At 45.4% G+C, this 144,179-nt stretch overlaps 1 protein-coding gene across 5 annotated transcripts; it reads left to right on the top strand.

The window, feature by feature from the left end:
• Window positions 1-29,659: 29,659 nt before the first annotated feature.
• Wipf1 (WAS/WASL interacting protein family member 1) lies at window positions 29,660-139,703 on the top strand. Of its 5 annotated transcripts, none has more exons than XM_036185084.1 (8): window positions 29,660-29,824; window positions 116,250-116,338; window positions 119,664-119,793; window positions 126,460-126,630; window positions 129,401-130,138; window positions 132,044-132,256; window positions 133,147-133,260; window positions 136,781-139,703. In XM_036185084.1, exons 2-8 carry the CDS (start codon window positions 116,288-116,290, stop codon window positions 136,834-136,836), a joined length of 1,473 nt encoding a protein of 490 aa, XP_036040977.1. In that variant the 5' UTR covers window positions 29,660-29,824; window positions 116,250-116,287; the 3' UTR covers window positions 136,837-139,703. The 5 variants fall into 5 exon arrangements, with proteins under 5 accessions (XP_036040977.1, XP_036040979.1, XP_036040980.1 ...); XM_036185086.1 differs by lacking the exon at window positions 29,660-29,824 and adding an exon at window positions 31,095-31,162; XM_036185087.1 differs by lacking the exon at window positions 29,660-29,824 and adding an exon at window positions 70,017-70,052.
• Window positions 139,704-144,179: the final 4,476 nt, after the last annotated feature.

Below are 144,179 nucleotides of genomic sequence, written 5' to 3'. Positions count from 1 at the left end.
TGTAATCATTTTTAGGGGGGAGAGGGATGAGACAGAGTTTCTTTGTGTAGCTTTGGAGCCTGTCCTGGAACTTGCTCTGTAGACCAGGCTGGCCTTGAACTCACAGAGATCCACCTGCTTCTGTCTCCCGAGTGCTGCGGTTAAAGGTGTTCACCCCCACCACCTGGCACAAAGCTATAATCTTAAATTATATATTCTTCTATGCCCCTGACCCAGAACAATGCCTGTGTATGTGTCATCAGCTGAAAACAGCAAATACAAAGGTTGAAAACAGTCTTCTAAAATGAATATCCACCATAAATGTTAAACACAACATGTGGATATTGGTTGATAAACAATGATGTTCATAGTATTATTTTTTGTCTGGGTCAGTTGGACCCAGTGACTTCATCTCATGTAAAACTATCCCTTTCCCATGTGATACTTTCTGGGCTGTCCAATAAATACAGATGGAGAGGTCCTCTGCAAGGAGGCTGGAAGACACAGGGAACAAGAAGTAGTTTACTCAAATCCAGACTCTCTCTTAGTTAAATGTTTCCAAGGAGAAGAGCCTTTATTTCCTTCCTTAATGTGACATTGATGCACTACTGATAACTTGGGGTTAATCACTAAAGTTTCAGTACACACAATTTACCATAGTCAGAAGAACGAAACAGCCCAGACTCCACCAGCATGAGGGCAGGTAAAGGAAATGCATGCCAACGTGGATGGACCTCAAAAATATCATACTGAGTGGAAACGCAAGATAAGAAGTATAAAAATTGTTGGGCTGGAGAGATGGGCTGAGTGGTCAAGAGCATTGCCAGCTCTTCAAGAGGACATGAATTCGATTCCCAGCATGCACATGGTGGCTCACAACCATCTATAATGGGATGGGGTCCCTCTTCTGTCCTGCAGGCATACATGCAGACAGAGTGCTCATTTACATAAATAAATGTTGTTGTTTTTTTTTCAAATGTGTGATGAGAGACCTTAAATAAAGTCAGGTTCTTGGAAACAGAAGGGACCTGAGGTCACCTAGATAGACACATGAGTCACCATGGTGGTGACTGGTGGTCATCCAACACAATGAGTGTGCCTAACTCCACTCCACACTAAGATGCAGTAAAGACGTTAAAATGTACTTTATTTTGCAACACAAAGAGATTTCTTCTCTTTTTAAATTACAAACTGTACTTTTTTCTTCTCCAAAAGGGTTCTTATATGTGGAATGGGCCAAAATGGGTACCAATAGGGAGCGCTGGATGAGATGAATCCTTCCGTTCCATCAGCCCTTTCCTCAAGGAACGAAGCTGAGCCAGGTGGTGATGGTGCACGCCTTTAATCCCCGCACTCGGGAGGCAGAAGCAGGCGGATCTCTGTGAGTTCGAGGCCAGCCTGGTCTACAGAGTGAGTTGTAGGACAGCCCGGGCTACACAGAGAACTGTGTCTTGAAAACAAACAAACAAACAAATAAATAAATGATCCTGAAAGGATGTAGCAGAGTTATTGTCCAGAGTAAATTTTAAACCCACTTTTAACCACTTGGGTTCCTACCTTAGTCCCACTTGTCTCTTCCCTAAATCTTGCTCCTCTCCATCAGCCAGTGGAGGCTCAGCTAAGGAAGTCTACAGAGTCTTCTAAAAGAGTATTTTTGTTTAGCCAGAAAAAAACCAAACTCTTGAAAAAAAAAATCAACTCTGATGCATCACAGTGGTTTTCATTTTGTTTGTTTGAGGGAGGGAGGGAGGGAGGGAGGGAGGGAGGGAGGGAGGAGGGAGGGAGAGAGGGAGAGGTCTCATTTATAGTCTAGTGCCCTGGAACTCCCTATAGAGCCTGTGCTGGCCTCAAATTCATAGAAATCCTCCTGCCTCAGCCTCCCAAGTGCTGTTATGGTGGGAGCCTTCATGCCTGCTAACATCGTGTTCTCAGGTCCTTGTTTCTGTTCTTTTTACAAAATCCTTTCCTAGAATAGTGCTTAGCACTTTATTTTACTTTCTCGTGTATCTGATCACAGCTCCTGGCTTGGAATCTTCTCAAAGGAAGATCTTTATTTCTAGTCTCAGGTAATAGTCAGTTAGGCACTAAAAATAACTTATCAAATAAAATGAGGTGGGTAAGTGAATAGTCAGCCAAACTGCCCAATTTGTTTGTACTCCTCTCCCCTTCCTTGGTAGAAACTTGACCTTCAATGACTTGGTCAAAACAAACACCAGTGACTTCAGCTGTGTTCGTGTGCATTCTGGTGTGAATACAAAATCCACACACATCGCAGTTTGGTAAAGAGAACTTGAGTGTGTCCGTCCTTCTGTTCTGTGAGCCCTCTTCCCCATCTTCGAACATACGGGCTCACTGCAGTGGGAAAACCTCACCTACCTACAACCTTTTTCTCAAAGCCTTTGCCCAGAAAACCTCCCCAGCTACTGGCCACTCACAGCTATCTTTTTTTTTTTTTTTTTTAATCTTTCCTTACCACACACCTGCTCCCAGTAACATCCTGCAATGTCTGTTTGGCTGATTACTTTATGACCGGAAAGCCTTTGTCCTCCACGTGATCCGAGGTGGTTGTTGGAACTAGCCAGCTGGCTCCTGTTATCTCTTCTTCAACACTTCCTATGGGACCGTGGGCAAGTCACCTGCTAAAGGTTCTGAGTCCGGAAGTCACAGATGTAGATAGCAACACCTTCCTCAGCAACTGGAGGGGAAAGGGCTGACACTCTACTCTGAAGTGCCTCCTAAACTAGACCCGCCAGTGCCAGGACCTTCTTATACTCACTCCAAAGTCAGGATAGGGTTAAGTGCCTATTATGTCCCCACACATTTATATGGAATTGAATTTCCTCCATTACATTTTTTATTGAGATATAATTCACATACCATAAAATTCACCTTTTAGAAGTCCACAATTCAGTGGGTTTTATATATTAACAATCTGCACAACCATCACCACTCTATGATTTCAGAATATTTTCATCACCCTGCTACCCTACCTTCATCTACACTTTTTCTCTCCTCTTGGATACAGCCTTCTTTAGGGAGTCCTGGTTGACCTGGAACTTCATGTCTGGATCAGACTGGCTCGAAACTCACAATTCTCCTGCCCCTGCCTCCTACATGCTGAGTGAGATTGCAGGCATTGGCCACCATGTCAGGCTTAAAGCTTTGTTTGGCTTCTAAAGTATTTTTAGCTACTTTATTAAATGCAATTACTTTCTTTCATAGACAGCAACACTCTCAACTATGTATCAGACATGTTCTGAGCACTCTCCACACTACAAATCCTCTGTGTTGAATCTTGTTACCACCATCATCTCCAGTTATAATAAAGAAGCTGATGGGGTCTAGACACATGGCTCAGTGGTTAAGAGCACTGGCTGCTCTTGCAGATGTGACCTGGGTTGATTCCCAGCACCCACACAGGGGCTCACAGCCATCTTCAAGTCCGGTTCCAGGGGATTTGATGTCAAACAAAGTACAACTTTAGTCACAGAAAGTTCCATTTGCTTCCTCCTTAATTTTATCAGTCACCATGGGCTGTTTACCACTCTAGTAGGTGGTGGCACCTGGGAGAATGGAGCTGATAAATGAGGCAGACTGAAATCTCCTGAACAGCGGACTTTATTCAGCACATCAGACAATTTGAGGAGTCACTTGAGTCAAGTGTGCCATCATAAGGGCAAGTCACAAGTGGCAGGCAAGCTGCACAGGGTGGACAAGCTGCACAAGGCTAAAATATGTTATTCCACACAGGCATATAAACAAATAACAATGACTACCTGTAATGAATAATCTGAAGTAAACTCACTCCTATTCGCTATACATGTGAGGATCACAAACACACATTCCAAGAACAACTCCATGTTTTGAGGAAACTGAGGTCACAAGACTCTTGTCTTATGTTCTTGGCATTTTCTCAGAGTACTCGGTAATCTCAAAGGGCACCATTCTTGGACTGTGTCTGGCAATGGGCTAGGACCTTTTTAAAATGATTACCAGGGTGATGCTTCTCACTAACACATCAATCAGGTAAGCATGGCCCTGCCCTCGAGGACTGAACTGTAGGGGACAATACTGGGTGGGAGGTGATATTGAACATCAGCATTCAGACCCCGGAGAGGCTGGCCACAGGGAACATAGCTCAAATCTGTTCACAGAAGAATCATGAATAATGATTATAGGAAGCCCCCAAAACTGTCTTCTCCTCCTCCTCCTCCTCCTCCTCCTCCTCCTCCTCCTCCTCCTCTTCCTCCTTCTTCTTCTCCTCCTCCTCCTCCTTCACAGAGCACATTTGTTTGCAAAGGTTGAATTCAGCCAGAAACGAGGAAAATCTTCTTTCATGCTACATGGATTTCATTTTCAGGTGTGTGAGATTACACAGCTCTCTGCCCACCCTAGCGATGCTTCCTCCCACTTTAAATGAACTGTAGCCCGCCACTTCTTTATACGAGACCATGTAAGACAGCAGTAGATTTCAGTTGCTGAAAGTGGTACCTATGTGCCGGCCAGCAGTGGTGCACGCCTTTAATCCCAGCACTCAGGAGGCAGAGCCAGGTGGATCTCCGTGAGTTTGAAGCCAGCCTGGTCTACAGAGCGAGATCCAGGACAGGCATCAAAACTACACAGAGAAACCTTGTCTTGAAAAATAAAACAAAACAAACAAACAAACAAAGTGGTACCTATGAAAATAATGTATTGATTCCATTTCAGTAATTCAGACAGTTGACATTTATTTATTCATCTATCTATCTATCTATCTATCTATCTATCTATCTATTTATTTATTGTTTTTTTGAGACAGAGTTTCTCTGTGTAGCTTTGTGCCTTTCCTGGATCTCGCTCTCTAGACCAGGCTGGCCTCGAACTCACAAAGATCCGCCTGCCTCTGCCTCCTGAGTGCCGGGATTAAAGGTGTGCACCACCACTGCCCAGCCCCACTTTTTTATTTTTATGATGTTAGATTTCATACTCCTGTGCAGGCTGTTAGCACAATCCTCTACCACTGAGCTACATCCCTAGCCCTGGGGTTTGCCTTGTTTGTATGTACAGTACTAAGAGTTGGCTATGGGAAAAAATTCTGTAGCATATCCTTTAAATAAAGCAGGAAACCTTTAAAATCATGTCACTACTTGTAACCCTCACAGTCTATTCAGATGAGCTTGAGTCAAGGCTCACTTGAATTGGGTTACTTCATATTTAGTCTTTGTACGTCATTCTACATTTGAGGCCTAGACCCCACAACATCTCAGCATGACTTTGACCCTCATGAGAGGTCCAACCGAGAGGCTCTTATCCCAGCCCTGCTGCGCTCACATGACACCCCGAGGTGTCTGAATAACATAGCTTTCTTTATTGTGAAATTAAGACTGAAAAAAAGTCTCTGTAGTCTAGCCTAGTAGTATCTGCTTATAAAAATAAATAAAATTATGTCTTCTAACCATGTAACTTTAGAGAAATTTACTTTAGAAAACAATAAGCCATGGGGTGGTGGTGGCACATGCTTTTAATGCCAGCACTCAGGAGAAAGAGGCAGGCTGATCTCTGTGAGCTCGAGGCTAGCCTGGTCTGTAGATTGAGTCCCAGTACAGCTAAGGCTACACAGAGAAACCACGTCTCAAAAAAAAAAAAAGAAAGAAAAGAAAAGAAAAGAAAACAACAAAAATCCCAAACAACAACAAAAAAGAAGGAGAAGAAAAGGTAGAAAGAAAGAAAAGAAAACAATACACCATGCACAAAAATATCATTGGCTTTGGTAGGATAGTTGGGGCTAGGTTTTGGGAAGGTGGCCAAACCGCACACAGTCCACTACACAGCAGTGTTTTAAATGGTGCAGAGCCATGAGGAAGAATGCAGTTATATTAATTGCAGGAAAATGGATACAACTGGAGATAACCATGTTAAATGAATTAAATTTGTCTCAGAAAGGCAAATATCATGTTTTCTCTCACTTCGGGGGTCCTAGATTTTATATAAATATGTGAGGTCATAAGTGTCCAGAGGACTTGAAAGTGGAAGTGATACTGTATGGGGAACAGGAGAAAGGGAGGGTAGAGCCGAGGGGAGGGAGGGTGCCTGGGTGTGGAAGAATATGCCTGAATCCTCCCTAGGCTAATTCCCTGGGAGATTCCACCCTCCTGAATGCATAAGGGAAGCTCCTTGTCTGTGTATCCAGCATATTGGGCGTTAACAGCTTAGATGCAAGATTGTAAAACATCAGAAGTGGGGTTGGGGATTTAGCTCAGTGGTAGATCACTTGCCTAGCAAGCACTAGGCCCGGGGTTCCAGCCTCAGCTTAAAAAAAAAAGGAAAAGAAAAACATCAGAGGCAAACTTCTTCCATCCAGGTTCTCCCATTGTGCTGTAAGCCTGTATCTAAGACCTCCTCCCTCCTTCAATAAACAGCATTCAAAAAGAATAAGAAAAAGAAAAAGAAGAAGAAGAAGAAGAAGAAGAAGAAGAAGAAGAAGAAGAAGAAGAAGAAGGGGATCAAGATCATGATGGGGAAACCCACAGAGACAGCTGACCGGTGCTAGTTGGAGCTCACTGACTCTGGACTGACAGCTCGGGAACCTGCATGGGACTGAACTTGGTCCACTGAATGTGGGTGACGGTTGTGTGGCTTGATCTGTTTGTGGGGTCCCTGGCAGTAGGAGCAGGACTTATCCCAGGTCATGAACTGGTTTTTTGGAGCCCATTCCCTGTGGTAGGATACCTTGCTCAGCCTTCAACTTGGTACGCCAGACTTTGTTGACTACCATGGGAGGCCTTACCCACTCTGAGGAGTGGATGGGGGCAGAGTGGGAGGGAGGTGAGGAGGAGGGAGAAGGGGAGGGAGGGGGAACTGGGGTTGGTATGTAACATGGAAAAAATTTCAATAAATAAATATATTTAAAATAAAAAAATAATATGCCTGAAGTGCATTATATACCTCCATGAAACAGTTTTATGTAGTCCACTACAATACAAATTTTAAGGATTAAAAATAAATGGGGCACTCCCAGAAAAAATACTACTTAAATAAACTAGGCAGCAGTGCCCTCTTGTGCTAAGACATCAGTACTACATCCAGTGAGTTAACAGGAATGCAACCAGTAAAATCGCATTAAACTTGCTTGAAGTTCTCTCTCTCCAAACAGCTTAAAGTCGGGGTGTACCTCTTGACACTGACACACGGACGTTGTCATTTTACAAACGTGTTAAGCCACATTCATTGCTGTCCCAGGACACACGTGGCCGGTAGGGCCTCAGGTTAGATACCTTGCTTGAAACTCTGTGTGTGTGTGTGTGTGTGTGTGTGTGTGTGTGTGTGTGTGTGTGTGTCACAGTGTAACCCTTCACTGATTAGCGCATCCACACCATTAATCTTTGTTAATTAACTTTTGAAAATTTACTGGGCAGGAATCCAGTATATTAGGGTGATTTCATAGTTGCTGTCCCCCATTGCTCCTGATTCCTGTTTATCTAACGGCTTTTCCCACTATGTTGGTGGCCATGGGAGGGAAGATTTACTTCATCCTAAACTCATGGTACCGAAGAAATCCTGCCTGCCATGGACCCCTGGTCAGGCCCTTGAGCGTGGCTGTTCACTGCGGCTCAGCAGTGTGCTTTGCCATTCTATTCTTGGGTGGCCAAGATTCCAGTCAGCGAATCCTAGATTTCATCATTTCATGTAGAATATCAGAAATAATTTTTCCAGAGGACAGCATAATATTGTCAGTAACAAGTGGGAACAGTTTTTAAACTAACCATTTTATTATAACCACTATTTTATGGGAAAAAAAGAGAAATTTTAACAATGAAAGGTAAGCTAGTTAAGGAAGAAGAATAAAAACTCAGAATAAGATTTTTTTTCTAGAAACATGAAGCTCTTCATGCATATATTAGGTCTTCGGGGATTTCGTATCTGTTTTGATCATACTTACCCTCCCCCCACTCCTCCCAGACCTGTCCCCCTTCCCCATTCACTCAACTTTGTATCTTCCTCCTCCTCTCCTTCTTGGCCATCTAGTCCGATGTGTGCTGACCCCATTTTCTTGGATGTATGGCCTCCTACCGGAACGTGGTTGACGTACCAGAGGCTACCCTCCCAGGGAAAACTCCCCCTCCTCTTTCAGCAGCTGACAGTTGACCACAGATCATCAGCTGGGGTGGGACTTCGTGCCCGACTGCCTTCTCTGTGCTGGGGTTTGGTCTGGCTTGGGCTTGCACAGGCCTGTGGGTACTGTCATAAGCACTGGGACTGTGGGGACTGTGCAGATGCTCTCCTGTGTCCAGACGACACCTCCTTGTAGTCATAAACCATCTCTGGTTCTTACACTCTCTCCCCGACCCCCACTCAACTACAATCCCTGATCCTTGGGAGGAGAGGGTACATCACATAGATCCCATTTAGGGCTGTATCTCTAGTTCTTTACCATCCAACCAGGAGCCCACTGGCTGGCCCACAGCACTCAGAATTCACTTTTTCTACTTCAGAACTGTCATTTTACAGATGAGAGATGGTTGAGGAATATTTGTTTACGCTGTGTGAAGATGTGTCATTGTGACTGGTTTAATAAAGAGCTGGATGGCCAATAGCTAGGCAATAGAAAGTAGTTGAGATTTCCAGGGAGAGAAAAGGTAAGAGATACCAGCAAGACACTAAAGAAGTTGGACCTACAGTACAGAGGAGAGGAAATTGAGCCACACGGCAGAACAAAGATTAATAAAAACAGGTTAATTCAAGTTGTAAGAACTAGTTGGGAAGAAGCCTAAGCTAAGGCCAAGCTTTCATAATTATTAAGTCTCCGTGTTGTTATTTGTGAGCTGGCGGTCCCAACGAGAAAAATCAAACAAAGAGAGATAGAGGCTAAAATGTATGAATCAGGGCAGCTACTATCTCTGTAGGGAAGTGTCTGGGCCAGGATCACCCTAACAGCTGTACAGTAGAGCTGACACAGAACCACACAGGTACATGGTGTTCCCTGCCTTTCCTCTGCCCTCAGCCCTGGTCAGATTTGATGTGTGCCAGATCTCCCTGTAGGTCTGGCTAGAAGAACAGACTTCTGCCTCAGGAATGAAGAGTATCTGGCCTTTCCTGCTCTCTGCTTTCTATAAAGTCTGTTCCAGGAGAATTCAGCGTAGGTCCTGCCTCTGCGAAGCTGACAGAGATTGGCCTTGATCCGAAGAATCAGTAAAACACCAGGACCCAGAGTGGTTTACATATGAAAGGCTGGAATGGAGGCATCATTGCTGAACTCTTTGGAATCTTTTATGAGCTGGATCAGAGAATGACGTAGAGTCTTAGTTTGGTACATGTGTGGGTCCAGCTAACACCTACAGGACCAGGGCTGGGGATGCCACAGAACCTCTTCAACACCCAGGACAGACCAACAACAAAGAATGGTCCTGCCCTAAACATTGAGAATGTTGTTGAACAAGTCATCTCTCTGTTGCCTGGGGTGTGTGTGTGTGTGTGTGTGTGTGTGTGTGTGTGTAAAAGCCATCAAGAAATTAGACCCCTTGACACAGCAGAAACCAGAAGTGCCCCAGCATGCATAAGGGAAGGGTCAGGCCAAAGAAAAAATACTCCTGCCCAGTGATGGGGAAGTAGGCTGGAGCCAGAGTAAGGGCTGTGCTCTCTAGCCCACCTCTCACTTTCCTTCTCCATTTTCTGGATGCAGCTGTGTGGTTTGGCTGGGTGGCAATGGGGAAGTGTAGATGTAATTCTGAACAGTCTTATTAAATAAGAAACACAGAGCCAAATGCAGAGCTAAAAGCCCAGAGATCAGAGCAGTAGCTAAGAGCTGAGACCACCTTATTACCACCCGCTGCTGCTGTCCTTCCCCTGAGAAAGAGACCTACTTCCTGTGTGTCTGTCTTTTTATTGACTTTCTGTTCTGCCTTCTCATTGGTTGTAAACCCAACCACATGACCTCCTCATCACTTCCTGTCTATACAGACCTCCAGGTCTTCTATGGTTGGTATTGAGATTAAAGGCATGTGTCTCCATGCTGGTGGTGTCCTTGAACACACAGACTCTGCCTGTCATGTGATTGGGATTAAGGGCGTGTGCTACAACTGCCAGATTTCTGCTATGGCTTGTTATTATCTCTGACCCCCAGGCACTTTTATTTATTAACATACAAATAAAATCACATTTCAGCACAAATAAAATATCACCATATTCCCCCTTCTATTCTAATTTAAAAAAAGGAAAAAAGTTATAACTAATATAAGAAAAACTATATACCATAAGTACAATAACTATATACAATATATACAAGCAATAAATACCTAAACAATGTCTAGTCCATTTGCATTTGACAAAATCAGAGAAAAAATTCCATTATCTATCCTATTTTGGTAAGTCCAAAATGTACCTGATTCACTTTCTATCCTAACTTATATTACTAACAGAACTATTTTATAATGTCTTTCAAATTTATACACTTACACCTCTTTAGTGAGTTTCTTTTCTAAATATCTTAATAAGAAAAACTATAACCATCTAATCTTTAACTAACTATAACTAATGGGAAGTGTATGACAGTAGCTTTGCAATTACAGGGGGAAGGAGAAAGGACCCCAGAGACTCATCTGTCCATGTCTATCTCCTAAAAGCCCCCACCCTCTCCTGCTTCCCCTTTTCAAAGGCTTCCAAACTAGCTCTTGTACGTGTCCATGTGATTTTTGGAATATGCTGAGATTTGAGTCCCTTCCTCTCACTCCAGGACTCCTTGAGAGAGAACAAGAGGGCTGTTGTTTACAGGAGTTTAAGGACCCTAGAATCTCTGCAGGCAATAATGGGGAATAGGCCTAGTGAGAAGAGCCAAAGGACTTTAAAATGTCGCTCTGCAGACCAGGTTGGCCTCAAACTCAGAGATCCACCTGCTTCTGCCTCCCCAGTGCTGGGATTAAAGGCATGTGTCCACCCCACCCGACCATTTTCCCACTTTGTAAATTGCCTTATGTGAAGGTGCCTTCGTGAGGCCTAATGCCCCATGGAGACCCAAGGCTTGCCTGAGAAGCCAGTGCTCCTACAGCCAAGACAGCCTCAGTATTCACCTGGTCTGAAAAGGCCTAATTTAACATTAGTGCAGCCGTGACAGGCTGTAGACTAATAATACTAGAACTAGACCTCAGCCTTACAATAACCAGGAAAAGCCACAAACTGTACCCTGTGGGGAACCAGTCAGAATTGAGACAAACAAGTACTCGATGCTCTAGAACATAAAGCTATCCTTAATATAGGTTGCCAATTTCCTTGCAGCAATGCCAGTACCAATACCTGTTTGACAAGACTTCTGTGCCCCACTCCTGCCCAGTCAGGAGTTCAACCCCCATCCAGAAAGTCCCCTTCACCCCATCCTTTACTCCTTAAAAACCCTGCCATAACTGAGCTCAGGGCTCTCTGATCCAACCACTGAGTTGGAGTGGACAGAGAGCCCAAGCTTGAGCTTGCAATAAAGGCTCTTTGCTTTTGCATCCAAACTCGGACTCCTGGTGGTCTCCAGGGGACTCATAACAGGGGCATAAGAATTGAGGTGCTACAGGATCCTCACCCCTTCCCCAGTAACCACCCTGTCCCTCTGACCCAGACATGAGGTGGTATATGAGCCTTGCAGCATCAGGCCCTCTCAGGAACTCTCAGGGGTGGGAGTGGAGAGGGGAGTCTGCACTTGCCCCTCCTTCTTGTGGGACACAGACCTAGTCTTTTCCTCTGGCACAAGTGTGCCTGTGTGTCAGGGCTGGTCATGTGAGGTCACCTGTGGCCCTTGAGAAGTTTCCCAGTACCCCAGGAGTTCTCAAGTATCTCACCTGAATACTCCAAGGCATGTTCTGTTTTCTTTCCCACAACAATCTCCCATGAGGAAGTTTCTATTATCCACATTTTGTAAAAAAGGAAGTCAGTTTTCATGAGAAAGAAACAATTAACCTAATGCCACACAGGAAGCAAGAAAGGTCGACGCCAAAATTGAGGAACATGGCTACCCAACCCCAAAGTCATTCTCCTCGAAGACACTGCAAAGAGGGCAGTGGTGGAATGGATAGCCCACCTGCAGTGGTTTACCCCCAGTGACCAGAAATCATCTCTTCCAGATTTGGAGTTGAAGGTGAGCTCACAGTGTCCCCCACCTTTAGCTGAGGCAGAGGAGATTCTTCCTGAGGCTAACAGACAGAGCCCAGCTGGGTTGGTGGGGAGACTCCTGTGATCCGAGGCTCACCAGAAGGCACTGTGTGGATAGGGAGTGAGTGGCAACAATGATAAACATGTTCCCTTCAGTCCTAACAATGCAGTTTGCAGGCAGAAAACCCATTGAAGGCTATAGCCCCATGGGAGAGCACTTGCCTAGCACATCTCGGGCTAAGTTTGATCCCCATAATCACCAAAACAGTCAAAACACAGCCGGGAAAGGCAGAGGTTGGGGAAGGGTCTTCCACTTGGGAGTCATGTCTATGACCACATTATTCGATTCTGTATTTGTCCACACAGTACACCTAGAGTATGTACCTATTGTCGGCCAAACAAAAGTCTAGACTCACACAAACCTCATGGTGAGAAGGAAGACCCGTCCTTAAGCAGCTTAGGGTCTAGTGGGGAATCCATGTAAACCAACAGGATAGATATCTGACCTCTCAGACCTGGACCCTTTCCCTTTCTCCTTCACCTGTAAAGGTTCGGATCTTCTTTCCTCTGGTACCCACGTCCCAGCATCTGCAAGCAACATACTTGCTGGGTAAGCAGTAAGAAGCATATACATGAGCTCACACCATGGTCTCAGGTCAATAAACTGACAAGGCTAAAATGAACGTTCAGCACCAGGCTTGGCTGGGCCTTGGTGCATACATCTCCCTCTATACTTCAGCATCCCTGTGGGCTGGGATATCCCTGCTCTGATCTTAACGTGAGGAAAACTGATAACTCAGAGCAACGCGGAAACTATCCAGATTGCAGGTGCGCCTTAGGGCAGAGTCAGGGTCCTGGGGCGTCCTGGGGCGTCCTGCTTTATCATCATTTAACTGCTGCCACCTGTGGCCCTTGGAGGGCAGGGTTTCGAGATGACGTCACAAACACAGGGTATAAGAAACGTGTCCAAAGTGACACAATCAGTTACTGGTGAATGCCTTGGAGCTTCTTTATCATCATGTTTTTTTCCATTTTTTTTTTTTTATGTGTCTGAATGTTTTGTCTGCATGTATGTCTGTGTACTGAATGGAGATCCCCTGGGACTGGAGTTACAGAGCTGCCATGAAGGTTCTAGGAACTGAACCCAGGTCCCCTGCAAGAGCAACCAGAGCTTTTAACTGCTGAATCCAACATTTCTTTTTTTTTTAAGTTTATTTTTAATTGACAAGTAAAAGTTCTATATATTTCTGATGTACTATATATATATGTATATATTCATTATGAATTGCCAACTAATTTAACACATGCATTACCTCATATACTTATTGGTGTGTGTGTGTGTGTGTGTGTGTGTGTGTGTGTGTGTGTGTGTGCCTGCATGTTTGCTGAGAACCCCTAATCCCTATTATCACTGTTTTCCAACACAATATGTTGTCACTGGTGTGTTACGGTGTCCACAATGCCCTGTTTTAAGGCTCAGGCTCAGATCCAGTGAGTGTTGGGGAGGGCCCATAACCCTGCAGTCTTAACAAGCTCCCCATGCGGTGCCCATGTGGCTAGTTTGTGGCGGAGGCAGTGGGGCAGACCATGAGGCTGACTGCTGCAGGACTGACTGCCCACCAAGAAGCAGACAGCAGCAGGAGATGGGGAGCCCCCCACCCCACACCCCCACACACCCACACTGAGTCACTTCCAACAGTCAAGCCCCACTTCTTCAAGGATCCACAGCCCCCTGAACAGTGTCACTGGTTGGGAAACAACCACCCAGAACAGAATCCTGTGGGGGACGGTTTACATTCAAGCCATAGCACAAGGCTTGGATCTGTCTCTCCTCAGACAAAGCCGGTTTCATCTCTTCCCCAAATGAATCCCGTAAGAAACGGCTTCCCAAGCTGGCAGTGCCAGCCAGAACTGAAGGAGTTTTAGGCCAATCCGCCTTCACTCTAGAGGCTGACTGGCCTGGCGCAGCCCTCTCCCTCCTCAGAGTCTGTTCCACTGTGGCAAGCAGGAGGCAGTATGGCTTCTGGAAGGCCTGAAGCTACTGCACCCGGAGGGCGTCTCCCAGTCTCAGAGCATGCCGGGGGCAAGTCCACAACCTGACTTGAACCCTCAGTGCCTTTGACCTCTAGTCAAAACCCGCGGTTCCCAGGCTCCTATTTCTGGGCTCCTTTCTTCTGATATCATCACCCCTGCCTCCTCCTCTTTCTCTGAAACTGGCTCAGGCTGGTCTCAAAGCCCTGACTGTGGGACAGGAACCACCTTAGTGTGCACTATGATAGGCCCTCCCTTCCTCTCCATTTCTCAAACTTGCTCTCTAGGAAGGGCTCCTTGTACAATGAACAGGCCTGGAGTAGTGTCAGGTGTGTGAACGGAGGACTCAGAAATTAAAAAACAACCTTAGTGAGGACACCCACCCATTCTAAAGCTTTGCTGGCCTTCCACTTTGGTTTGCTATCCCACACCTCATTTACTAATTCTTGTTACTGTTTCCTTCCTCCTCCTTTAACCCCCCCCCTTCATACTGCCCCCCCCATCTCCTGATCCCTCTCACTCCCTTCTCTTTTCTTGGACAACCCCAGGCTAACCCATTTCTCAGACTGTCCCCCAGACTGTCCTTAGACTGGCAGCTCTCCTCCTGCCTCTGCCTCCCCCTGCCCCCCCTCACCCCCCACCCCATACCCCCCCACCCTCTACCCCCGTGCTGGCCAGTGTGACAGGCCACCCCTGGCTTGATGACAGCTGTGAGTCAGTCTCCCTCTCCTGTGTTGGGGCTCGCATTGCTTCCCGGGCCCACCTGCACTCGATCAGCTCCTCCACTGAACACCAGTTCCTCAGTCCTTGCGTGATTGCTGTTCTGCTGGACTCCTTTTCTAGAAGTTCCCCAAGCACCCACAAGCCTTGGGAAGTTATATTTTCAGTTCCCTCCACAGGGATCCATAGGGGATTTTTTGAAATTTGGTAGGTACATTTCTCTCTTCAGTGAAATCCACCATGTGTTCTTATAAGCTTACTAGAATCTAATGATACACACACACACACACACACACACACACACACACACACACACACACACATATATATATATATATGAGGGGTTATGCTGGGGTCACATCCAGGCTTCACATATACTAGATAATAAGTATTTTGAATCCCCAGTAGTGGGTTTCTCCACTGACACAATAAGCCAAATTGAGCTGAATTAAAAGTAAGGGACCAGGTTTAATCTGAGCAGTGCATTCCTGGGTGATCTCAGGGGTGGGGTGGGGGAGGAAGAGAAGGAGGAGAAATCATGGGGCAGGTCTATGGGCTGGATCGTAAGTACCCTGGTAGGCATGGTCTTGAGCAGCTCTGGGGAGGGGCCACTGCTTGGAGGGCTTTCTGAGGGTCAGGATTTGGAGAGGGGTGGGGCTGAGGTGGAGCTCCCAGTGGAACACTAGGGAAGAACTACCTATACCCACACTGCATTTTGTTTCTTTAAAAAGAGTTCAGACAGGGGCTGGTGAGGTGGCTCAGAGGTTAAGAGCAGTGGCTGCTCTTCCAGAGGTCCTGAGTTCAATTCCCAGCAACCACATGGTGGCTCACAGCCATCTGTAATGAGATCTGGCGCCCTCTTCTGGCCTGCAGGCATCATTCAGGAAGAATATTGTATATATAATAAACAAATAAATCTTAAAAAAAAAAAGAGCTCAGACAGTTCTCTCTTCTAATGTACTTTAGAAGACAATTAAACAGATCTGTCCTCCTGAGTTTTTTAAAAAACATTCATTCATTTTTTTATTTTATGTGTATGAGTTTTTGCCAGTGTATATATAAGTGTGCCATGTGTGTTCAGTGCCTATGGAGGTCAGAGAAGGTATTAGATCCCCTGAACTGGAGTTTCAGATGGTTCCAAACCACCACATGGGTGCTAGGAACTATACCAGGATTCTCCGTGTTGGGGGATATTTGATTACACTGTGAACCCCGAGTTTGCATTTATATTAATTAAATAAAAGTAACTTCGGGTCAGAGGCTGAGTTAGCAACTAGTTGACAGAAAGTAATCATAGAGCATCCAAGGGGATCTGTAAGAGTTAGAGAGACGCACAGGAAGTAGCCAGGAGGGATTTGGAGTGGTGGGGATTTTTTTGGTTTGGTCAAGTGGAAGGACACTCACTTGAGGAGACACCAGCAAGGAGAGAGGATTAGCTAGTTACTAATCAGCCTCTCTGAGCCAGCAGGTCTTCACCCCAGCCTTTGAATCTCCAGTCTTATTCATAAATAGAACAATAGAGATTTAGTTAAAGCTACTTTTAGCAGCAGCAACAGGGCCTGTGCCTGAGAGTACAGAATTTTCACCAGGTTGCAGCCTGAGTGGCCGGGCCACTTCTTCCAGAGAAGCAGGCCGTAACTGTGGAGTTGCAATTGCTGGCTGAAATAGCAGTAGATTAAGGCGCAGTCACTGTGTGGGAGATAAAACAACACCTCTGGAAGAGAAGCGAATGCTCTTAACCATTGGGCCACCTCTCCAGGCCCTCCTCTGAGTCTTTAAAGTGTACAGACATGAGGATTTTTATAGACAGTAAACCTAACAGGACCACAGACTAAAAAATGGAGGCATTTTTAGGCTCCTGATAAAAAAATATTCCTTCTATATTTCCGATTTATTTTCAAAGGCCAGTTTTCTTTCGTTGTTAAAATGGCACTTTACATTAGAGGGGCAGATGAAGGAAACTTTTCCTTTTCCAAACTCTTGAATGTTTTAGGTAGTACCAGGTGACTCTCTAGTGACCTACTATTTATCATCTTAGGAGCAGGGTCAGCACCAGTGAGATCGCTCAACCAATAAAAGCACCCGTCACCAAACCTGAAGACCCAAGTTTGATCCCCAGGACCCATAAAGTGAAGGAGAGAACTGCCTCAAGATGTCCTCTGACATACACATGCACACACCCCACACATACACACATGCCACGGCATTCAGGCTGTGGCACGCACACATGTGCACACAGCACAAAATAAATAAATACAATATCATAAAAGATGAGCCAGGTGGTGGCTTTAATCCCAGCACTCGGGAGGCAGAGATAGGCAGAACTCTGAGTTCCAGATCAGCCTGATTTACAGAGAGAGTTCCAGGACAGCCAGGGCTACACAGAGAAACCCTGTCTCAAAAAACCAAAAAGAAGAAGAAAAATACGAGAACATCTTTCATCTTGAAAAAGAAACATAGTGTGTTTCCCAAATGGTAGCAGTGATGGGCATGGATACTCTCGGCGGCACCAACAGCAGGGTGGGTAAAACCTGCTTTGAAGTGGAAGGGCAGAATGTAGTAACTCCATGGGCCTGGAATATTGTTTGTGGCAGACGACATCGGTGGTATCTGCAGGAACCACATTATGGGTCTTTACATAGAACACCAGGCCACTTCCAAAGGGTGGACTGTTGTGTGTAACCATGCTTTTCCATTTCCACTGCGTCTCTAGCAGGCTTGAAACATGGCTGGTGTGTCCATTGCACAACAGAGTGAGAATTCCAAAATTACGGACGCTAGGAAAGGGCCTTCCCATGAAGCATATCTGTTTATCACGTAGTGGCTTGCCCTCCTGTTAATCCTGAATTAGATAAAAAACCATGTTTATTTATTTATTTTTCTCCTCTGCCTTTGCAGTTCACTGTTCCTGTAGCCGTGTTGTATTTTGTGTCAAATAAAGTCCAACTGAATTTTAAGAAAAAGAAAAAAATTAAATAAAATAACATCACATTTTCAGGTCGTAAAAATTTTATGTTTAGTATTTAAACAGACAACAAAAATATTTGTGAAATCTATATTTTCATAACCAATATCACTTCATAGACTCTGTTTTTATTAACTTGTTATTCATATTTGGATATTCTAATATTTAAATTGTGTGAATTTTTGTGCATGTGTCTGTGTGTGCGTGCTTGTGTGGGGGCCAGGGGACACATCTCAGGTGCTGTTTGTTCCTCGTGAGCTGTCTACCCTGGGTTTTGAGAAAGGGTCTCTTGATGGTCAGGAGGTTGCTAAGTAGACAAGGCTGGCCAGCCAGTGAACCCCAGGAATCTGTCTGTCCACCTCTATCTAGTGCTGTGGCTACGCCCCACAAGCAGCATTTTATGTGGGTTTCTCCTCCTCTTCTCCCTCCCCTCCCACTGGCCCTCCCCTGTCCATCTCCTTCTCTTCTTTCTTTTTTTTTTTCAGGTAGGTTTTCACCGTGTTGTGTGGGCTGCCCTCACATTCCTAGGTTCTAGAAATTCCCCTGTCTCGGCCTCCCAAGTATCCAGGACAGCAGGCACACACTGTCACATTCACGGGCCTCGGTTTCTTCATTTGGACCGTGAGAGGAATACATCAGATGGTACTCAAATATTTCTCTACCCCTCAGTCTGACTCCAGAGTACTTGAGGCCCAAGCCATGCCCTCCTCCCTCTCAGCTACTCTGAGGACAGCTCCTGCTTACACCTGGCTCTGATTGGTTGTATACCTAATTGTTGATTACACAATTATTTGGCATGTTGTGGCTTGGGAAAGGCTGCCTTGTTGGGGAATTGCTCTGATTCCTAGAGCTACTATCAAGGGCAAGCTCCCGACAGGAGCAAGATTGTGAAATGCAAACTGACCAGCCCAGAGCCAGATTTCCTCTATCTGCCATGCACTCCAGAGGCAAAATTCCTTCACCTTTACCACCCCAGGGCCAGATTCCCGGCAACCCGAGAGCACGCCTATGGCTTGAAGTCATCCAAAATAATTTAGACTAGCAACTTCGAAACTGCCCAGCTTCCCTTTCCCATAGACGCCCCAATAGAAGCCCTGAGCAAGGTCCCCTGTCACTCCTGCCCGCTCTGCCCGACCATGCCACGCCTTGCCATGTACCCCTGCATGGCAGGTGTTTCCCCTCATCTCCGGGAACTGTGAGTGTGAAACTGTTCCCCTGAGCTTCTCCTGTTTCTCCACAGGCTACACATGACTGATCGTATCATAAAAGAATGCAGAACAATCTTCTAGACCCTTCCCTGAACTGTCGGGGCTGCTAACAACACACCCTGAAAGGGAGAAAAGAAGATGAACGTCAGGAGGAAGAAGAATGAGGGGCATTCCATCTGTGGGCTGTAAACAGTGGACACAAAGCAGAGAAATGTGTTTGTCTTCGGTGTGTGCTGGGCACCTGCACGTTCTCACATCGGAATCCGCATTTGTTTTTGAGACAGGGTTTCCTTGTGTAGCCCTGGCTGTCCTGGATCTCACTCTGTAGCCCAGGCTGGCCTCGGACTCACAGAGATCCATTTGCCTCTGCCTCCTGAGTGCTGGGATTAAAGGCTTGTGCCACTGCTGCCCAGCAGAATCTGCTAATTTTAAATAGCATTTTTTGATGTTTCTTCACTTGTGGGTTAAAATTTTGTTACCCTTTACACGTCCCTAGCGAGAGACCTGTTAAGATTTCTGTTATAGGCCTTCTTGGGAATGAGTTCATTTAAGTAAGCATTAATTGGTAGCCTTCCTTTGATATCTCTTTTATCTTTATGTTCCCCAGATTTCCTATCATCCCCAATTCTTCAAAGTGCTTTGGGATACTTTAACACATGTCCTCATCTCTTCTTTTAAATATTTATCTTAAAAATAGAAACATTTTTCTATTATTTTTATGCATATGTCTGTTTACCACATACATGCAGAGGCCAAAGGGACACTGGATCCCCTGGGACAGGAGTTACAGATGGTTGTGAGTGGTTATGTGGGTGCTGGGAATCAAATCCAGGTCCTCTGGAAGAGCAGCCAGTGCTCTTATCTACTGAGCCATCTCTCCAGCCCTCATCATCCAGAATACTCTTATCTTAATAGCATCCTCACATTTAAAAAATGTAAATGTAGGGCTAGAGAGATGGCTCAGTGGTTAAGAGCACTGGCTGCTCCTGCAGAGGGCCCGGGTTCAATTCCCGGCACCCACATGGTGGCTCACAGCCATCTGTAGCTCTAGTTCCAGGGAATCTGAAATCTTCCGACCTCTGCAAGCACCAGGCATGCATGCGATACACATACATCCATGCAGGCAAAATACTCATAAACACAAAATAAAAATAAGTAAATTATTAAAAATAAAAGTAAATGTCAGTTGCCATAACAAATAATTTAAATAAATGCAACCCTCTTTGGCCTTTGCAGTGTTCTGTGCCTCTACAGTCTTAAAGCATGGAAAACACTATTCAAAAGCCCTGAGATGAGTCATTTTCTCAGTGGTACAGCCACTGGTTAGCTGCCCATATGCCAGTAAATAACCCCTCCCCCAAGAGTATGCAAGCAATCATAATTAAATTCAGCAGGGCACAAGAAAAAAAGAAAGAAAGAAAGACATTAGGAAGGTCACCTGTGTGGAGGAAAGGTTTCTTCATGAGTGGGAGGAGAGAAAAGATCCTGATGGGGATGAATGTGATCATAAGATGTTATGTACATGTACGAAATGGGAAATGGATTTTAAAAATTGAGATTTCCATAGGAGCTCCCCATGGATGCAGACACCGGGAATAATACACCCGTTTGCTCAGTCTATTGTGAGCCCCCTTTTTCTCTGTCATTATATTAAGTTTTTACTTCTCTCTGAACCTCCAGTTGGTGCTGGCTTTTTTACCATCTCTCAGACAGCTGCTGCGTCTGGAGAAAGATGTCTGGAAAGCTTTGTGCCTTTGCGTGTCTGCCCAGTCTGTCCCGCCTTCAGCAGTATGCACGGGTTCCTCACTAATGAGCCTCGGTGTCATGTCACATCCATCAGCCATCAGTTGTGCAATCAGAAAGTGTGAGCAAAACAAATGCCTTTCACATCGTTCCATCACTTCCCTAGTAAAGTCCACATGAGATTCCGGGGGTACCTCCTCTGGACCAGTCTGCCATCTGTGAGTTTGTGTTGTGTTTTGTTTGGTTGATGTGTTTTACAGTGCTGGGATCGTGTGTGCTAGGCAGGTGCTGTACCACTGAGCTACACCCTCAGGTCAGTTTAAATCCTCATTGACTCAAAGGTAAGGTCGTGTGTGTGTGTGTGTGTGTGTGTGTGTGTGTGTGTGTGTGTGTGTGTGTAGCAGTTAGCTAAGCCAATGATGACATCAAATGCCTTGTATTATTTGATGCCTTGCATCTCCTGATACCATTCCTTCACGACCCCTGCCCTGGAAACTCAGAAGCTTCAGCTTCTCTTTTATATGAAGGCACCATGTCTCAAATCCCCAGGAAATGTCCTGTTAGTGAATTGGTATACTGTCCAGTTGGACATTTTCCACTCACCCGTGTAGACCACGGTCACCATTCTCTACCTTGCTCTAATCAAGAAAACCCGAGCCACATGGACAGTATCATGGTTTCCTTGTTCTCTGGCTCCCAATCAAGTCCAGCAGATAAGGTATCTGTTCCTTTAGCCTCCACCTTGCTGGTCCATCATGGCCAGGCACCACACTATAGCTGAATGTCCCATGCTGGAAGTCTCTCCTTTTGGACTCCCCTCCCCCAATTCTGACTAGTTGTTTCCCTTTCAGGCTAGGAACAGCAGTGAGTCCTACAGTTCTCACTGGAGCATGGAGCAGCCTAGCTCTTTCCCGAAGCATCTCGGTCATCAATTCCTTTTTAATGCCTTCCTATGGTATCTTATCTAGGCAGATTTCTGTTGCTTGCTAGAAACTACCTGCTACATACACAATCCAAACAATAGCTTTATTTTAAATGCCATTCTTTTGTTCTTAATTATGATACTAAGTCAGGCATGAAAATGGGCACAGTCACTATATAATGATGCAGAGCAACAACAATAACTAATAATAAACTTTCTCGAGTGCTTACTAGAAAAAGTCACCACGTGTGTTATTTTCAAGCTTTAACTCAAACATCTTTACAAGGAACCGGTGGGAAGCTTCCGAGATGATGCTCCGTGCCTGCATCCCTGTGATCTACCCGTACCTTAAGGCTGATCTGAACTTAGTGACCTCTTCTTTCTAATTTTGAAACAGAAGTTCTTACTCTGTTGCCCAGACTGCTATTAAACTCATGATCCTCCTGCCTCAGGTTCACAAGAATCTGGGATGTAAGCATGTGCCATCATGCCTAGCTTAGGGATATCTAAGAAGTAGAACATGGCACAGTGATGGGAAGCCAACAGTCAGGTTAAAAGAAGACTGCAGCCCCATCTTTGGGTGTCTACTCTTGCTCTCCTTCAGGGAAAGAGTCTCTATGATTCATGCTAGACCTGGGAGACGCACACAGCCAGTGTGTTAATGGGACTTCGCACTGCCATGACATAGTACCCCCACAAACAACTTAGAGGAGGGAAGTTTCAGGCCCACGGCTTCAGGGCTTCCCCTCTGTATTGTTTGGCTCCATGTACTGGGATAGAACACCATGGTGTTGGGAGATTGTGGAGAAGGAGGTTCTTTGCCTCATGGTGGACAGAGAAAGGGAACACAGTGCTGTGGAATAATGCTTTTGTACACTGGTTTAATAAAATGCTGATTGGCCAGTAGCCAGACAGGAAGTATAGATGGGATAAACAGACAAGGAGAATTCTGGGAGAGGAAGGAAGAGTGAGGAGACACCAGTCTGCCATCCGAGCGGCTGTGGGTGAGATTTGTCCTGACAGCGGACCTTGAAGGACACAGAAAAACTCCAACTCCAACACAGGAAGGGGATAGGGCGAGAGATAACTATCAGTACATACACCAGTGACCTGTCTCCTCCATGTAGGCCCTGACTCCCACCTTCTAATGATCTGCTAATAATGTCATTATATCATGAGTCTATCAAGGGAGTAATCCACTGATTAGCTCATAATCCTCCAGATGCAGACACTTCCCTAAAAGCCAGGCAGCTGGTAAGCAATCAGCCAGCCCCTGAGCTTGCAGTGGGCATTGCACATTCAAGCCACAGCACTCTGTCTTTGGCTCCCAAAGGTTCATGTTCAGATTATGATGCAAATGCATTTAGTCCATCTCCAAGGGTCCCCAAAGTCTTAACAGTTCCAAGACTTTTCAAAGTTCAGCTTCAAAGGCTCCTGAGAGCCAAAGGTGTGAGAAAAACAAACAAAAAACAACACAACAAGTGGTATACCCCTGACACAGGCACAGACAAAACATCCCATTACAAAAGGGAGGACGCATTGGATCAACCCACGGTCAAAACCCAGAAGTTCCAACATTAGATCCCAGTTCCAGCACCACAGGGGGTGGGATGTGAGCTCCCCCGCAGGCTTGGATAGCTCCACCCTTTGTCTTTGTCAGTTGCATCTCACGTGGCCTGTCTGAAGCTGGTTCTGCTCTGGGCTAGCAGCAGTTCTCCAGATGCTCCATGGTCCTAGAGTCTCCACTGCATCTTCAGCTTTATGCATTACCTTCTTTTCTTTTTTTCAAGACAGGGTTTCTCTGTGTAGGTTTTGGTGCCTGTCCTGGATCTCCCTCTGTAGACCAGGTTGGTCTCGAACTCACGGAGATCCACCTGGCTCTGCCTTCCAAGTGCTGGAATTAAAGGTGTGCACCACCACCGCCTGGCTTATGCATTACCTTTTGAGGGGCTGCCTGCACGCTTCCTGAGCCTGCTACACACTGTCTGGCTGCTCACTCCTTCCTCTGAAATCTGAGTGGAAGTCTCCTTGATCCCATTACTCTTGCCTTCTGTATACCCACAAACCCAGTATCATGTGGACAATGCCAAGGCCTCCTGCCTGCTAGCAATGGAGCTGAGCTCCCTTGGACCACACAGAAGCCTCTGAGTACCCGGGTGGCTGAGCAAACTATTCCTAGGATAACAATTGCCAAGGCAGCTCTAGGCAAGTGGAACAATTCAGAAGCTCTCTTCTCAAAGGCAAGTCTTCCAAATGAGTTGACAGCTTTAGTCCTTGACCCTATAATGAATGGGTCTGGCCAATTTCTGAGATGCCCACAAAGAGTCTTTCTTTCCTGTGGGAAACTGAGGAAGCCTTGAGTGAATGTGTAAGGAGTTATGAGTGAACGTGTACGTCTGACTTGGGCACAACCATGCCAGGGGCTCCAACGCCTCAGATCCACGGGCATGCCAAAGCTTTCTGCAGGTGAGGCTCAGAGGGATGGCAAAGAGAACCCTGGCAGTTTGCATACACCAGTGTGTGGTGATATTTTATTTGTGCTCTAATAAATAAAGTTTGCCTGGGGACCAGAGGAAAAAGCCAGCCACTATATTTAACTCAGAGGTCAGGTAGTGGTAGTACACACCTTTAATCTTAGTATTTGGGAGGCAGAGATTCATCCAGATCTCTGTGAGTTCAAGGCCACACTGGGAACAGAGCCAATCATGGTGGCACACGCCTTAAATCCCAACACTAGTTAACCATAGAGGTCTGTAGGTCTGTACAGACAAACAGGAAGTGATAGAACTGGGTGGAGAAAGGAAGTTAGATGGCAGGGCACAGAAAGGTATACAGGAGTGAGAATATAAGAAGTAGCTCTCTCTGGAGGCTGAGGAGTTGGTAAGATGAGGTTGGCTGTGGCTTGTTCTATTCCTCTGATCTCTCAGCTTTCACCCCAATATCTAGCTCTGGGTTTTTCATTAATAAGACCATTTAGTAATTTGTATTACATCAGTGTGTGCAAAAACTAACAATTGTGGCTTCTTCCTCCTAATGACTGAACCCGGAGACTCCTCCTCTGCAGAGACTCCGAGACTAGCTAACTCCTCCTTTGTGTCTCAAATCATACACTTGCTGAGGCTCCAAGTAGTCATTGTGTGGTTGGTGTGGGTCCATCAGAGTATGCACCACCCACCCAATCCCAGCTTTTGTGTATGTGTGTCTGTATGTCTGTACGTGTGTCTGTATGTCTGTTCTTTCTTCAGTCTCCTGCTGCCCCAGTCAGGTTTCCAGGCCCAACCTGTGCAGGACGCAGCACCTTTTATACTGGTTCAAGGTCCATGGCTTCCCTTTCGTTGTTCTAATCTCTTTGACAACCATGCCCCATCTACCCACAACTTAAAATGTGCCCTTTTTTTCTGAACAAACTATAAGCTTTTCAGTCTTACTTCTAAAGATTTATTTATTTTATTTTATGGGTATGGTATTTTGTATGCATGCATGCAGTGTACCAGGAGGCCAGAACAGGGCACTGGATCCCCTGAGACTGGAGTTACAGATAGTTGTGAGCCACCGTGTTGGTGCTGAGTTTTAGCAGTGGGTCCTCTGGGAGCATAGTAAATGCTTTTTCCTCCAGCCCTTCAGTCTTACTTCTTCATTTCTGTTCTAATTTCACCTCTGCTCTGTGATGGAACAGTCTTTGAAAATGTCCTCACCGACACACCCAATAGTGTGCTCTACTAGTCACTTACACGCCTCTCGATTTGAACAAGCTGACTAACAAGGCTAGCATCAGAATCTATCAAAAGGTGCAAGTCTTTACCAGCAAGATGGCTTGGCAGGTGAAGATGCTTGCCACCAAGGCTGACAAGCTGAGTTCAATCCCCAGGACCCACATCACAGAAGGAAAGAACCAACTCCTACAGACTGTCTTCTGACCTCCACATGCGGATCATGGCACGTGCAAGCCTCCTTTCACATGAACAAATAAGTAAATAAAATGTGCTAAAAACACTTGAAAAAAGAAGGTACAGAACTTATCCAATTTGCATCCTACTTGTCTGGTGAAGCTGTTTCTATGTTATGGTATTAATTTCTATACATTAGTTACTAGTTAGAGAACTTCACAGGTACATGAGCACTTAAGATTATGAGTGGTTGTTGTGTATGAAACAGGAAAGCAATATAAATGTCCACTTCTAGGGCACTTGGCTGGATTGTGGTATATAATACAGTGAAAAACATGTAGCTTTAATAAAAATAATGAAGCAGATTTGTTGAGACTTAGAGGAATGGAAAGGTAAACATTCATACCTGTGAGATTTCCATCCATTTGCACTAGCTGCTCAAAGCAGCCCTAATCTGGATGCTACTGTGAAGGGATTTCATATATGTAGTTAACATGGAGTTTAAGACAGGGGATCGCCTTCATGAGCTTAAGCGGGTAGTCTTCTCCTGGCAAACATGCTGGAAAGGTAGTTTGCCCAAGAAGGGTCTCTGTTCCTGGCTGTGAAGACGAAGATCAGTCACGTGGCAAGGACTGTGCTGGCTTCTGAGTGTACACAGCAATAAGCTGAAAGCTAGGGAGGAGACGGGTGCCTCAGCCGGACCTCAGCAGGGAACTTAACTCTGCCAGTGACCTGAATGGACCTGGAGGTAGATCTCCTCTCCAGCACTTCTAGTCAAGAACTCAGCCTTTGAACAGAGATCTCAGTCACACCACGTTCAGACTTACTGAAAGCCCTGAATGATAAATGGATGTGGCTTTAAGCTGAAAATTTATGATTTCACATAGAAGCAGAAAACCAATACAATAGATTATTCACCAGGAAACATACAGCATGATCCCATTCACCTGGCTGTCAATAAATATTTATTGAGTGAGTGCATGTTTGTGTATATGCTTGCACGCACGTGGCGTGTGTGTGTGTGTGTGTGTGTGTGTGTGTGTGTGTGTGTTTAGGTGGGGAATCAAGCTCAGGATCTTATGTATCCTTGACAAGCACTTTACCACTGAGTTACACCTTCATGCCTATTTGCTGATTTCAAAAGTAGTAAAAGTTCACAAGAAAAACATGGAAAATCACAAATAGTGACTTTCACTTTCTGTGTTTTATGTTTATCAACTGTCTAAATTGTTTAAAATAAGCACATAGTTTTAGGAAAGAAAGAAAAAGATAGAGTGAAAATATTTGCTGATTTGCTTTCCTAGAGATTTAAATATTTAAATATTATCACATCCAACTCTGTTTTTTTGTGGGGTTTTTTTTTGTTTGTTTGTTTGTTTTGGTTTGGTTTGGTTTTGGTTTTTCGAGACAAGGTTTCTCTGTGTAGCTTTGTGCCTTTTCTGGAACTCACTTGGTAGCCCAGGCTAGCCTCAAACTCACAGAGATCTGCCTGGCTCTGCCTCCCGAGTGCTGGGATTAAAGGCATGCGCCACCACCGCCTGGCCCCAACTCTGTTTTAGGGTCTTTTTTTTTTTTTTTTTTTTAAATAAGGTGTAGTGTCGGTAAGTAAAATAATCAGCTCTCAGGAGCATAGTCCTGAGTTTTGGATATATCTATCAAATATGCTGAGCACTCACGTGGTGCCAAGAAGCCTGCAGACACTGTCCTCCCCACCACATTCCCTAGCATGGTGCTCTTTTTACCTAGTGTTCCACATCCTTCCTGAATCACCCAGAAGACAGAACCAGAGTGCAGTGGGATGTCTTCCTGCACACTGTGAATATGTGTTGCTCTGATTGGTTGATAAATAAAGCTGCATTGGCCTATGGCAGGGCAGGATAACGTTAGGCGGTACATTCAAACTAAAGACAAGATGAAGAAGGGTAGAGTGGAGGGAGACTCGCCAGCCCACCGCCCAAGGAGCAACAAAATGTTAGCAGACCAATAACGCCACAGCCATGTGGCAACATAGAGATTAATAGAAATGGGTTGAGTGAAGTTATAAGAGCTAGCTAGCAAGAAGCCTGATCCCAAGGCCATTCAGTTTGTAAATACTATAAGCCTCTGTGTATTTGCTTAGGACCAAGCTGCGGAGTTGGGTGGGAGAGATTCTTTCTGATCGATTGTGGGGCCTGGCAGGACAGGAGAAACTTCCAGCTGAACCTGAGCTTGCACACAGCCTTTAATCAGATCTGCTTGGACACCAACAGTTGTTTACTAATGCATGTAATAATACGTTTGTATTTTGTCGCTTGGCATTAAGGAATCTTAATCAGGTCATTTGTGCTAATAGCAGCTCAGAGGTAGAACAGAGGAAACAAGAGACTCATGGCATGGTGGTCGAAGCAAAGGAATTGGTGTCATAATAACCTGGATTTAGAAGTTCACACGCTGAGAGATCTTGGGCAGGTTATCCAAGTTTCCTGAGATACTATTCTTGTGTGTAAAATAGAGGCAGATGCCTACTTCACAGGGTTCCTGTGAGAATTCAGTGAGGCAGGTAAGCTCCCTTTTCTGGCATGTGAGACTACCATCGACTTACTATATTAAGTACCACGTACTTAATAAGCCTACCTAGTCACTACCATTGCTTAGCGACAGCACATGGCAGAATATTGTTTACCCTCCTTAGGGATTCCCTGTGTGGTTGGCAACAAGAGAGAAAATTCACCACACACTGCTAACACAGGAAAAGATCCAAACTCAACGTCAAGAATGGTGTCCAGAGCTAAAGAAATAGTTTAGCGGTTAACAGCACTTGCTGCTCTTACAGGGGACTCTAGTTGGATTCTACTCGGAGGCTCCCAACAACTCCATTCTCAGGGGATCCCACACCTTCTTATGGCCTCCGTGGCACCAGGCCTGCACATGATGCACAGACATATTTGTAGGCAAAACACTTATACACACCAAATAAATACATAAATAAAAGGTGGGGTGGCTTGGGAGGGAGGGCTGGGAGATGGGAGGAGGGAGGAGAAGGGATCTGTGGGTGGTATGTAGAGTGAGTGGAAAATTTCTTAATATAGAAAAATGGGAAAAAAAAAAAAGGCAAATGTAGAATGAACCTTAGATGAATACAGATAACTGCGGCAAGTTTGTACCCAGCCTGGAATTCATGGTGAGACCTCAAAACAACAAAACAAGGTGAGTGCATTTAGGGACCCCTACCAAACAAGCCAGTAGGAGATTAGGAGAGTTGGCCCATGTCACTGTCTTTCCGGGATTATCGCATCTGCCAGAAGCATGTCAAGATTGAATGCACACATGGGAATAGTGCAGCCCAGAAACCCTGAAGCCAAGGGCTCCGCATCCTAGATGCCGAATTCTGAAGTGCGCCTTCCCAAAGCTTTGCTGCCTTTCCTCAGAGAGCTACATAGTCTTGGCGTTTTTACAATATGGTCTTTTCAAATGTCCATCTTCTAATGTGTCATCCCCCTGTTAACTTTGAGGCCTGATGGTGGTGGTGGATTTGCCAACTGGCGAGAGTCATGTGGAAGGGCTTCGGTTTCCTCTTTACACTCGCCTTTAAGCCTTTCCATGTTTTCAGATGTAGGTGGGAAAAAAAACAAACCAACAACAGACAAAAAGATGACTCCAAGGATCCCATCCGATTGGCATCTTACCATGGGAAGAGCAATGCGCTCCCAGTCGGTGGGGACCGGGATGCTCGTGGCCCTTGGGCCTTCGTGGGCTCCACTCCATTTTAAAATCCAACTTTTAAGTGAATTGGAACTTTTAAGTTTCTCAAGGCGGGGCCCTCTGGTTTGGGAGCTGAGAGGAGATGATGGGGAAAGGCTTTCCCTGTGGTGGGAGGAGAGGACCCGACTCGGAGGCCGGGAGGTCTTGGGGCACAGCGCCCTCGGTTGGATCCCCCTTCCAAGTCGGGCTGCTGGACGCACGGCGGTCCGGGTCCCTCGGCCACCGCCCCGGGGCGAGCCCAGCCCGGGCTGCGGTGTGGCCGGGCACGGCGGGCAGGACGCGGCGAAGGCGAAGGGCCAGCGGCGGCCTGGGCGTCCGCGTGTGGCGGGGGCCGTAGGGGGAGGACACGGGCCGAGGGGGGAGGGCTCACATCTCGGCGAAGTTCCCGGATGGTCGCAGCCTCCCGGCGCGGAGCGCTTTTCCTGCCCGCCCCGGCTCAGCCCTGCCGACCCAGAGAGAAGTTTTCCAGAAAAAAATGCCCGGCGCGCCGCGGGGCCGAGGAGCCGCCCGGAGCCGCCGCGCGGTAAGGGATCCGCGCCCTGCCCAGGGGTCCACGGAGCTGGGGACGGGGAAGGATGGGTGGGATGTAGCGGCCGCGTCCCCGGCGCGGAGGGGCGCGATCCCCGCTGGGGCCCGCGGGACCGCCGGCGCGGGAGGAAGGGGCGGTGGCCGCCCCGGGGCTCTGGAAGCCGCGCTCCCCGCTGAGCGCTGCAGGGCTGCACAGAGCCGGGGTACGCCCGCGATCCGGACCGGATCTCCCCGCGATGCCCCCGCGCCGCAACTGCAGCCCCAAGCTCCGCCGAGGGCGGGTGACTTTGGAGCGGGTGGATCCCAGAACTTGGCTTCCCCTTCCGAGCTCCCAGGCAGCAGGATTCCCGAGTCTGTGCGTGCTTTAGGTGCCTGGGTCTGATCCTGGAAGCCCGGCCAGCTCGGGTCAGGGCTTTGCGCCCGGGGCCTCTCCCCAGATCTCCGGCAGCTTCCCTTCAGTCTCGCACCCCCTACTTTGGCATGCTTTCCTTTTAAAAGAAAGAACTGTTAAACTTGCTCATGTAAGGGAAACCCAATAGGGATGACCCAGATCCACAGTTTGTGGCTAGACTTTGAACCCAGATTAACAAAAGGTGTGTCTGTGTGGAACCTGGTTTGGCTAGGTCCTGCTTAATCTCCAAGGAATATGCACCTCTGGGCTCTGGGCTCCTAGCCCCTCGGGTTCCCTGGATTGAACAGGTTTGGTCTTTCTTTGAAAACTGCTAGTCTGTCTTGGAAATTCCTTGCCCTTCACTTCTCTCTCCAATTCCTGGGCTGGGCTGCAGGTAGCCTCGGAAACCCACAGGGACCGTGGACACGTGTGCAGCCGGAGTAGGTTTTCTTTTAACACTTTCCGTACGGTTTGAATACTGCAATTTCATTTGGAGTCATTGATAGAGTTCTGCCTCCTCAAAAATGCTTATTTCGATAATGGTTAAATAACTTAAAGACATTTTCTGTTTCAGTTTGTAGATCACCTTTTGACTTCTTAAAGAGAACATTTGCATAAACTCTCAGCACTCTGCATCTTACAGCGCTCAGGACACTGCCCGCTAGCCCAGTTACCTGCCATTGTCATTCACAAGGTTGAGTCTCTCACAGACAGGGGTGTTTGTTGCATTGTGTAGCCTTACAGTCATCTGTGAGCGACCATTGTGGGCTGAAGTGGCGGTGGTGGACAAGGCTTGGCAAATGTTCTTGCAACAGCTCAGCCACACCAGTGTCTTCCCTGGTACTGACCCAAACCCTGCCCTAGCGGCATCGCGGGGAGACCTCAGTTAGAGCGGGACCTCTTTTAGGTTATGTGATGGAGAGCAAAGAGATTTGCAGCAAGGTAAGGTCAAATTCTGGGACATTTAGGGAGGAGATTGAAGTGATTTCCAGCTGAAAGGATTGGCATCTTCTCTCATTTCTTCATTTCATACGTTTTCTGTCTTTAGCTACTTCCTAATGCCCTTAGATTTACCATGTGACTCGAGCCTCATTAAAAAATGAATGGGTTGATAATCCTGACAGTTGTTCGGTTTCAGGGTATGCGGATATAGTAGGATAGTGGGGTACGAGACAGCAAGAAGCAGTTTGACACAAGGCTACCTCAGTCGCTGTGCATGACGTCACACCGAGACACAGCAAAACTGAACTGCAGGAGGGTTGGTGGTGAAGAGAAGGAGATGTCCCTGTGTCTTTTGAATTGACTTTGTCAAGGTGCTCTGGCCAGCCGTGAGCCAGCTTTCATGAATGGTTGTGTTAATTACTATGTTTTTGTCACTATCTTGGATATCTGAGGGTGCTCCTAACTACAGTTGTGATTTTAAAGATGTGCACTACATGAGAACATTTTCATCTGTTGCTGTAACCCCTTCATTTCTAAGAACCTGGCAATCTATCTCCCAGAGCTGTGGCCCTTCAGGGGCCTGTCCTCCAATGGAGTCTACTAGATCTCGAATGATTTCCATACAGAGGGCCCTCTGCAGCCCGTTTCCAGCAACCCACGTAGTTAGACCGCAGGCCCCACAGATGCCAATTAGGTCACAGTTGGAATCAAGCTGGCTGCTCTCTGGGCACTGAGAGTCTCTGCTGGAAGATTTACTCAGGCTGTGTTGGTGGAGGGGAACTTAGCATGGAGGGGCTTGCACCCGGATGCTTTCCATCAGTATAGTCAAGCTTGTTTTGAAACAGCTTGACTGAAAGGCAAATGTGGTCAGGTGGGAAAGGGTACAGAAGAAATACTAAAGGATTTCAAGGATTGGGAATTACTTCCAGCTGGTGAGACTCAGTCCATCATTGGTTTGTCCCCTTAGCAATTATTTATCATTTTCTATGTGCTTGCCATGGAAAGATTAATAGGCATCTTCCCATTCTGTCCCACTGCCCCTGCTTCCGTTGAGAAACACTCCTGGTTTCACTTCCCTGGGACAAAGGACTTCCTCATGGAGCCTCGTAGTACTGCCCAGCCCTAACAAATGTAGTCTCTCTTCACCCCGTGGGAATTAGAGTCAGGTTGAGATCACTAACTCTGACTCATGTATACTTTTGAATAATAAAAACGCTGAGAATCCCTTCAGTTAGTTAAGTAGTAGTATTATCTGCTAACATGTTAATGTGGTGTAGCCTAGTCCTGAGCTGTGTGTGGCTAGAAGCTTACAAAGGCCTAATTCTGTGAGTGTGGAGTGAAGGGTGTTTGTTTTATTTGTTTGTGACAGGATCTTGATAGGTAACCGTGGCTGGCCTGGAACCTGCAATATAGACCATATGGCCTTGAATTTGGTCCAGTCTTCCTCCTCCTGCCTCTTTGGTACTGGGATTACATGCATGAACCTCTAGCCTTAGAGGTTTCATTTTTTGAGAGCCCCCGGGTGATGCTGTGTTTGCTGAGTGCTGTTCCCATGGTTACTGTGTGGACCATGAAGTCTACTGGATTTTGCATCTGCCACAAGTACTCTGTCTGACAAGGTCTTTTTCTCTTTACCCCTAAGTGAGAGCGACAGTCTCTACCCAGGGGATTGCTATGAGGCTCGTCCTGTGGTCATGTGCATGGTATACTTAGCAGGTTGTATACAATGAACAGTGTTGTTGGTGTTTGTGGGCTGTTATCATTAACGTTATTATGATCAGTATTAGTGTGTATACAACAAAATAGCCTGCATATAGGAGCTGCTTTTTGTATACATTAACATAGAAACAAACTCTTGGCTGTCCACGGTCTACCACATGTTTCGTATCTCCTGTGCAGCCCTAAGGAGGAGAATAATCTTGGTGTCCAGGTGCTGTAGTCTTCTCCGCTGAGGTTTTGAGGACAGGTTAAGGACAGAGAATGCAAAGATGGCTTGCATCACTTTTTAACCCTTTTGGCACCAGGAAATAGTGGCTATCCTGTTGGGGTAGTTACATGGTGGCCTCCATCCATGGAGGTGGAGAATAACCAATGTACTAGACTGCCTGCCTCAGGCCAAGCAGCTTTGATCTCAGGTATGGAAGTCAAGCCTAGTGGTTAGAATGCCGTTGCTTCTTGTAGACCAGGAAACAGTTGGCATTTCAGAGTCTGCCCGTTGGTCACAAATGCTTACTGAGATGTCAAAAGCAGTAAGCTTGGCTACTCAATGGAAGAATACAGGTGAGATGAAGAGGAGATGTAGTTATCTACAGTTTTTGTATTGTAGCTTTGATTGCTATGATTCACATAAGAATGTTTATGTTTTAACGTTGTTTACTATAAATGTATTTTTCCTCTTTAAGCCTTTTTTTGTTAGTATAACTCATTTCTTCCTTTGAGTTCCCTTTATCTTTCAGTTATATTAGTTTAAACTTTGCCTTCATTTTTGCGGTGCTGAGATTTGAACGCAGGGCTTTGGGCATGCTAGGCAAGGCTATCACTGAGCTGCTGTTAAGTCCAACGATATTAATTTAAGTGAGTGAAATTCTTCAAATCTTCCAATGATTTGGCCCAGCTTAAAAATCAAACAATCCAGGGGCTGGAGAAATGTATGCCTGTATACCACACAAATGCAGGTAGTGTCCTTGGAGGCCCAAGGAGCATGCTGGAGCCCATGGAACTGGAGTCGCAGATGGAGCCACCATGTGGGTGGATGCTGAGCCAGCTCTTCAGCCCTCCAGCCCCTAGTTTTCCCTGTTTTCTTCCCTAGTCTCTTCTTCCTCCCTTCCTTTAACATTACCACTCATGTATCCATTTCATATTCATCAACCCTGTGAGGTGTCTGTTCTGTGGCGCCCGAGGCAGAGCTACAGGGCTGGTGACAAGGTTAGGACTCAGACCTGGGCAGCCTTCTTCTCCACTACTCTCTTCTTCTGGGCTTCCGCTAAACTGGGCCGTCCACTCCCACCTGAATGCCTTCCCGTCGCCTTCCCCTGCCTTCTCTTCATTTTCACGGTGAATTCTACAGACTTTTCAGATAGGTCACAAATCCGTATGAAGACAGAGATAATAGACTTTGCGACTATTCGGGAAAGGCCAAGCTAAGTAAGTGGGAGGCATCATTCCGCACACATTTCTGTAGAAACTGTGGGAAGCGTGGCTCTCAGGGCCAGAACTCACTCCTGCACGCTAAGATGCTCCCTGCTCTCTTGGCTTGTTCCTCCCAGTCAGCTTCTGTGGCTGGTAGCTTGGGCCTCCCTGTACCTGATTTCTGCTCTGTCTTTTTCCCCACTAGACTGCAGGCTCTTCAAAGCAACCTCCTTTTAAAAACATCCATTTTTATATTTACTCCCCGCAAATGGTAGTTCATTTCTTAATGGCCTTTAATTAAGTGGTGGTAGATTTCTCTCTCGCCCTGTCAGTCAGAGCTGAGGCGAATGAGTTCCATGTGAAGTCAAAACAGATCCTTGTTTTGCAGAAAACTCTGATTTTTAAGATGCTGGGAAATGCATGTCAACCTAAAACTGGACTTTTACCATGCATGATCTGTATAAAGTGACATTCTTATTCATCACCATGGATGACCTTGACTGTAGAGTGTCTTTACATAGTCCAAAGTAGGCAATAGTTCTGATAATGCATAGGATTTGTGCTCTTGTAGGAAAGGGGATGATCATTATTGGAGAACTTAAGAGATCCTCTGCTCTAATACTACAAGAGACAGCAGGTGGGTAGACCCCAAAATGAGGTAAATAGGGACAAAGAGCGCTGACTAATTATGGGAGTATGCTCTTGAGATGACACAGGACAGTGTCCAGGAGCATCCTGTGGGATGCTCCAGGCCTGGGGACCCCACTACAAGCCTAGGCTACGGAATACAAGTTATTTTTGGAAACAAGGCCAGCCTACTTCCTCCCATTCTTAGTGATTCCTGAAAAGGGGAAAGGTGGCGGACAGACCCCAGACCCATTCGAGAGCTCTGTCCAGCCTAGTGGGCTCGCCTTTAGATTAGTCAAAGCTACAGGCCTCATTCTTGTGCCTGTGAGGCAAGGACTGAGCCCAGGACCCCTGCAGTGATGCCCTGTCTATTTCTCTTCACGTGAGTCTGAAGGCTCAGCCTGCGGCTGAGAAGAGATGCAAGCCCAAGAGAGAAGTTGAAGGACACCAGCCTCCCCTGCCACTGACTCCTTGAACTTGGGCCACGGCCAGTTCTGTCAGGGAAATGGTTCCTAGAGCAGGAAGGAAGTGGAGCATGAAATGGGAAGTTGAGATCCAGTTTTCTGGGCTAGTGCAGTCAACTCTAACTTTAAGTCAAAGTTTTACATATTTTTAATTTTTTCACACAGACAACAATGCTCCTTTAGATATGTCTATATGTGTTAAAAGGTTGATAGTTTCTAGTAAGCAAAGCTTGTCACTTTCAGTGTGTACAGTCAATCTCTCCAAGTTCATGTCCATCATTCCTCTTCTTATACTCTCATTGTCCTCACCGTGTGTAGATGTATCCTGCTTGTTAAATAAGAAACACAGAGCCAGTTGCAGAGTTAAAAACCACGAGGTCAGAGCCAAAGCGGAAAACCTTACCCTTCACTGCTTCTGCGGTTCCTCCTCTCCGCAAGAGACCTACTTCTGTGCGTCCTGTCTATTTAAAGACTTTCTGTTCTCCTCCCTCATTGGTTGTAACCCAGCCACATGACCTCCTCATCACTGCCTGTTTGTACAGACCTCCAGGTCTTCTATGGTTGGTATTGAAATTAAAGGCGTGTGTCTGCCATGCTTGCTGTGTCCTTGAACACACAGAGATCCGCCTAGCTCTGCCTCCCAAGTGCTGGGATTAAGGGCTTGCCCCACTACTGCTCGGCTTCTGCTCTGGCTTGCTCTGACCTCAAGGCAACTTTATTGACATACAAATAAAATCACATTTCAATACAAATAAAATATCACTATAACCGTGTAGCATTCTCAAGTTGGGATGTGTTTAATTAGTCCCCTGCTGGTTGCTCACAATCACTCTTTCGTGCCCACTGCTAGTCAGTGACTATCTGCTCACCTGTTAGCTTTTGCTGATGATGCCGACACAACCGGCCATTTACTCCGTGGCAGCACATATGTCATCATTTACTATTGACCCCACATAGGCCAACGGGAAGCTAGTTGAATTTCTTGTTTTTCAGCCACTTGTATTTCCAATGACCTCAGCCCTTTTTCTGAAACATCCCAAACATTTTCTTGTTGATATGTGCAAAAGATATGTTGAATAAGGAAGTTAGACCTGCAAGGGTCAAAGAAAGCCGGACTGCCTCGGAGTGATATAATGTTGAAGTGTTGCAATAGCCATCAAATAACTCAGGCAACCTTGGGTATCCCCTCCCCCAGCCGAATAGATTTGCATTGCAGAGAACCTTGCTGGTCTTGAGAAAACATGTACCCTAGCTATTTACTCTCTGAGGATGTAAACAGTGAGAGCAGTATCTTGACCACAATAGTCATGTGTTGTGGAGATGGGTTGCTACATAATGGAGGCAGTCAGCTCAGCCCTGGAGAGAGGAGAAAGAAAGCAGTCCGCTCTTAAACAGGCCCCAGCCCATCAACGGCCCCAGTCTGTGTATGCCATTGGGCAGACCGGGGCGTGACTTCCAGGAAGAACTACAGTAAGCTTAGAGTGGTGGCATGAAGGACAGGATAAATCAGTTCTTGTCCCTGGCCCTCACCGCAAGCTAAGGAGCCTTGAGACAAGCTTTCAGATGTGCCAACATCCCTGATTACATTTTTGAGAACCTAGAAAAAGGCAAAATAATTGAAGGCCTTTTAGAGACTTTAAAAAGCAGGAAGGTGGTTTCCTTTAGATAGGGCCTGTGTGTGTGTCCTTTACAGCTTGGAATCCGATTACCAGGCATACACTGCCAAAGAGAAGACCCAGAATGGCAGTTTTATATAATGATGGGTTTTTATAATAAAATTTCACACTGTCCTTTTCCCTAGTGTTAGCATTGCTTATTTTCAAAATTCACATTTTGTCTGAGACAATCAGAAAATTAGGTCGAGGGCATATGGGGCTTCTGTTAACGTAGAAGGCTTGAGAGCTAGAAGGTCGTTTTTTAGACAATATAATCCGCTTTTCCCTCAATCTGTTTTGAAGAGGAACTAGAATCAGAAGAAAGCACTCTCTCATTGATTAAAGAGCTGTGTGTAGTTATAATAGTCTTATTTTAACCATAAAATCCCTGTCTGTGCAGAAATCGTTAATCGGTCACCTCCATTTGCTACGATAAACAAGGCAGCTTTCCCCCCTGGAGCTTGGGAGAAGTTTTATTCACCAACAGGCCAGGTGTTCAGCACTTGTGCTGTAGTCTTAGCTGGACCTCTGGCTCTGTCACGTTTTGAAAATAATAGTTTTAATTTGCTCAGGTCACAAACTTACTATGTACCTGCTGGCTGAATAGAGGGCTCCGTGGAGCTTGAGGACCTGACTTTGGAAGCTCCAGTACCCATGTGAAAGCCATAGCCTTGCGTGCCTGTAACCCCAGTGTTGCTTGATGAAGACAGCAGGTTCCAGAAGCTCACTGGCCAACAAGCCTAGTCAACAGCCAGCTTCAGGTTCAGTGAGAAATCTGTCCCAAAAATGAGACGGAGAATTAGATGTTTCCTTCTGGCCTCCCCATGTCCAAACACCTGTGCCTGCATGCATGCACGCATGTACGTGCGCGCAAACACACACACACACACACACACACACACACACACACACACACACACACCTATAGATCCCCCCCACACATAACTTTTAAAAAGACAAAAAGAAATATGCATTAAAAAGTTGATTTTCTCCTCTCTCATTCAAATTCTCATTCCTAAAGATCATCAATATGAGTAGCGCTGGCTGATGCTTTTTTCTTGCTTACATTACTGTTGTGAAGCACGTTTTCATAAATAGCTTCTAGTACTAAAAGCAGAATTCTAAATATTTGTCTATGATTTTTTTCTCTTTCTTTAATGGCACTAGGGATTAAACCCAGGACCTCAAACGTGGCCAGGCAAGTGGTCCACAATGAGCTACTCCCTTGGCTCCAGGCTCCAGTTTTTTTTGTTTTTAATATAATAAAGTATCCTCTCCAGATAAAAACTCAATTACAAAATGAGCAGTTGATATTCTGTGACTTATTTCCCTGTTCATATTGTTTGAAGGTTTCTTCTGCAACAGTAGTTCTCCTGAGAATATGCCCTGCATGTGTGTGTTTGAACATGCTACCACACAGAAGCTTTTGTTTCTGGGTGCTGGTCCCTGAAGTGGTATACTTTCCCAAAGCTGTAGTCATTCACAGTCTCAATAGCAAACACTATTTGAGAGTGTGTTCCCCCACATCCTTGCCACACAATTCATTTTGGAAACCCAAACCTTCTAACCTCCTTTTCCTGATTTGTTTTAAGTGACTCCTCTGAAGAACCCTTGTCAGTATCTCTGCCTCTAAAAAGAAAAGAAAAGAAAAGAAAAAACACTCGTTTGAATTATTCACGCCCCATCTTTTTCTTAATTTCTTAAATGTGTATGTGTTTGTCTTTTAGAACCAGAAAAGAAGAACTTGTGCCCAAGCTCACAGAGCTTACTTGTTCTGGTGCTAAACTAAACAAAACACTCAATTTCTATTGATAATAAAGTACGTAAAGACCTTTCAACCCCGATTTTTCTCTTTCTAAACATATATTATTTAAGACACTGTCTCAGGACATATAAACGTTTTAATGGGAAAACCAGAAACTGACCAAATACAAAGTTGGGAATACTTAAGGAGCTTAAAGCCTACAGAGCTAATCGGGTCTCCCTCTTGAATCCAAAACTCTGAGGACAAAGGTTCCTTGAGAACATTCGTTGTAAGCTCCGCAGAAGTCGCATAGGGGGGAAAAGTGAATCGTGGCAGATAGGGATTGAAACCCGGATTGCTACTGAAAGACCCCCACCCCACCCCCACCCCTGCTTATTTTCTTGGGAAGTGAGACTTGATTCCGCTCCCCCTGTCCTTGTGCTTGCTGAGTTCATTATAAAATTATTTGTGTAGAACTCCAGCAGTACACTGGCTAATCAGAAACAGCTGTCCAACTGCAGTCGTTTGTGCGAACAGAATAACTGAATCATCGGTAATATTTCTTGTATTTGAATAGGTCAGGCCAACATTGTGTAGCCCAGAATAACAGCATTTTGTAACTAACCTGACACAGATGGGGGAAAATATCATCGGGGCAGCAGAAGTTGGAGTTGAAAATTGGGAAATTCTGTGTGGGTCCTTGATAGACACCATTGTAAAGTGGTACTGTATCTTTAATGTTAATTACCGCTTAAAAGGCTAGGAAGATTCATAAAGGACATCTTGTTTAAGATACAGACTCTTCTCTAAGGGCTGAGTCCCTACTGTAGCAGGAATCTTAAAAGATTCTTATTAATAAAATCAAACCAGGTATTGGGATGAATGCTGGAAGATCAGAGAAGCAGAACAAGTCACAGCTACCTCACCTGGCCAACTCCTCAGCTGATCCTGTTTCCTCAGACTGGAAGCTTCTGTGTCCTTATCCGAATGGGTCTCACCTGAACTGCTGCTCCAAAGCCCAAAAGCTTAACCAGCTAAATGCTTCTAGTTTCTGGTCCTCGTGCCTTATATACCTTTCTTCTTTCTGCCATCACTTCCTAGGATTAAAGGCTCTTGTCACCATGCCTGGCTGTTTCCAGGGTGGCCTTGAACTCACAGAGATACAGACGGATTTCTGCCTCTGGAATGCTAGGATTAAAGGCATGAGTGCCACCATTTTCCAGCCTCTGTATCTAGTGGCTGTCCTGTTCTATGACCCCAGATAAGTTTATTAGGGTACACAATATTTTGGGGAACACAATACCACCACACCCCACAGTAAGGATGAATTGTCCTTGTCAGTGTCCCCAAAGAGAAGTCTGTCCACTCTGCCAAACTGCCAGGATGAAGTAAGTCCAGGGTCTCATGCTAGGACAACACTGTAGACCAGGTAGACTGACATGTCTGCCTACAGAGGTCTGGACCACGTCAGGCACACAACATCTGTTTCCTAGGAACACCGAGGCCAAAGTCCTAGTGTGGTGAAGAAAACGCAAGGTTTTGCACATTTCAGTGTTTGAACTGTGTTCGATAGCAAGGGAATGTGAGTAGAAAGGTCTCTTCCTATACAGCACACTGGCTAAAATCCAATGTAGCTACTCCCAAGGTTAGTTAATACCTCAGAGCCAACCAGGAGCTCGTTCTCCAATCCAAGCTTAGAGCTCTGATTAGTGGGGGCAGATAGGTATGTGGCCCTGCAGGGGCAGGATCCTTCATAACTACTGGAGAGGTGGAGATGCCAGGTGCAGAGATTCTCATCAAGCCTCCTGTCTTCCCGTGCTGGAGTCTCCATTAACCCTGACTACTTGGAGGGATAGGAATAGAGCCGAATTCTGTGCACTCACCCAGCGGTCAGGGGTCTTTTGGGCTGAAACCTACTGGCAGATAGATGTTCTCTTTTCCCACCATCCCTCTGCTTCTGGTCCTTCACTCCCACCAATCCTCAGAGATAGTTCAGACTCTAGAAAGTGTGCTGTTCTCAGATAAAGACCGGGTTATCAGCTGGCTCATTGACTCAGTTCCTTTTATACCTTTGTTGAAGGTGGTGATGAGGCCCACAGGGCAGCAGAGGAGGAACACAAACTCCCCCAACTTTGTGTGTAAGAATCCTATGAACTCGACAGTGGTACCTCACTATGCAGAAGGAGAGGTTAAGAATCTGTGGGAAGATAAAGTTCAGGTCTCTCTGGTGGGACAGACCACTCAGGAACAGTTCTGAATGAGGACCTTCTTAACTGTCAGCCAGAGATCTGATGAGCATGGAGTTTTTGCTGTGCCTTGTTGTTGTTGTTGTTGTTGTTAAATAAATAAGTGAAAGAAGCAATGCTACCATATTTCTCACCGAGCTAGGGTAGCATATGTGTAACATGTAGACATCAAGTTAGATTTTAGCCAGCTTCTAGAAATATCCACTTATACTCAGCGTGTACTTGCTGAAGAAAAGACATTAGCTAAAACAGTGATCTTCCTATGACAAGGAGGCTTTACATCATATTACTTTTCTACTATTTAGTAATTGTATTATATTGTTACATGCTATATGCTATAATATTGCTTACATTTGAGACAGGGTCTCAATAGGTAACTCTGGCTAGCCTGGAACTTCCTATGTAGACTAGGCTTGAACTCGCAGAGATTCTCCTGCCTCTGCCTTTCAAATTAAAGGTGTGCACCACTATGCCTGACCCATAATATTACTTTTTAATAATATTACTAGTGGAGATGAGACTTGACCTAGATGTGTGGCAGATTTTGTGTTATATACAGCAGAAATCAAAATCATACTCACCAGGCATACACACATCCTTTATTACCTATCTTTGTTTTGCACACAAACATACAACCTGAAACCACCTTCTACACCGTGTGTGTGTGTGTGTGTGTGTGTGTGTGTGTGTGTGTGTGTGTGTATACCCTCACACACAGATGTATCACTGTAAGGAACACTTCACTCTAACTAGGAAATACTCGTTCCAGACTTCCCTGGACAAGTCCATGTATTGCTGCATCTGTGTGTGTGTGTGTGTGTGTGTGTACTTCAGAGGCACTTTAAAAGTCATTGCTTCCCGGTGAGTGCTCTGTATGGCCCCAAACCAAACCCCACATGCAGCTGACTGTGTTTGATGTGGGTGATGTTTGCTGTGATAGTGGGGATTCCTGAGAGTGGATAAGAACACCCACATGGGGCAGTGCCATGAGAGTTCTGACCTGCTGTTGGTTGGTGGCTGTGACCATTGCTGGTTGAGCCTCTTGCTTGCAATTTTTACTTATTGTTTGAGGGACATCACATTGCTGTCCTCACATTGGCCAAGCTCAGAGACCATCCTGGGTGTCTGACTAACTGACTATATCCTGGATCTCAGACTATCCCAGCCAGTAAGAACTGAGCACTGCTCTTGACATCTCAAGATTGGTACTGACCCACCAGGGCTTCCAGTTGTGCATGGAAAGGTTCCAGCTCTGTGCACTGATCTATGCATTCCCTATAAACACAGATGCCCAAGACAGTGGAGTAGAGTCCTAATAGCTTTCTCTCCTTGTCATCCCTGGTCCTCATAACACAGAGGTGCAGAGGAAAACCCAGGAGGCTCCTGGTGATGGGGAAGGTGCAGAGTTAGCAATGAAAGGATAGAAGTCAGGCACTTCTGAGCTTCAAGATGAGTCTCAGCAGGAGGGCAGGGAGAGAAGAGCAGCAACCTGATCTTCCTCAGGAGGGATGGGAAGTCCCTTGTAACAGGTTGCCGTTGGGGCAGTGCTTAGAACTGGTGACCTGACTAAGCTGTGACTTCAAAGGAGGCTCATATAGGATACCCACCTCATGGTTACCCAGCCCCATTTTCTGTGTAGAGGACTTCTTCCTCCTTCTTGTCTTGCCAGCTCCCCGCCATCCTTCTGTTTTAGCTTACATGTCCTCCATCCAAACATTCCCATTGCCTTTCATCATAGCATATACCTAGTTTCGTCCATAGTCTGTTGAGTACCTGTCTCTCTTTTGGATGATGAAATGCTTGATAGTACAGAATCACAACTTCTCATCCGCCCCACCACTCCCCGCAACCAGTGCCAAAGTGCTTAGCACACGGGAAATGTTCAAAGCTACCAGCTGGATGAAATGGTGTGTTCTAGAGCAGTCATTTTGGCTTGACCTGCTTTTAATGGCTTATTAACATTGAAATCTTAGCAACTGTTGATGCCAACTATATAGATCAAGGAATCGAGCACCTCTCAGTTATACTGGGTATCAGTGCAATTCTAAACTTAATATACCAAAGTTTTACTTATGTCATCAATAACGAAGAGTTAGGCATCTCCTAATTTCTTCTTGGTCTGAGTACTTCTTGCTTGTACTTTGGCAAGGTCTTAGAAACTGGACTGAATTATTCCTATTTAGATTTCCAATAACCATTGGAGAAATAATGATAATACAGTAACCAGTAACAATTTTTTGTTGTTGTTGTTGTTTTTTTTTTTTTTTTTTTTTACAGTTTAAAATTTTTATTTTGCATGTATGTGTGGGAGTTTGTTAGAGTCTGCAGAACACCTCAAAAGACAAAGACCACCACTCACATATGCAATCAGCAAGAGTGTTGTTTATTCCAGCATGCTGAGGTCTGCCAGCCAGCCAACAAAATGGCTGCCACTGAACAGAATTAGCAGGCTCCTTTTATGGGCAACCAGGAGGGGCGGGGATGAGTTCATCCTGACCCTGATTGGCCGGGGCTCCTCTTCTGCTGTAACCAGGTACAGAAACCGAAACCAAAACCAAAACCAAAACCAAAACCTATCAGGGTACAGAAACTGAAACTAAAAGTAAAGCTCAGGCCTAGTGGAGGCCAGGGCAGGAGAAGCCCAGCCATGGTGCCGCTGTGGCCTCTCAAGCTCATGCAGAGCATGGTATGCAGTTGGGGGTCAAAGGACAGCTTTTGGGAATCTCTCCCCTTCCACCATGAGTCCTGGGGATTGAACTCAGGTTGTGAATACCTTTCCTCAATAGCCATCATACCAGTCCAACGGCAGTGTTCTAAGTCCTCTGAATAAACTTGCTGGAGCCACCCACAAGGCGGCCGCTCCGCCACTTAATGAGGCAGCCACTGGTAGAGTCTCCATTTCTGGGTGAGGAATTTGAGGTTAATCAATTTGCCCAGTGTCCTTCAACAAACTTGGCAGGAGTGAGATTTAGTCTAGGCTATGAAGCTCTCCTTCCTTTCTCTTCAGGAAACTGATCTTCTGGGTGGAAGGCCTAGGTGACCTGTGTTTCTTCAGGCAGCCAGCTGAACACCGGCATGGTGTCCTGAGGCTGTGACCTGGGCTTTCCGTCCTTCCGTTTTCCTGTAGACTTCTGGCTCAGGGCCACCAACACACTGTGCAAAGAATACCAGGCGATTTGAAGACCAGCTACGGATCTTTCAGCTCCTTGTTGGTGGTTCGGATCCAGCATTAACTGTGCTCTGATGTGTTAACATCTGCCACCCGTCACAGACAAACATCCTGAACACCCCTAAGGCTGTGGCAGTCCCAGATGGGAAGCAAGTCTTCTTTAGGGTATCAGAAGATCTAAGACTGCTCATACCGTATTCAAATGAAAACTGCAGAGCTTTTTAAAAATTTTTTTTACCAAAATCTGTAATATTCTAGGGTGTTAGTGATGGGATTCCATGCAAAGATCATATTGCCATCTGGCAGGTGAAGAAAACTCAGGCGAAGTCAGGTGTCCCAGGCTAGGCCAGGGGCCTGTTGGTTACACTGTTGAGACAAGAACACTGGCCTGCTAAATTCTAGTTCAGTTTCTGCCCACTGCCTGAATTTGTTTAGTATATCACAAATGAATTTCTTATTAAATTGCAGGAGAATCATAGTCTGATTTCTACTGGGCAGGATCACGGTTATCATGTTCTTAAAGATGGGTGTTGGAAACCCATCACATCCAGGGTCAATAGCAAGAGATGGGGAGCCCAGTGGCGTCAAGTAGCAGCTGAACCCTGAGTCTACACGACACAGTTTTCTTCTGGATGGACCTAGTAGGAGAGTGCAGACCGGTCCCCTATCACCGTGCGGGTCAATTAGTTGTTCAGGAGGTGATGGTGTTAAGTTGGCTCGATTCATAGCAGCGTTCAGTGATGGGGCAGGGACAAGAGGGAAATGGCCTCTTCCTTCCTGTAAAGAGAACTGTATCTCAAACCCAGCTGCTAAGGCTTGGACTCGGAGCTGTGACCCTACAGGCCTGGGGGCTGGAGAGAGGCCAGTAAATGGTGGATTCTTGCCAGGCTCCAGGATGGAGCTTGAAGCCTTTCCTAGAGGAAGTTCAGGCAGTGTACGGAGGTCTCCCACCAGGTGTTATACCCACCCAGGGCCAGTCAAGGCCAAGATGGCCCCTATTGACCCAGACCAACAAGATGGCTATAAAACACCTTTGCACCTGTAGAACAATGGCTTGGGGATCCTCAGAGCATGGAGGGAAGTTCAGTGCTCTATCAGATAAGTTAGGGTGTACCTCTAAACTGGAGGCCCTCAACCCAGTCCCAGGCAGTAGGGTGGGGTTGAGGGAGCTGTGAAGTATCATTGGCCTGGGGCCCATTTCAGTCCTGATTCTGCACAGTTCTCTCCACAGGAAGAGCATTTGGGGGAACTGAAAGGGCAAGGCCAGAGAGGAGATGTGAAAGAAATTCTCCATAGCAACTGTAGAATGCCGTGCTTTGTGGACTGGATGAGAAGTGGTCCATTCCTAACCCCTTCCTCCTATTAGGCCTGTGGCATTGTCAGCACCCACAGTGATTCCCCTGCTGGAAGACTTCCTGGTCATCCTTCCGGTCCCAGAAAAAGACAAAAAATGTTCCCAAGAGCAGGTCAAATGGACTCGTGCCCACTCTTCACCCTATCTGATGTGGGATCCAGCTTCAAAACTGTGGGTCATTCATTGTTCTAGATCAGAGGGCAATAGAGTTGAGTGGTCTGCCTGTCTTCCTCCCTCCCTCTCTCCCTCCCTTCATATGTGTGTGGAGTGTTGCACATATATGTATGTTTGCAGAGGGCAAAGATCATCTTTGGCAGCTGTTCCTCGGGACAGTTATCTGTCCACCTTGCTCTTTGAGACAGAGACCTTGGCCTTGCCAAGTAGGCTAGGCTGGCCAGCCTGGGAGCCTCAGTGTGCCCCTGTCTCTCCCTCCTTCTCCAGCACTGGATTACAAGCCCTGCTTCATGCCTGACTTTGTACGTGGGTTCTGGGGTCCTCACGCTTGTGTATCAAGCACTGTAGACTGAGCTGCCCACCCCCCCCCACCCCACCCCCTGTCTCTTTATTTTTCTGGTATGACTCAGACCATTCTAAAATTAAGGAATTGGAGGTGGAGCTAGGCTTCTGATTTAGAAGTTTCTGATGTCCAGTGATTTGTACCTGCCTTGTGACACTTTGGGCCCTGCTGTTGAGTGTGCTGTGTGTCACACCAGCTAGCCTCCTGTGAAGTTAGGCCTCTGGGCATGTGCAAGCTACTGTCTCAGAACTGGATGTGACAGAGAGTGGGTTCAGCCAGGAAGCAGCCTGCAGGGGCCTTGTGACTAAGTGACCTCCATCTTCTCCTGCCCTAGTCACAGCATAAATCAATAGACTCCCTCCAAACCAGTAATGGCTTGCTTAGGGAACTAGAGAGCAGGAGTATACCATAGCTGACCTTATTGTGTAAGATGGCTCAGGAACTTCCTCCCCCCACCCCCCATGAGGTAAATCAGAAGGGCCCACAGCAGAACAACTTTAGGAATAAACTCGGTCCTAATTTGAGCACTGTGGGCAAGGGAGTTTGCACTGTGTAGATTCCAGGGGGTGAAGAAACAGATGTGGGGATTAGATTACTTCAATCCTTCCTAGAGTCAACATATTTTTTTAGAGTTATTGCTAATGTAAGAATCTGTAAGTGGAACCAGGAGTTGTGGCCCATGTCTTTTATCCCAGCACTCTGGAGGCAGAGGTTGGCTGTTCCCTGTGAGTTCCAGGACAGCCAGGGCTACATAGTAAGACCCTGTCTCAAAAAACAAAACAAAACCACCCAAAACCAACCAAACCAAAAAGTTATCTGTAAGTTTAAATGAGTAAAAGGAGCGTATAGAGCATGCTCTGAGTAGGGACCCTTGCCTACACTAAAAAAATTATAGACATGAAGGGACCGTGGGGCAGCATCTGAAAAAAAGGTCCCCTGTAAGCAGTTAGCATGTAAAGAAACAGTATCTGAACCAGTGCTTTGAAATCTGTTTTGGCTGTGGTCTAGAGTAAAAGATACATTTTCTATTGAAGCTGGGTAGATGATGGATGGATGGATAGGTGGATGGGTGGGTGGTGGGTGGGTGGATGGATGGATAGATGGATGAGTAGGTGGATGGATGGATGGATGAGTGGGTGGGTGGATGGATGGATGGATGGATGGATGAATAGAAACAAAAAAAAAAACCCAAAATTTTTATGAAACAATTCCCATGTTTACCAAATATAATACATTTTCTATTCTGGCCTGTTTTTATTTCTTTATTATTTTACTGACTTGACTGAGGTCATCAGGCTTGGAAGCCAGTAGGTGCCTTTAACTTCTAGCCTGTTTTTAAAAAATGAGAAAAGCTGGGGCCAGCAAGATGGCTTTTGGGTAAAGGTGCTTGGCACTTAAGCCTGGTGACCTGAGTGCCCTTGGAACATGTCAAGGTGGAAGGAGAGAACTAACTCTACAGAGTTGACCTCTGACCCAATAATAGAAAAGACAAGAAAAAGCTGATTGGAACCTACCAGGGAATGGGCAGCAGCTTGCTGTATGAAAAATGCCGATTTGAACAAGCGTTTGTCAGGCAGGTATAAACCAGTGTCCCAGAGGTTTCTGCAGATTTCTGCAGGATCCAGTGACATAGGCTGTGGAAACAGATGAGGTTTGCCTCTTTCTTGCAGTCTTCAGGGCTGGTGAGGAGGCGGTGATGGGAATGATGGCTGATGGAGTGAGTTACGTGCTGAACTTCCATTCTCTTTGGACGGGAAACATTTGCTTGTTTGAGCTTTGTTTTTCTGATGCAAAAAAAGATGTGGAAACTGTTCATAGTTCACGGTTGCCTATAGTCTAATGGGTGTGTGATGACTGCCATAGTACTGCATCTGAAAATAGTATACATTTATAGTGAAATAGAAACATACGATGCCTTATTCAGCTTCCCCTAGAAAGAACCTTGTTATAGGATGCAGGCTGAATCGCATCTCTAACCCCGTGTTTCTCATATAGGTATGAAGTGTTAAAGAGCTCTGTTGTGCTGGGGATGTGTCGCAGTGATAAAGTGCCTGCCCCGCACGTGTGAGGCTCTGGGTTCGACCCCCAGCGCCACACACATTCCGCACACAGAAAAGAAAAAAAAGCATGTTATTTAATCCCTTCAAATAAGGTAGCAATAATTTTAATTAGAGATAGCACTGTCGCTAATGAAGTGTTATCGCTAATGAAGTTCGACACATTTGTAACAGAGTGGGACAGAAAAGTTCCAGTTATATAACAGAACTGCCCAGACTCCTCTGGGCTTCAGGTCCTCTGCATAGCAAGCCTGAAAGACCCTGAGGGTTGTCTGGAGTGAATTGTAGCTGGACTTGGGGCAGCGTGCTCTGACTCTTAGTTTGGTGATGAGAACTGGGTGGGCCAGGTCCAGTTGTGATGTGCTAGCCATTGGGAAATTAGTATGAATTAGGTAACATGTTCTTTCTTTTTCATCGTGTGTGTGTGTGTGTGTGTGTGTGTGTGTGTGTGTGTGTGTGTGTGTGCATGTATGTATGCATGCATGTGTGTTTATGCCTGTGGGTAGGGTGGGAGTTGGTCATCACATCCTGACTGTCCAGAGCAGCTCTTTTGAGCCTGGGCTGAGCTTCCCCTCCGAGGTCAGCATTCTGGATGATCTGACTCTCAGGCTTCAGTCAACCTGGCTTGTATATGGTAGGTGCCTGTGGAAAAGAGGGTGCTGATCCTCCTGGGGTCTTTGTTCCTGGTGTAGGACCACCCTAGCATTAATGGGGCATCGAGGCTGAGGAGGGCACCCTGGTAGAGCCCCACGCATATTGGAGTGCCGTCCTTGGCACCCTCTCTTCCCCTCACAGCACCCCTCCATAAACGAGTTCCGCTCGGCTGACGGCACTCAAGTGCTGTCTCTAGCCTGAGGCCCGGTACTTCAGACCCAGCCAGCACTGTTGCAACACTGCATTAGCTACATCTGAGGGGGCCGGAGGAGGGGGGATCGCAGGAAGGAGACATTTTTAGGTTCTTCCTCCAGCTCTTCCTCCATCTGTATGGCCTTGCCTCGGTTCCCTCATCCATAAACTGGGGAGGCTGGAGATGTGTGTGATCTCAGCTCAAATGCCTGTGGCTCTCTCTGGCCCGAGAAGCGTTTTCTGGCAGGAAGGAGCGGCTGCCCAGAGTTTCCTTTCCAGGCAGCCAGCGAGGACATTCTTTCCTGTGCCTGCATATGGAAGCAATTTCTAGATTAGCCCAGGCACTAGTGCTGCTGAGCTCACCCGAAACAAGGAGCTTGGTAGTGGTGAGTGGAAAAAAAAAGAGAAAAACCCGGTATGAATTTTCCTGTGTTTTCTACCAGGGCGGCTTTGCTATGTGGAATCACTCTGAAGTTCTGCTTTTCCGTGCTCGGGCAGGGTAGGGCTTGGCATACCTCACAGTAAAACCTTAATAAACAAAATGAATATGTGGCTTACAGCTAGTCCCTAGAGACTGAGATGGGGGTGGGGGGGGTGGGCTAAGGGGGTCACGAATTCCTGAGTTTTGTTCCCACCATTTATTATAATCTTTCTCTCTGATCTATTAAAAATGAGGGCTGTTGAGGGACATCTGCACTGTTCTCTGTGAGGTGAAGTTGGAAACATCAGCGCAAGTTTGGGAGGAGGAATTGTTTTCCTATTTTATTTTCCTCTGTCAAGCAAACCCTTTACTAAAATGTCCTTCTGAACTCCTGGGGCGGTCCGGGATGGTCCCACCAATCTGTACACTTGGCTCCTAAACACAGGCCAGGAGAGGGACTTTCTCGAGAGCTCTGCTCTCCTCACCAAGCCTTATCTGCTGCCCTGCTCCCCATAAACAGTCCTGCAGACTTGGCTCACCTCTGTGCTTTGACCCTAATTCCAGAGATTACTGAAGAAGACGTGCTTACCCAGACGCCTCTACTGCCAGCCCCCACTGATGGGAAGGTTAAGATTAATTTTGTTAAGCAGAGAATTTTTTCCTAGAGATGAAATCTGAGCAGTTTAGGATATATACACATTCACACTCATTAAAGGTATTGAATTAATGTTCTCATAAAAACAAGTATTTCTTCCAAATTCTTTCTGGAAAAAATCTCACAAAATCAAGACAGTAGGCTGGTGGATGCCAAAAGCTTAGCAAGGAACACACATATTTGTGCAGAACCTTCTGGCCCAAGCGCCCTTCTATTCCCTTCAGAGGGAGCATGTTTACAGTGAGCTTGCTGAGTCTGGGTTGCTACCCTGGAGGGCTGGAAATCATACAGGGCATCAGAACCTTGTATGTCTAATCCTTACGTCAAGACACTCAGAACTGGCCAAAGTTCAATATGCATGGATTTCCTTGCTCCATAGAACGGAGATGAGAAGAACATGAGAGAGGCCCACGTCTGTAGAGCTGATAGCTTCTTTGCAGTGCTGAGCAGAGAGAGCCAAGTTCTGGCTTCCTGTCTTTCTGAGGCCTCCCAGCTGAAATACCATCGAGGAGACTGAGCTGAAGGTAGCCCCCCCACCCTGCACTGATGTGGAAGGTTACCTGGGGTAAGAAGGTCATTCGATGCCTTTCCCCTAGTGTCTCACCTCATTTGCCCTTTCTCTCCAGTGCCTGAGACAGCCACGTCCACCCAGACAGCCACGGCCACCCACTAGCCCATAGAGTTGAGCCCAGCATTCCAGCCACCTTGCACCACCTCCTTACCTGTCTCCAGCCTCCATTTGTCTGTATTTGTTCACTCACCATGGAAGCTTGCTTAAGGCAAGGTCACTGTCTCCTTAGAGTTTACTGCCTACAAGGGAGAAAGAAGAGCAAGTCAGAGAGCATATAAGTTAGATAAATTAAGATAGTGATGGCCTGGCAGTGGTGGCACACGCCTTTAATCCCAGCACTCGGGAGGCAGAACCAGGCGGATCTCTGTGAGTTCAACGACACCCTGGGCTACAGAGTGAGTTCCAGGACAGGCGCAAAGCTACACAGAGAAACCCTGACTCAAAAAAAAAAAAAAAAAAGATAGTGATAAGCTGACCAGATGACTTGTTAGGAAATGATGGAGACACTGTTTGGGATCCAGGAAAGTCCATCTAAAGATGTAACTGAAGACTTGAGATAGGAGTGACGGGGGACCAGACACATGACATCTGGGGAAACTCCGTGTCAGGCAGAGGGGATGCCAAAAGCAAAGGTCCTGAGGTGAGAATAAGCAGGACACATCCCCAGAAAGGAAAGGAGTGTGCACTTGTGGGAGAGGGATGCAGGGCCAAGTCAGAGATGTGGGCATGGGCAGATCTGAGGCTCGAATTCTAAGTGGAACAGTCAGTGGGTGACAGAGTCTGGCTTAGGCTTTAGTAAGTCACTCGGGCTTCAGGCCCATGACTGCCTGGTTCTGATGACAGCCCCACCCTCTGCTACTGAAGCTGCTATGTCAGGTTGCCCTCCATCTACCTGCCAGCCCTCGTCATTCACCCACCTGCCCAGGAAACACTTGTTAAATGCCTACTAAATAAAACCCACATGAGAAGGCACAGCCTAGGGGTCATCGGGTAAGGACACAAGTGTCCATTCCTGCTGCACACCCAGCCCATTGCCCTTCCCTGCCCTTAACACAATCCCCAGCGTTCCTTCTATTACAACCCCCCACTTCTCCTACGCCAGGCTTTTCTCTTTCCTACGAGGTGAAAACAGTGCCCAGTTTCTTCTCTCTGCCCCGTGCCCTGCCCTCTACCTGGAGGAAGGGACGTGTGTGTGCCAGGTGCTAGGCAACTCTTCCTCTGTCACTCTCCATTGTATTTTTTGAGCTAGTGTGTCTGATCTGGAGCTCACTGATTCTGTGAGGCTAGCTCTAGGTACCTGCCCATCTTACCACCCCAGCTGCCCAGTGTTTGCACGGATGCTAGAGCTCTGAACTCAGGTTCTCATGCCTGCACGGCAAGCCATCACCACAGCCCATGTACTTCCATTTTTTAATTTTTGTTTTTCCAGACAGAGTTTCTCTGTGTAGCTCTGGCTGTCCTGGAGCTCACTTTGTAGACCAGGCTGGCCTCGAACTCACAGAGATCCACCTGCCTCTGCCTCCCTGGTGGTACTTTCCGTTTTTAACACTAGTGTTTGCTCCTGGCCATGTGTGGTAGGCGTGCATGCCCAGTCTCCGCAGTGGACAGATGCTTGAGGCCATATTCCTCTCACTCATGATCTGGAGCTTTGCAAACCCCAGGAATGGATCTTTCTCTTTCTCTATATGCAGGATTCACGCTGCCAGATCCTTCCTAAATCCACTTCCTCTCTCAAAGTCTCCAACATGTAAAATATGTTAATTCAAAGGAAACATACTAAATTCTAAGAAAAAAAAAATTACAGGATAATTTTACCTACAAAAGTTTATTTATAAAAATAACGCATGCCTTTACTCCATTATAAAGTATTAAAATAGCTATTGGCACTTTGGGTTTTGATTGTTTTTAAAGACAAAAGACAGCTCCTTTGCTCAGGCCAGGTTCTTACACAACAGTCCTTCCTCTTTCTGAAGGGCCACCAGTGAGGAGGAGGAGGAGGAATCCAGAGTTCCACCAAGTCAGGGTAATTGTCACCTTCTTTCTCCTCAGAGCAGACAGCCAAGCTAATGGAAGTGCCTACTGTTGGGGGTTTTGAAAGGAACTGGATACCCTATGTTGTGTCATGGTGTGCATTCACTGTCTCTGGAGCATCAGTGTATGTTTGTTTGCATGTCTGCATTAAAGCACCGGGTAACTGCTGGCACAAGAACACATCACGAGGCTGCGTGTGTAAGAGCTGGCCAGTGTCTTCACTGGGGGATGGTAGATTTCTCACACAGAACTGAACATTTAGTTCAGGCCAGCTAAACCCAGAGTCCTCATAGTGTCTTTGTTCCTCCAGAGTACTGCAGCAAGGATGGCTCAGCCCTGGGAGTTTCAGCGGCTTCCGGTTTTTTTGTTTTTGTTTTTTTTTTTTTTTTGTGGTGTTCTCTTACATTCTTGGTTGGACTTCTTCATGTTAATGTCAGGCCTGGAATCTCTTTTAAAAAGGGGGGAGAGGGAGGGAAATCTTTTCATTGGAAAATGTCTTAAAACCAAAGAGAACAGCAGAAGGAAAATGTTGTAGAAGCTGGTGGGACCAGTTCCTCTGTGTTCTTTCAATTCTATTGCCGTTTTCTTTATTAAAAATACATCAGTTCAGATGGGGGGAAGGGAGGGAGGGCAAGGGAGAGAGGGGGACATGCCATAGTGTGTGTGGAGGAGAGAGAACAACTAATGGGGGTCAGTGAGCAGATTCTTCCCTTTTACCACTCACTAGTCGGGTTCCAGGGATGGACTCAGGTTGTCAGGCTGGGCGACAAGATGTTCCCCCAGTGAGCCATCTTGCCAGCTTGCTGTTTTCTTTTGAATCTGCTATTTCATTTAAAAGTTACTTTAAAACCTTGGCTTGACATATCAATTCATCCTGTGCGATAATTTCTTATTCCCTTTTATGTACGGAGTTAATGTTATGTATATTTGTATAATCTAGGTGTGTATTAGTTTTCTTTTCTGTTGTGGTGTTTAATATCATGGCCAGAGCTTACCTGGCTTACAGTTCCAGGGGGACGGTCTGTAATGATGGGGAAGGCATGGTATGGCAGCAGGCAGGCGTGGCAGCAGGAAGCTGTGAGATCACATCTTTGCCGAACACAGGAAGCACAGAGAGAGGTAGGAAGCAGGGTGAGGCTATAAACCCTCAGGTCCTGCCCCCAGTGACATACTTCCTCCAGCAAGGCTTCACCATCTAAAGGCTCTAACACTGGCTCCAAGGGCACCATCACTGGGGATCGTGTATTCAAATGCATGAGCTCCTGGGGGACATTTTTTCACTCAAATTGCCACAAATTGTTTGTATATTGCTATGTAACAAAGCCCCCCGAGAGCTTAGTGTTTAAAGCCTTAGTCATTTTACTTGCTCACATCTACAGTCTGGGATGATTTCACAGCTGCGCAGCCCTCCTGCTGCTCTTGTCTGGGGTTCATCTGATTTCCTAGCTGGACAGGCGTGTACGCAGGGAAGCAGAGATTAGGTGCGCTCTTTTTCACTGTAGATTCAGGATCACCAAAGCACAAGTGGCAGGTTCTCGTTTCTGTAGCCTCTTAAGGGTTAAAGAAATCACAGCTGAAGTGCAAGTTCAGGAGAAGGCTATGAACAGTGTGAATGTCAGCAGGTGTGGTTCATTGGAAGCCACCAAAGGACTCAGTCATCACACAACCATTTGTCAATACGTGGGTACTGTTGAGTACATGTGATGCCAGGCACTGGGCTCTGATGGTGAACAAGTGAAGCATAGTTGTGCCTTCATGAGCTTATGGTCCATGGTGAGCACAACTCGGTCATCGTGAGGTCGACACGCAGTGTGGAGAAGGCTGGAATAGGAAGCGAGAGGATTAGGAGTTCGGATGAGGCTTGGCTACATAGTTAGACCCTGTATCCAAAAAACCGAAATCATCAACATGACATAGCTGCGTCGACCATGAACTCACAGCAGCTGTGGTTGCTGAAGCCAGGCCTACACAAATCTGGCTAGCCCAAAGTCAGCTATGGCTCAGGGGAGGAGTAGAGCCCTACTACTTACTACGGACTGTTGACAACCAACAGAGTCTGGGAGAGAGGAGGGCACAGCACCCAGCTGCAAACCTATTTGCATACCCACTAGACCCCAGTGAAGTGTTTTCAAACCCATAGTCATACAAATAGTTTGTGTCAGACTTAGTGGGACACAAAGAAAATCATGAATATGGGAAGAAGAGGAAAGGGCAGGGGTGAGAGAGAGTGATCGGAATGTGTATACACACGTATAAAATGGTGAAAGAACACATGTTATTAAGAACCAAACCAGAACCAAACCCAAACAACAACCAAACCAAACCATTGGAGTTGATCTCAGTCACAAAGGGAAAAGGCAGATCCTTTTGGAGAGGTCACATTGACAGTGTCAGACTGAGGATGGGGGCCTGTGGGCCTGGAGACACCCAGAAACTGTTGCAGAAGGCCTGGAAAAGAGGGGTGTTGCCATGGCATGAAGGGCAGGGATATGTTCCAAAGATAAGAGGAGATGAGCCAACTCATTTGGTTATGACTGGTTGTGGAGGTGAGAGTGAAGAGGCAAGGCTGACCTTGAGGCTTTTGGCTTGAATAGTCAGTGACGGTCTCTCCACCGCAAATAGGAAACACTGGGGGAGACAGACTGGACATGGCAAAGTTGTACTAAAGGAACCACAGGGAGCCATCTTGAAATTGGGTGCCGTGAAGACCTTTGCCAGACGCTACCATGAGCGTCTTTGATGCTCCCTGACCTTGGGTCAGCTCTCAGACCTCTCACATCGCTGTCCTTTCTGCTTCTCCCCTGCCCTCCCTCAGAGACACCTGGAATGGTCAGATCTGAGCTACAGTGTCCAGGGTGGTGGGTTGAGGCACTGGGGAGAAAGTCACAGGACTTGGGTTGGTGGGTAGCAGAGACATGCTCAGGTCATTGGGTTAGAAATTCAAAGATGAGATGATTTAGAGAGAAGTTGAAAACAGAGAAAAAGAAGAAAAAAAGTCCAAAGTTAACCCATGACTAAAGATGTCATAAAGAAAAACGAGTCATTGGAGAGAGGGAGGGAGGGAGGGAGAGAGACTGGAAAAGGCAAAGAGAAAGAAGTGGTTCCAGAAGCTATGGCTTCGCCATGGAAGACTCTAGAATCTTGTTCTCTCATGCCCCCTTTTTATGTCAGGTTCTAAACATTAGCAAAGTAAAATAGGCCTTTTATTTTTCCTGAAGCCCTCCGTGGGTGCTGAAGCTTCAGTGGGTAGGGAATGGGCCTTTAGCTAAGGTTATTGCTATATCAAAAGAGAATATGATCCTAAGATGACCTTGACCCTTTGTGACCAAAGAGGATCTCTAGAAGAAAGGATGTGCAAACAGTTAACATGAATTAAGAAGAAATTGAGTGGAATGCTTTGTTGTCTGTTCCTGAGTGGTCTGATAGAGAAATATCAGGGGCCTCAGAGAATGGAGAGGGAGCATTTCCCCATGATCAATTTTTAATAAACATAAATGGCATAATAAATTATGCATGGAGGAATGGTATAAAGCATAAAACAATGGAGAATAAATTATTTAAACAATTAAAAATTGTCTGTCATACATGTAATGTATGAGAACTCTGAGTTTTCTCTTCAAGGAAACAGAGCAAGGTTTTATTAAAGGGAGCTTTTTCAAAGAAGATTCATTAACGAGGGAATCACGTGGGGTCTGCCAGGAGAGGCAGTCCAGCATGGGGCCCAGTGTCCTTGTGCTTTCTCTGTGAGTGTGTGAGAAGCACCTTGCTGGTGAATGGTCCCTCCATTATATGATGAGTGGCATAAGCACTGCCCATCCCTCAGAAGGCTCAAGATCTCTTTCCAGGTAGCCAGGGACGGTGTCAGGGGTCAGCAGAACAGTTTCTGTACAGCCTTAACCTTAGGTGATTCCCCATAAGAGGCCGTCCCCTTCGAAGCCCTGTTCCTCAGGTACACGACCATTTATGTCCCATAGAAGTCCCAGCAGGGCAGGCCCCCTTCCAGCCAGCTGCCTGGGAGGAGTCACATTGGTCAGAAGCATCGTGTGACACCACATGTGTCATTGAGGTCGAACGTATCTACATGTGAACTCCACTCTTTGGTGTATTGATTTTGGCACCTTTCCTGGTTAATTTGAACTGCCGTAAGCTCAGTTCCCTTGTTTGTAGAAGAGGTCTAGAAATACCCTCCCCAAAAGACTACTGAGCACGGCCTCAGGTGCAACTAACTGCCACCTCCAGGGCCTGGAAAGGAGGGGATTCTCAGTGAGTGTTTCCTGTTAGCTACAGAATTAGACGACGATGGAGTCTCAGAGAGGGATGAGAAGTAGGGCTGGGGGTGCACTTCATGTGGAGCACTTGTCTAGCACCCAGAAAGCTCTGAGTTCGACCCCCAGAGTCAGGAAGGGAAGCAGCAGCTAGGGAGGAGTTGCATCTATAGCCCAGAACATCTAGGGCAAAACCTCACGAAGCTAGGAGAGTGCCATCACCCAATCCAAATGGAGGATCACAAGCTGTGGGCCAGGGGCTGACTTTAGACATACGGCTTTAAAAAATGGAATCTAAATGCCAGGCAGAGGCACGTGGTGCGCATTGTTTCCATTCTCTTGCCCCAGCCTGCCTGTGCTCCTCTGCCTGCTTAGCTCGGGAAGGAGCCTGAGTCAGAGTCATTAGTGTACAAGCTAAGTAACTTTCCGTTTCCTAGATTCTGAAGTGTTTTCATGTCAATTCTGAGCACCTGATAGATGCAAACATACTCTTAACAGGGAAAAGGGAAATGATGAGCCAGGTGGTGGGGGCACACGCCTGTAATCCCAGCACTCGGGAGGCAGAGGCAGTCGGATCTCTGTGAGTTTGAGGCCTGCCTGGGCTACAGAATGAGTTCCAGGATGGCTGGGGCTGTTACACAGAGAAGCCCTGTCTCAGAAAGAGAAAAGAAAAGAAATACAGTTTGCCCAACTGATACATTTTAGTAAAATTTTCTCTCTGTCTTTTCTTTTCTTTTCTTTTCTTTTTCTTTTTCTTTTTTCTTTCTTTCTTTTTTTTTTTTTTTTTTTTTTGGTTTTTCGAGACAGGGTTTCTCTGTGTAGCTTTGCGCCTTCCCTGGATCTCGCTTGGTAGACCAGGCTGGCCTCAAACTCACAAAGATCCACCTGGCTCTGCCTCCCGAGTGCTGGGATTAAAGGCGTGCACCACCACCGACCGGCCTAGATGACAACATTTTATGAGCTGTTTCCTTTGCTGTTGTTCCAAATGAATATTTGCCCAACACCAATGTAGACCTTCCATTGATTTGGGACTGTGACCTTGTGCAATGCAGAAACTGGTTAATTAGAAATGTAATTATAGATAGTCATGGCTGACTTTCCATAAATAGTCATGTTTATCAACAAAAGTCCAACTTCAAAGTGTTGTAAAATGTGCCATTAAATATATCCCTCTTCCCTGTGAGAGTCCATTGTGTCCCTTCTGCTTGAACCTGGTGATGGAGACATATGTGACTTCTTTACTGGCTGTGTATGGCAGAAGTAACCCCATGTGGCATCTAGGGCTGTGTCATAACAGGGCTGCACTTTGGCCTTGTTCCTCAGAGACTTCCTTGAACAACCATGTAAGAAGACCACCTGGGCATGGTGGTGTACACCCCTAATTCTAGCATGAGGGAAGCTGAGACAGGAGGATTGCCACAAATTCTAGGCCAGCCTGGGCTACAAAGTCAGATTTTTGACCCTATCAAAAAAGGAAGGAAGGAAGGAAGGAAGGAAGGAAGGAAGGAAGGAAGGAAGGAAGGAAGGAAGGAAGGGAGAAATCCAGCTAAGGACCAAGGATGATGCATGGTATAGCTCGGTATAGAATATTTTCTTAGTATGTGTAAGACCCTGGGTTTGATCCAAGCATCAAAAACTAACAAACAAAAAACGACAGAAATAGATAAAAGAAGTATAGGTGAAACCCAAGAGGCCCCATGTATGTACTCTGTTTGACAATCTCGGGAACGCCCATCCCGGCCTCCTAGGCTTATGCCAGACACGTGTGTGTAAACGAAGAGGCTGTCTTGAAAATGGGCTCTCCAGCCCCAGTGTTCTGGCCTGCAGTGAGCTAGTGAACCTGGAGGAGACCACAGAGGTTATGAAACAGTCAGTATAGCTGCCTCTACTGTACTGTTTCTGAATTCCTGATGATGTGTGTGATCCATGGGGACCGGGAAATGGTGGTGGTTTTATACAGCTAGTTTTAGGGTCATTTATTACACAGTGATAGATACCTTGCCTGACTTTATATATAGCTTGGTAGTTACCACATAACACATTGTATTTGTAAGGTCATGACCAAAATTCTCTGGTCCTACAACCGTGCTGTATAACTGCTAGTTGCTTTTTTCCCCCCATGAAAGATAAGCAGGAGACAATAATTTCATTCATTCATGTGCTTTGGTTCTTAAATGTCCCCAAAGGTCCATGCCTTAAAGGCTTGGTCCTCAAAGTGTGCCACTGAGAAAAGGTGAAACCTTTGAGATGTGGAGCCTGGCCGGAGGCACTTAGGCTGTTGGGAACTGTTGCATCCAGTCTTCCTCACTCTCTCTGGCTTCCTGGCCTCAGGGTGAGCACTGTAGACCCGCTGCACCCTCCTACACTGATGTGACATCACATCAAAGCAATGGGGCTGTGAACCGAAACCTCCAAAACTGTGGGCCAAAATCAACCCTGAAAGATGTCTGTCGTCTTCGTGACTGTTCTAACAACACAAAGCTAACTGACATCTAACTAGTGAGTTAACAGATCGTTTGGGGCTGGGACTTACATGAAAAGTGACAAATCCAAGTTCTCCTGAAATTTTGTGGCTTGCTTGGAAGGATGTGCCACCGATACTTTTCATTTATCGGCAACTCGGTAAAACCATCACTTCTAAAGTAGAAACGGTTTCCTTAGTAATGATAAAGTGTCCAAATGCACAAAAAGGCACTTTTGGTTTTTAAGAATGATAGTACTATTGAGATCTGTAAACATTTAATGTAATAATTATTTGGGGTTAATGGGTAAGGCTGATAGTTGGTGCTACTAAGAGCATTGTCAACTAATCTGACCCCACAGGGCAGACCAGGTTCTTGGGGCCTGAGGTAGCTGGTGCTTGAGACCCACCTAGCTGAATGACAGTCCTTCCTTCTGGAACTACATGAGTGGTATTGTTTGGAACGGGTAATCGAGCCAGATGTGCGGGGGGGGGGGGGGGGGGGGATTTGTGGCCAATCACAGGGTACGTGATTGCATCCCACAGTTCCCAATGACCTAAAATCTTTTTATTGCTTCTGTTCACTGTCATTTTAGCCTGGCAAGCAGTTGCGAGCCTGTGTCTGGCATAGCACATAACAATGCCAGTCAGCGGGGTGGTCTCTGTAGACTTCAGGTGGTCTCGTCCAGGCTGTGTGGCAATCACCCAAGTTCTCCCAGTGTGACCATCTCCCCTTTCCTCACTGCCTGTCCCTCCAAGAGCCCACAGGTACTCAAAGCACAGTTCTGAGTGAGAATAGGTGCAGTGCTTTCTTTTAGAATACCCCTCCTTGTATTAAAAATACTGCCAGGAAATTTACTGCTTAATAGCAAAGAGAAAAGTGAACCGGCTAACGAGACTGGGTCATTCTTGAAAAGAGCAGTCGTGGCGGCCGTGAAAAAGCAGGTCTAGGCAGGGCTTTCACATACTGAGACAGTGGGAAGATGAGGGTGTTATACATGACTAGGAGGTTGCCCTAGACTCTGAATCGCAATTCTATTTTGAATTGTGTTATGTGTACATAAAGTAGACAACATTGACAGACTGATGAGGTAGATGTGTGGATCTTGAGAATGCGGGGTGTCTCTGTTCTCCATTGCAGGAAGGGAACTAACTGAAGGGAACTGAATTGGGAGGGGCTCCAGAGGAAGGATGCTTATCACTGAGCTGGGACAGGAAGAGCCATGTGGATAGAGGCTTCTGGTTCCACGCAGTTCAGTGGGGTTAAGGTTCACAGTCCCTGTGGAGGTAGAAACACAGTTGTTGGGTTACTCTTGAGCACTGTTTCCCTGACTGATGTTCAGTCTGTTTAACATCCTTTACTGGTAAGTCAGCTGTGGCCATAAGCAGAGACAACAAACCAACTATGCTGGTAGGTCCTAGAAGACAGGAGGCATGTCATACCACAGAGCACTTCCTGTGAAGGGAAGCAGCGTGTCTGGGAGGCAGAATTACTCTCCTGGAGAAAAACTATTTAGGCCAGATCCTTTATCAGGGTTTCTGCAGAAAAGACAAGTCAGGACAGACTAGGCCATTCAGGCTGCCTAGTCTGAATTGTTTTTGGAGGGGTGGGGGTGGTCCCTAGTTGCTTGGTACATGGCCCTGGGATGGCAAAGGCCTCTTGAGTGTATGAAGAGGAAGTCTGGCTCTACATTAGTGAGTTTGCTTGTCAGGAGCCTAGTCTTGGCTGAACCCTAGCCATCTTAAGAACTGGCTAGCCCTAGGGCAGGGCATCCCTGAACCAGAAAGCTTTTGTTCTCTTTAAAACGGTGAAGCCTCTTACACACGTTTGTGTTTGCATATGCATACACATGGTACACTGGTGAACTCTAAATGGCTGCTGTTTATGGACTCGATATGCAAACCATGTGTCTTTGAGAACTGGAATCATACCCAGTATGACGATGCTGGCACACCAAGAGTCCCCAAGAAGGAGACTCATTTCTGGTCACTCAAAGGGTGTACTTGTGGTATGGGAAGATTCAGGAAGTGGCCATCGCTTTTTCAAAGACTTCTCTCTTTCTCTGGCAGGAAGAGTTGCATTTAGATAACAAATATGATGTGTTTGGCAGTCTGTCGTCATGACAATCCAGGACGGTGGTGATGCTTGCTTTGTAACATTAACTTGGTACTTTTAATCGGTCTAGGTAGCTCTTTAAAGCTTTATTTGAGTATCTTGTATATTCTGTAGCACACTGTACTTGAAAATAACGCATTTTCTCCTGCATGTGTATTTCTTCTTGCTAGGAGAGTTTCACACACATAAAATCTGTTTACTCGAAATATAACTAAGCTTGATAAATATTGTAGTTTATAGTAGTCATTTCCCAGTAATCCAGGACGTAGAGTTTATTAAAAACCAGAGCCAGAAAGGGGATGGTTTAGCCAGTAAGTGCACTTGCCGTGGAAGCCTACCGATTTAAGCTCCATGTGTAGGAACCCACACAAAGGTGGAAGGAGAGAACTGACTCCACGGAGTTGTCCCCTGACCTCCACACACATGTATTGTGGCACAAATGCTTTCCTCCCATCATGCATACACACACAATAATAAGTATGTTTTTAAAAATTGATAAAAGCAAAACTTGTGATCGGTTCAGTGTGACGTGCCTCAGACCCCTCTTCAGGCTCCTTTGCCACTGTGATTGGTGCTCCGTGGTACCCCGGTGTGAAAATGTAGTCTGTACAACATGTGCAGGAGACATATTTCATTAAACACACTTCCTGTTAGTAAACAAAGATGGCTGATTATTTCTGTATATAAATTTGTCCTTGGAAGTTAATTGACGGGTATTATGTCGCATTTAGTACCTAAGTATGTCATTGAGGTGTACAACAGTAATTTAGTAGATTTTAGGCATCATCCAGAGAACCAACTATATTTCCAGAAGCTGATTGAAGGCAAAGAAAATAATAGATGCTGATATACAAAATACAGTGTTTCTCATCCATTATGGCTGTTACTAATTAATAAACTCTTGACAGATGTCTGTGTTTTGTAAATTTACTTCCTTTGCAGAACATGTAATTTAGGCTGTCTGCAGCCACTTCAAAATCAAAATCAGAGTCCAGAAAAAAAAATATGATAAACACACCAGGTTGGGTTTGATGTTGCTCAGCTGGATATGACCCACACTCTAATTATAACCTGAATAAATCTGCGGGTTCCCATGACCAGATTCTGCCTAGAGTCACCCACTGCAGTGCCAGAGGCCTTAAAGAACATATCTCTTTAATCCAGGTTTTTCCAAAAGGCCCTGAGTAAGAGTCCTAGGCTTATACCATGTAAACACTTCCCCAAAGTTCAGAGAAGATCCCTTTTCCTCCCCACGGCTCATCCCTGTTCCTCCCCAGCACACACGGCTCATCCCTGGTCCTCCCCAGCACACACGGCTCATCCCTGGTCCTCCCCAGCACACATGGCTCATCCCTGGTCCTCCCCAGCACACATGGCTCATCCCTGGTCCTCCCCAGCACACACGGCTCATCCTAAGCCTGGCTTTATTTCCCCCAGCTGCATAGGCTCTCATTAGCAGCGATGCTTTTCTTGTTGGTTTGTCCTGGAGATGTTGTAATTCTTGTACCATTTTCTAGTTTCTAGTCAGATGCAAATATCTCCAAATCTAGGAACAAATATGCTTCCATCCCCCTGCAGGCTCAGAGCAGCTTGGGGAGCTCCGATCCTACTTTCTGACTGGCCATGACTTTCTGCAGTGATCGAAACTTAACTTCATTTCTCCTAATTCCCAAATACCCTTTATTTTTGGCATGCAGAACACCCCCGAAATGAAGTTCTTTGCTTCACTAGTTGTCTCTCTTTCTAATTTAGAACTTCCCAAGAGCAAAAGTCCCTACCTATCATGAGTGACAGCCTCCACCATTTTTGCCGTGCACTGGTTAAGGTGTTTGAATGTTGCATCAGATTTAATATTTATAAAAATGTCCCTGTTAAAATGAGAAGACTAGGACCTGAAAGAATGAAATAATTCACTGCACCTAGTAAGTAATGGGTCTGTTTGAATCTGTGCATTCTGATTTCAAAATCCTTCGGCTGTGGAATGATGGGAACTTGTTCACCAGTTCTGCCTTGTTCTGTGTTCTCGTTGTTGTGAAAGAGAAGGATAGGTGAGCCTGGGAAGGAAGATTGTTCAAACAATTAGATGTTCTCTGGGTCCCATACTCAGCGAGGAAAACCACAGATTCTGAAATGGCAAGGTGCCTGGCAAGGGGCACCTTATCATTCTGGATCTGGCCAGCATCCTTGGCGCATTTGTGAACTGTTTGTGTTCCTTATTCTGGTTTATCTACCGTTCATTCGCCTTGAAAGGAGCAGAGCGGTCTGAAGTGCTCACCATAGAAGCGTGAGGATCTGAGTTTGATCCCCAGAGCCCAAATTAAAAGCCTGAGGTGAGGACTTGAGAGATGGCTCAGAGGTTAAGAGTACCGACTGCTCTTCCAGAGGTCCTGAGTTCAATTCCCAGCATCCACATGGTGGCTCACAACCATCTGTAATGAGACCTGGCGCCCTCTTCGGTATACATAATAAATAAATAAGTAAATCTTTAAAAAACTAATGTGGTGTTTCTATAATCCAAGTGGAGATGGGAGGAGGATGTCTGAGGCTTGCTGGCAGCCAGTCTAGCAGAATCTGTGAGTTCTGGTCACTGAGAGACCCTGCCTCAAAACAGAGAGGGCAGTGGAAGAAGACACCTGATGTTAATTTCTGTCTTTCACACACACTCACAACACACTGAGCAGCATACGAGTGCAGGCATCGTGGTTCTTAGCACTGTCTTGACTACTTCTGGAATCTGTATTTATGAGGGTTCTTAACCTCATCCTGGATGATAGCAGGGCTCTTTTTCTTTATGACTAATGATGATTTTTATTCCTGGAATATTTTGCATTATCATCTTGAAAACACTCATACTTACATAACTCACCTTTATAATAGGGACTTTCTAAATGTTACTTTACCTTTCAGGTATCTTATTTGTTTTCTTTTTATTGAAAATAGGTTTTTTTCCTCATATATGCATCCTGATTATAGTTGTCCCTTCCTCTCAGCTCTTCCCCACCTCCCCTCCCATCTGGTTCCACCCTCTTTCTGTCTCTCATTGGCAAATAACAGGCCTCTAAGGAATAATCATAAAGTAAAATATAATATAATAGGAACTAAAAATCAACACATTGGAATAAGACAAAACAAACAGAAAGAAAAGAGACCCACTCATTCTCACTCTGAGGAATCCCATAAAAACACTAAACTGGAAGCTAGAATATGTGTGTGTGTGTGTGTGTGTGTGTGTGTGTGTGTGTGTGTGTGTGTGTACATATAAAATCTCATTGTAGATGCTTGGGAGCCACCATGTGGTTGCTGGGAATTGAATTCAGGACCTCTGGAAGAACAGCCAGTGCTCTTAACCTCTGAGCCATCTCTCCAGCCCCAAGATAAAATTTTTAAAAAAGAAAGAAAAGAAAGGCCCTGACAAGCATTGTGAGGCAAGGAACCACCAAAGATGCCGTGGAGTTCATTGACTGTTGGTCCTCCAGTTCGGAGCATGCAGCCTGCCCTTATGAGTAGTTTGTTTCCCCAGTAAGACTCCCTTGGAGGAAACTAAAATTTCATTTGCAAGTGGCCATCAGTTGGAGATAGCATCTTGGTTAGGGATGGAGGCATGTGTTCCGGTGTCCTTTCAGCTCTAGAGCCCCGTCTGGAGCAGACCCAAGCAGCCAGAAGGGCTTTCCTATGTCCCTTGCCGGTCTTTTCATGAACAAAGAAATTTGTCATTTCCTTTCTGTGTCTTGATTAACAATAAAGATGAATGAATGACTTGGTTATTTGTAATCCAATCCCGTCATGTCGGGAAAAGCCAACTTGGTTTATGGCAGCAGGCTGCATGGTATGCCAGAGTGACCATACCGGATAGGGCTCTGGCTTTGGGGGCAGATGGTCCAAGTCTTGATAATTCCAGCTTGCATTACATTGCAAAAACACAAACAGCGTTCCACTGTGCAGTGCACCATTGAGAGAACTTTGTTGGCCTTTTAACTTCCCTTTAACTGTTCCAAGGGCTCACAGAAAGGGTGCATGCAGCCTTTTTGTATGAGGTTTAAGGGGAAGGCTTTGTGTGATGTAATGCTTCAAAAATCCCCCCATTTCTAAGGGAAGCCGTTGCCCTGTGGTCTGTCTGGACAAGCTGACTTCCACTGTGGGGCTCTGACTGCCAAGAGCGACAGTGCTCAGCTGCTGCTTACACAGCCCACAGCAGGGTGCATGGGCTCTGCCCTCCTCTCTCTCAGAGACTGAACAGCAAGGGGACAGGTCACAGAGGCACTGGAAATGACACTGGATGGAGTCAGAAACTTTGGTACCAAATCCCAGTTCCATCGCTTATTTACCACTTGGGGGAAATCCCTTTAATTCTTGGAAGGTTGCTTTCTCCATTTGAAACGCGAGGATGATGAAAAATGATGTGATTATGTGAAAACAAAAAAATACCCTTCACAGGCATTCTACCACTTCTTCTTTGTGGTCCTGGCCAGGTGAACAGTCACCGGAAGGTTTAAATTGTTTCCAGACCTCCACCCCTCCTCCTCCTCCTTTGCCGTCACTCCAGTCTCTGAAAAATTAAGTGTGGAATTGAAATGTTAGCTGTCATTCAGATGCACACAGTGTAAATGTAAAATGCAAAAACAAGACAAACAAACTCTACACCATCAACACATGCAGTTTATGGCCAGAATTTCTTCCACCCCACCCTTAGCCATATCAATGCTTAAATAAATGACAGACATCCCATTTTCAGAAAAGAGAAGTTTATGGGGACTTTACCAACTTACGTTCTTAGCTATCCAGTAGGAAACTCAGTTGAATTCTTTAACTCTTTAGAGCATGCACTAACATTCCCGTGATCCTGCCTCAGTCTAGGGTAGATGCCTTAGCTAGTGACTCTGGTAACTAGGAGTGAGGCGGTCAGAAACACCTTGGGCAGCCTCCTGCAGACATGTTTACAGATTTTCCTAGTGTCTGTGGGTCTCAGAGCCTAAAGTTTGCAGAGATTTTCCCCAGGATGTTCTTGGCTGTGTCCCAGCCCTGAGTTCCTGGCTGCCTCTCTACCCGATGCTTATCCAGATGCTTATCTGGAAGGTGGTATAGCTCCCTTCCAAACAGGAATGGGGGAAGTGTGTCTGTCCTGTTGGACTAGAGCCTGGTGTAGTGGTACTCACGTAATGCCAGCACCCCAAAAGCTGGAGTGGGAGGATTACAAATTTGAGGCCAGTCTGAGCTTCATAGCAAGACCCTGTCTCATCCCTGTGCCCTCAAAGAGAACAGTTCCTGATGCCTGTGGAACGTCACCCCTTTGCTCTGGCATTGTTACTAACACAAAGCTATCCTTTCATTTCCATAAACAGTGACCTTACCGTTACCAGGACCCAGCTGGCAGTGCGCTGGCATTCACCCTTAAAGGTCACATGGTATTTGATATCTAGACAAAAGTATAGGTAGGGTTTCTAAACCATTAAAATTGAAAGCACATATTCACAGTCAAGGTCAGAAGATATCATAGTAATAAAAAGCATGGCCAATCAGCAAAAATTAAAATGAAAAAGGAAATGTAACAATACATATACTAAAGTGTTGGAGTAAGAGAAACAAATGTTTGTAGATTAATTTCTTCTATGAAACTTTTGGTTCTCAGATACATTAGACGATAATCTAGGGGCATAGCTTAGGAGTAGAGAGCATTTGCCTGCCATGATTGAGCCCTGTGTTCAGCTTCTAGCACTAGAAGAACAAAAACTCTCTGGCTATATGCTGTATTCAGGATTGTATGTCAATTGGCATTACATAGAAAGGATGAAAATCAAGCAGTGGCTGATAAATGCTAACTAACAAAACAAAATTGGGAATGAAAATATTAATATTAAATATAAAAAACTTGGGCAAAGTCACAGAAGAAGCAGAGTATAACTCCCAGAAGAAAACTTATCCATAGTGAACATTAATGTGAATGTCTTATCATTTAATTAGTAAAGCAAAATTTGTTAGTGCAAACAAAATAATACAAACAAAATATAACAAAAATAAAAATACAAATACACTTTCATAATTTTTTTTTGTTTCTGTATCAATGCACACTTGTTTATTACAGTAAAATCAGGCAATGACTGACAACACGCTGCTTATGGAACACTGTTAAACTTGACTTACAAGATGCCTCGCCCAGACAGCTACAGTTTGCCCCAGAAAGATCAATGGCCACACCAGCCACTTTTCAGACCTGATAGTTGCTGTTTCAACAGGTGAATTCACATATATGCTTAACCCCCCCACCAAAAAAAAAAACAAAAAACCCAACCCAAAATAACCCTTGCAACACAATGAATTGCCTTTATTTCGGTATGCATCCACATTTCAACATTTAGTGGTCCTGAACAGAGTGGGGAACATGGCGATGAGCCAGGAGGCCAGGCCCACCGATCTAAAATCTCGTGACACAGAGCTCCTCCAGGTCCTGGCCGAGGGTCTGAGGAGCAGCAAAAACTGAAACCTGAGTCTGCAGGGTCAGGGGCTCTGTTCAGCTGTCAGGCTCCACATAGACCTGATGGATGGCCAGGGAACCCTCTCCAAACCTCTTCAGTGTGTAAAAGCAAAGCAATTATGAGAAAAGGAACCGACTCAGAAACCTGTGCGCTTGGCCTCTCTACACGGCCTGTCTCTAGGCGTCACCACCAAGGCCCCTGAGCACTGGCAGGTTTGTGGCCCCATGACTGCTCTGATGAACAAGGTGGAAGAGTGAGCTCTGGGATTGATTGAGAGACCCTTCCTTGACGAGCAAGGTGGAAGAGCAATTGAAGATGATTCCCAACATCAACCTTGGACCTCCATCTGCAATGTGGACTGGACACACATACATGTGCAACCCACGCATGTGTGCCCAAACATGTGAAAAAATACATACACATACTGCACACCACACATGAAAATGGAAAAAATTAAATCTTAAAAATTTTAAATTAAGTCTGGAAAAATTGTCATTTAAATTTTAAAGACAGAAGAAGCAGCCACATGGAGAAGCCAGGAGAGGCATTTGAAGACCTTTACTGACCCCAGTCATCACAGCACACAAGAACATGCAGACCTGCTTAGTGAAAAACAGAGCTAGAAACTAAATTCAGAATGTGAGATGTGTGAATGCTGCTGCACGTTCACATAGAGCCCTTACTGTTTTCTGTCCACAAAACTCTTTGCAGTGTCTAATTCCAAGGTGGTGAAGAATTACCATTATTCATATTGTAAAGCTAATGTCATGGTTGTAGTGTGCACAGCCATCTTGGCTCAGCTGGCTAATCCAGATGTACAATTCAGTCCCCAAACCAGCCATTAGCTGTCAAAATAGGAGAATGGTTACTCGTGTTTCCAAAGCCAGAGCTGTAATCATGTGGTGGCCCTCTGGAGTCTAACCATTGTCCACAGCACTTATCCAGGGCTAGTTTCCTTACTGCAAGGGCGCATGTGGAAACCACACTGAAGCATTACATGGGAAATGGTTTTGACATCTGACACTTGTCTATAGTTACCTTGCTGAAATCCAAAAACAAAAATCTCTTTTATAGCATTTTTAAAAAGGAATTATGCTAGGGTGGCCAAAAAGAAACCATCTTGGGTTATTTTGTTTTGTAGGGGTCAAGTTGAACAAATTGGAGAATATTCCCGCTGGCCTAGGACATAGTTTTGTACCCACATACCACTTCCTGCAGCCCCAAGTTCTTGTGTGTGTGGACCCTCCTGAGAGCTGGGGTGATTATCAGAGGAAAGAGGCTGGCCAGACAGGAAACTTAGAAATGGCCCTGTGAGTCTTCTCTCCTGTCCGGGCAGAAAGGGACATGGCCAGACCCTCCCCCCGCTTTCCTGACAGGCTAGCATCAGTTACCTAGTCCATGGAGGCTGACTACACAGTGGCTTTGTTTTCTAACCTAAGAATTAGGGCACGGTGTCTGACGGCACTACTAAAGAGGCTGGATGAACTTGAGACTCTTAGGTTGAGTGGCCATGGTTGTAGCAGGACCCAGAAATGTGAGCCAAGACCTGGCCCTCTTCTGCTGGTGGTAGTGCATCCCCTAGAGGAGAGTATGGAGATATCTTGGGAACAGCACCATCAAAAGCCCTTCCTTGGATATCTCCAGGGTGAGCATCAACATCTGGAACCTACCTGCAGGAGAGGGTCCAAACTCCAGGCTTCCATATCGGGTCTGTTCTTTTTCAGTTGTGGAACCCCAACTCTAGACTGGATAGCATGGGGCCGTGGACTCTCTCCTTCCCTGCTTCCCTGTCTCGTAAAATGAAGTCTATCTACGCCCAGCCTTATTTCCTCTTTACCTGTACCTTATGAGCTCCCCAAAGAAGCCAGGGAACCACTAATAGGAATCGGCCATTTCTATAGGCGCAGGGCCACCCTGTGTGAGAAGGCAGCTGGCCGATTGTATCACATGCCTCTGAGCAGTTAGAGAGGCAGCAGAAGAAGGTGCAGTGAGGAAGTGCAGTGTCACATGCAGCCTTACAGGAAGCTGCCAGAAGATAGCCGAGGACTACAGTGCTCAAGCGTTTTTTTTCCAGCGGATTAAAGCAACTCAGGTTAGTGCCTTTTTCTTTCAAACAAACCCGTCACGGTGGCTCTAAAATACCCACCCGATTGACTCCCTTCCCTTAAACTGACTTGAAGTGTGTCTCTAATGAGAAGAAACTGCCCTGGCTTTGAATGTAAGAGTCTGTGCAAAGCTGGTAACCGCACGTTGTTAGAGGAACAAACATTGAGCCACTGTGGTGAAAATGAAATTCTCAGAATCGCGGGCTTCCTTGTTTAGAACTTCTGTGCCTTTAAAAAGAACAAACTTCAGATGTTCATGAAATAAGTTAGTTCATGGAATGCAGCTAAGCCTCTTCTCATTTTTACTTATTAGCACAAATCTGAAACAGGACCGATCCACTTGTGTCTGCAGACATGTGGGGCGTTAGAGAAGACAGAAATACCGTGGGTAAAAATGTGTTTCAAGGCTCTGCAAAAGCTTCTTGTTTTATGGACTTTTATCTCATGGAACCTATCTTTTGGCTTGCATTTCATGGCAGAATAACTTTTCAGGCCTATACATTTTTCCCTGCTCTCTCTCTCCTTCCTTTCCTTACTAACACGGGCTGTGGGTAGAGAAGAGGGGGTAGGGCAGCTTGAGTGTAGATGGGGAAGTCCTCAGTTTGAGAAACCACACAACCTGGACTGAAGCTGAGCGGGTTTGGAGAGGCAGTGAGGCCTGCTGGTGGCTAGAGCCTTCTCTCTCCATCTTGTGCTTCAGATGGTAAAGAAGATTGGGTGAGTCCAGCACAGCGCCAGCAAGGTGGGTAAAGGGTTGTGTGAGGTGTTCTCAGGAGCATCTAACCGGATGCTCATCTAACCGGACCGAGGGAACGCTTTCATGAACAGCAAAGTCAACAGAAATTCTAGTGCAGTGACCGGCTGCTTCCAGACCTGTAAGGAGCAAGAAAAATGTCTCAAGTTGAGTCAAGAGGAGGAAGGAGGTCACTTCACTTGAGTGGCAAAGCATTAAAACAACTGAGTTACAGGAGGTGGCTTTGCTTTTGCTGGGGCTGGGGCTGGGGCTCAGTCTCATGTGCACAAAGCCCCGGGTTTGATTTTAATTGCAGCACCATATAAACTGGGTGTGGCCACGTACATACTTGCAATCTCAGCATTTGGGAGGTGGAGGCAGGGGAATCAGGACTTTAAGGTCATCTTCGGTTCCATAATGTCTTTAAAGTCCATCGGAGCTGCAAGAGACCTTGTCCAAAAACAAAAACAAACAAGCAAATAAATAAATAAATAGCAATATTGGGTGGGGGTGGGGTGGGTGGGGACACCAATAGGATCAGTTTCCTGTTTCCTCTTTGTCTTGGGTCTAGCTTGAGCACTCTAACATGCCTGTACTTAAAAACAAGAGGTGAAAGATTAGTGGGCTCACGGTGTTGTTTACATTCCAGTAATGCTAAATAACCAGGACAGTGTTGACAGTTAAAACGCACTGTTGGATTGCAGCATACTTTTCATTTTTTTACTATCTTGTTGTGCAAGAAAGTGGAGAGGAAGCTGATGCTGAGGGAGGGTTCTCTGAGCTGAGATCGGAGCCTTGTTTTCCTAAAGCCGTGCGCCAGTGCTGACAGAGGCAGAGCATGATTTCAGCGGGTGGGCCCAGCACATTGGACTTCTCTGCCCTTGGAGCCTTTGGTACAAACCTGGTGGAGACAGTGAGGTGGGGCCTGCAGCGCGTCGCCCAGTGCTTGTTGTATGGTGCTGCCCCAGAGCACCAGCAAGAGGCTGGTAGCTTAGGGATGGCTGGGCATCCCTGGAAGGAGCACCTCTTTGGTTCTGTTTTGCTTTGTAGAGTTTGTCAGAGAACTTTGCTATTCAGGGAGTTTTGTATTATGCTAATCTGCTGTTCATAGTAGAAAGGGCCTTTTTGTTTTGTTTAATGCTTTCCAGATGGGCCTGAGGTCTTTTTGTGTATGCATCGTTCCAAAAGCTGTTTCCACTTCTTCTTCTCTCCTTAGGCATTTCTTGGCTTCTTTTCCAGCTTTCTGCTTCCACTGTGTTTGAGATGCCAGAAAAGGCTTCTGAAGGGTTCTCCTTACACATCTTCCTGACCCCAGGATGGAAGGGGTCTGAAAGAAAGGTGGCTCCAGATGATGGGTCACACTGCGCGAGAAAGCACCAGTAATTTCCAGTTGGGCAGGACTGCCAATTAAAAAATAGTGCGTTTTATGAGGGACTGTACAGGCACATAACAGATTCTATAAAGAAGAAAGGGAATGGGACCCGCAATCTTCCTTTCCCCCAGACCCTGACACATACAAGCATCTTTTCCCCAGGAGCCCATGTGTTCTGAGAGATGCATTGTGCATCAATGCCCACGGCTGTTTGGATGGGTACTCCTTTACCTACCAATTTTGTGATTTCTTTTTGCTAATGAAAAGCTTTTGTTTTGTAAGGAACTAACTAGATACTTACCGGAGTGTCTGTTTTGATATTGTCTGGAGTGACTTTGGTTCCTCTGCACTGTGTTCATCCCTGCATTTCAGCATGTGTTTTACACTACTGTGTATTAGTTTGTGATTTAGTAAGACTTCTCATCACTGTGACAACATTTCTGCTATGAGCTATATAATGGAGGAATAATTTGTTTGGCTCACAGGCTGGCTCGTAGACAGGTGGTGTGACAGGACCACAGGGGAGTCAGAGAATGGCAGAGGAAAGATGTTCACCTCTTGATAGCCAGGAAGCAGAGGAAGAGACAGGAAGGGGCCAGGAATAAAGTATACCTTTCTAGGTTACAATCTTAGTGGCCTGCTACGTATAAGTAGGCCCTACCCCTTAGTTTCTACCACCTTCCAGTGGTGCCATCCTCGTATGAGTCCATTATGGAATTAAGCCATTGATGAAGTCAGAGCCTTCATGATCCAATCATGTCTCATGTCTGAACACCCTGCAGTGGAAGCCTGGCTCCCACTGCATGAGCTGTAACAGCTGGAAATCATAGTATGGCTTGAAATGAAGTTGTAGAGTTGTAGTAAGGTTGTGTGTGTGTGTGTGTGTGTGTGTGTGTGTGTGTGTGTGTGTGTGTAGGAAATCCCTAAGGGATTTTGTTTTCTCAGCTAAAAATCATTAGATGAGTTGGGCGTAGTGGTGCATGTCTTTAATCCCTGCACTTGGGAGGCAGGTGGATTTCTGAGTTTGAGGCCAGCCTGAGCTACATGGTGAGAGTCTGTCTCAAAAGAACTGAAGCATTATTAGATGGTATCTTGGAGTCTACAGTTACTTGAACCATGTCTAGACTAAGATGTTACACATGGATGTGTGGACTCATTGGGAGAGCTTGCCAGTGGACACTGCTGTTCTCTGTATGGTGGTACTCAAGTGTCTCCTTTGATCTCCAGGCCAGCAGCGGGAGGGTTTGGTCTTCCTTAAAGGCACTGGAGACCCGTAGGAAGATTCTGACTTCAGGGGAATGGGGTAGGGAGTGGGGGTTGAGGGGTGGGGGGAAAGTCCAACCAAAGGGCTGCCTAGTACCTCACCAACCGCTCTGCAGAAAGCTGCAGAGAGGGAGCTTAAGGAAGGGGATGAGGCCCCAGCTCAGCATCTCACTGCAGTGGGACTGTCAGGACAAGCATACAAATTCCACAGCTCATTTCAATGAACACACTTGATGAACGCCCACCAGGACTTCTCCCAAACCTCTCCCACAGATCACCATGTGTCCCCGCATCCTCTTCACCCCTTCCTCTCCATTTCTTTCTTCTCCCAAATTTCTCCACTGCCACTGCATGCCTGTCACCTTCTGAAGGCTCAAGCCGGAACTTCCGTGTGTAAATCGTGCATTTCCTCCTGCAGGCGTCCAACCCAGAGCATCGAGTGCACATCCTTGGAAAAGGGGAGCTCAGCAACAGTGGTGAGCCACGCTACCAGAATGGAAGGGGCAGAGAGGCTGTGCCCGAGGGAAATAAGTTAGGGAGATTAATTGGTATAAGAGGGACCCTGATGAATCAGGAGAGATGATGAGTTTACTCATTTTATTTTTCTTTCAGTGATTTATAAGGAAATAGCGATAAGAGAAAGCTTGAAGAAGCCAGAGGTAATTTGCCTTAGAAGACACAAATGTCGGGTTATTGAAAAACTATTTTCCTTTCCTCGGTGCCAGGAACATCTGGCTTTGGGGAAAGTTTAGGAAAGGGGCTTGCAGAGGCTCTAGACATTATTTTAAACTTAAGGAGGCGAATATAAAATAGAATCTTAGTGGGGTTTGTTAGAAAAAAAAGGCTTTAGGAGGCTCCCTCCCCTCAATTTTTTTTGTTGTTGTTTTTTGTTTTGTTTTGTTTTGTTTTGAGACAGGGTTTCTCCATGTAGTTTTGGAGCCTGTTCTGGATCTTGCTCTGTAGACCAGGCTGGCCTCGAACTCACAGAGATCCGCCTGGCTCTGCCTCCTGAGTGCTGGGATCAAAGGCATGCTCCACCGCCACCCCTTCCCTCCCCTCATTTTTAAATTTGGAGACAAAGACCCAGAAAGGACTTGAGTTGTTGGAGGTTAGAACAGCTCATTAGTGATAGGCCTAGGACAAGGCTCCTGATCCCAACACTGGTCAACACAAAGGATTAATGTTGAGGTGCCCCAAGATCTTGGGGTCTGGATGCAGGTGCCTCTGTGGTTTCTAGAGTCCTGCCTCATGCCTAATAGGGGGTAGATTAGGAAGGGAAGGGTTTTCCAAAGCCATCTCTGCTACTGCTCCATCCTTGTGTGTCCTCCTGGGAGACAGCAATGCACTTGTAATTGTGTAGGCAGAAACCTACTCCATTTTATCTACACAAAGCCTGTGTGCCAGTGACCCGGTCCTCAAGAAGTAAAGAAGAGGAATTGTTAGAAATAGACCCAGGATAGGACAGGAAAAGAGGTTGAGTCTTGTAGACACATATGTGGATCGAAAATTCTGGATGAAATCTGTTGTAAAATATAGATGGGTATCAGGGCTCACAATGGCCTGGATGTAGCAGTCCTTAGGAAAGCCAACCATCCTTACATTGATTCCAAGGCTGCTGGTCCACCTTCAGAAACTGAAGCAAACTCATTGTCTTAGGAGGGATATTCTGGACAGTAGGCATGGTCAGTAGACTGCACCATTTGTACATTCTCATATGCCCAGCAGCTCCTTGTGAATTTTAAGGAGAGTGAGCCATTTTGAGTCTAAGCCTTCTGGCTTCCAGACAAAGGGAAGGCTTTCGGACCTCTTCTGTGAGGGCTGGATTTGAAGTTGTTAACCTGCCTCCAAACCAGCTCCCATCTGGACTCGAGCTTCTCCTTCCACAGACTCACAACACAGATCACTTCCTTGACCCTAGAAAGCATGAGGACATTTCCCAACTGTTAAAGAAGCACTTGTACAGCAGACACCTGTCGATTTCCTCTAATCCAACTCGGTGCTGGCACGGTCCCCCTAGAGACAGCAGACAGCTCAGTTCCCAAGACTGCCCCCCATTTCTCCACCTGTCTACTTTATAGGTGGGTTTCAAGCGTCACTACCTGTGATCGAACTCACTGGCTACAAACTGGTGTTGCCACGACCTCTTCTTAGGTTTGATGAATTTGCTAGAGAAACAGTGGGAGACAGTTATGTGTACCTGTTGATTATAAAGTGTATCACATAGGACACTGGTAAGGATCTGCACAGGTTGAAATGTAGGAGAAGGGGCTTGGTGTGCCCCCTGGCCAAATCTCCACTGCCTGCCCTCCAGTTCTCTGGAAACTCTGTAGCCCTGTCCGGTTGGGTTGGTAGAAGCATAGATAATGCTATAAACTGACCAGGGAAACCTGTCTGTTCGGCTTTCTTGGCCTCCTGGGTGGGGGCAGGGAACTCCTGGAGAATGAGGAGAGTCTTCTGACCCCTCTAAGGCAGAGATGGTCAGGGAATTCCTTTGTGGCCTCTTCTGAGCCAAAAGAGCTGGGAAAGAGTAGGTGTTTTATGACCCTCCTGGGGAAAGAGAAGCCTGGCTCCTGGGCCTAGCTTGGTCAGAGCTGTAGAGGAAACCAGAAGGCGGGTCAGAAGTTAGCAGCACAGTTGCTCCTCAGGGTCTTTCCTGGAGGAACAGCAGCCTCTTCTCAGGGTCAATGTCCCTCCTTTGTTGGTCCTCTCTAGAATATCGCAAGCCAGCTGGAGAGATGGCTCCAGTGGGTAAGAGCACTGGCTGCTCTTCCAGAGCACCCAGATTCGATACCAGCACCCACACAGCTCATAACTGCCTGTAACTCCAGTCCTAGGGGAGCCTCTATTAACCTTGGTGGGCAACAGGGCACACACATGGTTCATGTACATACATGCAGGCAAAACAAAACAAGACAAAACAAAAACCTCTACACATACAATAAAATACTAGGAGCAGTGTGTGTGTGTGTGTGTGTGTGTGTGTGTGTGTGTGTCTGTGTGTGCACACACAGCTCAGAGTCAATGCTGAATGTTTCCCCCAGTGTTCTCCAGCACTGGTTCGGGTAGACTGACTGGCCAGCAAGCCCCACCAATCCTCCTGCCTCAGCCTCTGGAGCACTGAGATTACAGGCATGAACTGCCAGACCAGGCTTTTAAAAGAGGGTTCTGGACACTTGAACGAAGGTTCTCAGGCTTGTGGAGCAAGCCCTTTATCAACCGGGCCATCTGCCCGATAGTGTTATAAGAAAAACAGGACATATTCAGGTTCTGCCTTTAGAACGTACAAGCCCTTTTAGATCCTGGGTTTTATTACATAGTTACACTTGATTTCTGCATGCTTCTCTTCTTTCCTTCCTCTTCCCCTGCTTCCTCCCTTTTATGACATTTCCTCGTAATTTGGAAACATTTATTGATCACCTTCCATGTAGACCTTCAATTCTAGTTGAAGGCTGTGAACCATAAGCAATATCCCTAAGAAATGCCACATATGGTTTTTCATTGTTTTTTTGAAACAGGGTCATTCTGTAGTAGCTCAGGGTGGTCTCAAACTCATCATCTTCCAGCCTCAGCTTTCCTTGTATGGGAATGACAGGCATACATCACCATACCCAGCTTGCATAATGTACACTCTTGGAAGGTTAGAGAGTCATAATCGCTAGGAAGTAAACAGGGCCAGGAAGGAAAGAGGCACAGTGGTAGGTCTGTGGATTCGAGTGGGTGAATGGGGGCAATGGTCATGAGAAGATGGTACGGACCTGCAAGGACTAAGCGAAATTGCCATGCAGGTACATGGGAGAAAGCTCAGGGCAGCGAGGCAGGAGCATGCCTGGCATGTTCAGGGAATAACCAGAACCAGTGCAACTCAGGCAGAGTAAAGGAGGAGGTAGATACGGAAGCAAAGTGCTGGTGGTCCTCTCGGCCAGTAGGGACTCTATTTCATTCAAAGTGGGAAATAACTTTAGAGAGCCTTGGGTGATGGGAGAAGTGTTCTGGCTCTGCCGTACTGTCAGTCGGCTGCAGGAATGCAAGAGTAAGAGAGAATCGATTAAGAAGCCTGGGTGCCGTACACTGTCGAGAGAGGAAGGCGCCCCAGGCCGGGGTGGCAGCAGTAGCAGTGCTGAGCTGCGCAGCCTGGACGGTTTGAAGGCCGAGACAGAAAGAGCAGCTAAGAGCACTGGAGTTTTCTTCCCAGCACCCATGTCCTGTGACCCACAGCTGCCTGTTACTCCACCTACAGGGACCCCAAAGCCCTCTTGGCCTTCTTAGATATTGTGCTGACATGCACGTACCCACACACATGCACAATATTAAAACTAAAATCTAAAAAAAGAAAAAGAAAATCAATAAGATTAACTGTTGAATAATGTGATGGAGAGAGGAGGAGGAGTCCTAGAGTCTTGACCAAAGCTCATGAAGAATGGGAAAGTCATCAATAGGGAATGAAGGCAGCAGGCAGGACATTTGGACAGTAGGGCGAGTATCTCGAGTTGAGGTTTTTATTGAGTTTGAGTTGAGGTCTGTGTGGAGAATAGAGGATATATGTTTATACCTAAAAGAGGGTTCTAAAGGAAACTGGTCTTTCTCAGTGGTCTTAGTAGAATATATAGGGTCACTCCTGAATTAACTTGTATCTCACGAAGCACTTGTGCAAAAGGCAGAAGATAGGTGTGGTGTCCTACGCATTGTGCATTGTCTGTGACTGAGTTCAGAGACACAGTGCTTTGGGGGTAAGTAGGGACACAGCATGATTCTTGTCTCAGGCCTCGTCTTTTACTTAATTGCCAATTGATTCCACAATTTTTGTCTTAAGAAACAAAAGGCTGCTTTTTTTTTTTTTTTAAACAAAATTGGCAAAAGCAATGACTGATCAAGTCCAGCCTTCCTTGGCTGATGTGGAAACAATAGAAAGAAATGTCAGATGGCCACAACTTTCCCATTTATATAAATGTTATGTTAAAGGTAATTGGAATTGCATTTGTCACAGACACTGTGCAGTTCCACAAATTTTAAGGAAGTAATCTTGTTATTTGTCTATGGGAAAGGTGGCCTGTTACATCATCTGGGAAGATCTGAGTTCTCATGGATAAATTCTGAGTCTGTGCAAAACTGCTAATTTACCTTTCGGCATCTAAAGTTACTTTCTCATCTTCGCTTTTTAACCAGCTCACATGAAGCCCAGTGAGGTCGAGCATACCAATAATCCTAGCATTTGGAAGGCAATGCCAGCAAGATTGTGAGTTTGAAGCCAGCTTATCTACATGGCCAGGCCTTGTCTCAACAAACAAACAAACAAGGCCGGCTAATATGGGCACAAACCAACGATTTAAAATTAGCCCTTAATTAGTACACTGCAGTGACAGTGACATTTCTTCACTGAGACAGGTCAAGTTCTAAATTCTTACTGTTGCTCCCGAATTACCAAGGGAACAATCGTCAGGCTTGTCTGTAAATTCTGTCCAGGCCTCCGGCCTGCACAAGAGGCAGGTGAGTCTTTTTTACTGCGATGAAAATTGCCGAAGGGGGCAGTGACATGACCGCATTCCACAGGTCTGTGTGTGTCCAGAGCTCGCTCCCATCCACTTCCCAGAAGCATAAAGTAAAACAAATTGGAGCATTTTGGTAGTTCAAAAAGCGTTTTGTAATTTTACATGTGCACCCAGTTATATTGCGGAAGGATCTTCATGATAAGCCTAAAATAAGGTGGAATCCACACATTTCAGGTAGTTGCTCTCAGGTGGGAAGATCCACATAACATGTTTTCCTTGTCCTTGGCCCCAGATAGCAATGGGCACGTTGGGTGCAATGTTATCTGTGGACTGAAAACGTGCTGCTCAGTCAGACCTACAGAACACCCAACCTCTCTTCCACAAAAGCCTTGAGTTGATGTTAGCCAACAGCAATGTCCCAGTTTGTGCATCCGAATATGTCTGGAAATGGGGGTACCGTCAGGCAAATGCAAGAGAGAGAGAGAGAGAGAGAGAGAGAGAGAGAGAGAGAGATGAGTGAGAGGCCTTCGAGCCTTGGAAAGTGCAGGACCAGAGGCTCTGGCCTTGGAGCAGGGATCTGGGAGGAAAGCTGGACACCATCCCCTCCAAGCAGCCTCCCAAGGGGACATTCGGAGGAGCTGTTCGCCATTGTTGATATTTGTTCTTGTTTGCCCTGACCCAGAAATACTTGTTATTAAACAACCAGGATGCTTTTTCAAAACCGGTTAGCAAATTGTCCACACCTTCTGTTGCCTGAGCGAACCACAGAGTCCGGAGACTGAAAGGCCAGTGCCAGGCACTGCTCTGGGATCTAGTTCCAGCACCAGACGCAGTCCAGTTATGAAATGTGTTGTATGTAGCCTCTGCCCTACCCTGAGAAAATGAAAACAAAGCATTACTGTCAGCAAGTGGGAGAAATTCCCTCTAGGGTCCAGGATGGCAAAATTGAAATCTGCAATTGTATCTCTAGTTGACTCTTCAATAGCAGCCCAGGCTAGTCCACACGCACTAGGAGAGTGGTGACAAGTGTCAGGACTATAAAGATAATGGAGGTGAAGTGCCCCCCACCCCCCAGGCTTAATTTGGATTCTTGTTTTAGTGACCCCAGTTTTTAAAAGATTAGAATTCTGCAGGAAATTATTTATCTCTACCTCTCCCTGTTTTCCACTTTTCTTAGAAAGATTCAAACCAGGGTTTGTTTGCTCATAGACAGAGCTCACAGTGACTACCTGTCAGAGTAGGTAAAGGCTCACTACAAACTGGTCTCCAGTACTTCTCACTTACTGGGCCAGACATTGGCCTTTTTCGGCTACAAGGATCAGGGCTGAGGTTTTCAAAGTTGGATATATTTCTGAGTGGACAATAAACCACACTTTAAAAAAAAAAAAAAAAAAAAAACTCTCACAAACACTTATTAATTAACCCAGATGTTGGATCCCAGGGATGTGTGAGGAATCTTTGTGCCCATCCCCAAAGCACCCAACTGGCTTTTAGATGGTGTAAGATGCAGTGATTACTTCCTATTTCCACCTGGAATCTGTAAGCAGGATAAAGAAATAATGCTTCTGGGCTGGAGAGATGGCTCAGTGGTTAAGGGCACTGACTACTTGCAGAGGACCTGGGTTTGATCCCAACCCCCACACGGTGGCTCACCACTGTCCATAACTCCAATGTCAAGGAATCCACTGCCTTCTTCTTCCATGTGCACCGGGCATGCATGTGGTCCACAGACATACATGCAGGCATAAAATAACAATTCCAAGTATGAAAAAGAAAGTAGTACTTTGTCTTTACTAGCCCCTAGGAGAAAATTTGCATTTCCTTTGTGAATATAGCCAGAAAACTGTGGTAGAATTAGGGGCCCTTGTGACATCGTCTCCTACAGAAAATTGTAGATGTTTTATGTCACCAGGTAGCAGGCTGCTTATAAGACGGTGCCCAGCGATCCAAAGCCCATGAAATTCATGCCCTTATGTAAAACCCCTCATTCAGACCCGCAGCCTGTGATGGAACAGTGCTTGTTGGTGTAACTGCGCTGCCTGTGTGGAACAGATTTCATGGTTCACCTTGGTGAAGGAAGTACAACAGAGAAGATGGGATGCCCTTCTAAGATCAAGTTACAGAGAGACGACTTCCGCTTCCATCTTGGGGCTCTCGCTCACTCTGAAGACAGCCAACCACAATGTCATGAACTGCTCTGTAGAGAGAACTAAATGCCCCCAGTCAAGGGAGGCATTTTGCCAACAGCTGGGGGGGGGGGTGGGGTATGGGCAGAGACAACTGAATCCTTGGAAGCAGTTTCTCCCTCAGTCAGACCTTCAGATAAAATTATAGCTGAGGTGGACACCTTGGCTGTAGCCCATGATAGATATTCAGCCAGAGGCACACAGTTAGACTGTGTGAGATCCATGACCCATGGGCGCTGTGATATAATATAATGGTCGTGGTTTAAGTGCTCAGTTCTGGGGTAATTTCTTACACAACAGTAGATTAATTGATGCATCTTACAATTGCAGGCATTTCTATCTATTGTTTATGGCTATTTCTACTTTGAAGGGTAGAACATGATAGTCTGTCCACTAGGTCTTGTTATCTAATGCATAAGGATATACATGTACTAATGTATAACAAATTTGTTTTAAGTCATTATGATGCCATGCGACTCCATCATTGAAATGTCTCAGTTCTCTGGGGCTTATGGAGAAATCAAATTGAAAATCAATCAGCTAACAAGAAGAAATATTAAGAGGGCATTGGTAGGTGCTACAGCTGTTTCTGTCGTGTAAGATTTATAGATAAAAGCTGAATTCCCTAACTTACCAGCTCTGAAAACTCGGAAAGATTAATATGAAGATGTTAATTCCTTACTTACATCTGAAATGTCTAGCAGCTGGTGGGAGTGAGTGTTGGCCAACCAGAGCAAATGCCAGTCTGAACCACAAGAGCGGAGTATGTGGCTCAGTGTGGGAGGGTAGGGATGTGTGAGTCAGGATGCGCACCCCTGGGAGCTCTCCTGCTGTAAATATGGCAGCTGCCGAGCTTCCCAGCTTCCTTCCCGGGACTGTGTGTCTTGATCTCCCTGTCAGTGGTTTAGAAGATGATTTTGACAACTTTGGATAAGCAATTCTTGATTTAAATAAATATTCATTAAAATATATGGAAGAAACATAATGCCATATGAAATTCAAGGCTTGGTGTGGTGGCCCATAAGTGCATGTAATCCCCTGTAACCCAGGAAGTGGAGACAGGAAAATCACAAGTTCATCCTTAGCTACACAAGACCCTGTCTCAAAACAAACAAACAAACAAAAGCCACCCAACAACCAAAATTTTAAAAACAAAACAAAACAAAACAAAACATGGATATTGTGGTGGTTTGAATAGGAATGGCCCCATAGACTCATGTGTTTGAATGCTTGGCCCATAGGGAGTGGCACTATGAGGAGGCGTGGCCTTGTTAAAGTAGGTGTGGCCTTGTAAAAGTAGGTGTGGCCTTGTAAAAGTAGGTGTGGCCTTGTTGGAGGAAGTGTGTCACTGTGGAGGTGGGCTTTGAGGTCTTATATGCTCGTTAGACCTAGTGTGGCACACAGTCTCCTGCTGCCTGCAGATCAAGATATAGAACTCTCAGTTCCTTTTCCAGCACCTTGCCTACCTACATGCCATCATGCTTCTCGCCATGACAATAACTGACAGTCTTAGAAATGCCTTGTGGGTGGTCCATCATTGTACTGACATCACAGAGTGCACTTATACAAAATGAGATTGCACTAAGCAGTATCTGACAGAGCCGTCATCATCTCTGTGGTCTTGTCAATGGCTGAAATGTCACTGTGTAAGGCGTGACTATCATTTTGGTAATGTGACATAATCACAGAATTATGAAGTTCATTGTAAATAAATCTGAAATTGGGAAATCACTGCCTTCAGAAATTATCAAGAAACTATACATATATAAACAGTGAAAGATAATCATTTGAGGAGCTGGAGAGGTGGCTCAGTGGTCAAGAGCAAGTACTGCTTTTCCAGAGGACCTGGGTTCAATTCCCAGCACCCACATCCGGCAGCTCACAACCACCTGTGTAAGTCTAGCTCCAGAAGGATCCAACACCTCTGTCCTCTTTGGGCACCTGCACTTATTATGTTTACACACCTACACACAGATGCACACACATGCACATAATTAATAAAAACGAGAGCTAATCAGTTGGAGGCTGTGGATCTAAGTTTAATGAAGTTCTCTCAGGGTGTGTTATAACCCATGAAGCCCTGTTTAGAAGGGAGGACTCCCTATGCTTTTTGCCTCCCAAACCTCCAGGAAGGTGTACATTGCCCCCTTTGTCTTTCCTGCTAGAGCAGAAGGCAGGAGTGGGCAGTGACCTGGGCCCAACAGGCTTCCTCACTGTTGTCTCATCAGTAAAATTCAATTCCAACAAGACACAAATTCCAAGGCCGAATGTCTTGGTGCTGAAGTCACCAATGGTTAGTGTCTCAATCTACAAAATCCAGTGTCATAGCTGTATTGGATGTGGCCAGGTCATGTTCAGACAGACTGTGCTAGAAGCAGAAAAGACACCTGGCATTTGAAGGCTTAGTACAAAGAGAATATTGGAGATCTGTTATGAGAGGGAGGCCCGTGATGTGGGGAATGAATGAGAACCAAATATGACAGCCTGCCTGCATAAACCCTATGATGAAACCCATTACTTGGTATGCTAACCTTAGAGATTAAAAAAAAAGAAAAAAAATTACTTTAGTGTTAGAATGATATTACAGGTATCTTAAGTTACATAAATTTTATAGTTGAAGTTGTTTCATGTCATCTTTTGAAATGTAGCTATGAGAAATTATTGCAAGTTGTAGATTGCCTGGCATATCTTCTCATGGGGAGTGCTGGTCTACCTTTCCCCACCTGCAGACAACAGAGAGCAAGCACCCTGGTGTGGGAGGGTCATGACTGTAACTGGATTGTGTTTATCTGTGGCTGTGCTTGTCCCTCCCTTGATCTCTGGGTTTGTGGTTCCATTGGTTTTCTGCACACACCTGATAATTCAATGGATCTCAAGCTCTGTGTGCACAATCTTTCTCGTGCGAAAGCTTCCCCGCGCCTTTTTCTACAGTTCTGATTGATGGCTCCCGCATGCACTAAGTCTCTGCCTTGTTATTTTGTACTGTTAAGTATTGCTTAGGTACATCTCTTTTGTATTTCCCACATCCCACCCCAAGTGAGACAAGCAAAGCCTGTCTGGACCAATACAGATAAGCCTCCTACTTTCAAAGCTTCTAGTTCTTTCTCACACTGCTACCAGAGTGAACTTGAAAATGTCCATGGTTCCACTGCCTAAATAGCTTTCATAGATTCCCCAGCAATTCTAGGCAAAGGTCCAAATCCCTGAACACTGCCTGGCACCAGACACCTTTTCAGCTTCACCTTGCACTAAGGCTCTCTCCCGGGCTGTTGTAGTTAGCCATATCTGGCGGCAGCTGTTCCAATTCTCCTCTCTTTCTACCCAGGGTTTCTCTACTTCCTTCAAGCATAGCTGAAGTTCCTCCATGAAGCCATCCCTCTCCACTGCTCTGTAGTGCCTGGGACACTTTCTGAATTTATCCTTTAAAAATGTTTTGTGTTCGCCTGTCATTGCCTAGTCAAACATGCTATGATGTGCTCACATGCCTTCTTGCCCACCTTTCTCTAGAGCAAGTCCCTCATTTCTTGCCTTGGAACCTCCCTCCACCTCAGTACATCATACAGGTACTGGTCATTGTGTAAATTTAGTAAATACCGGCTAGCAGGAGGATGGAGGGTAAATGATGACTATTTTAATAGTGCAAAGAGGAAGAAAACTTCTATAAATTCAAGAGGGATCTTGAGAATAGAGTATAATTTAGGATGTTAATATTTACTTTTGCCTATAAAAGAATCCTTTCTGATTTGTTATATGAAGATAAAATAGAATTTAGAGCAATACTAACTTCTTTTGCAAATACACCTGGGCACAACCTTTCTCCTTATTTTGCTTCTGTGAGATTGAAGCACCAACCTGGACTCAGGAAATGACTCGTGGAGCCTGAACCTAGAGTTATGGTCCAATTTTGGTACATTGTCTAGGCCATTGACCCTCTGAGTGTGCTTACTTCATTCACACACTAAGGTAGCTGATTTACTCAGTGGCTTCTAAAGCATCTTAAGGCTTCTAGGGTCCTGAAGTTGGGAAGTCTTAGTGGGTTTGTTCTTGATACTATAAACTCTCCTTCTGGCATATTATATATGAACATGGAGTTAAAACATATGTGTCACTTTCTGACCCATTGAAGAAATCAAGTTAGAGTAAAGATTTTCCAAAAATATAATCTTTTGTTTTAACAAGGATATGGTGAGTGGAACATTCTTTTTATGTGGGCCGAGGTAGGGAGGGAGGTAGGGAGGGAGGGAGGGAGGGAGGGTGAGTGAGTAAGCTTTCCCAATGGGTTATTTGCATTAAGCAAGTTAAAATTGTTCAAACTCTGATCTGGTGCCTCTGTGTCTATCATTATTTTATAGCAAAATACTAGCTGTGCATAAGTTTGTGTATAGGCATTTTTTTCCCAAACAGGGTCTCACTCACCATGTAGCCATGACTAACCTGGAACTCACTATATAGGTCAGGCTAGTCTCAAACTCACAGAAATCCTCCTTCTTCTGCCTCCTGAGTGCTGGGATTGAAGGCGTGCACCCCCAAAACCCAGACTCTAGAAGCATATTAATTAACATCAGCATAAATTATAAAGTAAGAAGAACTAAGTGAGCACCAACAGGAGAATGTTAAATAAAATCACATTTTCAAAGAGCATTTAGGTAAATGAAAGAATAACAAAGATGGGCTGGAAAGATAGCTTAGTGGTTAAGAGCACTGGCTGCTCTTGCAGAGGACCCAGGTTCAATTCCCAGCACCTACATGACAGCTCACAACTATCTGTAACTCTACTTCTAGGGCTTCTAACTCCCTCTTCTGGCCTCCTTGGGTACTGCATATATGTGGTACACATACACACATGAAGGCAGAACACTCATATATATAAAATAAAAATACCTTTAAAAAATAACAAAAACTAGGAAGCTTTTGTGGCAAGAGATACTTCAGAACTACATACAGGATAATCCTAACTTTAAAATATTTGAGACGGATATAAAACTAGAGGAAAATACTCTCAAAAGTTAGCAATGTGTGCGGTGGCTAATCCCTATAGTCACAGTATTTGGAAGGTAGAAGAATCGGGAAGATCAGGAGTTTAAGCTAGACTGGGCTACATAGCAAATTCAAGGTTAGACTGGGCTTCATGAGACCCTGTATCAAAAAAAAAAAAAAATGTTCATTGCTTCCCACCACCACTGTAGTAATTTATCCTTTAAAAATGTTTTGTGTTCACCATTTTACAGAGAGGACTCTGGCTACTCTTATAATTTGGGGAAGAAAACAAAAAGAATGAGGGGCTTGTCAAGGCATTATTCTGAGTGCCCTGGAGAGATGGATAGCCAGGACGATGTGATGTTTACTGTCTGGTAACACCATCTTGCAAGAGCTACAGACACCTGGGGCAGTGGGAATCCAGGATTAAATGCTGCAGTGGGCTAGTGTGTCCCCTCAGGACACCCTACCAGGGCTGACCATGGCTCTTAAATGCCCATGGGATCCTGCAGCATCATCTTCAGGTGCATCCATTTTCAGAACTAATCCAGCCAGCTTTAGTAGGACATTTCACCCACCCCTTATCCTCACACTGACCCCGCATCCTAGGAAGAAAGACCTCCAACAAAGCCTTCTGCACCATATCTGCTACCCTTTGGCAAGGCTTTTGGGGGTTTGGTTTTTTGTTTTTTTTTTTTAAATCATAATGCCAGGGTTTGAATCTGGAGCCTCACATTTGCTAGGTGAATGCTTTACCACTGAGCTAAAGCCCTAGCCTTTTATGTGAATTTTTAAAAGTTCCTTTTAGAAATGATTGACTCAGTGAGCTCAAGGTCTAATATATGATTATGCAAAGCAAATACTTACAAAGCTAGGCTGCAGCCTGGTCATAGGAGTGTTACCTGAGAATATAAACACTGGGTGTATGTATGCCCCCTCACACAGCTGTCTCCGGCCAAGTGTTTCCTGACTCAGCACAAAGCTTCCTGATAACCAGAGCAGGGCTAAGGCATTTTATCATTTCCAAAGCTCCTCACAGCCCCTGGCACATAGGAAGCCCGAAGTGGTTCCTGAATTAGTAAATATGTATATATAAACAAAATACAGACAGAGTAGAACCTAGAAAAGTAGGGAAGTGAAGAACAGGTTGTAGGGCAGGTTTTCTTGTAAGGATGGGCAATAAAGGGGACCGGAAAGCCAGGGCGGGCGTTAAGGGAGGTGCTTACTGTGTTGAAGCATGGGCTCCTGAGCCCTCAAGTAAGTTCAGATTCTTGTTATATTCTTCACCTTGGCTATGATTCGACTCCATCACCACCACCACCACCACCACCACCACCACCACCACCACCACCACCACCACCGTGTTTTGAGATAAGAGTAAGCAGTGTTAAGCAGTCCTTAACACGTAGCAAGAGTGCAGTAATGGTAGTTATTGCCATTCTTGTCTTCCTATCATAAGGCTTGTTGAGGACTCAGGTGCAGTCCTCCAGGGGCCTACACCCCTGCAAGACAGAGGCTGTCCTCTCCCCTCTCCGCTGACTCCCTGCTGTTTTCTCCTCTTGCCTCACCTCTGTCCCAACTCCATGATTCCCAGTTCATTCTTGAGGGACCGGAGTTGCCTAGGGGTTCCTTCTTCCTTCCTTCCTTCCAGGCCGGACCGGCTCACGGGGTGAGCTCTAGCCCGAGTGTGGCCACCCTGGTCCGGGGGCTGCTCTTGTCCAGGTGGCTGGGGCTGGGGTAGACCCAGCTGCAGTTGCTCTCACAAGAGGAATGAAGACATCAGTATTGCGAATATTGAATTCCGTATGACAAATATAGAACTTCAATTCTAGAGTAGTCTTGGAAACTGTGAAAAACATTTTTAAAGGACATAAAACCATGGATAAGGAACAAGATGAACTTTAGCTCTTTCCCCATGAATACTGATTCATTTTCTAAGACTCGTTAGCTATTGTTAAACTCCACAGGGGAAGCTATGTGACTCAGAGCCGTGGAAATGCAAGAAAACCTCAAAGGCATTTGCTGAACTCGGCCTCGTAGGCCATGCCCTTTCCACCTCGGCTTCGGTTCACCTTGCAGCCCACCTCTTCTACCTGTTCCCAGAGCTGCCAAGAAAACACGGTGTGCCCACCATGCAGAGATGCCACTAGGCCTTCTCATGCTGTTCTGGAACTGAGGGAGAGCTGTGTAAGGGAGGGACAGTAGCTGTGTGGGACTACACGTACGTGGGACGTCCCACAGACCACACTTGTCTGTGTTTTCTGGCATTGCTGAAGAACCTCAGGCTTCCACTATTCTGTGTCTTCAAAATGATGAGAAACCTATTTGTTGTGAAGTTAGACCACACTAGTTTGCAAGCCACGTCTGACCTGAGTGACTGCTCTTCTGTGCCAGTGGCTCAGTCTGCAGCTGAGGACAGGCAGGTGGCCACATAGGCTGGCTGGTGCTTTCAGCCTTGGAGAGGCCTTTGTTCCTCTGGGCCATCTGTCCTTTCCAGATACCTCTGGTTTGGTCTTTTTCCTGGCGGGAGAATGGCATGGAAACACTGAACACAGTCCACTCTAGCCCTTAATGATCAGTGTTCTTTCCAGAGCACTCTTGAAGGTTATGCTGCAGAGGACGGCAGAGTGGCGTGCCACCTAGAAAGACACATGGCAGGAAGTGCTGTAGCATGACTCTGAAAAGGTCTTATTAATAAAAACAAACCCGGAGCCAGGTATTGGGGTGAATGCTGAAAGATCAGAGAAAAAGAACCAGCCACAGCTAACCTCACCTCGCCAGTGCCTCAGCTGATCCTGTTTCCTCAAACTGGAAGCCTCTGTGTCCTCATCCAAATGGATCTCAGCTGAAATGCTGCTCAAAAGCCTAAAAGCTTAACCAGGCTCTAGTTCCTGGTCCTCACGCCTTATATACCTTTCTGCTTCCTGCCATCACTTCCTGGGATTAAAGGCGTGTGTCACCAGTGTGGCTTTGAACTCACAGAGATCCAGATGGATCTCTGCCTTCGGAATACTAGCATTAAAGGTGTGTGTGTGCCACCATTTTCTGGCTTCTATATCTAGTGGCTGTTCTGTTCCCTGACTCCAAATAAGTTTATTAGGGTGCACAACATATTGGGGACACCATATTACCACAAAGTGCAAGGCTTGGAACAGCCCTCACAAGTCCACATGAATAGGCATTTGAGGGTCCCAAACCCTCTGCTTCCTGTGCCCAGTTGGAATGTTGTAGTGAACCCCCAAAGAAGCAAACCACTGATTAAACCACTGTAGCTGTCCCCACATGTCATCTGGGCGCTGAGGGTTTTTTTTTAAACTAAAAACCTCACTGCACCCTTGAAAGTCGGTGACACAAAATCTTCAATCACTCTTTCCTGTTTTCTCCTCCCACCCCAAGGGACCGAGGGAAATGAACGGGTCATCAGCTGTAAGGTCAGTTTTCTTGAATGACCAAAGCCGAAGAAAAATTCGAGTACACTTAACTCTATTTGGAATAAATACTTTAAAAGAACAACATAAAACCAATATTAAAAGCAGGATTTAAAAAGTGGTTGACAAGGCTCATATCAAGTAACAGTTATTTGAAATAAATATCAATTGCTTTTTGAAATTTTGGTGGGGAACACCTTTTTGCCTAGAAAAATAACCACTTTTACAGAAAGGTTGCTTCTGTAAATAAACCAAATAAAACATTGATCTCTATTATTGATGTGTTCACTTCACAATTTTAAAATTTTATTATTATTATTATTATTATTATTATTATTATTATTATTGACAAAGTCTCACTACATAACACTGGCTGGCCTGGAACTGTCTATATAAAGCAGGCTGCCCTCAAACTCAAGAGCTCTGGCTGCTTTGCCTCCCAAGTGTTGGGGATTAAGGGCATGTGCCACAAAGTCCGGCTAAGGATTGTTTTTAATGAACAAAAATTGGAAATCCAGTATTGACTGTTTTCAAGATGACAGTTTGATAATGTATTTTTAGGATTCCTTCTCCTATCTTAGTTCTGCAGGTAAAGTACCATGGCAAGAAGACCCTATAGAGAGGTCTCAGCAAGAGGAGACCGAGTGTTGTGGGCTCAGAATGAGCTTCCCGTCTCGTAGGGGCCTGAGGAAGGGGTGTCCAACTTGTCTTCCCACCTGTCTCCTGGAGAGCAAGGTGGCGGGGAGCCCACCCGTCTCCTAGGTGGGAAACCCTCCCAGACACATGCAGTTCTGTTCTGAAGCCACCCTGGGTAGATGTATCTTTTATTGCATCCCGACCTCGGGGTGGACAGCCTTGCCCACTCAGCCCTTTTGGCACGGACCAAAAGGACTGCATAAGCTGGACCTTCAGCTTTCTACATATGTGTGGCTATGGCCAAGGTAAATTGCTCTCTCGGGTTTATTTTGAGTTGAAACTAGCTGAGCTGTGTATTTCCTTTAAACCATACACAGATGCGTTTGAGCTATCTTTGTGTTGGTGGCCTTTTTTTTTTTTTTCATGGTATCAGCATGCCACTTCCTCCCAAGTCATTGCTTTGAACGAGTTCTGTTAAGGGAGCTATTCCTGACAGCTCTGCCCAGCGGTAACTGAGAGAGAACAGGACCACTTTACTGTGTGTATCATGTTTGAGGATGAGTTCATGACAATAATTTTGTTCCCTAATTTTTGGAAATAAGATGGCTGAGTGAGCCTGAGGTCACCAGGAAAAGCTGCACATTGCTGCTGAGGCATTGGCCGGTTAGAATGATACACAGAGGTTTAGATAGGGTTGTGTTCTTACGAGACATATGCTTGATCTTCTGAAAATTCCATGCAATGCTTTATATATGGACTTCTACTAAATCTTTGATTCCAGGTCCTCTGGTCCTGATACACTTCAGAAATAGAAAGTGTATCAGGTAGCTCACACATGTAATTCATCCCAACACATGGGAGGCAGAGGCAAAGGATGGCTGTGAATTTGAGGCCAGCCTGGGGTGCAGAGTGAGACCCTATCTCAAAAGAAAAAAAAAAAAAGGAAATAATAAGTTTGAGTAAAGCCATCCTTAGCTTTCCTTTTATTATGCCTTAAAGTATTTTTTAACAATGAAAGACCTTAATGCTTTTAACATGGGCATGCCGACATAAGCAATGTTTTGCTAACATGGTTTATTAAACCACTCTTTCCCATAAGTTTATAAACTGCTTTTGCCATGAAGATAGTAATGCTTTATACTATCTTAAGAGCAAATTCTAAACTTCTGAGTTCTTTTATGCTCTCACTAAGGAAAACAGAGCTAGACACTTCAAATGCATCAGCACAATGTTTGGAATGATGGTCTAGTATTAGATTTGTGTGCTGTAATTGAGTTGATTCCTACCAAGTAGTTTATTTATTAAGAGACAGAGGAGTCGCTCTTACTAGAAAATTAGTTCTGACTTGGTCCTGTCTTTTTATGGACTTGTTTGTTTTTTTTTTTAAAGTATCTTTTAAAAAACAACAACAAACTTGGTTCTAGTAAAGTGATAACCAGATATCATTTACTTCTCAAGAAATAAACTGTACCCTGTCTTTTTTATTGTCTTGGAGCATGTTTTAATGATGTTGCTATGATGTTAAGAGTTTCTAAGCCAGGCGGTGGTGGCGCACACCTTTAATCCCAGCACTCGGGAGGCAGAGGGAGGCGGATCTCTGTGAGTTCAAGGCCAGCCTGGTCTACAAATCGAGTTCCAGGAAAGGAGCCAAAGCTACACAGAGAAACCCTGTCTCGAAAAACAAAAACAAAAATTTAAAAAAAAAAAAAAAAAGGAGTTTCTAAAGTTGCTTTCACACACCGTGCGGGTAGCGGCTGGGAGTAGCTCTAGAGTTGGGAGTAGCGCTGGTCTCCACTGCCTGAGCTGTTGTTGATGCTACAGCTGTTTCTGAGATATTCTTGTCTTTGTTTATCTCTCAGTGTTTCTGAGAAGTAGTCATCAACATTTTCAAAATAGTGGGATAGAGGAAGCAATGGGAGGAAGCTTTGCCCCAACCCTTGGGCCGTTAGCTATCGAGGGGAAGTCCGTGGACAGCAGAGCGGGTTTCAGAACTGAGCCTCCAGGCCAGGGTGTGCCCCAGAAGCAGAGTGCTTACGTAGCACTCTAAGACCTGAGTTTGATCCCCAGACCTGGAAAATGGATAGCAGGGTGTGTAGGTACACACATGTGATCCCAACACTGAGGGAAGCAGAGGCCAAAGAATTGCCAGGAGTTCAAGGCCAGATAAGCATGGGATATACAAGACCTCACAGCAAGAGACAGAGAAGAGAGGGCAGTCTCCTCAAGGTATTTGGCTTCTGGAAAGAGTAAATGTGGATGAATAGGAAATTCTGTTTTTACCCATTTTACCGCAGCTTTATTCAGCTCTTGGTCATGGTGCCTCTCCAGTCAGGGTGCCGTCACCTGGCAGTGGCTGAAGTTGGGCATATCGGTAGGCTGGCGGCTTTGTTTCCCATCTGTTCAGAGGGACCAGGGCTTTGCTTAGGCCTGTTTTCTCTCAGTTCATTTTGTGCTACCTCTGGAAACATCCACAGGCAATTACTGTTCCTTTGTTTACCTTTCAGCTCTAAACTAAAACATCCTGGAAAGCAAGTGTATTCCATTCTCAGGTGGGACATGACTACCCTGAAGGGCCATTAGCCATTTTCTTAATGGATTCAAGAAAGCTCATGTTGGTTGTAACAGAGGATTCTGGGACAAGTGACTCTCCTTTCATCCCCTGGACTGTAGCTTTCCTAGTTTCCTTTTCTTCAGCTGACATACAAGGCAGTGAGCATGAAACCAGTTTGCCAATGTCTAGTTCATCTCAACCTCTAGGAAGCTGTGTGTCTAAGAGGCTTGTTGGGCTCTCCTTGCTAGTGGATGGAGATGGGGCTCGCACACACTGAATGGATCAATGCCAGACCCCTAGGGTGGGGATAAGGCTAATGGAGAACTAGGTAGAAATAGACTGAAGTGACTGGTACTTAACATTTTTTCAAATACCAAACCCTCCTTTTTTTTTAGCTGAGGATCGAACCCAGGGCCTTGCACTTGCTAGGCAAGCGCTCTACCACTGAGCTAAATCCCCAACCCCTCTTTACCCTCCTTACCTCTCCTACTCATGCTCCCTCCTTTACCAAGTGTCCCTACTTGAGAAGCCCAGTTTGCTTAATGATGTGCTAAGTAATGATGGCTAAGACTAATGTCTAATGTATGCCAAGCTCATTGCCCCAGAGCATCTGCTTGTCTAGTTTAGACTTATTGAACATCATCTCAGTCCAGTAGGGAGAAGTCTAAAAAGCAAAGAGCATCCACCTTCATCTCAGGTCATGACTTGGTGAGAACTAGGTAGAACGAAGACTACAGGCAGTCAGTCATTCCAGCCCTGGTCACGGTCACTACGCTGATCATTAGAAGAGCTTTCAATGACCCATACTCAGAAAGACGTTTTGATTGACAACTTTGCAATCCTGAAAGAAAAAAAAAAAAACAATCAATTTTCCTTTTTCCTAAAGTTTCATAATGACAACGGAAGTCAGTGAAGCTAAAGGAAGCTTCGACCGACTAGGTCAGCCTAAATTACTCCTTAGTGTCTGGGAGCTTTGGTCTTGTGAATGATATACCAAGGTGGGGCTGGACCTAGCCCCTCCTCCTTGCATCAAGGTTGAGTAAGGCTTCGAACCATGGAATGGGCTCTAAAAAGCCAGTTCCTGTACCTGGGATAAGTCCTGGTCCCATTGCCAGGGGACCCACAAACACATCAGGGATGATGGTGGGGTGGAGGCAGGTGGGGTTGGGGGAGCGGGAGAAGGGAGGGAGGCAGAACAGGGGTTGGTATGTAAAAGGAAAGAAAAAAATTTAAATAAAAAAGGTTTTATATGTTAATCGTTTTCTCAAGTAAAGCATAACCATACATGTACTGATGAAACACACACACACACACACACACACACACACACACACACACACACCTGGAAGATAAACACTATGTCATCATATCTATGCATGATCAAAATAATTAGTAGTGGGCGATAGAATTAAAGTTTATTTAAAATATTAAAAACAAAGAAGACAGAATGAGGTGACTCAGGGTCATAATACAAGTTTCCCGGCTGTGCTTGTGTAGCATAAACCCAAGTATTCCTGCCTTTGTCTCCGAGATAGGAAGCACTGTGGGGATATGTGCCTAGAAATCCTGCACTCTCTTTTCAGCATGGTGCAGAAACCATTCTCACAGATATCTCAGTAAATTTAACCACAGTTGCGAAATCAAGGTGGTCCAATTTATAAGCTCCGGGGCATGGCCACTGCCCACAAGCCCAGGGGCTAAACATTTCATTTTGTTTTGAGAAATCATGAAGCCTGGTGTAAGAGTGCTTGCCTAACCTGTGTGAGACCCTGGAATTGATCCCCTATGCACTGGGGAAGAAAAGAAAACATGATGCATTGGGTAATACTTTGGTCTAAATAGAAGGAAATAAAGAAAAGGTTAACCGTGTAATTAAAAAATATTCAGGTAACATTTGATAGAAAACTATGTAATAATGAAAGAGAAAATGACAAATGGCGAGACATTGTCAATCTCACAGATAATCAGAAGTAAAATTAATGTAGCCCATATGTACAAGTTTCCATCTAATAAATTGACAAAGATTAGAAAAATAACACATATTGAAAAATAAATGTAATGGGCACTGGGGGTGGTATGCTAGCTAAAAGATTGAGGTAGGTATCAAAAACCCTTAGAAGAAACAAAAACTGTCAGTGTCTTCTGTTATGGTCACTATATAAATATAATGACTGTATAAACATATCCTATGGAAGTCATCTGAAATTATGCTAGACTAGAAACATTCAGATACAAATATACTAATCATGGTATATTTTGAGTGGGTATGATTCATGTGTATGTGTATGAACTTGGGCATATGTGTGCTGTGGCAGCCTTGGGTGTCAGTTTTGCCCTACCGTCTTTGAGACAGGGTCTCTTTTGTCAGCACATACACCAGACTAGCTGGCCTGTGAACTTCTGGGGGTGTTCACCTTCCATCTCTCCACAGGAGCAGTGGGATTTCATGTCCACACCACACCCAGCTTCTCGTGGGTTCTGGGGTCTCAAACTCGGGTCCTTTGGCTAGCACCTTACTCCTAGCCCCATTGCAGAAGGTTTAATAATGGATTTGGATATAATTTTAGTGTCTAAAAATAAAAAAAATACATAGATCATAGAACAACCATAAATTGAGACATTCAACACTTCAAATTGTATTAAGGAAATAATATTGTGAGGTGAGAAAAGGGGAGATGAACGCACACTTCAGTCTGATCACATTTTAAATACACAGAGCTAGGAGGGAGCGCTGTGGGGGAGCGCTTGACTAGCAGGTGGGAGCCCTGAGCTCGGCCCCCATTGCCCCATTGCTGCAAAATACATACACACATGCTTACATGCACACATGCTTACATGCACACATGCTTACATGCACACATGCTTACATGCACACATGCTTACATGCACACACGCTTACATGCACACATGCTTACATGCACACATGCTTGCTTACATGCACACATGCTTACATGCACACATGCTTACATGCACACATGCTTACATGCACACATGCCTACATGCACACACGCTTACATGCACACATGCTTACATGCACACATGCTTGCTTACATGCACACATGCTTACATGCACACATGCTTACATGCACACATGCTTACATGCACTCATGCATACTGAGATGGAAGAAAAAGCTTGAAAGGACGTTCCAAGATACTAACAGATTTTTAAATGAATACTAATGAATTGCTTTGAAAATTTTTTTACATGTTCAAAGCTTTTCTATATATGCCTTTTTGTTTGTTTTTGGTTTTGGTTTTGCTTTTTTTTTGGGTTTTTCATAACAGGGTTTCTTTGGGTAGCTCTTGCTGTCCTGAAACTTGCTCTGTAGACCAGGCTGGCCTTGAACTCAGAGACCTTCTGCCTCTGTCCCAGTGCTGGGATTAAAGGTGTGTGCCACCACTGTCTGGCATCTGTATATGGCTTTTTAATAAGAAAAAAAAAACTGTATAAGGGAGAGAAGTAGACATCAAGCCCAGAGAGTGATGTCTTTCTCCAACTATGTATTTTCCTTCTCTCAACAAAATGATCATCATTTGATTAATGGCTTCTCTCTTGTGTGTTTGTGAGGGTGGTGTGCAAGCGTTCGAGTATGGGTGTGGAGATCAGAGGAACTTGGCTGTTTCTCCTCAGGCACTGTTGACCATGCTGGCCAGGGTTTTTGTTGTTGTTGTTGTTTAATGTGGGTTCTGGGGATTGAACTCAGGTCCTCATAATTGCAAGGTAAGCGCTAAACTGACTGACTGACTGATCTCCCTAGATCAGTGGTTCCCAACCTTCCTAATATTGTGACCCTCTAATACAGCTCCTCATGTTGTGGTGACCCCCAAACCATAACATTTTTTTTCATTGCTACTTCATAACTGTGATTTTGCTCCTGTTAGGAATCATAATGTAAATATCTGATATGCAGTGTATCTGATATGCAACCCCTGTGAAAGGGCCAAAAGGACCCCCAATGGGGTCACAACCCATGGGTTGAGAACCACTACCCTAGATGTTCCTGTCTCTTTAAAGCTATTTTAAATTTATCTGTCTATTTATTCATTGTGTGTGTAGAGGTCAGAGGACAGCTTGCAGAAATAGTTCTTTACTTCTACCATGTGGTCCCAGGGGTCAAGTTCAGGTCATCTATTTGATGGCAAGTGCTTTCCAGCCAACCTCCCCTTAAATATAAAAGCAATGGGACCGGAGAGATGGCGCCGTGGCTAAGGAGCACATGCCTTTGCAGAGGGCCTGAGTTTGGTTCCCAGTACCCATATCGTGAAGCTCGTAACAGCCTGTAACTCCAGCTCCAGGACCTCCAAAGCCGCCTTCTGCTTTCACACTGCGAGCGCGCACACACACACACACACACACACACACACACACACACACACAATCTTTAAGATAAAGGACTCATAAACCTTTAAAAAGATTTAAAATAATAATATGAAATAAAGGACAACAATTTGATTTCCCTCGACACCTCAGTGAGATTCTCTTAACTGAGGAGAAGGAACCAGGAATGTGCCAGGAGGACAGGAGCCTCTTAGGATCCCGTAGGGCTCAAAGGGACAGTTAGGGTTAACTTGGGGGGAAAGGGCAAAGGCCGAGACTCGGGAGCACCACAGGGTCTCGAACTCTTCTTCCCCTCTGGCCTTTCCTTCGAGGGGCTGGCAACTGAAGCTTTAGTTCAGTCGCATTACGAACTAGACTTGGGGGCTGGTCCAGCAGTGTAGCGGCAAGTATGTTTGTAATGAGTGTAAGAACCACCAAAGTGAAAAGTCCGACAGCCCATGCCTGCACGCAAACAGAAATGACTGACAGACGCTGCAGTCCGTCACTAGCAGCATTCACTCTTCAGGCTGGATCCGGCTAAGCAACATTACTCTGCAGCAGCTAAGAAGAGCTGGGCCAAAATGTGGTGCTCGGAATTCTGAATCATTCCATGAGCAATCCCACCATCGGCTCGGATGTAGATGCTGCCTCCTCACAGGTAGAGAGTCAGTGTGCTTAACCGTCGTACTGTGTCCTCGTAACTCAAGCCACAGGGACACATGGTAGATGCTGTGTGCTTGTTGAATGTGGACTGTGCATAGGACCCCTCATAGTGTTGCTCACTAATGTATGGGGTCGTTAGAGACGCACAGAGGGGGCAGACAAAAACATCGTGTCTCAGTACATGAAGTACCTCTGTCTCTGCACACCAACAGCATCGTGTGCTTAGCTAGAGGAGAAAGCAGAGGAAGTGAATGCAGGGTCAGGTCAAGCGGAAAAGGCAAGGATGCCCAGAGCCTCAAGGTTACAGAGGCTTATCCAGGAGGAATACAGAGAAGCTATGATCAGGGACTGGATCGTGTTGTAGACAGAGGCGGAAGTAATGCTGGGTTATTCTGTTACACTGACTTTGGCCCTGGCACCCAGACATCCATATGTGCCTTACCAGGACATAAGTGACGCTCAGAAGCCAAGAGTAGGGCCCAGGTTGAGTTTCATTTGTTGTTGAGTTTTACTTTGGTTTGTCTGTTTGTTTGATTGAGTGATGGTGGGGATGAGAGAGAGCTTTTCAGTTGTTTTTTCTTCTGTATGCTGTTCATCTCTCTTCTTGGAGATAGCCTACAAAGTATTACCCATGTGGTTTTATACCACCTGGTAGTTTCTTGTCCTCAAAGCAGTCAATATTTAAATGTAGCCAGGGAGCTCCTTTGTACACACTGGTCATCCTGTTGGAATGGACCAGAAACAGATGAAATGGCCGCGGCTTGGGTTGGACAGCTTCTGTGTTGCCCAGGAAAGAGTCATTTGGTCCATGGTGGGGTGGGGGACCCTGCAAAAATGGTGGAGTTGATCACTTTGGTTGCATCTTTTCTGACTTTTGCATACGCATGTGGAAGCAAGAAGCATTTTCTGGCATCTTTTTGGTCTGTCAGGATACTGACCCCATTCCAGACAAGCTGGGAGGGTTTTTTCAAGTTTTCCCAGTCAGTCATTTAGAGAATTCAGAGCAGCCAGAGGGGAAGGGAGGTTCTTGGAGGGAATCTGGGGTCATCTGGGTAGAACAAACTCTGTTTGGCAGGCCACTGAGAAAAGCAGAATGTGCTCAGAGCAGGAGGAGAGAGACACAGGGACCCTGTGACACTCGGGAGCAGAGTGTGAAATCTCCCCAAGGCAGTGAACAGCCGTGGTAGTGGTTCCAGCTGCGTCACTTCCACAGCAGTATGAGCAGAGGCACCCGACAGCTCTCCACCAGAAGCAGCAGCTCTCATGCTTGGCTCACCAGGTGCCCACCCTTACCAACCACCCCTCACCATCCTCAGTGAACTGCTCAGCGTAACACCCTTACCTGTCCTGGAACTCACTGACTCTGTAGACCAGGCTGGCCTTGAACTCACAGAGATCCACCTGCCTCCCCACCCCACCCCACCCCACATCCTCACCTACCTCCCCTCTCACACCCAAGTGCTAGTATTAAAGGTGTGGTGGTTCAGTGAACTTCTTAAATGAAATAGTCATATATCATTTCCAGTTGTTTTGTTTTTTTTAAAAAAGTCAGTGTAATCTTAATTTAAAAGGGAAAGTGGATTCTTTTTTATTTATTTACTGAATTTTGAGACAGGTTTCTCTGTGCAGCAGTTAACTTTAGTTTATAAGTGATCAAGTACAGCATCTTAAGGGGGGGAACACAACAGAGCCAAGGTCAGGCATCCCTATCTGCGTGTAGAATCTTGTGAATTCCACAGTGACCACTATTGATAAGCTCTAGCTAGAGACTTAAAGACAGACTGGCTGAAGTGCAATCCTAATTAATCTTATCAATAAAAACCAGGAGTCAGATAGGGGGTAAGAACCTGAAAGATCAGAGAAGCAAGGGAGCTTCCAGTCACCTCCTACCTCTTCCATTCCTCAGTTCAAAAAGGGCCGAGATCCTGTCTCCGCCCCGCCTTATCACTTCCTGTTTCCTCTCTATACAGACCTCCAGACCTCTATGGTTAACTAGTGGCTAGCTCTGCCCTCTGACTCCAAGCAAGCTTTATTTTTCAGAACACAAACAAAATATCACACAACAGCTGGCAGTGTCCTCGGGCACATTGTTTTCTAAGAGGTGGCAAACTTTTGATAAAAAAAAAAAAGTTTCATCAATCTTTTCTTAAAAGGACAGATTCTCAAAAAAAAAAAAATCTGACATTTATTTGGGAATGGTAGAACGCCGCAAGGGGATTGCAGGTGCGATAATAAGCTGTGGGCATGTTCAAAGGGCTTGAGGTAAAGGGAACCTTCAAAGACAAAAGTGCGAATCAGCATCAGGCATTTTGAAACAATATTCTGGTCACTGTGGTTGATAACAAGAGGGCTTCAGTCAAGGCTGACAGTTGCTGGGCAAATGTCCTTGGGGAAGTACTTTTTCTACAAGGTTATTGTGACCTTTGTGCATGCTGTGGTTTTGACCAACACATGTGTGATGGCTGCTATTACGGACCATCCTTTATAACATCCCAGCTTTATTTTATTTTATTTTATTTTATTTTATTTTATTTTTCTTGTCATTAGAGTTGACACAATGATTCCTTTTTTATTCTGACAACTTTTCTATTTCTTTCCCAATCGGAACAAAGCAGGTCTTTGAGTTTGAGTCCAGTCTGATCTACAGAGTGAGTTCCAGGACAGCCAAGGCTACACAGAGAGTCCTTAATTCAAAACACACACACACACACACACACACACACACACACACACACACACACACACACACAAGACATCTCTCCTCAAACATTATCATGTGAAATATATTTGTTTATGTGAAAAATCCCAAATCCTGCCTCTAACTTTTTGAGAAGCCCAGTATGTGTCTGTTATCTGCAGCTACACATTGTTGCTTTTACATACCCATAACTTAGTATCAGCCTACGTTTTCACCTTACAATGAGTCTATAAGTAGGTAACCCAGTTGTAAATCAAGGAGCACCTGTAATTGCTTTGTATGTACATATAAATTGGAGTTAAGGGCCAGGATCAGATAACTATATTTTGTTTTCACCTACTTTAGAACCTACATTTCACCTACACAGAACCTTTGAAGATGGCAGTTCTGTGCTGAGTGGGACTGTCTCATATGACATTAATGCCAGTTGTCTGAATCTCAGGAAAGCCACTCATTATGGGACCCACAGATGTCTCCCCGTTTCCTGTCTTCACAGAGCAGCTGGGTCAGCCTCTCTCTCTCCGGCAGCGTCACCATCCAGGCCTGGCTCATGTGTAGTCAGAGGACTCGGAGGGGCATCTCGGGTCACTGAGCTCCTCCTACAGCATTTAGAGAGCTGATGACAGGTCCCGGAGTGCAGAGCTGTATCTACCCTTGTTCCCTGGGATTCCAGGGGAGCTTTCTGTGTCCTTATGGCCCTGTCCTCCGAGAAAAGGCATGGAGTAGCCCTGGTCTACAGAGGAGGATGGAGAAGAACCTAGACGGTCATTGTCTCCACCCTAGTAATAATTGTACAGGCCTTACTTGGCCTTCAAACCGACAACAGGCAACTTAAAGGAAGGTGTGTTTAGCCATATGTCAGTAGCAGCTCCCAGTATATGTACAGAAATTATTCATGGCAGGGTGTAGATGGGGACTTTCCAACAGTTTCCCCCTTGGGCTGTAAGAAAGCACTCTCTATGTTTCATATGGGTTTTCCCCTGGAGACATTTGTTCTGGAAGTTGATGACCAACTGGAAAATTTTCAGTTTAATGCAATTACTGAAAACAAGATGGTGCTTTCAAAGGGCACATGCATGGTCTTTCCATATACAAAGAACATTCTTTTCCTGCAGAGATAAGGTTAGTGCTATTCTGACCTGGAGCTGGGAGTTTCTCTAGTCTCCTTTCACGTATTTTTCACATTCTGTGATGGGGTCAGGTACTGTTCCAAGCAGCTGGGGAGACAGCACTCGACAAGACAAAATCTCTACCCTCAGTGGCATTCGCCACTGCAGAGGGGAAATTGGTTCGTGTCCAAATCATGCTGGCCGTGAGTGCGGTGGACAGCCAAGAGGAATGTTCTTGGGAGAGAACTCAGCAGGCTCAGAAGAGGGAGAAGACGGAGGCGATGGAAAGAGGCAGGAGAAGCAGGCCAGGCTACAGAGGACTGTCAGCAGAGGGTGACTCCCTCCACCCAGCCTCAGACATAGAAGGCAGGGGTGTGTGGGCCCTGCAGCCTCCACCATAGAAGGCCCTTAGATTTCACTTGCTATAGATGAAAGGACACTGAGGTTTTTGAGCTCACAGATTTCTTTGGAGTTTCCAAACTAAAACTGCATACCATAGTGTCTCTCTGAGGCTGAGGATTCATCTCCAGTACTGGGATTATTAACGTTAAGACTCCAGGAAGGAGAAGACAAAGATTTTTTTGATGCTATTGGCCACATGCCCAAGAGTGCCCTGATTTAAACCATGGCTCCAAACATGATAAAGTCTTCCTGGGGATTTATAGCCCAGAATTAGTCACCAGGTCTAGGTGAACTAAGACTGTCTGGGGAATGACATGGATTGAGTGTGTGTTGAGGGCCATCCTGGCAGAGAAGACAGTGGGGGGCCTCACCCATCAGGCCTGTGCAGGCCTTCTGCATTAAGTAAACACCCTATTATGATCTCACCTGTTCCTTCTTGCCTCTTGGGGTGTTTCTTTGTTTGTTCTCTGGTTTCTTAGATGACTGGCTGGGGTTTTATTTATTTAATTTTTTTATTACCACTGTTACTGAAGTCTCAGATATGGGGACTTTAATCCCTTCCTGGGAAGGTCTACCTAGATTCTCAACTATTATGGAGAAGACCTCAGAATCCTGTTTAATCCGAAAGCCAAGAGGTCATCTTGAGACAAACAAACGTTTCCTTAACACGGAATCAGAGCAGGTTGCTAATCAATTGAGCAAACCCCCTGCAGCCTCTAGTGGATGAAGAAGGGAATGAGCCACAGGCTCTTTTCTGTATTGTTTGCCTATTTTCTTCGCTTCGGTTTATGGGAATGTTTCAAATACCGAAAAAGCAGACAGACATCGCAATTCACAGACCTATGGTGCGTGCCTCTCTCAGTTTTAAGAACCATCATCTCACGATCACTTTGATCTCATTTGAACCCCGACACACTTAGCCTCATTTCCCTATTACTTTGACACTAACCCAGACAAAACATTTTGTTCACAAATATTTTAATGTAAATCTCTAAAAAAAAAAAAAATTAAGGGTTCTTTGTAAAATATAACAATTGCAATAACACCTAGTCTAAAATCAGGGCTATTTTTAAATCATTAGCTAGCCAATCAATATTCAAATTCTAGCTGCTTTGTGTTTTTTAGTTTTGTTTTCTTTCGTTTCTTTCTGTTTTTCTCAGGGCCCACACATTTGATTTCCATGCCCTTTCAGCTTCAGGCTTCCTTCTAGCTCTTTCTGAATTAGCTTCCTTCTTAAACCTCCTGTCCCCCTGCCCACGCCCTTCAATACAGCCAGTTCAGCCCCATGGGTCTTAAAATACCTCTCATGAATCTCCTTGATTCAGAAGTGGTCACGTGTTCTCTCTGAGCATGTCACTGCACCAGGAACCCTCAAAGCTGTAATGAAGCATGCTGGTTACTTGCTACCCCTGGAGTCAGGGTAGAGTTAGCCCAGCTGCTGCAGGGCCAGTGATCTCTCCCCAGGTCTGAACTCCTTACTCTAGTAGTAAAGGATGCTGAACAGCTCAAGAGTAACAGGCAGGGCTGGAGAGAAGCTCAGCAGCATGGGCTGCTCTTCAAAGGACCCAGGTTCAATTCCCAACAACCACATGGCAGCTCACAACTGTCTGTAACTCCAGTTCCTGGAAGTCTGACACCCTCATACAGAGGCAAGACACTAATGCACATTTAAAAAAGAAAAAAAGATTAATAGACTGTTTACCCTAGACACACTGTTTCAAAAGGGCCCCTGAAGAGACAGCTAACCCAGTTCCAAAGCTGCCAAATCCAAACTCCTCATAGGATAATCTGCTTCCTAGCTGGGCTCGGTGGCTCAGGCCTTTAATCCCAGCACTTGGGAGGCAGAGGCAGGAGGATCTCTGTGAGTACACAGAGAAACTCTGTCTCAAAAAAACCGGGAGAAAAAGGATAGTCTGCTTCTTGCTGATGAGATGGATCCCAACACTGAGTTGAAAGCAGGTGTTCCCTTTCTACTTTTGTTTGTTTGTTTGTTTTTTGAGCTGAGGATTGAGCCCAGGGCCTTGTGCTTGCTGGGCAAGCACTCTACCACTGAGCTAATCCCCAGCCCCTGGTGTCCCCTTTCTCAGAGAAGTACCAGAAAAGCTTTGCAGAGACTGCAAGGAATCAACTTCCAGTGCATTCCAGATGCATCTCCTGATACAGTTTTGCCTTTTGTTCCTGCTTTGCTGGAGTCAGACTGGTAGGGAGCATTAGGGTTTTCTACACTGCAGGGCTCCGGATTCAGTTCTCACCCACTGGGCTGCAGATCACAAGCAAAAGGGGAGGGGAGGGGGCTTTGTTTACAAAACTCTGATTTCCTTTGTCTACTGGTTACCAGAGTTTCTCTTTTCTGTCTCATCAAACAGGAAACCCCAACATTCTAAGTATTTTCCGATAATTGTGTGATAATTGTGTACCATCAACATGTTCCTGGTCAGTCATGGATTAATAGGGGACATCATAACTAGCATGCACTCCAAAGATTACCACCTTCTATCCCTGGAGAGCCAGTACCAGCCTTTCCCCAACCTTAAGTGATCTAATTGCAAATATAAGGGTCACATTCAAAACTCACATCTAGCACAAGTTACTGTATCACTTACAATGTCTGCATTGACTTACTCAAAATAAAATGTGAACAAAGGATGTTAAATAAGACACTGTGCAGGCCCAGCTCAGTCCCCAGCGAAGGGCATCATCCTTGCTTTTCCTCCACCCCAGTTTCCTGTTGTGTTTAGTTTCATACCCAGTGTGACCAAAGGATGAATACAGTAGGTCCAGCCCTGCATTCTCACAGGTCACGCCCAGTTTCCTTGCTTCAGATCACATAGTGGGCCATCAGCAAAAAGAAATCTATTTGTAGGCTAAGTGTATGCCGGAGTCTGGGCTGCTGTGAATTGCTGTTCTGTTGATGCTATTGCTGTATGTGCAGTGGAGTGAGAATGCCCTGGATCTGGGGGGCGGGGTCCTTCACCAAGCAAAAGGCAAGGAATGGAGGTGGACGTGTAGCCCCCAGACTGCTAAGGCACAGCAGGCAAAGGGCTATATAGCAAGCCCATGTTTCAAAAATAAAACAAAAAGGGTCGGCTATGTTTCCAAAACACAGTGAAAATTATTGCTAACTTTTCCTCAGATATGATTAGGCCAGTTTGTATCCACAGGGAATGGAATACTACAGAATATGGTTTTGGATTTTTTTCTCAGATCAGTTCCAAGTGGTCAGCCCTTCATGTAACTCTGCTGATAACTGTTTGGGCAAAGGATTACCTCTTCTGTTCTTTTAAATCGGGTAACTTTCCTATTTTAATATTTTGAGGGGAGCAGTGACAGGTTTCGAACCTGGGTCCTTTTGCAAGTCAGACCAGTCCTCTATGACTAAGTTGCATTCCTAAGTGGATTCCTCTTATAGTAGATGCACACATGTAGCCTGGCAGTGTTTATGCCCCCCCCCCCCCACCCCAAAAAATACTGTTAGAGGATCATTCTGTTAAGGAGGAAGGCATTTTGGGGTTGAGAGAATGCAGAATTAGACACATCTGTGCACTGTCAGGGTGCATACACAACACCTGGAGAGGTGGTCGTAGAAACAATGTAAACAGAACTACATTATTAAAAACTGAATGTTTTATGGGTGTCACTGTGGCATTGGTTTCATAGGTGTTGATTTGGGGTGACACGGATGGGGGGTTAGAAGTCTTTACTGCTTTTCTAAGATGGGTTAGACCTTCACTGTTGTTTCTTAGTTTTCTGTCTGGCATTGGCCTTTTCTTTCTGCAAAGGAATATTGAGACTAGATTAGCAGGGGAGGTTCTCTGGAAAACAGCCCGTTCACAGTGGTCCTCAGCAACGCGTAGAGCCCACCACTGGCGCTTGCTATTTATTGTTTCATCTTAGTTCTGTTCCAGATTGCTTTCTGTTGATGTGGTAAAAACACTGGCCGAAAACAATGTGGGAGGAGAGGGTTTATTTCAACTTACAAGTTATAATGAGATCATCATTAAGGGGAGCGAGGGCAGGAGCCCAAACCGGAAGCTGAAGGCAGGAACCGAAGCAGAGATCATTGAGGAGCACTATTTACTGGCTTGCTCAGCTAGCTCTCTTATACAGCATAGGCCTAGCTGCTTAGGGATGATACTGCCCATTGTGGAGTGAGCTCTCCTCCATCTCTTAGCAGTTATGAAAATACTGACTAGACATGGCCACAGGCTGTTCTAATCAAGGCAGACCTTTGGCTGAGCTTCCCGTTTCCCAGGTGACTCTGGGCTTATGTTAAGTTGACACCTGAAGCTGACTCTGGCAAGCTTGGAAAGGAATGTTGTGTTATGGTGGAATTTACACGATTTCAAATGCACTATGTATTGAGCACCTACCAGGCCCTGGAAACTGTCTGAGATGCTGAGGAGACGGCAGAAAACAAGACAAGCAGGGTCCCAGCTCTCATGGAGCTTGAATTGGGGTAAGGAGAGACATAGAGACAAATACAGTCTCAAGTGATGACATGCATTCGGCAAAGAGAAGGAGCAAGCCGGGTGGTGGCGGCCACCCTTTAATCCCAGCACTCACTTGGGAGGCAGAGGCAGGTAGGTGTCTATAATTTTCAAGACCAGCCTGGTCTACAAAGTGAGTTCCAGGACGGCCAGAGAGAGAGAGAGAGAGAGAGAGAACAGACTTGGGACCTGGGTATTTTTACTGACATCTAAACAGTGAGAAGGACCCAGGAGAGGAAGGCCCAGGCAAAAGGAGTTGTGAGTATAAAGCTCCAAGATGCAAATGAACTCGGTACAGCTAAGGAACAGGAAGGGTAAGGGCGCGTTTGAGCCAGGCTGTGGTGGTGCATGCCTGAAATCCCAGCACTGTGTGGGTTGAGGGCAGAGGCAAGAGTAGAGCAAGTTCCAAGCCAGCCTGGATGACAAAGGGCTAGGAAAAGGCAGATCTTATGGGCCTCTGCGGTGTAGGCAGGGTGTTTGGGAGTTGTAAACGTGTGAGAAGCTGTTGGAGGGCCTTAAGCAGAGGAGCATTATCTAATTCACATCCTGTCTTACATAATAATTCACCTCAAGTATAGTCAGTGTAGACTGCAATTACAGATTTCATTAAAGATGAAGTAGACCTAAATTCTCTATACCTACTCCCTGGAGTTCTTGAAGCTCCTGCCTTCTAAGTGACATGCTGCCTTTTTTTTTTTTTATGTGGAGCTGAGGATCGAACCCAGGGCCTTGGGCTTGCTAAATCCCCAACCCTGACATGCTGCCTTCTTATTAACCTTTCACTAATGAATAGAATAGCCACAGAAAGTGTGCATTCTTAATAGTCTCTCTCTCCTTCCCTTTCTCCCCCCCCCCCCCCCCGTGTGTGTGTGTGTGTGTGTGTGTGTGTGTGTGTGTGTGTGTGTGTGTGTGTTTGGGGTACCTAACATAGTGAACTTCAAAATAACTCTGTAAATACGTAGACAAATCATCTCATTGCCCGTGTTCTTGTTTTAGACCCAGCTATAGTTAGACTTCCTCAAAGATTTCACTCAAGCATTTAAGTTTTGAGTTGACAGCATTTTCTGTTGCCCCAAGGGCATTCAGACTGGCTGCAAGCCTCCGCTTCTGCTTGGCCTCATGCCTAATATCTCCATTTGAACACCACTTGTCCTCAAGGCCCTGCGTTAAGCAAGAAAGAGGTCCTGCATATCTTCAGACAGCGCCAGGCTAAGTCAAGGACCCTGGTCACTCACTCTTCCATCTCTGCTTCTGGGAATTGTGCCCAGGGCCTAACGTCATGAGCTGCTTATTCAGTTCAACTCAGATCTCAGGAAATCTGAGGTTACTACCTTTCAAACTTAGGGTTCCTCTGTCCAGCACTCCAATGTCTGTACTTCTGGTGTTGAGATGGCGCCATCCTAAGCACCAGAGGAAGTTTAATATTCCTGGTCCCACCGCATCCCATAGGCCTCTCCTCCCCAGTCTTCATAAAAACCACCCCTTGCTTTCTTGTCAGGCACTTGCCTAGGTAAGGGAATGTTGGATAACTTGTAGTCTCTGGGCAGTCTGAATCAGGACTCCACAGGCAGGGTTCACAATGAAATTTCTGAAATATGCCACTGTTTTTATTCTTTCAACTGAAGCCATTGTCTCAGTCATGTGGTTGCAAAAATGAATATGAGTTGCCCAGATGTGTCAAGAGAAACGTGTGGATATTGTATGCTACTCTATACACACCCCAAGGCTGTGAAATAGGGGCTCTATTCCCTTGCCATGCACCTCAGAAGAAATCTAAACGCCTCCTCTGCCCTCTCTCTGTGTGCTTCTGTCCAATACCTTCTTAAAGAGTTGGCCGTCGCCCTGTGAGTATGGAGAAGAAAAACAAAACATTTGGTCTCGAAAGTGGTGGGTCTGCAGCTTGCCCTGTGTGTCTTTCATCCTGACTTAGACTCTAGTGGCATTCCCAAGCTTGCTAGCTGTGATGTGCCCAACCTGCACGCCTCACCTGCATCCTGACTTTCTCCCCACACACTTGAATGTTCTCTGCAAATGAGGAAGTCTTACTTAGACTAATTCCCAGTGCACTCAAGGGCTTTTATTTCTCGAGTGACTCTTCTCAATATTGCTAAATGAAATAGTCAGAATTGAGAGTTGTGCTTTCAAATTGAATTCTTTTGAAGGAATCTCAAGTTCCAGGAGTAATTATTTTTGTAGTGGTATGGAGGAAGAAAAAAAAAAAAAAAAGGTTGTTAACTGGAGAGAGGTACAGAGGCCAACTTAAGGCATCAAACAGTTACATTCTATCCTGAAGGAAGGAGAAACTTTTTAATTTGGGTTTTTTTTTTCTTTGCTTCTTAAGTAAAACCAATCTAGTTTCTTTTTCTATAGCAAAGGAGGAAGGACCAAATGAGAAATTAATCAGGCAGGAAGTGAATACCACAGAAAGCTGCCTGCCTCTCTGACTCAGTGTGTCACCCTGAACAGGAGGCCAGAGCTTGTCCAAAATGGCTGCCCAGAAACAACCCCTCGCTTGTGTGAGAAGATGATGCCATTTTAAGGGACCGTTTTCTGTTATGGCTCATGTCTTGCTTGCTCTCTATCTGCCTGAGTCCCTGATCATGCCTTCCTTTTTAACGGTAAGAAAAACTGTATTCAAACTAAATTTCCTTCCTTTGTCAGCAAAAGGGAAGAACTAAATGGTGTTTAATGGGCCATAGTATGTCGAGATAAAGATGTTTAATTGTTCTGTAGAAAACCCTGTGGCTTATTCCTGCCGCCTGGGATGGTGATTGTGAGTGCTTCGGAACTTGTTCGAAGTCAGGATGGAAGTGAGATTTTCTGTAGTTTTTCCTGACCATTGGGCAAATTTGGATCCACATTAATTTCTTTCCCATTTTCCCATGAAATGGGGGCTTCTGTCAGTTAACATATGTCTGCTGTGTAAAGTCAAGTCAGCTCGAAGAAGTGCCTCTGAGTCTTCAGTTGGACCTGCCCTAGGAGGTTCTAGAGTATAAGTCAGTCACTGTCAGGTTCAGAGCAAGTCACCCGCTCTGGACCTGCTGAGGCTGAGGCTGCTGGGCTGCCACAGATGTGCTGTATTCCAGGCTCAGGCATTGTTAGGAACATCTTATTTTGTCTTTTAGAATAATTCAGTCCAAAAAGAATCCTCTAGGCTGTGTTTGAAAAAAAGGCAATTTCTGTTCCTTTTTCCCTTTGCAGAATTATAGAATGACTTTTAAAACTAAGGAGGGTGCAGACAACTTTAGTCAGTAGGCACAAGAGTTTTCTTCACTAATTTAATGTGTAGCTCTTTGTAGAAATGTGTAAATGAAGGTTATGGAAGAATTCTAGTTCAGAAAGTAGAGGGCTACGTGCAGACTGTCTGGTAGAGTGGGGGTTGGGGTGGATTAGACTAAGGTGGAGGGGGAGGAGGGAGAGAGAGAAGGAGGAGGAGGAAGTGGAGGAGGGGGAAAAGGAAGAGGAACAGGAGGAGGAGGATGAAGAGAAGGAGGAGGAAGAGGAACAAAGGAAGGTTTATGGCCTTGGGTTCACCTGAGAGTGGGTCTTAGAGTGTTTTGGGCTTCTCAGTGTTACGTATTAGCCTCACACACAGCATTTTGTTGGTTCTGATCTAGTCAAAACTCTTTTTTTTATAGGTCTAAAGAGATTAAATGACTTGACAAAACCACAGGCGGCTTTTCTAATGCCCTTTGCAAAGTTTATCTGGGGTTACTTGCCCAACTCTCCAACGCCTCCATTTAAGCTGTGGAGGGGACAGCCTGGAAGAACTGTGGTGACATGTGGTCCCTGGTGCCAGGAGTAATCTCACTCTGTTGAGGAAATCAGATTCTAGCTCTGGCCTGTAAGCTGGAACTCCCCCAGACCTATGCTCAACATGTTAGAAGAGGTGAGCTACTATGTTCCAGACTCTAGAGGTCTGGGTAACGTCTTAATGAAGACATCCTTTGTGTTAGAAGTTTCTTTAAACTTCTGTTGGAAATGTAAAGTTCCTCTTTAAATTCTGATACATTTATCCCTTAAGGATTGACTCTATTTTTTTCTTATCAATTTTTTTAGGCATGTGCCCTGTATTGGAAAGAACATTTACTTTGGACTGTCATAAATATGTCTGTATTTTGTGGCCTTAAGTTCTAAAAAGTAAATTGAAACAAAAACTAGAATAAGAAATGCCTTAATAAGGATATTTTTCTGGAAAATATGAAATGTGCTTTATCTTTATTTATTTGTGTGTGTGTGTGTGTGTGTGTGTGTGTGTGTGTGTGTGTGCACATGCACACATGAGTGTCTTTGTGAGTTTATGTGCATCATGTGTGTGCAGGTGCCTCCTGAGGCAAGAGAGTATAGGATCCCCTGGAATTGGAGTTACAAGCAGCTGTGATATGGGTGCTGGAAACCGAACTCAGGTCCTCTGGAAGAGCAATAAGACATCTTAACCACGGAGCCATCTCTCCAGCCCCCAAGACTGACTTATGCATGTGTCTCTTCATCTCCTTTGTGATTCAGTGGTGGCATGGGTGTGCACATGGGTGTGCACATGGGAGCTAAGGTTTCACACTCACTCATCACTTAGTGTGTGATTTGTCCTTTACTTTTGCTTTTCCTTTATTATTAGCTTTTAACTTTTAACAAATGGCTAATACTTATTAAGCCCTGCCTCATTTAACTCAAAAATAACCCTAATTAAGTAGGTACCATTATGTCCATCCACAGTGGAAACTGGAGTTAGGCTAAGTTATTTGTCCAGGGCCACCTGACTGCTGAGTGTGGAGGAAATTTCTGGATTCCAAGAGCGTTTTCCACCTGCACAGCTGGGACTTGTGTGATAAGTTTCCAGATCCCGAGAATCAGGGGTGACAACATGTTTCGTTTTAATTATCATAGCAACATTAAATGTGCTTCAAATGATTAATCGCAAGTAAAATATTTTCCTTTCTAAGTATTTTGACCTTTTTAGAAATAAATCTGGTGACATTTCAGCACATATTACAAGGCTATGTTGACCTGAGTGCTGTGTGTGTGTGTGTGTGTGTGTGTGTGTGTGTGTGTGTGTGTACTGCAGGCTGGAGGCAGAGATTAATCCTCTTGGGAATACTAAATATGGTGCTGAGGATTCAGGGAAACTTCAGCTTTGAGATTTGACCCCTGTAAAGAAGGTGCTAGCAAAGGATGGAAGACAGTGGGAAGAAAATCAGTTTCACTTATACGCAGGAAGTAAAGATTCCTGGCCCTTATCCCGTAAGTTATATCAAGAGGTAGCTGAGTCACCAGCTAAACATCATGGTCTTACTTTTAGAAGGGTTTGGGATGCCTATAATTTCTTTTAATTTTTAGATATGTCACATAGTGGATTAAAACGTAAACTTCATGGTAACCTCTGTTTCTCCTGCAGTCACTATGGGAGTGAAATTGTGAACCTGTGTCCCAGGTCAGTTTCCATGTTGCTCTGGAGAGTGCTTCTGGGGCCACATGCTGGCAAGCACCCTACCAGCACCCTGTAGCCTCAGCCCTAGACCTCCTCTTTCTCTAGAACTCAGAATGAGTTAGCCGTGGCCTTCCAAGGGCAGCAGGCACAACCTGCTACCACGAGAAAGAAAACAGCCCGAGACATCACAGAAGCTCTTGTTTCAAATGAGCCTCTGAGCCTGGAACAAGTGCAGGGGACCTCGGAGGATTCTGGGCAGCCTTCATGGGTTCCACACTGGACACAATTTGGGGCACACCTTCAGTTCAGGAGGGCCGAAGTAACCAACAGTAATAGCGACAAGCCGGTCTACACGGGTTTTAAGTCTCTAAAATGGCCATAGAGGATATCAAGTGTGTGATGGGGGGAGGGGAGGGGAAAGAGATGTTGCCTAGCAACTGGTGTCATAAAATAGAAACGACAGGCAACTGCACCTGTGAAAAGATGGTGTTAAAGAAACAGGATGACTGTGGTTTACTGTGAGCATCAATTTTCCCATTGAACCCTTTTACAGGAAGTTGAAGAACAAAGCCAAATTCACCTTAATTAGTTTTAATGGCTTTCAGGTCTTAAAGACATCCAACCCAGTTTGCATTGTGGAGTCTCTAAAGGATAAAATCAGGAAGAATTTTTCCAGTAGGAATCTCAAAACTCTGAGCTTTTAAAAAATTCATGATTTTAGCAGCAATTTCATATTCCTCAATAAGTTCATGTGCCTTTGAATAGCCCCATAGCCTCTGGAGTGAATGCCCTTACATTTATTTATTTTATGGTTGTAATAACAATGCAAATTTAAGACCTTTGACTTACTTAAACATTAGTGAGTTATATGTATTCTAAAACTTCTTATATTAATATCATGGTTGAAATGGGGGGAGAGGGAGGAAGGGAGAGAGAGAGAGAGAGAGAGAGAGAGAGAGAGAGAGAGAGAGAGAGAAACACATTTCCCTAGCCTGAGAGAGGGGTGGATAGATGCCCAGGCATACATACATACATGTATTTATAAGCTAGGAGGATATACATCAAAATAAGAACCATTTCTGGGTGTTAATTTACCCCGGCTCTGTTTAAATCTAAAAGTTAATTATTACTGAAAGCTTTTTTCTGAGGACAAACAGAACTTTTTGGTGTAGTTTTGGGTTGGCTGCTATGTTCCACAATGTTCCCCCTTGGAATCGGGTAGAAAAGAACAAAACTAAGTTGGAAGGGATCCAGGAGCACACAAACAATAATGGAAACAAATTAAAGGCGCTGTATATAAACTGTTATTGGACTTTAATTATAGAGAGAATGTAAAAATACCGAGGGCAAGAGAGGAGTTGGACCTTCAGGTCTGTTGGCTTGTTTCGGAGATACCCTCCCCCATCCTCCCACACACAGGGCACACTTTTGTGGAGAAAGGGCTACTTTCCTCTGTTCCGTTTTTTATGTAGCATAGTGTTTAAGGGCAACTTCTGGCAATGTTTACAGAGCAAGATGCTCTGAGTTTTCAAACAGCCCCCAGCAGTTCAAAGACAACAACAACAACAACAACAACAACAACACACACACACACACACACACACACAACTAGATAAAGCCACTTCTCTAATGGAACCCCATGCCCACCCCCCAGGGTTAGAACGCCCCCTTCCAACAACTGTGATGCTCCCGGTGAGTTTATTGGAAATCCTCCCTTTGGATTATTTAGTAGTGTGGGCCTCATAGAGTCAACTACAGATTGGATTCTTAATTAGCTTTAGACCAAGAAGCAGCTTATTTTGATGACCAGCAAATTCTCTCATTCATTCATCCATCCATTCATTCAAAACCATTCATTTTGATTCAGGGATAATTCAGTCTTCCTAGCGTATTGGAGAAGTTGTGAGCTTCCTGGGGCAAATCTGTGGTTGAGCCTCTCTAGAAAAGGGAGTGGGCTAGCAATTCTTTCATTCATGGTATTCTTCATAAGCAGTGCTGCATAGTTAACAAATGGGTCCCAGCTGTGAGGTACCCAGGGGCTCTAGGATCAGGGTGTGCTGTCCAGTGCAGTCTTGAACCATGGCATTGTACTTCTAAAATAGTCACTTGGTTTGGGTCACCCGAATTCACAAGTGCCTGATTCCATCTGTGGACCCTGTGGGTATGATGATCCATAGAGGAATGCTGGTCCCTTAGGGTCTGTGCCCTGATGCCAGGATCCTCCAGGGAGGCCAACTCCGACACATGAAGGCTGTAGGAGACACTGGAAAGCCCTGCTTTTCAAGGTCTTGGGGTTTTAATTCACTCAGGAAGTCCCAAGCTGCCATAAAAAGTCTCAGCAGTGAACACTAGCAAGCCCCTCTGAGATGCACACATTCCTTGCCCAAGCCTCATAGAACGCTAGGTGTACTGTGAGCCATTCCAGTGACAAGCACTGGGTCTGCTCATGTAATCCCTGCTCCTTCCCTCCGAGTATTTAGTGAGAACCTTACTTTATGTCACTGGGGAGACATGGTGGAGTCCATAGTCTGGTAAGAAGACAGCCAAGATGTGGCCTGGCAGTGAGCCCAGCCTGGGGAGACACAAAATTGGTCTTCTTTGATCCATGTGGTGAGTGATGTGCCAAGACTGGCATCTGGGATTTCTGGGATTTGAAAAAAGCTCCCTTAAGGCTCAGCCCGGAAGGGTCCAGACCATGCTTAGACACTAGTCAGCTAAAGAGCAAAAGTTGGAGCAGCAGCCTTTTAGCAGTGAGGTGAGCGTGGGGATAGTTCATCTGGAGCTGCAGAGATGTCCTAGTCTAGGACAGTTGCTTATTTCAAAGGATTCCAGTCTAGGTAACAAGCAAGCTTTACCAAAAAACTGCTTCAAATGGCAGGGAGCAGAGCGGTGTAGCCCAGTGGGGAGAGCAGGGCACTGTAGCCCAGTGGGGAGAGCAGGGAGCAGGGTAATGTAGCCCAGTGGGGAGAGCAGGGCAGTGTAGCCCAGTGGGGAGAGCAGGGAGCAGGGTGGTGTAGCCCAGTAGGGAGAGCAGGGCAGTGTAGCTCAGTGGGAGAGCAGGGAGCAGCGTGGTTTAGTCCAGTGGGAGAGCAGGGCGGTATACCCCAATGGGAGAGCAGAGACCAAAGACACGATTCTAATGAACGAACTTGGGGATTTTTAGTGAGGGACTCAGTTTCTCTAGGTCTTGGAATTCCTGGCTATAAGATGATTGAGGCTGAGCTAGCTTGCAGTGTTGTTGAAGTTAGTAACTGAGTAAATAACCTGGAAAGTACACTCGCCACCCTGCTCCCTACTGGGTCTCTCTGTAGCTCTGGCTAACATGGTGGGGGGAGCTTGCTGTGTAGACCAGACTCACTGTGTAGGCTTCAGACTTGCCATGGTTCTCCTGCTCTGCCTCCCAAGCAAGTACTTGGATTGCAGGGGTGCCCCCCCACACGGGACTAAGTTCCATTTCATCCTTAGCTCCCTTTGAAGGGAATGAGTCCCAGATGTCTTCAGGCTTGTTTAGGAGCAGGTGTGAGGAATCTAGCAATGTTCACAGGAAGCAAGCTGTCCACAGTATTTCAATGAATGGCTTGTTTCAAGGCGTGAATTTTCCACATCAACTTTTTAGTGGTTGAGCTAAATTAATATTTAAGCTCCAAGAAATTGTTTTCTGCACTTGGGGGAGACTACTGAGAATAAAGGCAAATAATTCCTGTGTTTGGAATTTGGGCTTATGTTGTATAGAACTCAGGTGGCTAGTGTCCCAGGCTGCTCACTGGCTTAAAGCGCAAACTGTGTAATAAAGACTCTTCAATTTTAATGCGTTTGACCCATCTAGAGATTTTTTTTTATTTTTCGAGACAGGGTTTCTCTATTTAGCCCTGCCTGTCCTGGAACTTGCTCTGTAGACCAGGCTGGCCTCAAACTTACAGAGATCCACCCGCCTCTGCCTCCTGAGTGCTGGGGTTAAAGATGGGCGCCGCTGCCGCCACCACCATCACCAGGCAACCACCTAGGGATTTTACTAAAATGTTGGACCTGATTCAAGGGGAGCTGGAAGGTGGGAGAGCAGGAAATACTTTATGCAAATGAGTGAGGGAGAGGATGTGCTCCTTGACATGTGTTTGACCAGACTGAGATTCATTTTCAGTAGCTTCCGGGAAATCTTCCTGCTTCTGCGGGCACAGACGCAGAGCCGCTGGGTTCCACTGTGGCCTGCAGTGCGCACGGACAGAATTGAGCAGTCTTAGTACTGGGTATGACTTTCAGTGCCCCTGCACCTCCTCTCACACACCCTCTCACACCACGGTCCCCCTAGACAGTCCCACCTGAGCAGTGAGGGAGTACTAGTGCACCCCATCCGCTTCGAAAAGGTAGCCTGCGTCACTGCAGGAGAATAGGAGGAAAGTTCGGACCAACAGTACTCAATGATCTAACACACCAGTGTGTTTCGTTTTTACAGATTTATCCACAAGACTGTTGAAATTTTAACTGTCCAAGATGCCTGTCCCTCCCCCGCCAGCACCGCCACCACCACCAACATTTGCTCTGGTAAGTACCTTTGCTCTATTCACTTTTTCTTAGAAAAAGAAAAAAAAATCTCCTTAGAAAGGGTCTTGCTGCATAGTCCAAGCTGGTCCGCGACTCCTGTCTTCACCTCCCAAGAGCTGGGATTAGTTATGGAGTGGGCCAGCACAGGCTTTCTCCCTGTGCTCTTTTCATGAAAAAGACCAAAGTCAAGCCCTGGCATGTAGTTGTGCCGTAAGTGCATTAGCATTCTGGCATACGTCTACTATAGAAGGCCTTGCCAGGGTCCAGTCTTTTCTGAGGTTAGAACCTAGTTGAGATCTCTCGAAGCTAGGCAACACAAAGGATATGTTGGTCAAGGTCTCCTGGGATGCAGGCTGCGGAGCCTGGAGTATGGATCATTAGGCTTCCTCTACCAGGCACATCAAGGCACATGGGATAGTTTAAAATAAGGCTTTTCAGGACAGCTCTGAAGCAGGATGCCCTGTTTCTCCATTCAGATAAACTCAGCGCCTAGCCAGTCACTTCTGGGTGTGCAGATCCAGAAAGCGAGGGCTCTCTGCAATGTATCCATGTCTTCCAGTCTGACTCCTTTCTTCTTCTCCACCTTCTCCCCTTTCTTCACACTCTGTTCTTCACACTCTGAACTATCCCTGTCACCATCACCACCACCCTTCCATACTCTCATACCCTACTTAAACCTGTCCTGTATCTGGAATCAGTCCTTCCCAAAAGAATGTCGTCACTGGACTCCTGGTCCTTTGATGAGCCCGTTGTGGAATTTAGTACATCTTCTTTCAGGAAGACCCCAAGATACACTTCATCTCAAAGCCCCCGCCACCACAGGAGCCTTGCTGCTTGGGAGCCGCACACTGATGACCCATGCCTTTATTTCTTATATAGGGAAACTGAGGCTTAGGGAGAAAAAGTCCCTTGCTCCAGGCTCCCATGAGACACATTTCTATAACTCTTCTGAGTCTCCAGACCACTAACAATTGATCCCTCAGCTTCCTTTGCCTTAGGGCAAAAAGGCAGAAATTGTGTTTAAGCATTTAGAAATATTTATAGCAATTTGATGGGAATTAGGTTTATTCTAAGGTAGGGTTTATGCATCTTTTTAACCAGTTTGTTTTTATAATGATTTATTTTTCTTTTTATAAGAGCGTCAATCCATGAAATTTTAAGCAGCTCTTGTGTGGATTAATTAGAAAACACCCTTAGCTGACTAATGTGGCAAGATTAGTTTATCTGTATCTCTCCCAAAATGTGAGTTGCCTATCATTATTAATTGGCACATGGGTTAAGTTTTAGAATGTTAATGATGATATATTTATTTTAATATGTGTTCTAAAAATTTATGATTGGCACGTCAAAGCCAGGGGCTGATTTAAAAGCCAGTGATTTCATTGAAAAGAAAGTGTTCTTTTAAAAAACAGTACAGAAAATAATATAGTGAACGAATTTAAGGAAAATATTAAATAAGTAACATAGGATGAGGAGATTTTGAAAACCATGAATGTTGCCCCTAAAGGATTAAAGTTTAAAGGTAGATGTGGTGGCTCACCTGTAATCCAAACTCCAGAGACTGAGACATGAGATTGATTAGAGACCAACCAGGGATGCAAACAGAGAACTCACAAGATCCAGAAGGGAAGGTGGATTGGTGGCCATCAGGGGACACTGACCCAGCTGAGCAATGCAATTAAGGGTCCTGGTCTGCTACATGAGAGAGGCTGGCATCCAAGGAGGTCAGGCGACAATAAATCTTCAAGCAGAGCAGGAAGCCACTGTTGAAGGCTGTTGACACATCAGTTAATCTCTGGGCCTGAGCTGATTTTCATTCTTAAAATGAAGGGACCAGGTGGTTTTTAAAGGTCCCTCCATGGTGTTTCAGGTGTAAGCGAGAATAAAGTCACTAGCGAGACCAAGTTACCTCTGTGAAGAATGTATCTGGAAGGACAGTGGGACGCTCCCAGCAGGCTGCTTGGGAAGGGTGCAGGGGGGGGGGGGGGGGGTGGGAGGAGTGTTGAGGGCTGATGAAGAAGGAACATTTGGGAGCCCACATTTACCCTTCCTTCAGATTCTAGGGAAGGCCCTGGAGTCTTACAGCCAGTGTTCAGATCTCAGCTCCTCCTCCTCCTCTTGGACTCTGTGGGGGGAGGGAGAATTTAACTTACTTGCATGTTTTCATTGGTGTTTTTGCTTTGGGTTTGTGTGCACGCGTGTGTCTGTAAAGTGGAAATAGCATACGGGGTCAATGAAGACTGAAGTTAAAATGAAATTCAGGACACTGAAAGTGCTTAGCTGTTGCCATCACAACCAAGGGCTAGCATACCATGTTTGCCACGCGATGTCCAGTGATCCCGAGTAGCCCTTCCGCCTCCCACTCTGACAGCGGGAGGCAGAAGGAGGCATCAAGCCGTGTTTCTCCAGCTTTACTTCTCATGCCCATAACCAGCTTATCTGGGATCTCACCCCTTTCAGAAGGGTGGGGCTGTCCCTGGAGGACGCCCGCTGGAAGGAGCTTTGGCTTTGAGGCAGCTGCACTTTCCCTGGGAGGAGCAGAGCCAGCCAGTATCCACATGTGAGAAATGCTTACTTTCCCATCTATGTGTTAGACCCCGAGTGTCCACATTCCTAAAGTAACTGTAAGGAGTCAAGGTCTCAGTTTCCCACTGACAAACTCTAGGACTGATTATAAGAAATGCCCAAACATTTTTAAGCAGTGATGTACTTTCTCTGAGCTAAGCTTTCAAAGGGATTAAACATCAGAAACATCTTACAGTCAGAAGAATATGAGGGAATTGTGGAGTAAGGAAAAATATTCTATTCCATATCTTGACTATATGTTAGTCAAAACTAATGGTACTGTGAGCTGACAGGAGAGAGAGTCACTATGATAGAAATTATGCTGTAATACATCTGACAGATTAAAAGAGAAAATCACTTCTGTCAATGTATTCAGAGGGAGATGTTTCCTAAAAGTTTAGTGAGTTTTAAAACCTACCCTGGTCTGACAGAGTCTGGTAATTCCTTGCAGCGGGTAGGTGCTGAACGATGGGAGAGGCCTTCTGTTCTTCAGGACACAGCCTCAGAAGAGAGACAGCAGAGTCATGTGAGGGGACCAGCACACCCTGTCTGTTTATGGGAAGATTATGGTCTGAAAATTGAAATTTTTATCACAGACCTACTCTTCCTGTGTTTTGTTGCCATATCTGCTCCCAGATAGCTAGTCTTAAAAAGAATGGCATGGAATTCAAACCTCACACAGAGTTTATAGCCCAGACTCTTAAAACCACAGTGATTTTACCTCAAGGGTGGCAGATGAGCCTGTGTGGTTACCTTTCAGGCCAATACCGAGAAACCGACCTTGAATAAGACAGAGCAGGCTGGGAGGAATGCTCTTCTCTCCGACATCAGCAAAGGGAAGAAACTGAAGAAGACGGTCACCAATGACAGAAGTGCGCCAATACTGGACAGTAAGTGAAAACTCTTCTGTAGTGCCAACTGGTTTACAGCCTAGTGGTCAACTTACCCCCTCCCCCTCTTGCTACCAACAGCTGCAGAGCTAGCAAAAGACAGGCCTGTGTTAGTCACTGTGGCCGCAGCTTTGGCTTGAGCCCCCTCTAATGCTCCAGGAAGCCAGCATAATAATTCTTTGTCCAAGAAACACACAGCGGCGATTCTCTGAATTATTCATAGCGCTTTCTGGAGATTAAACCATTGCTCCTGGCATCACAGATGACAAGGAGGCATGAGACATGGAAAGTGCTATGGCCTTCGAATCAGGAGTCAGGGCCCTGCACGGCCATCAGGCCACAACTTCCAGCCTTAATATCTTCATTTGCAAAGTGGAGATGATGCCTTGTTACTGGCCACATGAGTCTATTGTAAGCTGCAAGTGAGATAATGCTTGTATAGTGCTCTGTTGTCTGCAGAGTGGAACTCCAGAGAAAGATGTGATTCCCAGGAGGTTGGAGAGAGGAAATGAGATCACAACTTGCTTATCTGTACATCTGAGTCCGAGAAGTCTTCTGCAGTAAAACAGGGTTTATATAAACAAACAAGGACGCACAATGTAAGCCTCCTCATTGGCGTTTACAATGGAGTGAGAACCATCCCTGACTGGAGTGAGGTCTTGACGTTGTCCTTTTGATAGCGCCGGGGTTTATCATAGCCTCAGATCTCATTTAGAAACTGGCAGTCACCAAGTACAGCTTTGCAGACAGGTGATTAAGGATGCAGGGTTTAGGGGGGACAGAGATAGGTGGGGAATCCCTGGGGAAAGGGCCTAATGGGTAGAAAAGGGAGAAGTGTGTGTGTGGTATGTGTCTGGGGGCGGGGGTCAGAGTTGGAAGCAAAGGAAGGAAAATGAAAAGGAGGAAAATAAAGACTTTGAACAGGACTCTGTTGTCGGGTGCATATCAGAATGCACGACATTCAGAAAGGCACTGTGGATTTTCAGCTTTTGACCAACAGTCCATCTCTAAATACCCCACAGTGTTCATGTCTGGGAGCCCAGCACAGTTTAGCTGGGAAGCTTTGGTCCAACATCTGAGTTGTGGTCTGTAGTGTGCAGCTGCAGAAGTAGCAACTCTAGGAGAGAGGACACCAGCTCTCCTCTAAGAGTCCGGAACCTTGAAGAGTAGGTGTGAGTTTCTTGCCAACTCTGAAGGAAACTGGACAGCCTGCGCCTATTCCTGACTCCTAATGGAAACTCCTCCTCATCTTCAAGGTCCATGTCTTCCAGTGTATGGAAATAACATTTAGCCTTTTCCTCTCCAGCTCAGTGGTGCTGAGGGTGTGCACCTGACAGCTGTAGCCCGATGTCTGCCCTCATTGTCCTTACTTAACTGGATACCCATACCGCTGTCCAGGCTCTTTGCAAATAACAAAAGTCTTGCGTGGTTTTGTATTTGTTTGCAAAACCTCCCTGGGCTCTATATCATGATAGCTTTTTAATTCAGCCCTGTCCTGCCCTTGACATGAAATAGCCTTGAGCCAGTCAGATGTTCTCAATTTCACTTTTCTGTATTAGTCCACTTTCTGTTACTGTAACAAAATACCTGATACTAGGCACTTTATAAGGAAAAGACGTTTAGAGGTTTAAGAGTATGGTGTTGGCACTGGCCTGACACTGATGAGGACCTCATGGGGATGGCATTACAGGAATGGCAGAAGTATAGGCATAAGGCAGACCATAAAGCAAGACAGAAAACCAGAGACAGGAACAACCAGTCTTGCTGTTTTATAATAAACCCTTTCAGAATTAACCGGAGTCCTATGAAACCACATTAGTTCCTTCTGAGGGCAATAACAAGTACACCCCCCCCCACACACACACACTCCCCCCACACATACCCCTACCCCTCATGCACAATGGCCTAACTATGTCCCACCAGCCCCTGTTTCCTACCGGTCACACTGAGGACTAGGTTTCCCACATGTGAGCCTTGAGTGATACTCATAAGTGATACCCAGACCCTAGCACTTCCCTATATGAATGATGGGTGGAGCTCCAGGTAGACAAGACTGATGGATGTGTCTTACAGTGCAGCATACTTTCAATTTACAATACCGTGTCAGTGTGTCCTGTGTGTATGTGTGGTATTGTAAGATGTATTATTCAGTGATGAATAGTATTTGAATGACAAGGACAATGTTATGTTATTGGTAGTTAAAATTAGTAAAATTTTAAACTTCATTCTAAAGCAAGCAAACACTCTGGAAATTGTTGCTGCAGTTGGGCTTAGCCTGCTGTCAGGTCATTATCAGATTCTGTCTTCAGCAGAGAGCTGGACACCTAGGAACGATGGAGAGATCGGACTAATTTAGAAAAACACATTGATGGGTACAGTGAAATCTCAGAAAGTCAATAAAGAGATCTGAAACAAATTTTCTGAAATTAAGGATTGAATAATGAAGTTACATGCTGAAATACCTTCAGCTACTTCCTTTGTGAGTGATGGGATTACAGGTGTGCTTCATGTGCTCAGCTCATCTTAAAATCATGAAGAAATTAATTTCCTAAGAAATCATTAATTTACCAAACTTTACTTAGGAAGCCTGCGTAAACAATGAAAACTTTCTAAGATTATTTTCTCTCTGAAAAACTGTGGAATCAAATGGTTTTTATTAGTAAGTTCTAGGCTTTGAATTTCCAGAAACAGCTTAATAGTCAAATGCTATGTAAGTCATTCCTGAGCAGGAAGCCACAGAAAGCCCTCTGGTAGGACGTCATGAAACTGTTGTCATCCTGATGCAAAATGAAGCGAAAGCTGTGCACACAAGAAGTCTGCAGGCTGGTGGTTTGCATCAGGAGGTAATCCTGCTTCCGGAGGATCTATGGCAGTGTCTCCAGACACTCTTGTGAATGTTTTCTTGTTTTCATTTTGTCGTGGGGACAGAGGCCATAGCCAAGAGCATTAGGCAAGTGCTCCACCACTGAGTTATTTCCTGCTAACCTTGGATGACATCCTTAGCCATCTCTACCTGGGTAGGGATGGGAGGCTTCAGTGGAGAGAGGTCAGAGGTAAATGCCCTATCAAGTACAGGACAGCCACCCAAACAAAGTGTCAGCACAGGAGTTCCAGAAATAAAAAACTGACATGTACTGCTTATCATGAATAAGAAAACACTGAGGAAAAAACCAGAAAGAGTAATTCACCAAGACCGAAGATAATCCCATTTTTCAGTACTAGATTTAAAATCTGTTCTTCATATCAAATAATAATCTAATCAACTCAGTAAATGTTAAATAGGTATTGGGTAAGATTCCATATTATAAGTCTTCAAGCCTAACATAGAAGAATCTTTAACAGTAAATATTTAAAAACAAAAAACAAACAAAAAAACCTCTGGTAATCTAATAGTTAATATTTAGCTTCAGAACAGGAGTGGTCTCATTAAAATCAGAACATGGTTACCATAGCAACATTGATAATCCACATTGTTTAGGAGGTTCAGCCATCAGAGTAATTATTTACATAAAACAGAAAGAAGGGTCACAGTTCTTAGAGAGGAGAAAACCATTTTTATTTGAAAACTGTATGCCTACTAGAAAATAAAAGATCATCAATTTTTTTGAAATTTTTAACTTAAAATATATAGCAAAGTAGCCAAACCAAATGAAATTTCTTGGTGCCAATAATAACTAAGTACAAAATGTAATCAGAAAATGCCCTTTTCAAAATTTTAAAGTACACACACACACACACACACACACACACACACACACACACACGTCCTTGGAGGAACCCTAAGAAAAAGCATGTGTAGCCCATATCATAAAAACTACTAACCTTTAGCACAGTGTGACAGCACACACCTAGATCCCAGCACTCGGGAGGCAAAGGCAGGTGGATCTGTGAGATCAAGGCCAGCCTGGGCTACAGAGTGAATTCCAGGCCAGCCAGGGCTACCCAGTGAGACTCTGTCTACACACACACACACACACACACACACACACACACAACTGCAAATCCACCCATCCCCAATCTGAAAGACATAAATAGCAAATTTTGCTTTGTTTCCAGATGTAAAATGTAAATATTACCTACGTGTGGGTTACTGCCAATTAATGTGTAGATCTCAGCCATGTGGTACTTCTCCAGGACCAGGTGCAGGTGGGGAAATAGGACTTTCATCCGTGTTTAACCTTAAACACACACATATGTACATAAGTTACTAAAAAGATGAATTAAAAAAAAAAACTATGTCTCCCAGAGATATAAATGAATATGCCAACATTTCTTATTTAACTCATTAATTAATCATATGATGTCATCAGTACAAAGGAAAACCAGAGTGCCACACATGCAGGCATATTGAATGTGGGAGTGGGCATCGACTTCCTTCAGCAGACTGTGACAATTTGTGTTTCTTTGGACAAATATAACTGGCAGGGCTCTAATCTTCTACAGTCAGGGTTATAACTGTAGGGTGGTAGGAAACTACACAGAAGCTGGACAGGGTGGAGGCAGCCTCTTCTCCTCTTCCTCCTGTTCGTCTCCTGTTTCAAAAATCTTTCACCATTTTTGCAAATAAATGTAAAATAAAACAAAATCTTATCAGTTTGCAAAGAATGTTAAATTGTTGAAGCTTACATTTGGGCTCTACATTTAAAAAAATTTTAAATCAACCTAAAAGGCCGTCAGTTAAGTAGGTGGTTAAACAAATAATACATTCATGTTCTAAAATACAGTGCAGTCTTTTGCTTATTTTTCACTTTTCTAAACGTGTTTTTGTGTGAGGTTGTGTGTGTGTGTGCTTGTGTGTGTGTGGCTGTGAGGCTGTATGCATGTGTGTGTGTATTTGACTGTGGAGGGTGTGTGTGTGTGTATGTGTATGTGTGACGAGCATGTGTGTGTGGCTGTGGGGGTATGTGCATGTGTGTGTGTGGCTGTGGGGGGTGTGTGTGACAGGATCTGTGGGGTGTGTGCATGTGTGTATGTGTGACCATGGAGTGTGTAGCTGTGTGTGTGTGTGTGTGTGTGTGTGTGTGTGTGTGTGTGACTGTGGAGTATGTGTGTGTGAGACTGGAGTGTGTGTGTGTGTGTCTGTATGTGTGTGTGTGTGTCTGAGGGGTGTGTGTATGTGTGTGTGTGTGTGTGTGTGTGACCATGGAATGTGTAGCTGTGGAGTGTGTGTGTGTGTGTGTGTGTATGTGTATGTGTGGCTGTGGGGTGTGTGTATGTGTGTGTGTATGTGTGACTATGGAATGTGTGGCTGTGGAGAGTGTGTGTGTGTGTGTATGTGTGACTATGGAATGTGTGGCTGTGGAGTGTGTGTACATGTGTGTGTGTTGCTGTGAGGTGTATGTATGTGTGACTGGAGTGTGTACATGTGTGTGGGGGGGGCTGTGGGGTGTGTGTGCAAGCAGGCAGGCAGCATGGCACTCTTGTGGAAGTCAGGACAACTCTGTAGAGTGCCCTTCCGTCTTGACATGAGCGGATCAGACCATTTCATCGTGTGGGTCCCGGGGAATGAACTCAGATTGTCAGGCTCAGGTGCCATGGCCATTACCCACAGAGCCATCCCACTGGCCCAGAGTTGATCATTTTTAAGAAAAACATAAAGATGAAAAAAATGCTGGCAAAAGTACATCTCAATAATGGACATTTCAAGAGACTATTGGCTATTTTTTCTCTTTGTTTAGTTATTTCTCCTGGTTGTTCGTTTGGTTGTTTGTTTGTTTGTTTTGTCTTTGGGTTTTTCGAGACAGGGTTTCTCTGTGTAGCTTTGGTGCCTGTCCTGGATCTTGCTCTGTAGACCAGGCTAGCCTCAAACTCACAGAAATCCTCCTGAGTTCTGGGATTAAAGGCATGCATCACCACCTCCCGGCTCTCCTGCATTTTTCTATTTGCTTTTTTATCACCCTATTAGTTTTGTTGTTTTGTTTTGTCTTATATTCCTGTTTTGTTTATCTGTTTTGAGACAGAGTCTATGTAGCCCAGGCTAGCTAGCCTGGTCCTCACGACATAATCCAGCCTGCTGGAACTCAAGATTCACTTGCCTCTCAGCCTCCCAAACCCAAGATTGCACAGTATTACCATGTGTTTTCTCTTGCTTAATCTCCCCTCCTCTTCCCTTAAGAGTCTCTTTGAAGATTATTTACTTGCTAAAGGTTAGGATATAACGCAAATAGATACTAATATGACAGTCAACCCAGTGAGGGGATCATAGTGACAGACTACCACCTCTTACTGTTTCTTCAACCACTGGACCCAAACCTCTTCTGTTCTGTTGGTAAGGCAACCCCTTAAAACTCCTCAGAGACACAATTAAGTGCATAATAAAGAGCGTGTCTGCCAGGCGGTGGTGGCACACACCTTTAATCCCAGCAGTCGGGAGGCAAGCAGGCGGATCTCTGTGAGTTCGAGGCCAGCCTGGGCTACCAGGTGAGTTCCAGGAAAGGCGCAAAGCTACACAGGGAAACCCTGTCTCGAAAAACCAAAACCAAAACCAAAACAAAACAAAAAAAAAAAAAACAAAAAAAAACAAAATCCCTCAGCTGAGTGAAGAAACCATCATCCCGTGGACGCCCAGTGCCCGCCTGCACTGGCATCACTGGCTTACGGCTTTTCCTGGGGCTAGGACGGGTAATACCCCTGTGTTTTCTCATGTGTATTTTCTTCCTTCTGCAGAACCAAAAGGAGCCGGTGCCAGTGGTGGTGGTGGCTACGGTGGAGGTGGTGGAGGTGGAGGAGGCAGCAGTGGCGGCAGTGGAAATTTTGGAGGGGGTGGACCCCCCGGATTGGGAGGACTATTCCAGGCCGGAATGCCGAAGCTGAGGTCCACCGCCAACAGGGATAATGGTATCTTCTGTCTTTCTCTGATGATCAGAACAACAGGCATTTTGGCAGTTTGGAGGCTTGGCGGACCTGCCTGAGGCTCTGTCTTTTAAAAAAAAATTTACATTGTTTAAGATGTCACCCTGTTTTATGAGGGACTCTACAGGGCCAGGCAGTCCTGTAGAGTTATGAAATATTTAGACAGTATCCTCAGGGTAGCCCATCCTCCATGCTTTTCTAAAGGGTGAGCTGCAGCCTGGAGGATGGAAAAGGGGAAGTGGGGGATGGGTCCTGCCTCCCCCAGACTCTACCCAGTATCCTGGGAGAGTAGCTTTCTATGTCAGACAGACACACATAAGTCATTTTCAAATACGCTATGGAGAATGTCCTAGAAAAATATAGCTACAGACCTCAATAAAGAGCAGCAGGTGCTTTGCATGGCAGATATTTGGTATTACAAATGTTCTGAGTGTTCTGAGTACCAATAGGACATCCCTTGTCTGAAATCCTGGAAAGTTGTATTTTGAACCATAGACACTGCAGTATTGGCAGGTCTATGATGATACAGCTTGGGGATGGGATACAAGCTCATCACAGAATTCACTTAGGATCCTAAGAGCCTTGTATACTCTCACAGAATTCACTTAGGATTCTAAGAGCCTTGTACACTCTCACAGAATTCACTTAGGAGTCTAAGAGCCTTGCACCTCTCACAGAATTCACTTAGGATTCTAAGAGCCTTGCACACTCTCACAGAATTCACTTAGGATTCTAAGAGCCTTGTACACTCTCACAGAATTCACTTAGGATTCTAAGAGCCTTGTACACTCAGCTTGAAGGTAAGCTCACACAACAGTCTGGACCCCTGGCGTTCACCGGAAGTCGAAGCCACTGGTCCTCAGGGGTGGCTGGCAAAGGGTCCTCTCTTGCCAGTCTTGTATTCAAATATAAAATCATTTCCCTAAAACACACAAAGGGATGTTAGGCAGCTGCCAGATGCATGAATTTGGTGCTTTGACAAAGGTAAAGAAATAAAAGAAAGAGAAAGCAAAATGAAGAAGACGCTGAAGTCAGTGCCGGCGGATGTGGCGCTGTTTTAGGACAGGTGTTGACTACAGCTTCCAGGTGAATTTGGAAGACATAGCACAAGCTGGTGACGCAGGTTATATCACCTAGTCCAGATAAAGACAGCTTTACAGTGCTAAAATCACAATTAAAAATTATCTCAGGTTCATGTTACTCCACTGAATAAACCTATCCAAGTGCTTCTTGTGTGGGAGATGAACTCTAACTCCTTCTGGCCTACAAGGCTCTTAGTAGCCTGGCCACTGGGGCTCCATTTCCTGTGGATTCAATCCTGTGGGGCTGAGGCACCCAGGCTTCTGTTTGGAGTGTGACGCTTCTGTCCATGTCAGGGCCTTTTGTGCCCAGAAGCCCTCACTACCTCAAGTACACTCCGCCTCACCTTCCCCAAGCTGGCCACTTCCTGTTAGCCTCAGTTCCCACAGCCTATTCACAGAGGCAGTCTCCAGGCCCCATCAGGTCTGATATCTCTTGATTTGGCTTCTCTTTAGTGCTAATAACGTTAGAAAATGCCTCTCACCAGCCTACCATTTCTCTCCTCACAAGAATATACAATACAGGAGAGAACTTTTGTGTTTTGCTTATCAAGCTATTTCTAACATCTAGAAAAATGGGTGTACAGTAAATATTTGTACGTTATTTAATTCACAGTTGAATTTCATGTAGCGGTAGTGTCCTACAGTTTCAGTGGTAACCATTTTTCCAGGAATCACTTGAGGAAGCTGGAGAGTCAGCTCAGGGGTTAAGAGCCCTGGCTGCTCTTCCACAGGACCTGGGTTTGAGCCCAGCACCTTCATGGCATGACAAGGCCAACTCCAGAAGATCCAAGGGCACCGGAAACATGTGACGCACATATGTAACATATGGCCAAAACACTCAGAATCATAATAAGTGAATCTTTACAAAAATAAAAAAAGAATTACGTTGGGTTTCAGACTTGGGAGGGGCTGTTTAGATTCCCTTTCTCCTTTCCCCTTAGTTCTTCCGTAATCATTTAGTTTGGCCAAATATCCACTACACTTGTTGAACAAAGGTCTTACAGAATTGTTACATCCAAGTGTGTATGGGGGAGTGCCTACTTCTTTGCAAATGAAGTTCTTCCTGTTTTCAATTTTTCCTTCCTAGTTTTTTTTTCTTAAATGCACTAGGTCCCACCCCTAAACACACACACAAGCGTGCGCACAAACACACACACACACACACACACACACACACACACACACACACACCTTGAGCTTTTTTTTTTCTCGAGGGGACTAGGTAAACCCTCCCACACAGAGACTTACTTTGGAGTAACTGCATTCACTCACCTAATATGGCTGACTAAACTGTGTTTCAAATCTGAGAAATACAAGGACCAAGCGAATAAAGAGTAGTGGAGGGCCATGACAGCTATTAGCACAAATCTATCCAGGCTATGCATGCCTTCTTGTTCTATGCAGTCAGAGACCTCTCCGGAACTTTCACCACAGATGCTTTAGTGCATTCTTTTGAAAGTCTGGCTGCAAAACCTGTACCTGGAAGATAAACAGAGCTGTATGTCTCTGCCTCCAGGAGACCCACACAAACACATCAAATAGTTGAAGGTTAGAAGCTAGTAGATTATTGACAATGAGTAGCTCTGTGGGAAAGGGCCAGCACCCACCCTTGCCCTCTGGTTTATTTAGGGACCTTCGCTTTTCAACAGGGTGTCTGTTTCCTTGTTCTTTAGATTCTGGAGGAAGCCGACCACCGATTTTGCCACCAGGAGGAAGAGCCACATCTGCCAAGCCCTTTTCGCCCCCAAGTGGCCCGGGGCGGTTCCCCGCACCCTCACCAGGACACAGGAGTGGTCCCCCAGAGCCACCCAGGAACCGAATGCCTCCCCCCAGGCCTGACGTGGGCTCAAAACCCGATAGCCTTCCCCCTCCGGTACCAAACACGCCGAGACCCATTCAATCGAGTCTGCACAGCCGGGCATCCCCGGCAGGGCTGGGGGCCCCCAGGCCCCCCTTTCCCGGAAACCGAGGTGCTGCTTTTGGAGCAGGCTCTGTGCGTCAGAACCCCTCGAGCTCCTCCTCTCCATTCTCCAGGCCCCCTCTGCCCCCCACCCCAAGCCGAGCCTTGGATGACAAGCCCCCTCCACCACCTCCTCCCGTGGGCAACAGGCCCTCCATCCACAGAGAAGCCGTCCCCTCTCCTCCCTCACAGAACAGCAAACCTCCAGTGCCTTCTACCCCACGGCCTGGGTCCGGGTCCCAGGCACCACCTCCTCCACCACCGCCCAGCCGGCCGGGCCCTCCTCCCCTGCCTCCGACTTCCAACGACGAGATCCCAAGGCTGCCACAGCGGAACCAGTCCCTCACCTCCTCTGCACCTCCTCTGCCTTCACCTGGACGCTCCGGGCCTCTCCCTCCCCCACCCAACGAGAGGCCCCCTCCTCCAGTGAGGGATCCGCCAGGCAGATCAGGTATGGCAAGACTGGGGGCATCATGTCCCAAAACCCTCCTCCCTCCAATCGCTCAGGCAACACTTTAAAAGTCAAGAACCAGTAAAGCCTTGGCTGCTGCGCAGTTGGTAGGCTGCCATGGTGGAGACATGGTAAACCTCCAGGAAAGGGCCGGATAGTTTGAGCAGACTGGCCGACCAACAAGTTGATGGTGAAAAGACAGGATCTTTCATCTTCCACCCTGCCCGGCTCTGCTAACCGGAAGCTGGGCTGTCTTGGTTGGGAGTAAGTTCCCATCTCACTCGGGAGCTCCATCAAAGCCGGAAGTTCCCACTTCTCCCTCTCTAAGCCAGGCTTCGAGTGCACCTCTCTGCCCATTAAAGTCAAATGTTTAAAGACGCAGTTTAGGCGAGCCGGAGAGGTGGCATGTTCAGAGGTTAAGAGCACTTCCCACCATTAGTAACGAATGTCCCGGGCAAAAGCCTGGATCTCTGGGGCTTGCTGGCTCCCAGTTCAGCCTAGAAAACGGGAGCTGCAGGTTCAGGAAGAGACTCGTGGCTCATATGTTACATTTTTGAAAAAACTGTTTCAAATGAGTTGGTAATATATGTCTTTATTTTATATATAAATATTTTTTTGAAACAGGGTCTCACTATGTAGCCCTGGCAGGCCTGGAACTCATTCTGTAGACCAGTCTAGCCTTAGACTCACAGAGATCCATCTCCCTCTACCTCCAGAGTGCTGGATTGTTTGTAGTACTTTTAATTCACTTTTTTACTTATTGCTCTTTGGCCACACTGTCGAAAGAGGTGACAACTATAGGGACCCAAGCTCCACAGCCTGCTAGCAGCACACTGGGGGCAGGACCCGCCACCTACTGTCTGTGGATCAGCAGTTTGTCCGTCCCCGTGCTCAGCTGCACCCTTCCGCCCCCTACCCCCCCCCCCCAAGAGGAATCATCTAGAAGTGACTCCCACAGTTCTCCAGATGACCATGTTTGGTTTCCTGGTACCACTTTTTCCTGGATACAGATCCTGTGTCTCACGGAAATAAGCTTGTGTGATCTGCCATAATATACTACACGTCTAAACACTCAGTATTGGGGCCAGCAAGATAATGGGCTCAGCCAAGCTAGATGTGTGTGACTCAAGCCTCATGCCTGAGTTTGATCCCCAGAATCCAGGTGCAGGTGACAGGGTAGAATAGACTCTCCAAAGTTGCCCTCTGACCTCCTCATGTGTGCCATGGCATGCATGTACACATACACACAGATAGTTTAATTTTTTTACTTAAAAAACTTAGTTCCTCTAAAGACCTAAACTAATCTTATAACTATTTTACTCCTTTTAAAGTTTTCTTTTTATAATGTCACAATAATTAGTTCAATAACTTTAAAGGATAAAGTGCTTTTTTTAAAAAAAAAGATTCATTTATTTATTGTCTATACAATGTTCTATCTGCATATATGGCTGCAGGCCAGAAGAGGGCACCAGATCTCATTACAGATGGTTGTGAGCCACCATGTGGTTGCTGGGTATTGAACTCAGGACCTTTGGAAGAGCAGTCAGTGCTCATAACCGCTGAGCCATCTCTCCAGCCCTGGTAAAGTGCTTTTTAAATGATATGGTTGTCAATATAAGTAGATTATCTGCTTTCAATTTTACTGTTTGGTCTCCAGCATCAGTGGTAGTAACTTGAAGCCATCCAGCAAGTTAGCTGCCATTATATGCACTTACTCTATATATCCACATGGATGTATGTCCGCTTCCTGTTTATATCATGACCAGAAGGGCTCTGCCAGTTCTCATTTTCCCTAGTTAAAGGGTGTGTATTCAGCAAGTGCTCCACCTTGCACAGTGATGATGACCACAGTGGCAATGTGGATATAAGGCAACGCATCACTAAATGTCTTGTCTCTTGCTCCAGGCCCCCTCCCACCACCACCTCCGATAAGCAGAAATGGAAGCACACCCCGGGCCCTGCCTGCCACCCCTCAGCTGCCATCCAGGAGTGGAGTGGACAGCCCCAGGAGTGGGCCGAGGCCTCCTCTTCCTCCCGACCGGCCGGGTGCAGGGGCACCGCCCCCACCCCCACCATCAACATCAGTTCGAAATGGCTTCCAAGACTCATCCTGTGAAGGTGTGTGATGTTTGCTTATTTGAAGTGCTTTTTCTGGTTCTGTCATTGTTATCCATACTGCACCAAACTGACATTTAGTTCTATCTATCTAACTAACTAACTAACTAACTAACTAACTAACTAACTAACGTAGTGAGGCTCACTAATCCTGTGGCGATACCCTTTCTCTCCCACTTTCCAAAAAGACAGCTCATTTCTTTTTTTTCTAGTTTGTCCCTCATTTAAGTTTCAGTGTGGCTAACTCATCAGTTCCAATGTAAGTCACCAGAGATCTTGTCATGGTTCTTTCGTGTTTGTAAATTACCATCTGATGACCTACATTTCTACACAGTTGGCTGTAAGGAACAGTGGCCCACAGTTATTAAGTTGCTTCCCTCTGCCATGTTAGGCTGGGCTGTTCTTCCAGAGGACCTGGGTTTGATTTCCAGAGGCCACGGGCTGACTCACAACCATGTGTAACTCCAGTTCCAGGTGATCAGATCCAATGCCCCCTCTGGCCTTCACAGGCACCGGGTACATACATACATACATGCTACATAGACATACATGCAGCCAAAACACCCATATCCATAAAATAAAAATAAGATGAAAAGTATTTGAATGTATCAGTTATTGCTGGGGCCAGCTGTGGAAAGAAAAGTTACCTGTATCTTAGCCTCCATCTTCTGAGAGAGTCCTGCTAGAGTGATATACTCCAGTTCCAATCATTTTGCTTTGCTTTGCAGGCCAGGATTGGTGAGGGAGCCGGGCACACCGGTCACACTGTCAGCTTCTCTGTGCGCTTCCGGCCACGAAACCAGAGCTGGTTTCTGAGCGGTCTGTCTCTTTGCCTTTCTTCCCAAGTCTTTCCAGCAGGTTCCTTGTGCTGAGGTTGTTTGTTTCTCCCCCAGATGAGTGGGAAAGCAGATTCTACTTCCATCCGGTTTCTGATTTGCCACCTCCAGAACCATATGTGCCAACAACCAAGACGTATCCCAGCAAACTGGCCAGAAATGAAAGCCGGAGTGAGTACCTCCATAGGGGCCTTGTGCAGGGCTTGCACTGTGAAAGCCTGGGCTCCCCTGAGTTGCACAGGAATGCCAGGCCTCTTGCCTGGAGTGGAACAGAAAACCCCACTTGGAGCTGTCTGCACACTGGTTGCCTCTCAAATACACTCAGAGTGAGAAATGACTCTCTGAAGGTGACATTACCAGTGTTAAGTTCTCTTACTTTGCTTCTTTGGGTAATCTCTCCCATTTTGACCTTCCTAGGACAGCAAAGGCCAATCCATCTTCTAGTCCTTCTAGTTTGAGATTGGCTTCTATATGACTGAAATGTCATATAAATTAAAACAAAACACTGCCTTGATCTTTTAAATGTATTGTGACCACAGTTTTGTGGTTATAGTGTCTGAAAATGTTGAATAGATCTATAATCTCACAGAGCAGATACTTTCTTTTTACCAGATCCTCTTCCTGTTGCTATCCATCTCGTTCTGACCATTTCGGTGGTAGGTTTTTGCATAGCATTGCTGAGTAAACACACCCCTGTATTATCACATGGTTTTATTCCATGGGTATCTGTTAAGTCTGCATGGAAGACTTAGCCAGGGTTGCACATTTGGATGGTTTCCCATTGCTTGCTAATGTCTGCACTGCCTGCCGTAATAAAGCACATCATTCCTCCCCTGTGGAAGAAGAAATGTGAACAGATACATTGGAATTTCACAGCGATACCTGCACAGGACAAAAAAAATTAACATGAAGTATGCAAAAGTAGCTTGCAGAGCCCTAAGCCTCAGAACTAGATCCCTCATGTCAGACAGTGGACACAGCACCCATTGCCAGGTCCGTGCTCCCTAGCAGAGTCCCTCATAAACATCCAGAGTCCCTCATAAACATCCAGAGCCCCTCATAAACATCCAGAGTCTGCTGAGTCTCTCAGCACACAACTCTCACACAGCTGCTGCTCTGTGAATTCCCAGCCTTTGAGCAGCTTAAGATCAGCGGAAATTGAGGCTAATTGGAGACAAAGTCACTGGTTTCAGGAGGAACTTACACACAAAAAAGGCAGGGTCTAAAGAAGAGCCAGTGCCTTGGGTTACAGTGCAGGACCATACCAGCAGCTTTTATTCTGTACATTTTGAGGTAAATGAAACAAACCAAATATTTGGTTTGTGCCTCTGACTTCAAAGAGTTAGAAAATATTGCAGGGAATTTTCCAAGAGCAAATGCCAGAAGTAAACAAAATATTGTTACTTGAAAGAAAAACCTCTAATCCTAGAAATTTCATTTAGTTGGAATACTGCATTTGTAGGCAGAGCATGCCCAAAGTTACAGCTATAAGGAAACTCTCATGTTGGTGGTTGAAGTTTTGCATGAAAATAAGCATCACGTGGAACAGATAGATGTCTTTGGTTATTTTGTGAATGAGTGTGTATATGCCCGTGTGTGTTCATCTGTAGGGCATGTCTATCTGTTAAGGGAACTAGAATGAATTTATTGAAGGAGTTGTTTGTTTAAACTCCAAATACGTCCCTCACTTATCATATGCATTTTAATAGAATTTAAATATCACTCATGTTGTTAAATCAATAGCAGAACCATCTTCCCATGCCCTCTAGATTTCGATGTTACAGCGAAACATACCCCTTCCCTTTCCCATCCTCCTCTCTTTATGACTCCAGTGAGTGATTTGAGGACCAGAACAATGGCCTGCTCCCTATTACAGAGTTCTTGAGTGACACAGACCCTGAAAGAGAGTAGGCGTCTAAAATCATTTTTAAATTGCTAATTTTTCACTGCCACCCCCAATTTTACAGATTTGCTTTCAATATTAATGAAATGTACTTAAAACATTTTAATAGCAAATCATCTAATGAAAATAAAGTTCTATCAGAGGACATGTTTTATTCTGCTCCTCTAGCTGCCTCAGCCTCTCAGACAAAGGTGGGGGAGGGGAGTACACTTTGAATGGTGCCTCATTGCAGCCTTGTACAAGGCCACCTCTTACCTCACTGGCCACTTGTGGTGTATCAAGTACAGTCAGGTGGCATGGCTGACTTACATACAGATAAGTCTTTGTGCAGATGACTTCTCAAGAAAAGATTTAGGGGACTGGAGAGATGGCTCAGAGGTTAAGAGCACTGGCTGCTCTTCCAGAGGTCCTGGGTTCAATTCCCAGCAACCACATGGTGGCTCACAACCATCTAAAAATGAGATCTGGTGCCCTTCTCTGGCATGCAGGCAGACATGCAGGCAGAACACTGTATTCATGATAAATAAATAAATCTTTTTTTAAAAAGAATTAGTTGCAAAGGTGAAAGGAAAAGGCAAGACTGGCCTACCATGTTTTCCTTACTCAGACCCTCGCCCAGAAGTCCTTGAATCCATAGATTCCCTGCAGGATGGCTCTGAGGAATGAATCAGTGCAACACTCTAAGTTTAGAACATGAATGAATGACATGTCCCTCTGGTAGACCTGCCCACAGCATCTGAGCATCCTGTTAGATCCTCCAGGAAGCATGGCAGATGAATGAACATTTTTAAATGTGAGTGGATTTTAAACCGGGTCCCAGTGCAATCATAACCCCCAAGTGGGTTTTCATGGCTTTAAAAAGCACGCAGTAATAGAGTGAAAGGAAATATTTGGGAATCATCTCTGATAAGAGATTAATATGCAGAATTTATAAAGAATTCCTGTAACTTAACAATGAGAACAAACTGGGCTGGTGAGATTGCTCACTGGGTAAAGGCCCTGGCTGCCAAGCCTGACTTCAGTCCCTGGGATCCATGTGGTGGAAAGAGAGATCTGACCCCCATAAGTTGTCCTCTGAACAGGCTGTGAAACACTTGTGCCTCCTATATCACAATAAGTAAGTGTAAAAACATTTTTTAAATAAAAAATTAAAAATAGATTCAAGACTTCAGTAGACATTTTTAGAGAAGGTATGTGCATGGCTGATAAGCATATGAAAGTTGCTCAACACCACTGATCTTTATGGAAATGTAAAGGACACAGTGAGATACAACTTCCCTGGATCCATTAGCCTAACCCAAGAAAAAGAGACTGATCTATAGGACAGTTTATACAGTACAATTCAATGTGCCACCAGTAATTACATTTTCACGGAGTATTAGCTTTGGAAAATGTTCTAGAATCCTAACTTAGAAAAAAAGGCAACTGTGTCTCAATAAAACACATGCACACAATGTTGATCCGAGGGAACAAGAAGGTGTGAGTTTTTTGTTTTGTTTTTGTTCATCTATATTTTCTAAATCTTTAATCCATACACACTATACGATGAAAAGAAAACACATTTATTTTTACATAACTGTGAGGAGATCACCAGTACCCATCCCATACTCAGTCGCCAGCACCCATCATAATCTACTTGTTGATTCACATCACTCTCTGCTTCCCTACTTCCGGCCTGATCTCTGGGTAAGGCAGTGAGCACCTCTGCAACCATCTTGGGAGTTCCACAGTAAACTCACGCTTCTAACCAAAATTATATTTCATCTTTTTTTTTTTCTTTTAATCAAGGTGGATCCAACCGAAGAGAAAGGGGCGCCCCACCCCTTCCTCCCATCCCGAGGTGATCTCTGCCTGCTCGTCTCTACCCAAGCTCCAAAGCTGCTTGTGTTGTTGCTGTTTGAAAACCGCATGCCCCCTCCCCTTCCTCTGTCCCTCCCAGAGACCGAAGGAGGGAAGAACGAAGCTGGGGGACTGCGTTGGTGGGGGGAGGGGATCAGGAAAGATGCACCTAGCTGTTTATGTTGTATATAGTCTTCAGCGATTGCTTGCGTCAGCTGCAACCTGCCGGGGTCGGCTGCCGGGATCGATCAGCTTTTGTTCCAAGTAGGCAGAGACGAACTGCATCCCAGCTTTCAGCCCCCACAAAGTCAGACGTTCACTGCTTATTTGCCACAGACTGTAGTTGTTAAATTCCCTGAGAGCTGGTTTTGTCCGTGCCTTTCTCGCTCACGTGGCCTCCGGTCTATTTCCAAGAACCACAGACGGTCCGAGCACGTTGCAGAACAAGGCTCCCGTAAATGAAACCCTGTGGTTATCCAATATCCAATCCTTGGCAGCCTGAGGTAGGCTCCAGGGCAGAGTTGTCTAACAGAAACATACTGTGAGCCCCATACCCAATCTTAAAATGACCAGCAGCCATATTTTGTAAAGACAAAAAGAAACAAGTGAAAAGAATTCCATTTTACTTAACTCTATGCATTTGAAATACCACGTCAGCCTGTAATCAGTATAGAAATTATGAGATATTTATATTTTTGGTACTAACTCTTCACACTCTGGTGATCATTCTGTACTTAGAACAAACACATCACCAGGTTTTGGGTGTCCTGTAGCCACACGTGCCTAAGCACCATACTGTCAGACTGTCTGGATCTGGAAGATAGGAGCTAGGACAGAAACCTCTTGTCTAAACAGGCAAATTGAGTTTTAAACAATTCAAAAGAAGCCCCAGTACACAGTCAGAACTCAATACCGTGTTTGGCAGACAGTGAAACGTTGGGTTTGGGCCCCTTATTTCGCCTTTTTTCTTAATATGTATGTACAGGTATTTCTTCAGAGTGTCTGTCAGAAGTTGATCTAGTACCGTTTGCACTTGCATGGAATAAAGCAACTAAACTGCAAGCTGGTGGGCACTTCCCAGCGCAGGACCAGCTCACTAGTCAGCCTTGCAGATCTCAAGTGGCCCTCAGTCCTCCACCCCAGAGCAACTCCTTCCTCAGGGCCAGCAGGAAAGGCCTGGAAGGCAGAGAAGGTATAAAAACAGAATTATGGGGGAAGAGAACAGATTTGAGGTGATGGGCAGAACTCTACAAAACCCACTGAGGTCAAGTGGATTGATTAAGGAGCTTACCAGTAGAAACTGGGAAGAACTGGTTTTGAATCTCTTGGGAGAATCACTTGTTCTGGACCTATACAGAGTAGGGAATGCCCCCACAGGACCACAGAAAGCACCAGGCTTGCCTTTTTCTATACATATAATTTTGTTTACAATCTTACTGGGACTTTTAAATCTAGCTATAGAGTTGGAAGAAGATTTCCATTTTGATGTCTTATATAGTTAGGTTTAACATTACCATCGTCTATTATAGCACATGGCCACATGTGTGTATCTACCTGAACTTGGGTTTTGGGGTCCAGTGTATGGCTCACATGTTGCTGGGAGATGCTAACAAAAAAAAAATCAATCCAAAGAAAAGTGGAAAGACATTTCTATTTATAGAATAATTGTTTCATTTATATGGAAGCAGAACTTAGGAGTTCTAATAGGTGAAATGTCTAATAAATTATGAAGTGACTGATTTGAATATATTGTATTTTTATAACTTTCTTTGCCAAAGCCCTGAACTTAGAACTTTAAAGAGTCATTCTCCTCTCTTTTGTCTGCCATTTGTCTGTCTTTCATGAGAATGAAGAAATAAAAGGCTTAACAAGCTTGACATGTTTTATTTCTAACATTTTTATAATGTATTTTGAATTCTTTGTGCTGATGTTCACTATACTAAACATCCTTTTGCTAGACTCCAAGTGACCCACTCTACTAAAAATAGAATTGTTCCTTTCTTGTGCTATGTGTGGCAGATAAAAGTCTGACTCAAAAGACTTGGGTCTGAATTTTTTTAAGGGATAGTGAAAACTGGACAAGTCCTAGCATGTCGCAATTTTTCGGGCACATTTCTAAATTAGAAATAGGGTCACAGCTCAGAGTTGCCATTCATAATAAAGAAGATTTAGAATGTATCTTTCAAAGAATGTTTCAGTAATACACTTACATCCTTTCTCTAGAAATTAGTAACCCAGTTGCATTTGAAATTCTGGGGAAGTTCTGTGCTTAGCTTACCCTATGGCAGATCACAAAAAAAACCCAACTGTTTTCTTCCCTGAAATCAAAGCTTACATGTATGTTTTTTTTCCATAATATTTCCAGTTATGTGTATTCAAAATGCAATACAGTATTTTAACATTCACAAATCATTTTATATGGAAATATATTGCAGTATTAAAATTCAGTGTTCAGTGTCTCCTTCACTATGCATTTTATTTACTGAAAGCTGAGAAATGTTTAACCCAATGGTGCCTTACTCTGTGATCTGAAAGGAATGGACTTTTTGTGTCCAAGTATGGACTATTTACATATTTGTAAAAACTGTTAGGCCTTTATATTTTAACTTGTAATAGCAATTTTGTTATTGTAATAACAGAAATAGGGTGGTTATTACAGTATCCTCAGATTTGGGGTATGAAATGGAGTTTCCCCGTTTATAGGTAGGCAGGGGCTGTAGAGGAATTTTTTCACACCACCACACTGTGTAAACAGACACTTAGGTATCTGTGTCGTCAGGGTAGTTAAATGGTAGGGTAGACTCTACCCTGACACCTGCATCTTTGTAAGTTAGCCAGACAATAAATAAAACACGGAATGATACGGTGTCAACTTGTGGCTTTCTTATTAACAAAAAAGGTTTGTTTTATACTATGGTAGAGACAAACTCAGAAAAGGTCCTCTGAAGTAAATACTCATTACTCATCACACCTCAAGATCCCGTCTCGGCTGTCTTTCCTGAGATGATACCTTAGTCAGTCTGTAAAATGGATGCAGGAAGCGATGGAAGAGGGAGCCGCAGACTGACAGGGCACAGACAGATCTGGGAAAACCACAGGATCCTAGCAACCCAAGAGCTTCCCAAGCCATCTGTCACGTGTGCCTCGCATGCATGCTTGTCGGCACAGCACAGTGGTTGAGAAGACCTGGCCTCATCTCTTTGCTCCAAGTTGGTTCTCTAAGCCCGCACTGTAGGTACAAAGTGAGGAACCGTCGAGCGGCATCAGCATGTGTTAGACCAGGGGAAGCATTCAGCACTGACTGACTGGAGTAACGGGGCGAGAGGTTTCTACTAGCATTCATGCAGTGATCCCAAGTCTACCAGAGTCCTCTAGAGGAGGGTTTACAGGTGATTTGACAGGAAAGAAGCACTAGCAGATGAATACTCCCACCAGAAGTGCAAGCTCTACGCTCGGAGTTTGAGATATGGTTCATCATGTCAGGGAAGCGTGACCACAGGCTGGTCACAGTGCATCTGCAGTCGGGAAGGGGAGAGAACCAGTACTGCTTCTCAGCTTGCTGTCTCCTTTTAATTCAGGCTGGGAACCGCAGACCATGGAACGATGCTGCCCACAGCGAGGGTGGATCTCCCCAACCCCTTTGATTAGAAGAATCTAGAACTTGACAGTCATTCCCTGAGGCTTTTCTCCTAGGTGATCCAGGTCCTGTAGACAATATTAACTAACCATCATTCTCATGTTACCAGCCAATTAGGTTCAATCTGAAGTCACAGAAATTAAGAGCCAGAAAGAACCTTCTAGATAGGGCAGCTACAGAACGCACGTCTACAGTGGGATACTTCTGAGTGGAAAGTGATGATAAGCTTCCATGGCACCACAGGTAGCCACTGAGGCTGCCTCAGTAAACTAGGCCATGTGGTCTCCTCTCTCAGAAGTCATTCAGTCCAGCCCTGTCATCTCTCAGGTGGGCGATTGAACGTCCATCAAATGGCAGCTGTGGGCACACAGACACACCATGGGGTGATGAAAATCCTCCCTGACCTGTTCCATAGGTCTCACACTTGTTGCAAAGGAAAGCCAAAGGAGAAGCCACAGAGTCAGCATGCTCACACACACACACACACACACACACACACACACACACACACACACACCTGGGTTTGGACCCTAGCTCAGCCCAGCCATTTCTCCCGTAAGGCCACAGATGGGTTACTTAACCACTCTGCATTCCCTCCCTCCACTGTACAGTGCTTACAACACATACACAAACCTCAGACCAAACAACATGTACTTGGTGCTCCAAAACAGTCAATTCTAAATCATTTGCTAGTCCCGTAGCAAACACACACTAAAGAAAGGGAAGAATTCTCCACACCAAGAAGTCTGATGAAATTTAATTACAGAGTGGTTAGAATTAAAAATTCATGTCAAAACTGGCCTCATTTGTTAAACTGAAATTGCTTATTTGTTGGTCTATTTAGTAAGACTTTAGTGAACATTTGGTGTGTGCTAGCTTCACGTCAGCAGAAGTGCAGCCCACCATGTCTGTTGTCAGAGGATTGACCTCAGAGTGCTGGCGAGGCCACTGTGTACAGAAGGACTTCACTCAGCCAGCATGGGGCTTTCTGTAACAGTAGACACCCCCATGCCCTTCTCCCTGCCCCATTAAGTAATGTGTCTAGTTCCTTTGTTCCTGTCATCTCAAGGGTAAATTACATCAATTTTGTCTTTAATTTTTAACCTACAGGAAAATTGGGAGGAAAAAAAAAACAACGCCATTAGAAACGTCCAAACCCAGGTTTGTGTGTGCACGTATGCGTGCGTGCGTGCGTGCGTGCGTGCGTGTGTGTGTGTGTGTGTGTGTGTGTATAAGCATGCTGACTCTGTGGCTTTCCATTGGCTTTCCTTTGCAACAAGTGTGAGACCTATGGAACAGGTCAGGGAGGATTTTCATCACTCTCCAGTGTGTCCGTGTGTCCGCAGCTGACAGTTGATGTGGGGAAGGGTTGTTTCAATTTGTTTGAAAAACAAATTCAAGGATTCCAGTTCCCTAAATAGTCCAACTAACCGGAGGCTTCCTGGATTAATAATGTTACCAGTTCACATAGAGTGGCTCCTTTCCCACCGTCTCTGCAGCCTTGCTCTGCTGCACACCCCCCATGGAACACCTGCTACACCACCACCCCCAACCCATGTCCAGCTAGGGACTTAGAGAACCACATGTTGTGTAGCAGTCTAGTCATCTTTGTTTTACATCTAGTATCCTCCTTTGAGTGAGTACATACCACGTTTGTCCTTCTGAGTCTGGGTTACCTCACTCAGGATGATTTTTTTCTAGATCCATCCATTTGCCTGCAAACCTCATGATGTCATTGTTTTTCTCTGCTGAGTAGTACTCCATTGTGTATATGTACCATATTTTCTTTATCCATTCTTCAGTTGAAGGGCATCTAGGTTGTTTCCAGGTTCTGGCTATTACAAACAAAGCTGATACGAACATAGCTGAGCAAATGCCTTTGTGGTATGATTGAGCATTCCTTGGGTATATGCACAAGAGTGCTACAGCTGGGTCTCGGGCAAGATTGATTTCCAGTTTTCTAAGGAAGCGCCATATTGATTTCCAAAGCGGCTGTACAAGCTTGCATTCCCACCAACAGTGTAGGAGAGTTCCCCTTGCTCCACATCCTCTCCAACATAAGCTGTCTTCTGTGTTTTTGATCTTAGCCATTCTGACAGGTGTAAAGTGGTATCTCAGAGTCTATTTGCATTTCCGGGATAATTAGGGATGTTGAGCAATTCCTTAAATGTCTTCCAGCCATTTGAACTTCCTCTGTTGAGAATTCTCTGGAGGCTACCTAGGAAAGACACAGGGATCACCCAATGACAGAGAAATGGATGAGATCTACATGAACAACCTGGATGACAGTGGGAGTAATGAAGGGCAAGGTTTGAGGGAAAGAAAGCTTAGGGGAGCAGGATCCCAGCTGGATCAAGAACAGAAAGGGAGAATGAGGAATAACAGACCATGATAAATGAAGACCACATGAGAACAGGAATAGGCAGAGTGCTAGAGAGGTCCCCAGAAATCCACAATGATACATCCTCTGTAGTCTGCTGGCAATGGTCGAGAGAAAGCCTGATCTGACCTAGTCTGGTGATCAGATGACTAAACACCCTAACAGTCGTCTTGGAACTCTCATCCAATAACTGATGGAAGTGGATGCAGAGATCCTCAGCCAGGCCCCAGGTGGAGCTCCAGGTGTCCAACTGTCGAGAAAGAAGAGGGTCTGCAAGAGCGTGAATTGTTGAATCCAAGATTGCAAAAAGCACAGGGACAAGTAGCCAATCGAATGGAAGCACATGAATTATGAACCAAAGGCTATGGAGCCCCCAGCTGGATCAGGCCCTCTGGATAAGTGAGACAATTGAATAGCTTGAACTGTTTGGGAGGCACCCAGGCAGTGGGACCCAGACCTGTCCTTAGTGCATGAGCTGGCTGTTTGGAACCTTGGGCTTACACAGGGACACTTTGCTCAGCCTGGAAGGAGGGGACAGGACCTGCCTGTACTGAATCCACCAGGTTTAAATGAATCCCCCGGGGAGTCTTGGCCCTGGAGGAGATGGGAATGGAGGGGAGGGGTTGGGGGGAAGGTGGGGGTGTGGCGGGATGGGGGAGGACAGGGGAACCCATGGATGATGTGTAAAGTTAAAACACAAATATAATAATAATAAAAAAGAAAAAAAGAAAAAAGGAAAAAAAAAAGAGAACCACATGTAAGTGGCTGATGAGTGTTTAGAAACGTCCTGTCCCATCAGCATTACAACACAGATCCATTTGTCTTAAAATATTGCTTCTGTTAGTACACAGGTTCATTTTTCCTGCAGCTAATTAAACTCAAGCTTTGAGGACTCCACATATAAACGTAGTGCAAGAGGAGACCACTAAAATTAAGGAGGTGAGTCAGTCAGTGGGTTATCATTCTCTTTGGCTTCTGGGGCAGAACTCAGCCAAAGAGAATGCCTTAAAACTTTCCTAAGGTACCAGTCTCCCATGAGTGATGAGGATGCTGACAGATGGGAGACAGACAGCAGCTGTTTGCCTCCTTTTGTACCCCAAGCATCACCAGGAACACTCAGGTCATTGGCTCTCCAAGCTGCCTGCACTGCTTTGGAATCCGAAGCCCCACAATGTGTCTTTCTAGGGAACTACATTTGACCCTTGAGGTGCCTGGGAAACAAGCCTAAATGTTCTCAGCTTAAATCAGTGGTTCTCAACCTTCCTGATGCTGCAACCCTTTAATATAGTTCCTCATGCTGTGACCCCCAACCATATATGTTTTGTTGCTTC

This window comes from Onychomys torridus, chromosome 4 (genome assembly GCF_903995425.1).
Source record: "Onychomys torridus chromosome 4, mOncTor1.1, whole genome shotgun sequence".
Classification (NCBI taxonomy): Eukaryota; Metazoa; Chordata; class Mammalia; order Rodentia; family Cricetidae; genus Onychomys; species Onychomys torridus.
This window is presented reverse-complemented; position numbering and strand designations above follow the sequence as displayed.

Bases quoted from the DNA above. Each gene is read 5' to 3' on its own strand.
- Wipf1 (XM_036185084.1), top strand. From the start codon at position 116,288: ATGCCTGTCCCTCCCCCGCCAGCACCGCCACCACCACCAACATTTGCT. The intron at 119,794-126,459 runs GTAAGTGAAAAC...TTCCTTCTGCAG, and splicing joins AAGTGCGCCAATACTGGACA to AACCAAAAGGAGCCGGTGCC. The intron at 126,631-129,400 runs GTATCTTCTGTC...CTTGTTCTTTAG, and splicing joins CACCGCCAACAGGGATAATG to ATTCTGGAGGAAGCCGACCA.